General features: G+C 36.5%; 3 protein-coding genes and 1 long non-coding RNA gene across 13 annotated transcripts; 1 reads left to right on the top strand and 3 right to left on the bottom strand.

The window, feature by feature from the left end:
- Positions 1–10,884: 10,884 nt before the first annotated feature.
- LOC18435951 (zinc finger C3H1 domain protein) lies at positions 10,885–58,553 on the top strand. Of its 5 annotated transcripts, none has more exons than XR_016061401.1 (10): positions 10,885–11,353; positions 11,963–12,032; positions 13,986–15,061; positions 21,949–22,140; positions 22,220–23,225; positions 42,426–43,378; positions 48,760–48,858; positions 48,996–49,121; positions 55,927–56,039; positions 56,360–58,553. XR_016061401.1 is itself a non-coding variant. In XM_088874629.1 (10 exons), the coding sequence occupies exons 1-9, from the start codon at positions 11,237–11,239 to the stop codon at positions 52,261–52,263; spliced, it is 3,720 nt and encodes a 1,239-aa protein (XP_088730755.1). In that variant the 5' UTR covers positions 10,885–11,236; the 3' UTR covers positions 52,264–52,273; positions 56,360–58,480. The 5 variants fall into 5 exon arrangements, 3 of the variants coding, with proteins under 3 accessions (XP_088730755.1, XP_006846041.1, XP_088730754.1); XR_016061402.1 differs by lacking the exon at positions 55,927–56,039 and adding an exon at positions 24,745–24,867 and having other exon boundaries at positions 56,360–58,480; XM_088874629.1 differs by lacking the exon at positions 55,927–56,039 and adding an exon at positions 52,183–52,273 and having other exon boundaries at positions 56,360–58,480.
- A 5,765-nt stretch (positions 58,554–64,318) lies between these two features.
- LOC18435995 (cation/H(+) antiporter 20) lies at positions 64,319–70,665 on the bottom strand. 3 transcript variants are annotated; one of them, XM_011625855.3, is made up of 3 exons: positions 70,432–70,665; positions 69,304–70,335; positions 64,319–65,689 (listed from the first exon to the last, which is right to left on the bottom strand). In XM_011625855.3, the coding sequence occupies exons 1-3, from the start codon at positions 70,636–70,638 to the stop codon at positions 64,541–64,543; spliced, it is 2,388 nt and encodes a 795-aa protein (XP_011624157.1). In that variant the 5' UTR covers positions 70,639–70,665; the 3' UTR covers positions 64,319–64,540. The 3 variants fall into 3 exon arrangements, with proteins under 3 accessions (XP_011624157.1, XP_088730756.1, XP_088730757.1); XM_088874630.1 differs by lacking the exon at positions 64,319–65,689 and adding an exon at positions 66,741–67,059; XM_088874631.1 differs by lacking the exon at positions 64,319–65,689 and adding an exon at positions 67,034–67,132.
- Positions 70,666–108,235: 37,570 nt separating this feature from the next.
- LOC148780797 (uncharacterized) lies at positions 108,236–109,612 on the bottom strand. Its single transcript, XR_016061403.1, has 2 exons — positions 109,519–109,612; positions 108,236–108,967 (listed from the first exon to the last, which is right to left on the bottom strand). It is a non-coding gene; the product is annotated as an uncharacterized LOC148780797 (long non-coding RNA).
- A 12-nt stretch (positions 109,613–109,624) lies between these two features.
- LOC18436330 (ADP-ribosylation factor GTPase-activating protein AGD7) lies at positions 109,625–120,637 on the bottom strand. 4 transcript variants are annotated; one of them, XM_006845975.4, is made up of 4 exons: positions 120,505–120,637; positions 119,493–120,284; positions 117,852–117,941; positions 109,625–110,391 (listed from the first exon to the last, which is right to left on the bottom strand). In XM_006845975.4, exons 2-4 carry the CDS (start codon positions 120,276–120,278, stop codon positions 109,900–109,902), a joined length of 1,368 nt encoding a protein of 455 aa, XP_006846038.1. In that variant the 5' UTR covers positions 120,279–120,284; positions 120,505–120,637; the 3' UTR covers positions 109,625–109,899. The 4 variants fall into 4 exon arrangements, with proteins under 4 accessions (XP_006846038.1, XP_088730758.1, XP_011624052.1 ...); XM_088874632.1 differs by having other exon boundaries at positions 117,852–117,957; XM_011625750.3 differs by having other exon boundaries at positions 119,493–120,328.
- Positions 120,638–131,252: the final 10,615 nt, after the last annotated feature.

A 131,252-nucleotide genomic window follows, 5' to 3' on the forward strand; every position in this document is an offset into this window, starting at 1 on the left:
TAAAGAAGAATATAGAATACGCGAATCAGATGCTGACATTTCTCAACCAGTGAGGATATATTGAAATGTTAAATTAAAAGAGCATACACCCATGACATTCTGAGAGATGAATCCCTCTCAATTTCTACATATGCCTTGGAGTGCACATGACATCAATTGCTTTGATACAATCCTAAGAAATTTAACAAGGTACAGGGAAGTAGTTTCAAGTTCATATGATTGCATATTAATTATGTAGAACTACTACCTTAAAATATGAGAGGAAGTTATCTCTTTTACGAAGTTTTTTAGGTGGTATGGTCCTCTAAAAAAGTTTAATGAAATCCCCATGAAGTTCTATGACTGTGTCCAACACTCAGTTGAAGTGTTGGTTGATAGTCTCACCCGAATGGCCAAATTCGTGATCGATCTTGTAATTCTTTAAGTTATCGCTCAGAGTATATAGGATCATCACTAGTTGTTCATTTAGTGATTCTCGCATCGTGTCATTTATCTTTTCCCTTTCCCCAAGGAGATCTCGTAGGGTGAAGAACGTTGTCCTACTCATACAAAGTTGGTCCCGACAATCCATATATTATTTATTTATACCCAATGACCTATGTATGGGACCCTTTTGTCTACGACTACAAGCAGCTAACTATACTTACTGCACATAAAGTTGTTGTGTAAACAACACACCTCTATCATCTTCCTCTTCTTCTCGTGTTCATCAATTTCTTTCATTTTGTATGTACTCCCTAGTTTCTATAAAAACAAAGATATTCATCATTTAAACTTCAAACTAGAATAACAAACACGCTATCAGTACATAACTTCAAGCACTAAACAAAAGTGACAAAACCATAAAAAATAATCAATAAATAAATTTAAATATTGATACGAAACAAATTGCAAAGCAATGTACATGGGGGTTTAACGACATAAGAGGTTTTGATGGAAATTATATAAGTTAAATATTGTTCAAGTTTGGAGGAGAACATCATTTAATAAGTATGTATACTTCCTATATTCAACTATGGTCCATAGCTTATAGGGAACGTGTTAGTTTAAGCAATTATGATTTAGTTAATCTGTCAAGGAAGTTGACATTAACGTACTAACTTGACAGAGCTCGATTAATCAAACAATAATATAATGACAATTTATAATTTTTAAACAAGAAGTAATCCATTTCAACAACCCATTACTCGCAGTTCATTCAAAACCATTCTATTTCACAAGTAAATACAAGAGAACATAAGAAGAAAAAAAACTCTAACAGAAGATTAGCATCATGTCTTCACGTTACTTCTATCCAACAAATTTCCTTATGAAGTGATTTTTAACAAAAAACCAACCTATACATATTTACGCGTTTTTGGTTGCCTCTACTATGCAACCATTACTGGTCCTAAAACAGATAAATTTGCACCACGAGCTCATAAATGTATATTTGTTGGTTATCATCTCGGTCAAAAAGGATATCGTCTCTATGATTTGGATTCTCACAATTTTCTTACTAGTCGTGATGTTATTTTCTCTGAAATATCATTCCCATTTCGCTCTCAACCGTCTTTTTTGGACCCCTTTCCCATTGGCTTACCTATGCTTGTCCTCAAAAACACCGAACCTTCTTCGTCATCTACTCCAATTGCACCGGATTCCCTAAACACCCCTACTAATTCTTCCACCGATTCTCCATCTTCCGCCTCACCTTCCAATTCCATTGAACTTCGTCAATCCAAACGTGAGCGTCATCCACCTTCTTACTTAAAGGATTGTCATTGCTCTTATGCCGAGTTGCATCGCCTACCTTCATTGACTTCTTTGGCAGCCCGTTCTTCAGGTACTCTTCATCCTTTGCACATTGTAATTAGCTATGACTTTTATCCTCATCCCATCGTGCTTTTGTCTAAGCTTTATCTTCTTCCGAAGAACCCACCCCTGATTCACAGGCTATGCAACTTCCCGAATGGCGTGAGGTAATGACTATCGAACTTAGGGCACTCAAGCATAATCATATTTTGTCTTTTACATTGCTTCCACCTGGAAAGAAACCCATTGGATGCAAATGGGTATATAAAATCAAATGCCGATCAGATGGAACCATTGAACGATGCAAGGCTCATCTCATAGCCAAAGGTTTCACCCAACGAGAAGGACTCGATTATACTGAGACCTTTGCTCCAGTTGCAAAAATGGTCACTGTCTGTTGTCTTCTTGCCATTGCATCTATCAAGAAGTGGCCATTGCATCAACTTGATTTAGTATTCTTACACGGCGACCTCGATGAAGAAGCTTATATGACCATGCCTCCCGGTCTTTCGTCGCAGGGTGAGAATCAAGTCTGCTGTCTTCACAAATCTTTGTATGGCCTCAAGCAAGTCTCATACCAGTGGTTTGCCAAATTTTCGACGACTCTTCTTGCTACAGGTTTTACCCAATCATGGGCTGATTATTTCTTATTTACTCATTATCAACAACATAAGTTCACTGTTATCCTTATTTACGTCAATGACATAATTGTCACATGCACTAATCCTGTTGCCATTGCCATTCTCAAAGAATTTGTTCGACAAAAGTTTCACATCAAAGATCTGGGACCTATCAAATGTTTATTGGGCCTAGAAGTGGTGAGATCTCACCGAGGTAATCTTTTATATCAACGCAAATATACGTTGGGGATTTTAGAAGAAATGGGCTATCTTGGCGCATGCCCTGCATCCTTCCCCATGGAGCAAAATATGAAGCTCAACAATTTTGATGGGGAACTCTTACATGATCCTACTACATACTGTCGTCTTGTTGGGAGGCTAATCTACTTCACCATTACTCGGTTTGACATTACTTATTCTGTCACCATTTTGAGCCAGCACATGAGTCAACCCAAGCGACCTCACCTAAATACAGCTTTTTGCCTTCTCAGCTATCTCAAACAAAGCCCGAGCCAAGGAATTTTCTTACCTGCCAATTCAACTACGAGTTTTCTGTGACTCTGACTGGGTGGTTGTCCCCTCATCAGAAGGTCCACCACTAGTTATTGTGCCCTGCTAGTGCAACTCTCCCATTTCTTGAAAGACCAAGAAGCAACAAACTGTTTCACGTTCTTCTACTGAGGCCGAGTATAGAGCTATGGCTTCCACTACTTATGAAATTGTATGGTTGAAATATCTTCTCAAAGACCTTGGTTTTCCTCACACTCAACCAGCCATTTTGTTCTGTGACAATCAATCTGCTCTCCACATTGCCACCAATCCGGTCTTCCATGAGTGCACCAAACACATTAAAATTGATTGTCACTTTATTCGGGAGAAGGTTCAACAAGGCACCTTATGTACTTATGATATTCCAGCTGCTCACCAATTAGCAGATATTTTCACAAAGCCTCTTGGCAAAGATCCTTTTACTCTCCTTAGCCGCAAGTTGGGTGTTCTTGATAGTCACACGCGATCTTGAGGGGGAGTGTTAGCTGTCTTCACGCTCCTAGGGAGGACTTTTTCCTTCCTTATGGTTATAACAACCCTTTTTATTTGGAAAATCGTTTTTTGTTAAGCAATTTATTGTCAGCAATCCCTTCTTTTCAGGGATTTCCTTCTTTATATGTACACCCTCTTGGGTAATTGTAAAAGTGACAATTCAAAATTCAGCAATTCACCATTTTACATAAACATAAATGCTCACAAACCATAATCAAAACCATAGTTAAGTCTTAGAAAAGGGTAGAATTCCACTATGTAAAGCTATAAATTATCTTGAGAACCACCACCAAAATTTGCAACATTAAAAATGGATAACAAACAAGAAAATTTTCAAAAAATGCAACAAACATAAGCACACGGAGACAATCCCAAAATTGAAAAATCATCCAATAGGCTCTCCATAAAGCCCCACAAAAAACAAACAACTACATTTTTATTACTTTACTATAGGAGATGACAAAAGCATTTGTACACCCAATAGTATCAAGGGAGCACACTCTTACAATACTAACCAAGACTTAGAGTCCAATTGGTGCATCACAATAAGTATGCCAGGGCATAAAACCATACCATAATAAACCTCACAAATATGAATCCACGTAGTGAGAACATAAAACATGAGAGAAAAAATTTATATGAACAAAAAGCCCTTACGAAATAATCAAGCTTAATTTTTTTTTTTTTTTACCCCTATCAAATTGGGGGCAAACGCCTACAAAAAGATTGCTTGGATTTACGAAAAGTTTGCTTGGATTTATCCATGGTTCATCGCACAAAACCATAGCATTGAACAATACAAGTAAAACCCTTTAGAAAAACTACTCTCAAGAGAATATAAGGCATAACATTTATTCTATACCCAAGTCCATTAAAGATTCTTCAAAAAAAAATTACAGGAGTTAGTATAGATGAATTTTTAAATAAGGAACACATAAACAAAAAATATAACCAATGAAATTCACTTCAAATTTGTGGAAATGAAGATGTATGTAGTGAAAGTTCAAATAAAAGACTACTTTGTAGCGAACGATAGGAAAATCAAAGGGAAAATAACAAGAGAGGGATTAATATAATTTTTTTTATGATTTCCTCTGCTCATTTAGAGGATAGAGAGATGGCCAGAGATGGGCAAAGAGAGAGAGAGAGAGAGAGAGAGAGAGAGAGAGAAATGGTTAATGCTAGAGAGAGAAAGGGAATACCTTGCAGTGAACGATGGAGCCTTGATTTAGCAGAGGGATGATGGAGCTTCAACAGCGACGATGGAGCGGTGCTCCGGGGGCTTCGCTTGGTCATAGTGCTAGGAGCTTTGACAAGACAAGCAATGGAGCATTGCTAGGGTTATGGGTTGATGAGTCATTGTGCTTATTCCACGATTTATGGTGGAATAAAGACATCCACATTTTTTAAATGGTTTGAGGTATGTCATAAAATTCGAGATATTTTTTTGAACTACAAAAGTAAATGGTTTCTTATATACTTTTCCATTTATTTTTATCACTTCAATTTTTGTACTTCAGAGAGTTAAATCGGAGAGGCCAATGAGTTAAGGGTTTAGGCATATTTAGAACGTATCTCATGCAATTCGAGACCTTCGAGGAGAATCGTTGATTATTTGGCATTACGAAAGATGGAATAGCCAATGATGGCTACTTCCATAGGCTTGATGGAGACAGTTAGTTGATATCCGCATTCTCCTCTCAAATTAATTTTTCAATAAGAGTGGCCAACAATCTTCAACGACATGTCCCAATATCTTGTCAACATGTGATACCTATACTACGGTCAATTGCATTGCACATGTGCTACACGTGCTCTACTTGAGCAATTTTAATAGCATGAGGTATTAGTAAATTTCATTTGAAATGCCTATATGCTTTGTAAATAAAGAAAATGTTGTTATTTATTCTATATATCAAGTGGCATATAAATATAGGCAATTACAGTCGATGGCAGACCCACAAACTTTACCACTTTTTAGGAAAAGTGCCCAAGCTTAATTGGTTGGCCCTTGACGATTTGCAATGCTATGTCCTAGGCTCAATTCCTACCAAGGGTAGGAGTCCTCTTCCCACTAACTCACCAAAAAAAAAACAGTCGATCGCAGATAATTGCCGAACTAGACTTTCTTTTCATAAATGGTCCATTGCACATGTCTTCCGCAAGGCAAATATGTTTGATGGTGATGCTCTCTCGCCAAGAGAGCATCCATTGCCCTTGGCGCTACTATTTGGCGTTGTTGACCACCAGACTTTATTTCTTCTTTGTTATTTCAAGATTTGGCGCAACTGTCCGTTATAGGGCTGTAAGATAAGTGTATTATTTTTCTTATTTAATTAATGAAAATAACGAGTAGGGAGCTTTCTCCCCATTGACTTACCCAAAAAAAATCTAAGAATACATATAAATGAGAGATGTTACCTTACCAACAATTAGAGTGCAATGAAGTTGTTGATAAGTCAATATATGATTTATACTTATCATATAAAATATTCAATAAATAGAGTATTTTGAAAATAACTTCTAGCACTTTGAAAAGTGTTGATGAATGATTTGCTAACGGTAATGAAGAGGAGATTCCATGTTAGCGATTAATCTAAATTTATAAATAAATATTGCCCAATTTACGGAGGAAGCTAGTTATGTGTACAAACATGTATATGTCCAAAAAGTTATGATCATCAAAAAGTTTTCCAAATACATATATAAATATGTCCATAGGTGAAGTTTAGTTGTTTTATGATGTAACAATATTTTCACGATATATGACTTTAATGACTCTATTGGTTTCTGCAGTAATGTCTTCAGTGGATATAAGACTTTATTGACTAACATTTATTTATGAAGCTCTGTCTTCAATTATTAGTTCTATTGTAACACATTTTGGCGATGTTATTGTGACTGCTTCCCATGTTGGCAAGCAATTTTGAGAGCAACATGTGATATTTTGTTGTCTAAATTTGTTAAGAAAAGTCTTGATTATGTGAACTCGTTTTCCCTATAGTTCAATAATGTGTTGGAATGTTTGGGAAGAGAATCATAAAGGAGAAGGGGAAAAATAAAATATGTTGTACCTTCTCCAAGATTTGTTCATCTTTATCAATATGAAAGTCTATTAATTGCTCTATATGTGTTTTGAAAAATGTTGCTTTTAAATAAGAATGATCCCCATTTTCCTAAAGCACATTTGTGACAAAACTGTACTTGAAAACATGCCAGTATGAGGTTAAAAATATTTTTTATATTAAAAAAATTGGAAATGGTTGTACCTTTTTGCCAGTTTATTACTGGTGGTTTGACAAGATATGCAAACATATACTCCTTTTGTTTCTTGGGACATAGATTTGAAATATTTCTTGTAGCTATCACACCTATTATTTCATTCCGGAAAATTTCAAATTAATTCTTTTGATTTATCCAAATATTGGGCAAAACTACTATGAAAAATAATAAAAAGGGTTTACATTATCAAATATCTCACTTGTGGCATGAATTACACTTTATATATAGTTGAATAGTAATCCAAGGGTTAAATAATGGTTTTCTAGTTGTAATGACCACATGTGAAATAGTGTATATAATTTGAAAAGAGTGAAATCGTGATAAGATTAGCATTGGGCCCCTTTACACAACAATTTACTAAGTAGTAACTAATTTAATAATACAATAAAAATTATGTATAAGGGACTTCCAAATGTTATAAAATAAAATAAAGAAATGTGTTATATTTAGATAGAGAAAAGGTAAAAGGGATGCATCTTTTTCACAAAATCTAGCGTTATTTCTTAGACATCAATGTAAGATGTGTGGATCTCTATGAATAAAAATGAGCAATGATAATGTGGACCTTAAGTGGAAAGGAAACTCTTGAATGCCATGTAAATATTAAATTAGTCAGTAAATTACGAAATGAAAGTAATGAACTATTGTTGTCAAAGCAAAATAAATTACAAAGATGATAATTATTGGAATTTAGAGTTTGATGAAGAAATAATGATATCTATGGTATGAGTTGAAATTATTTGGATTTTTATTATAATAAATACATAAGATTGGATGGTATTTAGTTGATGGTCTGGTTAGTGTAGACACCTATATCCCGACTGAGGGACCTGCAGGAAACCAAAGAACACCGGTATAGCCACTACGAGCTCTAGGACCACTCAGAGTCTTAAAACTAGTACCCTAATATGCAGACTGCCTTTCGAAAGTCCACTACAAAGGCTTGGCCCCGAACCCAAGAATTCGAAAAGACCCCTAATAGCCTGAGAATGGTCTTAAGACAAGAGAAGATTCAGAACAAAACCACTCAAGATCCATGATGGAACAGCCTAAGGCCAACGACCCCACTAGTAGTGCCAATGACAGGGATGGCCTCGTCATAGTCTTAGCATGGTTCTGTGACTCCAACTTCAACAACATAGCCAGTAGCGTTAACAAGGTTGTGGCTCAAATCACCACACTGACACCCTTGGAATGTAACTACAAAAAATCACAATGTTATTCAACGTTGGAGGCAACAACGCTGGTGATGGTGCTAGTAACATCGACCCTTTATTCGTCAATCGCCTGATATCAAAATGCTTAAACCTTGGCGAAAAGTGTACAACATTACATAGGCGATGGGAGCGCTATCGTTGAATATCGATATCAATAACGTCAGCTCTTGATTGGCTCAAGGCCACTAATTATGTGACATTGGATTTCTCAAACTTAAGTGAAAAGTGACCATCACATGCAAATAGGGTCACCATCGTTGGGCATAGGCATCAGCAACAACTATTCCTCATTGGTCGAAATCACCACCCACTGCCAGACCTCGACATGGATTTATTGTGGTGGGAAGTGACCATCATTGCATGGGTGAGGGTGGTAGAAGCATTGACTCTACAGGTAGCTACTTCATGACCAAATTTAAATGTGAAACACCAGTAGTGACGCCAACATTGGTGGTGGTGCTATGAGGCATCTGACATGCCACCGCCCAAGATCACACTAACTGTAAATTGAGGGATTGTGTCTAACACAATTGTAATCATACCGATCACCACTGGCATCTACATTTTAAAATATTTTAAAGGTGGCAAAATGTAGCGACAATGGTAGTGGCGTTGGTGAGACCCCCAACAACATTATCATACAACCTAGATTTGATGTCAGATTCTGGACGGTGATTAAGAGGGTCATTTGTTTATAAATAGGGGTCGACCCCCTCATTTTTGGGATGGAACTTTTGAAATACGTCGAGACTTTACCGCATTACAACTAACCCAGCCTAACCCTGTACCAACCCTATCTCCGTTAGACCCCATAGGTTTAAACCCTAACCTAGCATTCCCATGACCTAAATTTTGCACTTTCGAACCTTTTCAAGCACACTAGCCTTTGATTGCCTCATCCGGCGGACCCCAAAATCTCATATAAATTTGGCGCACTAGCATTGATCCTGAACCGACAACGGCTATGGGTGTTGGACCTGGGGGTCTTGCTTCAGGATGCCCCTCTCTTTCTCTCTCCTTTCTTTTATTTTCATATATTTCAAAAATCATTTTTAAATTCCTCCCCCTTTTCTTGAAATTCAGAATTTTTTAAATTCCTGCCCGTGATCCATGCAAGGGTGGTTCTCATGGTCAGTCTCTCGCTCGAACCCCAATTGGACGGGACCCATTCTCTACCATACCCTCTCGATGTGTTTAATCCCAAAAAACGAGGCGGAGGTCGCAACCTATTTGCCATAATTTTCGAGTATAAACATTTAATAAAGTAAAAGTAATTGTTGTTACCTCCTTTACATTATTGAATTTTGACATTTGCAAGAATGTTAGAGTTTTGGCTCAGAGAAGAATGTTATTTCCTTAGTTGTTTTCACATGGTAACATGTGTAAATTGTGGTCCTGCTACACACTCTATATTAATTTATTAGTTAATTTACCACTTACGATGAGGCTCTATAATTTATGAGAAAGCTTTACAAGGGACCCCACGTAATAAAGTATACGTGACCCTTGTTCAGTCGTTTAATAAGAGTAGAGTTAGTTCTAATAATATATATTTTCAACTATCCAATTAAGATCTAACGACAGTTAGTATACTCTAAACAACTATTCATTTTAGATGACAACATACTAGTAGCTTTTTCCTATATGTGAGTGTGCTTGTGTATGTACTCTCTTAAGAGTATATCTTATGGTAAGACTCCAAGTATTGAGAAAATAATATCCTCAACCCAAGAACTAAATTACCCTAAAAAAAAGATAACAATTTCATATGCACATTTTATCAACTTAAAAAAAATAAAGTACAAAAGTTGAATGGTTACCATTTAATTTTCAAGGTGTCACATCTACGTGATCATGAATTCAATTTACTATTAGTGGTTTATAATCAATCCTTAAATGGAACCCAAAACTCATGATCGAGAAAATACTCTTTCCTTGGTCATTTGTGCATGGCTTCACATTTATATTGTGGTCCAATTACCACTCTATATTCATTTTTTAGCTAGTTTACCACTACCACTAGGCTTTATAATTTAGAAACCTTTGCACGTGACCCACCCTACATAAAAGTTATATGTGACCCCTACTCTCAACCGTTTGATCTGAGTATAGTTGGCTCCTGAGCATTAGATCTTAATCCGTTAGCTTAGAGTATTTCATTTGTAATTTTTATTCTATGAATCATTTTACAGCGAAATTTGGGGCATGCGTACATTTAATGAGGAAACATACGATAAAAATAAAAAATATTCCCATGATATAAAATTACTAGAATACCCCTAAAACTTGTAGGGTCATTTTGGTCATTTAATCTTATATAAATTATTTTTTATTCTTGCCAAGTGTGGCCCACTAAGAAGAGAGAACACCCAAAATTTCTTAAAAAATGCTTTGTAGAAAAAATACTAAAAATGAAATAATATTTTAATGTTGCGACATGAGCGATCCCAGTCGTCCATTCAGATCTGATGGTTGAGAAGTGGGGCCACATTTAGTTTATATGAATAGGGATGATCTACAATTCACAACTCAATTAGTTATAATGAGTTGTGAGGGGTGAATTTACTAAATACATATATTTTTTTCAAATATCTTTTTTAAGGATCTTTTTTATCAAGTAATATGTATAAATATCAATAAAAGACAAGAGACATTTTTATCATCTTCTTAATACGTAAAATTGAACATTTTATTAAAAGACAAATATTTTATAAATAAAATTTCAAAACACTAAATTCCAAAATACTTTTTCTAAAAATTTCAAATTTATCTTTACTTATGATTAAGTTAAACAATAATAATTATTTAATAAATATCTCCGTCACAACCCATTTTAACCTTAAACTTTGTCAGGAGGTTAACTCTAGACAAACTCCTTTGAATAAGGGGTGACGTTATAAAACGTAGCCATTAACTGTTGCCACTAACCCCATGGAAACCGACCAACCGAACGAACCACGCTTTTCTCCAACGAATACAAAAAGTCAAACCTACGTGTTAAAACATGGACGGTGATCCCGATTCTATTTAGGGTGACTTCATCTCATCGTGCGATATATTATCACCTGTAAAATCTGGAGCGCCAATTTCCCCTCCATTTTTCAACTGACAATACATTTGTTCGATAACAGCTTTAGTAAACAGATGATGAAACCCTCCTCAAAACTAAGTTATCTTATTTTTCAGAGAAGCGCATTCTTTTATGTGATTCTATGAACGCTAATTCTTCTCAAGGACCGATGTTTCGAGCTTTAATGGTGTGATTTTGGAAGAGAGAGGTCAATGGAAATAGAGGAGTTGAGGGCTAAGGCCTTAGCATCCATGGGCTATTCACAGAACCCTAATTCTAAGCCCAAAGATGAGGGCAAGGAAGAAGGGGAGCTCTCTTCTGAGGAAACAGTTAAATCTCTAAACTTCCAATGATAATTCATGTTTTAACCTTAGATGCAAATACTTAGGTTATTCGCTGATGACTTATGTTTTGCCATGCATAAATTTATCGGTTCTTTTCTGATGTTTTCTGATTTAGCTGGATCACCAGATTTCTGTGTTCTCTGGGGATAATTTCTGTTTACGCTTGAAGTAAGCTTCTATGTTGTTGTTGATAAAAAGAAGTGCTGTTTAGCTAGTTTTAAAGTCACCTGTTCTTGGCTAATAAAGTTCTTCCTAGGTAAATGTAAATTCACTTGTTCTTGGCAAAGTAGATATGTTTTAGCTTAAGGGAAATTGCTCTGTTTTTTTTCTATTGTTGTTGTATTCTATATTCTTGTTGATTTCTTTGCATGGGTTCTTAGCTAAAGTGCTCTGTTATTTGTCAACTGTTGTTGTATTCTATTTTCTTGTTGATTTCTTTGCGTGGATTTATCACTTTATCAACTCTCTCTTTATTTTTTTTTGTTTTTTATATATCTTTTGCTTGTCCGAGTCCCATGCTTTCTGTGATAACTATTTCTTTTTGTTCAGTTTTATTTCATTTTTCTTAGGTTTATGCTCTTTTCATTTTTCTAGGAAATACCTGCTTCTGCTCCCCCCTCTACTTCTATTCAGCAGAACAGGAACCAACTAACCGCAGTTTCTGGTATGGTTCATTTTCCACATTTTGTTGTATTCTGTTCAGTTTATCTTTTTGTACTCTCTCTCTCTCTCTCACTATCACCTATTTCCTCTCTAGTTCTATCTTTCTCGGTTTAAACAGCTCTTATGGATTGTGTTTTAATCATTGGCTCTAGAAGAAAAAGGAAGAAGGTATTCGTATTTGATTTTTGACATGCAGAAATATTTAATTTTGTGAAATGTTTGTGCTTGTTATGATAAAACAAAAGCATATTTGACTTTGTCATTTCGTGATTATCAAGAATGTATCTCTCATTCTAATCGACTTACTTTGAAGAAATTCATTCTTGTGCTGCTGACTCCACTCTGTTTGTACTGCGAGAGGTCTCATCTGACACTTGCTATGAGATTCTATGTTTGCTCTGCCTTTTGCTATTTTTCTGTTGTACTCTTTATACACTGTTAAAATAGCTGCAAATTGAGACTTCTTGACTACTTTTGTCCTTAATATTGAAGCTCTTGCCGAGCTTGAAGCATTGATCCTCATGCAATGCTTCCATTCATCTGTACAATATGTTCCTTGTGTACTTGTATTGTAGTGGCTTGCTGGCTCTTATTTCATGCACAGAAAACTGATAACTAGGAAGCTAAAACAGAATTGTTACCTGTCAAAAATTTGTCCCAGGAAACTAGCCAAGAAGTAGAAGAAAAGTCCAAATTACTTTTTCTCTGGTTTCATGTAATTCGGCACAGTTCCGCTTCTGCCATAATGTGCTTCCTCAACATTGAAAACCCTTAGAAGTTAGATTTCTGGTGCCTGCCAAACATAAACATGCGTAAGACTTCTGGTCCTGACAAAGTTGCATGGTTATATGACTCAAGACAAAGTTTTATGCTTACATATGATTTTGGAGTGTCCAACATGGATTACAACCCCCATTTTTGGAATTAATCCCTGCATCGCATATTTATAGTGTTGACATTGGTATAGTTTTGGCCATGTTAGCAATAAGTGAAATGGCAGTAGTTTTTGAATCCAAGAAGTCATTACTACTTTGGTTTTGGTCCAAAAAGCATGAAGAAAAAAAATTGTTTTCTTCAAAATATGATATAATATGCTAATATAATATAGTATGCTAATATTTTGTTTTCTTCAAATTTTTTTTTTTGAAGTTAGTCTGACAATCATGTCTTCCAAAACTTTTGTGAAAAATTGGATTTTTTGATTTGGTCAGTTTCAATGGAATTTTTGTTATGTATGGGCATCAATTTAAGTTGACTTGACCACATTTTTGCTGATCTATAGAGTTTTAAAGGAATGATATGATTTTTGGGAAGTTTCTTTCCTTGGCTAGGTGTAAGTTTAATCCTCACAGCATCTAACTCTTATATAGTTAGTAAGAAGGATTTTTGTCTTGCAATCCGGAGTTTATCACTTCTTTATAGAAATAATGTCTTTCCTTTTTGTATCCTATGCCCCAATGGAAAAGCTGTTGGAATTTTTATGTTTCTGTTTTTATATGTTGTTGATCCTAAAATTTGTAACTATCAAAGAGTTTTATGTTGTATTGAAATAAGTGAAATGCTATTTAATTAACCGAGAAACATTGATGTATTCTTTTCCCCACACTGTTTATATGTGCTTGTGGTATATTATCTAGCTTGCAATATTCTTCTGTGAATCATCAACTTTCCTTTTCTATCCAATGCTCTAATGGAGTTCTACACTGCATTTACAAATCTGTGTGTGCATATATATGTGCGCATCTCTGCATTATATATATTTCCACGTGCATTACATGTGTTTGTGGCATGTGTATAGTCATGCTTCATATGAGGTATCACCCAAGTTGGCCCGACTGATGTACTTTCATTGTAATACAAAGTCAAGATTTCAAATTGAGCTGTCCATGACTCGGCCTATCCATGCCACTGTCTTGGCATTCCTTTGCTAACAGTTCTTACATTGTGACAACAGGGACTGTCCCTGCAAAAGGTCTCCCAAGTTCTGTAAACGTACAAACTCGGACTGGCCGTGCTGCAATATCAAGTGGACGACGCTTTGTTGCTCCAGCAAATAAACTGAGTGCAACTCAGATATCAGGCAGGCCTTTGTCGTTTAATGATGACAACAATCTTGTGATAAGATTTACAGATAGTGAGAGTGAAAGTGACCCTGATGAGGAAACTCTGGATAAAACTCATGAGGCAAACAATGGACCCCACTCAAATGATACGCCTCAAAACTCAGCTGCTTCCAAACAGGTTAGGTTGGCAACCGCACAGCAAAATGTTCACAGTAAGGCATCTATAATAAGGAAAAAGTTCTCTTTTATCCGCAAACCTGGGTTGTGTAAGACTTCAGTACCTGCAACTAGTTGTGAAGGTCATGTTGTTGAGCGAGAACTCCAAATTCCAAGAGAAAATGTGCCTCGTAAGGTTTCTACAAAGCAGAAATCTGGATCTTTTCAAGGTGTGGAAGTGCCGGATAACAATTTTGAGACTCTGCGGCAGCAGATTGCAATGAGGGAAAATCAAGTGATGCTTCAGCATAATTCCTTGTCCAAAGTGCGGGAAGTTCATGAGAGGTTAGATAAGAGACCACAAGTGGTCTTGAAAAAAGATGGATCTGAGGATCCTCAGGTTTTCATGAACAAGAATCGTCCAAGAGACCTAGATTCAATGCAATGGAAGGGATCTACTAAAGAAAATGTTCTACTCATCAACAATGCCTTGAAAGAAACAAATGTTCAGGAAGGAAGGCATAGTGGTCGAGTTCCAGTTCAATTGGGAAGTGTCTTAGTTCCTGTGAAAGATGCTCCTACGTCTTGCGTGTTGTCATGTACTAAAACCATAAACTGTTTGCCAATAAAGAGGAAAAATTGTGACTTCTCCAGGACATGTGTGTCTGAGGATTTCAGCCAGGCTGAAAAGAGAGCCCGGGCCATGCTTCCATCTGCACCTGTAAATGGAGATTTGAGGCAAAAATTAATGGTTTCACGTGCAGAGGATGTACCTTTATGCCAGCATGTGAATTATGCTATAAATAATTTCGTAAGATTCCTTTTTAATCTAGAGGCTTCAATAGAATTCATTTTTTCTGCTCTCCTCTCATCTCCTAGTAAGATTTTTCTGCTGAAGTTCTTATGTGTAATCTTGATCCTAATTGATGTAGCTTAGTGAAATATGGTTACCAGAAAATTTTGCATTTGTATGTTGAGTGATTCAAAATATATAATGAATGCGAAATTTTTGCAACTGGGATTTTTTGGAGAGCCTAGAACATTTGATGCTTTTCATATTCATTTGGCATGGTTACATGATCGGCATTGTCCGAATGAGATCTTAGACTTTCACTTCTTTTAAGCTTATATAAAAAGAGTTTGCTGATCTCAGTTTGTCACACTATTACGATAGTCTAGTTCTATATATATCATGTCTAGTTCTACATATATCATGGTTTGCAAACTCTGACCTGGATACGACTCTGTTGTCACTGCTTGGGTCATCTTGTGACCCTGGAGGTCGAGTGTCAACCAGGTGGGTCAGACACATGATTTTTGAAGAATTTTAAATTTATAAAGAGAAAGTCATAGGAATATACAATGTGGTAACAATAATAGTAATAAGGTAGACAGAAAGTATTTCTCATATTATGTTATAAAATAATAAATGGTAAGGAAATAAAGGTACTCGAAAAATATGGATCAGAAATACACAAATAGTCTAAAACTCATCTATCGAAGTTGGGGCATGGAGCAATGCATTCCCATTGTTCCCCATTTTCTTGAGAATTCTTTTCGCTAATGTTATTAGGTAACAGTCCCCGCTTTCCTTTGGTGGGTCCCTTTATGGAACTACAAAATTCATGAAATGATAAATTTTAGATTTTTAAAGAAGGTTGAAACTCTCATTCTAGACCAAATTTGAAAGAGAATATGAGCATGAAAATCCTTTCTTAGTTAGGTCCTAATTAGATTCCATTGAAGCAAGTAGAAGCATAGGTACATCACAGGAGTAGTAGTATCCATTTCAGATTTTCATGCTTGACATTTTTCAGATTGTCACGCTTGATACTTGGGAAGCTATCTAACTTGGATTCTCCTGTTTGAAAGGCGCACTAGTCATCATCATTGTCAAAGCCTTTACCCAACTAATTGGGGGGTCGGCTACGCAAATCCTCGTTTGCCGTCATTCTACTCCATAAAGGTTATAATCTCAGTGAGGCTATAAGTCCTTATATCTTTTCTCACTACTTCCAACCATCTTCCTTTAGGCCTAACCCTTGCCTATTTGAGCCTTCCACTTGAACTAACTCGCACGGTACTGTATTGGGCATGCGCCACACATGGCGAGCCCACCGAAGTTTACTTTCTCTCATCTTATGTTTGAGAGGCGCACTAGTGTCGGTTATATATAGACACTCAATATGTATATAAATTTTTAAGGATATTTCTACTTATTTCTGGTTTATTTTTTATGTCTTGGCTTACTTTTAATCTTGTTTGTTGTCTAGAATAGACATTTGAACATTGGAAATCCATATGCATTCATACTATTATGGCAACTGACCCACCCATAATTATTTGGTTTTTCTTTGAGCTATAGTGCCATATTTTAGCTTGATTCTTCTCTATAAATGATATGAAATAGTAGTAAATTTTGTTGGACTTTGCTACCTCTTTTAATAGAGAGCATGTGGGAATTTCCACTTTGACCTGGCTTAGTGGATCTTGTGGATTTTGTTATGTGCATGATATATGATAGTGTAAACTTTACTAATAATACTTCTAAATTTCTATGGAAGTTTATTACTTTCTATATGACTTATACAACACTCCTAGGGGCTCCTAAACGAGGGTGCTTCTACTAAGGCTTGATATTTTGCTCCTGCTTGCTCCTCTCTCACTCCTTGTAACTAGTATAAAAATCCAACTAAAAATAAGAAAATTGATCTACTTAATTTAAGGGGCGGGATAATGCGTGTATTGCAGTATATTTCCCCTTAATATTGTGTAGGATCGAATACAAAGCGACTCCCTTTTGGGCTTCCTCTCTATTCATGGAATCTTACAAAATAAGAAAGTTTTAGGGGAAAGTTTTAGGGGGAAAGCATATAATTTCCAGAAAGCCAGGCCATAGCCTAATTTGACCTGGTTTGTGATCTAGTTAGGTCAACTCAAGCAAGTCACTTGTTGTTGTTGACCCCTTTGGTTGGCAAACTATGGCATGTAAGCAGTGTTTCAAAAAGTGCTAGGCGGGTCCTAAGCGACCTGGGGGGTCCAGGCCGCCCGGCGCTTAGAACTTGGGTGGCCCAGTTGAATCCAAAAAGGATTCTACAGTTATATATTATATAAAATATAAGAATTAGGTATTTAGGGCACATCAGAATTCAAAGTATACCACATTAGCACACACTCCATAAGCATAACCATAAGTCGGTCCATATTCCATATCCAATTAAAACTTAAAATTTACCAACTAACCAAATTACCAAACCAAAGTTACCAAATAGTACCAAACTAGTAGAACTACAAATCCACTATCCACAAATCACATTACAGTATTACACCACCATGAGGAAGAAAACAAAAATGAAAGTAATACTTGAAGACTCAAAAGAATCTTCAATAAACAATAGTTCAATCAAAGTTCAAAATTTAATACTTATTCAACATTCATCATTCATCATCAGAAAAATTAGGGTCAGCTCATCATATTCATCGGAGTTGTCACCCTCCTCGACATATTGGTCGTCCTCCTCCATCTCTTCTGAATCTGCCTCTTCTTACTCCTCTTCCTCCTCCACCCTCGTTCTCTGTGCAGAAGATCTAGTGGCTCTAGGAGGGTCAGTTGATGTCCCTGAAGTATCCATGACCATGTTCCATATCAATCCTTCATACCCCTCGACCTCATCATCATCAATCAACCACTCCATAGTATTGTTTATATTTTTTGATCTGATGGGGTCTCTCTTATCTCTCTTAGCAAACTTGTCCTTCAAGAATCAATTATACTTGACATAGACTACGTCATTGGACCTCTTTGATTCAAGCCTGTTCATTTTCTTTGTATGAATCTAACAAAATCAAATGAAACTAATTAAATCTATGGTTCATGTATTATTAATACAATTATATAAATTACCCTTACGACCTTACCCTTTCAAAAGTACTCCAATTGCACTCACAACCGGATGAGGAAGTGGTTAGGTTTAAGCTCCGAATGACCACCTTTTGTAAATTTGGAGAACTACACCCATGTTGGCTCCACCAATATAGAATAAAATCATAAATAAATAATAGAATATTAAAAATGAAACTTGATTACTTTAACTTGATGAACTTAAGAATATTATTACTACTTAAATTTTGGTCATTTGTCTCATCGCCATTGGACTCCCAAAAGACTTTAATGGGCACTTGTAATTTATCAGCTCATCAGCGCATATAATATCCTGGATATCAGGATCACGGACTAGCACATCTACACACTTATTAATTCCAATCATAATTGTATCATTTGTGTGTTTATCCTTGTCAACGTAAAAAAAAACTAGGTTTAAATAATAACCAGTTGCATGTAATGGCCGATGTAGCTTCTTATCCCACTTCTCATCAATAATCTCCCAAACAGGCTTGTAGTAGTTCTCATCATCATCAAAATTTTGGGCTATCTCTCTTTTGCATTTCTCCATAGCCTTATATATATAGCCCATAGAAGGCTTGTCACTATCAACCATGTGAAGGACTTTGACAAGAGGAAAAAAAACCTTAAGAGCGCCCTTCAGGCCTCGCCAAAAAGCTTTAGAAAGGATAATATCTTTCACATTCTTCCTAACCCGATCCTTGAACCACTTGCATGCTCTCCAGTCATCCGAGGTAAACATCTGCCTCAACTGCACTCTTCTCGAATGTATGCTATCTAGGCATAAGTACCAGGTCGCAAGTCTCGTGACTCCAGGCCTCACAATCTCTTTCTTCTTTATAAATCTACTCATTGAGATGATGGCCATAAATGAAATTTGTAACTAACTTTGCCTTCTTCACTGTGCCTGATAGCTCGGTTAAACCGCCAGGAGCCTCAAGCATGAGGTCTATACAATGTGCTGCACATGGTGTTCAACAGATTCTAGGATAAGCTATGCGCAACAAATTAGCTGCAACATTAGGAGCAGCATTGTCTATGACAACATGTACAATATGATGCTCCCCAACCTCCTTGATTCTCTTATCTAAAACTTGGAATATGTAATGGGGGCTTCATGGATATGATCAGAGGCATCAATAGACCTCAAAAAAACAGTCCCTAAAGGACAATTTACAAGCAAATTCATCTGACTTCTTCTCTTCTTATCACTCCAAGCATTAGTCATAATAGAAAGCCCATACTGAGCGCATGCATCCTTCTTAACTTCTATAGCTTACTTCGTGACACTTACCGCCTTTTTCAAAACTCATATGGGGTTGGAGGTTTCATCCCAAGCCCAAATTGGCCAATTGCCTCTACCGTGGCATTGAAGCTGCTTAAGTGAGCGGTGTTGAAAGGAATGCTCACCTCATAAAACCATGTTGTAAGATAATAAACATCTCTATCTCTCTCTTCCTTCATTTTATTTTCAACTCCGGTTTGCTTCTTTGTTTTCTCTCCCGCAACCTCAGGGTCTGGCCAAGGCAAAAAACTATCCATAGGGCCCCTAACCCGAAACTTCTTACTCTCAGAACCAGAAGCAATTACAACTCCCTTTCCCTTTCCCCAAATAATGGATTGTTCTACTTCTACCTCTCGACATCCGTCCCCAATCCCATCCTCATCACTATCATCATCATCATAATTGACCCGAACCCCAGACTTAATCTCTGCTATGGAGGTAAATCTCTCATCTTTTTTCATTTTTAGCATATTAAAAACATTGGTTATTTCCTCTCTAACAGCATCATGAGTCTTTTTACATGGGGTAACATCCTCCCTGATACCGGCAAGATGTTTTTTGAACTAGTTTATGCCCTATTTTGAATCTTTCTCACAAAAATTGCATCTTATGCAATTTTTATCATTAGGATTTGAGTTGTAGCCATATTTCCAACCGGAATCATCACTCCTATTAGATTCCGAAGAAGACATCTCAAAATAATTCAATTTATACAAGCAATAAAAAAAATCACTTTGAGTTTGATTGCTCAATCTCCAAACTCCCACCTCAAAGATGCTTCTAAGGACTCAAATTCTTATAAAAAACCCCCAATAGATTTATAAAACATCAAAAATTAAATCTAATATCAGTGGGTGATGTTTTGATCAATTTCTCATAACTTTAAGAAACCCTTTGATCCTAAAGAAATCACTAAGAAACTAGTTTTTTGGGGGATTTTTCTCTCGAGTGGGCTCCAATAAGTTTTAGGTTTCAAATGAACCTAAAACCTCGATTTTTGCCCCTTTAGTATAAAAAAATGGACAAAAAACGCCCCCATCGAAAGCAATTTCCGCCTCTGGGCAAGGCGCTAGACCTGGGCGGGCGCCTAGGGACCACCGCTTTCTTTGGGCGCCTTGGCCTTGGCGATGTGCCCAGGCCCCCAGATCCGCCTCTGCGGCAGCCCAGGCGCTGGGCGATCCGCTTTTTGGAACACTGCATGTAAGATGCGTACCTTATTTCCATACTTGTGCCAATCATATTCAGATAGGCCCAGGCACTGGGCGGTCCGCTTTTTGGAACACTGCATGTAAGATGCATACCTTATTTCCATACTTGTGCCAATTACATTAAGATAGTTTATCGCACAATTCATTGGAAAGTCACTGGGTGGGCTCTATCTAGTATTCAAGTTTCAGGATCAACTTACTGATTTTCTCCCATGAACTTTCTGATGATTATTTCTATGGCTTAAGAAAGAGCTACTTGGTTCTCTTCTCTGCATCTTCACAATCTCTATCTTATGGGGGAACTTTAAGAGACGACCTTTTTTCTCTTTTTTATTATGTGTGCACTATTTTTAATTCCTTCTATACTCATGAGGTATTTAATTTTTTATTCTTTTTATATTGAAGTGTATTTTTATAAATCTCATGTGTACAGAACTTTTATGTGTATCGAGTATTTGTGGATTTCTTCTCATTTTGAGAGTTGAATTTACATCATTTTGATGTGCATTATCTGAGCCTTTATCTATGGCTGTACCTGTATGTGTAGATTCGAAGATCAATATATGTACACAACCATTACACACACACACACATGGGTAAATAGACGGATAGGGGAATAGATAAACCTTCATTTTGTGATCATCTTTTGGGAATTTTCATAAGATTTCGCCATTGCCACCTGAAACTCACAATTTCTTTTTCTTTTCCCAATTTTTTCTTAAAATTTACCAATTTCTTCCAAAATTACGTCTTGCTATTTTTCGTAATTCTTTAATATGTTTTACTTCCTTTGTATCTCCCTTGAATACTGTTGCCAATAAAGCCTAATATGAGAAACCAAATCCAAACTGAGAGAGGGTGGATAGGGAAGATGTGGGGTTGTTGCCCAAATTACTTTTTGGGCATAGAGAGAGAAAGAGGTATGGACCTTCCAAGGGAGTGGAGGGAGGAAGCTCAGCAAGCAGAGTGAGCTGGTGTAAAATGAAATGGTGTGTAGTCACCTAAATGTTGTTAGATTGGCTGTGTCTATGTAGTTTAGTAAGTTCATTTTTTTGGCAATGTTTCTGTTTAAAATACCCATCGTACATACTGGTACTAACTTCTGACATTTGCATGCTTTCCAGTAGCAGAATGGTATCCATATCTTAATTTATTTCTCCTAATAGTTTTCGCTCTAGTGGTCTCAGTCTGCTTTGAGAATCAAAGCTCTTTTTGGGTAAATTATAACTTCTGCCTTGTATAATGATTACGTTATCCTAATAAATGATGCTTGTCCAATTGGCCATCCTTGTTTGTAACAGGGGTACCCTGTTTCTAGTATGGCTCAAAGAAAAGGATCACATCTTCATGGTCAACCATCAAGTGTTGATCGTGGTGCAGTCTTCTCAGATGAAGCACTTGCCAACATTCCTGATGAACTTTCTGGAGGTGTAGCCCATATGCAAGAGAGCAAGGTGAAGATTAGTGAGCAAGGTCCTGCCATTCTAGAGAAGGTAATTGTTCTTGTTTCCTTTTGTTGTTTGTTCTTGGTCTCTCAGTGGATTGCCTTGCTAATTAATATTCCTCATGCAGCATGAAAAGGAATCTCTTCCTCTCTGTTCAAGTCTTTTAAGCGATAGGGAGCAACTCAATCTTTCTGGGAACAAGAACTTGACTGTGCAATCTTTAATGAGGGATGAAGAGCTGCTAGACAAAGAGTTAGAAGATGCACAGGAGCACAGACGCATGTGCGAGCTTCAAGAAAGAAAAGCTTTAAAAGCATATCGTGAAGCTCAAAGGAATTTAGTTGATGCTAACAGTAGATGTTCTTCTCTGTATAAGAGGAGGGAAACAATATCTTTACAACTTCAGGCGTATTATGTGACCGAAACGTGCAGTTTGTTAGAGCCCTCAAAAGGGTGTGGCGCAAGGATAAATGAGCAACTTTTGTCAAGCAATCTTTCAAATACCAAGTTGGACAACCTGGCTCCTGGAAGCTCTCTGATGAAGGTTAATTCTAAGGTTCCACATCAGGGAGCCTCTGAAGAAAACCCTCAATGTTTAGATAATCCTACTCCACATTCTTACCAATGTGGTCAAGATTGTGAAAATGATACTTGTGCTGAGGTAGATTTAAGTAAATCTAAGTTGTTGCATAAGAACAACAGTACTGCTGTTGGCGTCACAAGGCATTTCAATATCTCTAAAACATCCACCGACCATGGGCAAAAAACTTCTCCTTTTGAGCATGAAGCAATGACATCTGGTTTGCTCTGCCAGAGTAAAGAAGAAAGCCCACATCATGTGACTGGAGAACAAGAAACTCAGTCTCGCATGGAAAGTTTCCTTTCCTGTTCACATTCAATGCAAGATTCCATAACTATCGAGGCATCATTGAGATCAAAATTACTTGAACGTCGAGGGATTAAAACATCAGTTAAGGATATTGGGTTTGTTGATGGCGGGGAGCATACTTCATGTAGTTTCACACAAGGAAACCATGTCGAAAATGAGAAATCCCATGGAAGTTTTGGGGCATTACCTGTTGTACAAAACCAGTTATTAACTAGTATAGAGAATCCTACACAAAGCAGTGAAGGTATGCCATTTGGGATTATATTTTGTTGGCTTGGTCTTTGCATGTTATCAAAATTTGTTGAGCTTGCTTAGTCATTTGATTTTTGGTTAACTTAATTGGATACTGTGTAGTCCATGGCATATCTTAATGAGCATTGCTTGCCTTTCATACCTGCTATTAAATTGCATATGTTGTGAGTAAAAACTGAATTTCAAAGTTGTTGTACATTACGATTTTCATTCTAAATATGCATTGTTTGATTCAAACAGTTGGAGTATAATAGAATTCAAGACTGGAGAAACAATTTGAAATTGGTATGTCGAGTCTTATGGCAGTGCCAAAATTGGCAAGTTTTTAATTTGTTCTTAATTTTTCTCGATAGGAGGAAAGGATCTGACATAATATTAAATCGACATGAAATTCAAATTTATTGTATCGTAAATTATGAAAAATGTGCTTGTTGTGCATTATGGGCATGCCTAACTGATTTCCTAGGGTTTGATATATATACTTGAATATCATGAATCATAACATCCACGGAAATGATGCTAAAAACACTGAAACGCACAGTTGTGGAGTGACAAATATGCTGTCTTATACCCCATTATAAAGTCTTCAACATCATTTAGTTTCCCATGTTCTTGACTGCAGTTCCGTTCAAGACAGTGACTGGACATTTCAGATCTTTCACCACATGCAGTATATTTTAGAAAAATGATTAGTATGGGTAACTCAAAAACTTGCGATAAATAGATCACAGACCTTTGGTATGTATGTTGTTAGTGGGAGAAGAGTAAGCTAGGAAGGAAGGGGGACTGCAAGTTCAGAAAAGAAAAACGAAAAAAAGCAGTGAACTTTTTTCAATCAATTTCTTCAAAGCAAAAAGCAGGAAAGATTTCTTGACCTTTTCTCAAAAAAGAAGAAGAAAGATTTCTTGATCTTGAAAAATCGAACAACTTGTGTAAAAGTTAATGAAGTTGGGGATGGCCTAACTTGACGTCTGTTTTCAAGTTGGGTAGCCAACTTTGCAACTTGAGATGGGCAGCTGATGTCTATAATTGGAGCAGATGCTTGAATATACATTGATAGAATGAGTAGGCGTTGAAAAAATTGAGTACTTAGGTCCCTGGACATCATTTTGTAAAGGCTGTTCCTTTCTAAAGTCTTTATAATGTGGATTTTAAAATATTCAACTTGTAAAATAGATGTAACTCTACAGGATGTCTCTATATTTTTCTTGTTTTCGGGACCTTCTCCATGATGCCAAGCATTTTTCGTTGGCTTATAACAAAGATTTCATTGGCTTATAACAAAGAGTCATATTTGCTTATTGCAATCTCACTTGATACTAAAACCAAATCCTACATGAATTTCAAGGCATTACCAATTTATGCGGGAAGATACTAAGATCCCTTAATGCTCCGGATTTTTATGGATAGGATAAGGATAACTCATAATTGCAACGTGGTGGGATGAGTTAGAGATCTTAGCAGATATTGAAATGCTTTGTGATATGATTTCAGTTTTGAGTATTATCCAGGGAATTCTCTGAAGCAATCACGATAGAGTTCTTCTGGGCCAAAATTAGCGTGAATCTGGATTTATGTTACCTATGAACTAGCTCGCAAATTGACAGGACTGCGAAGCTCTGTTAAGTTGTCTGGTAGGTTAAGTTTTCTGATGCTCAAATTGTTCTTTTTTCTATTAGTGGTGTCGATTTAGCAACTTCTATATAGGGGTATGACTTTCTACAACTGTGCAGTGAGGCATTTGCATCATAATGTTGAGAAGTTTACAATTCAACTTGTTGATTATGATTGTCTTGTCGATTCTTCATGTTGGTATGTTGCATGGAGGTGTTCAATGACTGGAAAAAATTACAATTCTCAGTTTGGCAAGTCAATTTTGGGACTTGCCCCGAAATGAGTTCACACAGTGATGTGTTTCTTTTGTAGCCTTAATTTTTGGTGTGGTGGTCGTGGACTTAGTCCAAGTGTGCCTGTATTGCGATGTTTGGTCTATATTTGTCTGAAGTGCCCTTTTGAAAAGGGTAGTGGTAGCTTGTGTCCCTTGCCTTATGCTATCTCCATGCGGCCCCCCTCAACCATCTTTTTCGGTGGACTGAGGGGCCAAAAAATTGTCAAAGTCTCTGCAAATTTGTTTCTGCCCCCAAAAAATGGATTTGGAGTTTCTAAAATTGGTGCATATTCTTTTGGTGTGACATGTGTTGAAATGAAGTGCCAGATCAAATTTTTGAGATGGCATTTAAGATGGTGCCTTTATATGGCTCCAAATTCATTTTTTCCTAGGAAAGTGCCAGGGGGCCAAAAGGATGGATTTGCAGAGTTTTGGTCCTCAATCATCCAAAATGTGGGGAAATAAAGGGGTGCTGCACTTTTTTGATTGAAAGTGTGGGGCTCGCTAGTTACTTCTTCTTTTGAAAATTTCCCTCTATGAAAGGCTTCCATTTTTACCTGACAATTTATTCATGCACCTCAAATAGTTTGCTCACCTATTTTTCCGAAGCTCAAATATTTATGAAGAGTATTTCACTTGATGATGTAATGTTGGCATCTCATATTTAAATATGATCTTTCCATCTTGGCTATGTAAATGCGTTTGATGCGAGTCATGCTTTCAGTTGATTATGTGTATCACTCAAAATCAACATGCTACAAGTTTACAACTTGGTGTTGGAGTTTTTGTATATAGCTTTGCATGATTTGGACCCATTAGTTGTATGAGTAGCCAAAGGAAATCTGAAATGGAATATCCTAGCGGTGGCATTTTAGTTTGTGGAATGCTACAATAAATCCTTAGAACTACTTTCAGCATGATGTCAATCTTTTTTTCTTTGTGGAATGCTAATTGTCAATCTTTTTTTCTTTGTGGAATGTCCTTGGTAGGAATGGAACTCCTAGACATCATGTTGTGGAACCCTGCCACCTTGACCACCCAGGCCTAGATACCATTCCTTTACTAGTCAATCTTGTGCTTTGAGTTTTATTTTAGTGTGACATCCTCCTGACGGCAATTTAGTTTGTGGACTGTTCCAAGAAGTTCATGAACTACTGCCATCTACATGTCAACTTTGTTGTGCTTTGAATTTATTTTAGTGTACTTTTTGATATCCCATGTCAGGTGATTGATGGGGTAAATTTACTATGTTGCCCCCTCCTTGTTGAAACATGCTGCAATCTTTCTATTCGTGTATGTAATAAGGACATTTAGGTATACTTTTCAACTCTTTTCAGTAACTCAAAGGGGTTTTCTTAAATGGGTATCAGAGCTAGTCACAACCAAACCAGATCCTAGCTCCACTCTGTCTTGCATGAGGATTTTTAACCAGATCTATGTGAAGTTTTAGACATGGGATTACCATTTTTTTGCTCACCCTTTTGTGCTCTTAAAGTCTCATATATGTGAAGGTGCTTGTCCAAATGAGTCTTTGGTTGCCCAATAAACTCAGGTATTTTGATCTACAGTACAAGTCTTCTGTACCAGTTTATCTGAATTCAGCTTCTTCTGTGAAGATTCAAAATGGGTTCTGGCTGGCAGACCACATCTGTATAGTTGGAGGTTTGCAGAAATGAGCTATTGTTAGGAGTTGAAAACGTAACCATCTGAGCTGTACAGACTATTATTACTGAAATTCCATTACAAAAGTGTTGGGGTTATGTGGTGATTTAAAGGCCTTATGAGAGCATGTAAAAAACTTTTTGATATAGTGATATGATAACTCCAGTGGGAGTTGGGTCCATTGAAACCAAAGGAGGCATTTTGATGCCATGACTCATCTAGGCTTGACGAGCTAAGCGCTGGGCATGTGGCACAACCGTGAGGCTATGACGTATTCATGTATAGAAGAGATGACCCCTTGTACCATTGTTATAGTGTGAGTAAGTCTTGTAGGACCCAGCTTGCTCTCAAGGGGGGATCCGTAATCCATGGGCTAGAATCGTGTTCTCTTCATTTATTTGCTGACTTTGAGACCAATCATGAACTACTATGATGGGCTGTGGGTTATGGGTTTCATTGGGTCAGTTTGAGAAGATGATTGTAGTTCACAGTTGGTAGTATAGATGGAGTGCCTCACTGAATTCACATGATCCTTAACCCAATCGATCCAATTCCATTTAAATTGTATTAAATATATTTTATTTGAATTATGGAACATTGAAATAAATTTTTTTTGGAATGTTTTGTATATTTTATTTTCTCAAAAGGAATGTTTAGATAGCTAAAAATTGATTTTTTTTAGGATTTTATAAATACAAAGCTATTTTAAAATATTAAATGGATTTTAAAAATTATTTTGTTTGTTGTAAAATTGTTTTAAGGGTGTGGAGGCCCACCCCCACCCCCTTGTTCTCTCTCTCTCTCTGTCTATCTTGTTTGATTGAAGAGGACTTCTAGAAGAAGTCAAAGATTTGGAAAATGTATTCAGAATAATTTGGGCAAAAGAGAGAGAGGCTTGATTGATTGAAAATTTAGTAAGTTCTTCCATAAATTGGGATTTTATGACACATACCTTATTTTCATAGAATCTAATATTTGATGGAAATGGGTTTAAGGAGACTGATGGATAATTGTTCCACTACCTTTCCTTTAATCATGGTGGCTGATTTAGGGAATGGGTGGCTAAGATCTCTTCACTCCACATATATCCTTAGATTGACGGTCAAGATTAAGTCTTAGTAAGATGGAAAACCTTAGACCCCAAAAACCCTTGATTGCAACTATAAATACCCCTTGAGGGGGTGGCCTCTGTACACACTTTTTTTTAGATCTCTCTCTCTCTCTCTACTCCCTAGGGTTGCATGCCCTTCTCTCTCCTCCCTTTGTCTCTCTCTCTGTCTTCTCATCTTCTCTCTAGACAAAGTTTTAAGGGGTGGCACGCCCCAAGTTAGAAATAAGGGTGGCATGCCCAAGAGTAGAGGGCTAGTAGAGGGTGCTCTATCCCCTGGAAAGAACCTTGGTTTTGCCCTTATAGTTAGAATTAGGGTTTGCCTAGGCTTTCCATTTGCAAGTGAGGATCCTGGATTGTATTAGGGTTATATGAAAGATGTAGTTTGGACACCTGTAAGTGTTCTAACCAGTATAATTTTTTTTTCCGTTCCCTTCTTTGCATGCTTTGGATTTCAATTATTGGAGTCCATTTTTCTGTTATAATCCTTATGCGAAGTTACTCCACCAAGTTCAAATTCTGTTGGATCTCTGGTGTCTAAGATAAACTTTTTGGTTTCTTCTATTTTTTCGGGGTGTATTGGAAATTCTATAGATAAGATATCTTTGCTTATTCGAGGTTTGTGTCGTTCTTGCAGAAGATAGTAAAATCTTTTTTCTTTGTGTTTTCTAAGTTTAGGGCCTTGGGTTGTGCAAATTGTACAGCCCAAAGGCTTACCGAATTTGATCTGAGTTATTGAAATTGATTTCAAGTTTGTCTACCCATTAAAACTACCTTATGTATGATATTAGAGCTATGGATACTCAATAAAATAAAAGTATTTGGATTTTTTAGTTTACCTAAATTAGAAATATGACACATCTAATTTGAGATTTTTTAATAACAAGGTGCATTAAATAATTAAGTTATATAGTCAAAATGTTTATATAGTCTATATGGAATGGATAATATATAGTCCATAGTCTTGACCAGGCAGGGGTCATTGTCCCCTAGCCTTGCCCTAGCGTGGCCTTCCACTGGGCCTGGATTTCAGGCCTAGTGCTGCTTTGCAGGCCAAAATCAGGGGCCTGTGACCAGCTTATATTTCACTTGGCTGGCCAGCCATTCCCATCCCTAAGGAGAAGAGAATCACATAAGAAATTTCACCTCATATTTTAAAGTCATAATTTAAAGTTTTACTACCGTTTTCCCATAATGACCTCCAAATTTCCCATATTCTCATTTTTCCCTTGAAAACCCAAATTTCATTTTGATGCCATTTATCACAATTGAATTTTGAAGAATGACATTGTGCATGGCCTTTTGGTCTTGCTTCTTGTTTTTCTGCTGTTTTTTCCTTGTTTTAGTTGCACCTTTTTTCTATGGTTATGAGTCTTCCTTTATGTAGTATATTACTTTCTTGGCCTTTTTTTCTTTCCGCAGCCTCTTTTATGTGTGGAAGTTATGAAACGTGAATCCTATATTGAAGGTCTATATTATAATCATATTGGGGTTTTGGTTCCCTGCGGATAAAATGACACCTTTGAATGCAAGTTGATTGATGAGATTAAAATCTCATCATTGGATGGATATCTCAGCTAAGGCACATTTGTTGCTAAAGATTATAATCATATGCACATATGAGGAATCTTTCAAGTCTTCTTGTGCTGCTTACATTTTCTTGTCCAAAGCTGTTTTGAGTTTGATGGCAGCTTTTGTATAGTATTTCAAAACTAGGTGACTCAGGCTCGGACCCACCTGAATCGGACCCGGCAGCTTGCCAGGTCAGGACAGTCCCAAACTGGAAGGATCCAGCTTTTTGAGCAGAACTATGTACTTGTGGGGTCCTGGGCTGTTCTAGGTCATTTCTCATACACTCATTTCGCGTCATAGTCATTACTCAATCACTCTCTTCTGCAGCTCCACAATGTTGTCCATAAGTTTGATCCTGCAATAGTTCGCATAACTCTGTATGTCTTTTTTGTTCTTTTAAATGGGTATTACCACAATACTTTTTTTTTCCATTCATATGATATTTTCTATGCTTCCAAAATCTTGTTGAATAGCTTGTTCGGCCAGATTATGCCAATCTCTCCCATGCACTTCTCTTTTGGTGTACCATCTGGTTCGAAAGCCTTTCCCATCTTCATTTTTTTCAAAGCTTCTTACCCTTCAGATATACTAATTTTACAAATGTATCTAGGACCTCCGACGTCATTTATGTCAATGGTTCCTCCTAACTCTATGCTCCTAGAGTGGTTGTTATTTAACTATTTTTAAAAATAAATTTTCTATCTTTTATTGACCTTGTCATCCTTCACTATGACCCTCTCATCCTCACTTTTGATGCATTTAACATGATCTATATCCCTACTCTTCCTCTCTCTTATTTTCTCTAGTTTGAAGACATCTTTTCACCTTCTCTTGTCCTAGTTTATTGTATAGGTTATCATATGCTTTAAGCTTGTATTTTTTTAGTATTTTTATTTTCTTCTAAGTTTTGATCATTTCTATTCCATTATCAAGCTTCTTAACGTGATTGTTTTTCACTAATTGCCTTTTTGAACCTCATCACTTTACCACCAAGTTTCCTATTTGAATGTCGTTTCCCTCAATATCTTCCTAGATTTTTTTTTCATCGTCATCAAAGCTTTTTTCCAAGTAATTGGGGTTAGGCTACACGAATCCTGGTTCGTCGTTCTGCTCTATTAAGGGCCATACCTTCAGTGAGGCCATAAGTCCCCATATCTTTTCTCATTACTTCCAACTATGTCTTTTTGGATTCATGAGAAGTTTTGACAAAGCTTTATATTGGTTGCCTACCTAACACAACCCACCCCCTTTATTCGAGCTTGGGACGGGTTAAGGGAAAGTTTAAGGTCCTCACCCTTCTTTGACCATCTCATAGAATTTCTTTTGCTACTTTATTAACTCAATCAACCATCTTGGACCTCATATCATTAACTTCATCCTCTAAATTTCATTTTATATGATTTACTTATATACATATTGTTAAATATTCATCTTGCCTTTTAAAGTAGGTATTTGCGATTGCTAAGCTGTAAGACATAGCAAGATCAAGAATAACATCGCTGGTCTCATTTCTTCCCCAAATCCATATCCTCAACATGCCCTTTCATATCCTCTACTATCTTTTTCTACAATACCATTTAAGTCCCATCCTGATAATGTCCTATCTCCATTTGGTATTCTTTGGACTAGTCCATCCATGTCATCCCAGAATTCCCTTTTAATTCTATCCTCTAGTCTTATCGGTGGTGCACGAGCACTAATTGGATTAATTATCTCTTCGCCTAGCACAATTTAATTAATAGGAGCCTATCACCGACTCTTAACATCTTCTAATTTATCCTTTAAATCTTTGTCTACTATTATACCTAAGCCATTTCTGTTATTATCCTTTCGTATATATACCAAAATTTATATCCATCAATATTTTTGTCTTTTGTTTATTTCCACTTACTTTCCTGTAAGCAAGTTATGTTAACTCGCGTTCGTCTCGTTGTATCCACTAACTCCATGCTCTTACATATTAGAGTTCCTACATTCTATGTAGCTAAATGAATGCTACTTTCTTGGACTAGCTTCTTTACTTGCGCTCGTCCAAAATGGCACGGGAACCCATGCTTACTTATTATTGCAACCGGGTGTCCTTGTGGCGTATCGCTTCCAGGGAACACCTTGGCTAATCCTTCCTCATTTCTCACAACCCTGGTTTCGGTACAACGTGTCGCTCATATAACACTGGATCCGGATTCATAATAGAGATGTGGCAGAAGTTTTATGTTGGTTGGTTGCCATCCTAACACAACCTCCTTTCTCATTCGAGCTTGGGACTGGCTATGACAGAGTTGTGTGTGTGTGTGTGCGTGTGTGTGTGTGTGTGTGCGTGTGTGTGTGTGTGTGCGTGTGTATATATATATATATATATATATATATATATATATATATATATATATATATATATATATATATATATATGGGTGTGGTTTCTATAAGGTTGCAACCTTAAACAATCCAATTAAGGTGCACCTCCAAATTTTATCATAACATGTAATTTTGGTGTAAAACATTCTTAGGATTATCTGAAAATCTATTTAATTATCTAATTATAAAATTTTAAACTCCAAAAATGGTTAAAATCAAGTCTATCTATAAGCATATGGAAATCTTGAAAATGGACGGTCTAGATATGTATTGCAAGATGCACTGTTTCTGGGACTCAAAATTTCTCCCTTTTTTTTTTTTTGGGTCATATTCATACATCTTGATGTCGAGATGATCAATTAGAGAGTTTTTCAACATTAAAACAACCTTTTCTGATGGATTTTTGAGGTGCATCTTTAATTTTACATTTAAGGTTGCAACCTTAAATAAATTTTTTCATATGTATATATATAAATATATATGGAAAAACCTAAAAAACGCCTATAGGCGAAATGCTACAGTGTTTTGCAACCGGCACGGACTGGCTAGTCCGTGGTGGTTTATGCAACAGACCCGTCTGTTGCGGTTCCGCGTGAAGGTTTGACTGCCACGGACCTAGTATGTCCGTGACGGTACTGCCACGGACATGCTTGGTCCGTGGCAATCAAAAAACATATGCTGTCTGACTTTTTCGGATGGTGATGAGCCTATGGGCGAAACACTATTCATATATATATATATATATATATATATATGCACTTAATTCCCCACCCAAACGCATTCAATTTGTTTGCGAGATGATTTTTAAAGAGAAAACTGGAAAGGAATATTTTTTTGGGCATTAATTAGGGATCCCAATCCCATTTGAAATGTATCCCATTTGTGTGTGAGTAATGACTTTGAGTAAAAACTATAATCGCGCATTTTTTGGGCATGAAAATGCCATCTGGTATATTTATTTATTGTTATTAGTTATTACTATTGTTTTACATGTATTTGCGCGTATGTTGCATTTTGGGATGCCAATCCTCACCTAAACACATTCCATTTGTTCGCAAATAATCTCTTTTCCTTAAGAAACTTTAGAATACATTTAGGCACCCACCTTCATGTGTCTAATGCTTCTTGTGTAGAAACGTGGAGAAAGACTTTTTTTCATAATTGGCTTGTTGCGCAGTTGCCAGTTTCTACTGGTTACAGCTTTCTAGAATTTTGCATAGGAAATAGGATCCTATGTGGGAGAATGTGGTGAGGGGATATTTCCCAACCGGAACAATAGGGTGAGATGTGTCTTTTGTGTGAAGGGGTTGAGTGATACTATCTTTTGCTTGAAACATCACCTAGTGAAGGTGACGGGTCATGTTGCACCATGTGCTAAGTTGCTAGCTAAGATAGCATTTGTCTCAGCAGCAAAGGAGAAGACCACTGGGAGAAAAGAAGATGGTTGAGGGGACTGGAAGCCAATACCACGCACCTACTCAAGCGGGTAAAGATGATCTTGAGGTCCAACTTGAGTAATCCTGGAGGCAAAGTTTAGTGGATATGTACTGCTAGCAAAGTTTAGTGGACATGAAAGAGAAAGGGTGAAAGTAATGTGTGTCCGAGGACTAGGTGGTGGAATTTTAAAAATGAGAAAATAAACTTATTTACAAATAAATTAGTTGAAGAAGGAAAATGAAACTCTGAACATGAGGTCAATGTAATATGGAGTGAGATGGCAGAGTATATCAAGAAAGTGGCAAAAGAAGTTTTAGGAGAATCTAGAGGAAAAAGAAATTCAGATAAGGACAATTGGCAATGGAGTGACGAGGTTCAGAAGGCCATTACCGAAAAACGATCATGTTATAAAACTTGGCAATGCGGTAGAAATGATTGAAACTTAGAAGAATATAAACATGCTAAGAAAAACGCTAAACAAATAGTAAGTAAAGCGAAACTTAAGGCATATGATAATCTATCCAATAAACTAGGATCAAGAGAATATGAAAAAAAGTGTCTTCAAATTAGCAAAAATAAGAGAGAAAAAGTGTAGGGATCATAACCATATTAAATGCATTAAGAATGAAGATCAAAGGGTCTTGGTGAAGGATGACGAGGTCAACGAAAGGTGGAGAGTTTATTTTAAAAAGTTAATCTCTTTTAGGTTCTCTTAGCCTTGGCCAACACATGATCCTATGAGATATATTGTCTAAGCATATCCCTGACTGGCAGTGACCCTCACTCCTCTAAAAGCGATGTCTCTCTTTGATTTGTGTGATCTCATTGCCTCATATACTCAGTATATATGATTCTGGGCCCCAATGTGCCAAGCACCTAGAATCATCTTCTCTCACTTACTCCCATTGAGCTAGAGAATCTTGGTTTTAAGTCCTTGAAAGGCATAACTCCAGCAACATGCATAGTACAAAGCTCTTTAAATAGCTGTGAGGAATATGCTCCACCCCTATCGGTTCCAAGCACTTTAATTTTCTTGTTTGTTTGGGTGTCTACCTCAGCTTTGTAGTCTTTGAAACGATCTAGGGCTTTTGACTTTTTCAATAGTCCTCTCTTTAGTGTCTCCATTGTTTTAAAAAGCGGACCACCCAGCGCCTGGGCGGCTGTTGAGGCGGTTCAGAAGGCCTGGGCGCATCGCTCAGGCTTAGGCTGCCAAACTAAGCAGATATCCCTGGGCTCCTGCCTAGGCGCCCGCCCGAGGCCTTGTCTTGCCCAGGGGCGGAAATGCGGCTCCTTAGGGGTATTTTTGGATCACTTTTTTAATACTAAAGTATAAAATTATGGGTTTTAGGTTCATTTGAAACCTAAAAGCCATTAGAGGCTATTTTAGAGAGAGAAAACCCCAAAACACAATTTTTTTTACTGGGCCGCCCAGGTTCTGGGCCCTCGCCTGAACGGCCGCCTAGGCGCTGGGCGGCCTGAACCCCCCGGGACCGCCTAGGTGCTGCCTAGCGCTTTTTGAAACACTAAGTATCTCCATTATCTTATAATTAATTTACCTTAGTGTCTCCATTATCTTGTAATTTATGTGCCCCAATCTCATATGCCATATGAGTGCATCATCATCTTCATTGTAACATGAGATAAAAGAAATGCAGTTCTTTATTGCAACTGAAAAGAAATTGTTCACAAGAAGACCATTCATGACCAATTCGTCCCCAAATTTCACTTCCAGCTTATTACCACTAAAAATGGTGGAGTATCTTGCCTTAGCCAATCTAGGGATTGAAACCAAACTCTGCTTGATATTTGGAGCATTAAGATTTTTTTTTAGGACCATTTGTAGCAAAAGAACTCCAGTACTCGGAATCTCAGTCTTCTGATTTCCACCCAAGGAGATATACTGGTTCCCTGGGTCGACAAGTTTGGAATTTCTGAAGCCATCCTTAGTGTTAGACACATGGGCAGTGGACCCTGAGTCAAACACCATGACCCTTCATTAGGGTCAGCTAGCAAGGTCTCAACAACTACACAAGCATGCTCTCTATCGCCCTTGGCTTCACATTCTTGGGTGCTTTGTAGTAGTTTGCTGTGTGCCAAACCTTTTGCAATTATGACACTAGGTATTATTTAAATGCCTCTTTTTCTTACGCCTGTTATCCCCCTCTTGAGTCTAATTATTCTCAACTTTGTTGTTGCCCTTGTCCTTCTTTTTCTTGAATGAACTAGAGTTGAGCTTTTGTTGAGTCATATGTAGCTGGGGTATCACGATCTATTCTTTTATCTTTTCCTGCTTTGAGTTTGGTGATGATCTTGTCCAGCTTTGGCGTGCACTCTTGTGCACTGAGGGTTGAGATTGAGATGAAGGCTTCCCATGAGCTTGGCATAGTGTTCAACAGGCGGCGTACTAGCATCTTTTCATCTAGTTTTATATCAGCAGCCTCAAGTTCGCCGATTGAGGTTCTGAAATTTTGAATGTTCTCAGTCAACTTTCTTCCTTTCATCAATAGGTCTGAGTTATGTTTCTTTGCCATGACTCTTCTAGTGAAGGAAGGAGTGGCATAATCAGCCTCAAGCTTCTGAAGGATTTCTTTTGTAGTCTTCAATGGTTCATACTTGAGATTGTGTATGTCATCCATGGCCATGAGGAGAGATGCTTAGTCATGGTATTTCTGCACTCCCATTGAGCGTAAGTATCCCTTACATATAGCCTTTTATAAACATTCCCTCTTGGCACAGGTGGAGGGTTCGTAGTAAGTATTTGGTTGAGTCCTTCGAAGAGGACAACCGATTTTCCACTTCCACCTTGCATAATATTTCCTGTTGAATTTTTCAGATTCAATAAGTTCAGCCATAAAACTTTTGGCTGCCATCATTCATGGCTCAAGACTAAAGGAAAATTTTCTAGAATATAGCACTAAACAACCTAGGATCTTTCCTTTACTGCCACATAAATATGACACAATTCAAGGGCTGAATACAAGCTTTAACAGTGAATTCTAATACAAGCAGTGTTCTTGGAAATTGCAATAAATTGAACAATAATGGATGAATATAACTTAGAACAACTAGAGGCCCTACTTGACTTTGCCTAGGGTCACCCTCTCTGGATGTGGCACACCCCACACCTGATTATTGAACTGATGATGGACTCTGATCCTATTGGTCCTACTGAATTCTCTGCATCGGGAAGCTCAGTTAGGCAATAGCTTTCTCAGAACTAGGGTTTGAGAGCATAAAACAAATTATGGTTTTTCTAGACCCTTTTCTGACTCTTAGGGCATGCCACCATAGTGGCACCTTCCTTAGTCAGAATGAGCTGGTGTGCCTGTCTTTGAACCTTTTGGATGGTATGCCTCGCATCCCCCCCTCCCAACCACCCCCCCCAAAAAAAAAGGCTCTCTTGGATGGTGCGTGGCACCCCTTTTTGGGAAAAGAGACGAGAGAGAAAGAGACAGAGACAGAGAGAGCGAGAGAGGCATTGAGAAGTGAGAAGGTGAGAGAGGTCATGATCATATGCTCAAAATGAGGGGGGTTACCCCCTTTTTATAGCCTTTAGGTGGGTCTAGGTATGCCTATTTAATTTAAAAATCATCTTGGCCATATGAGTTTTAGGTAACTTATGAGGTGAGAGAGAAACAAATCTGAGCCATCCATCCACTGAATCAGCCTTCATGATTAGGGAGGAATCTAAGAACCTTATCCCCTTATTCTTTGATCCATATTTACTTGTTGCCAACTTAGGATAAGACTGATCATAAACCATATTCTATCGTTACTAGAACTTCCTTCTCTCAAAGAGATTGTAGGAATTCTAAGTCAGAGACTTTGTCAAAAACAAAAGATTTGAATGAATATTTTCAAACTTAAAAAATATTCTCTATTCCCACAGAATATGGGCACTAGGTCATCATCATCATCATTTTAGCCTTTTCCCTATTAATTGGGGTCGGCTACATGTATGGACACTAGGTCTTTGTCAAAAATTTCATCAGGTTTATTTTTTTAATAAAACATCTTTATTAAAAGACATAACCTAAACCTTAACAAAAATGCAAACACATGCGCTTGGCTAGGACGTGTTGACCATGTGATCTCACGTCTCACACCCATGTTGGGCCCCTAATGTGTGGGGTGGGGCCTTGGCCCCCCCCCCCCCGCCCTCCACTTGATTCCATAATGCCCTATACATTTTTGAAAATTACAAAAAAAACCTTTTTAGGATTTTTAGTTACTTAAAATGATTTAAAAAAATCTTAAAAAATTTCAAAAAATCATAGAATCATTTCTTGAAGCTGAAATAAATAATTCTAGAAGTGGATTACCAATGGGTCAAGAAAGGTAATTGTACCCGACCCAGTAATCGCGATCCTTGATTATCTTCTTAAACCAGCCCACGAGACCCGTGACCCACAGTCGCATAGGGGCTCATAATTGGCTAGTCAAATATGGCAAATAAATAGTGAAATCATGCTCCCAGAATGTGGATTACAGATTCCCACCTTAAGAGCAAGGCACACACATATCACTATAGTGCAAGGGGGAGACTCTATGCACATATGCATGTGCATGTATCCCTTTGTGGGGTTGCTGTATGCATTTGTACATGCCATTCAGAACTTTGTTGAGGATTTAGCTTCTAGCTTTCACAAGCCTACATCACATAGGAGCTGCAACTCTCTTGTTCTACAAATTATCCCTAGGCATCTCTTAGGACTCAACAAGGGATGACCTTCGTGAAACCATCTTCAGTTGTCCTATATGCCCAAGGGTGAAGGGTTTTGGTTGCGTCTAGGGCCATACACTGCCTAACTCTTAGTCAACCAACACACACACTCCCAATGAAGTGTATGATCCCCCATGATTCTTTATTACATGCTCTCACAGACTCTGAAAGCCACAAATCCCAACAAATGTGTTTTGACTGTCATCTTGAAAAGCTGCTCTACAAGTGCAGAAACACTTCAGAAAATTGAAGTTTGACGAGCCCTTATTCTATTGCTAAAGTTTAAGACAATAAGGATTTTATCATCTATAGCTTTTATTGAAGGTGCCATTTCTGGTGCATGTTAAGGACGCATCTCTGTCATAGCATTTGTGAAATCCACATGCTGCTCCATCTTGGAAATTTTTTGAGTGATCTTCAGTTTGTAGACCCAACTTATGGTTGCAAATAAGTTGTCTAGGATTGGTTTAGGGGGCACTATGGTTCGAGGGAGTTTCAAACAGTTTGTAATTGATTCCTCTTTAGGCTTTTGGTGTTCAAGTGAATAGATAACTGTACCTCATAATTACGATATTTATTGTTGTTGCATGTAATGTGGCTGTGACCTTATCAAATATTAAGGATATTTTCTAGTCACAAATAAGGATGGGGATAATTGTCATTCTCTCATGGAGTGTGATCACTAAATCATTAAAAGGAATATTTGGTACAGTAGCACAAGTACTTGAGCTTTGCCATTAAGTGCAATGAGTGATTATGATGATTAGATGATACCTTTCTCAACTCCTTTGTCTAGAATTTAGAACATTTTCCGGCGATGATGACCCTCTATTTAGTCCTACACCCAAATGATTGGTTGGGGGCACCTTTATTTAACCTTTTCATGACCAGACAATGCACATGCAATTTAATACATTATTACATTCATTCGACTCATGGTGTCATTCTTTCACTAGCATCATATCTCTGGCTAGTTGCACCATAGCCATCGGGATGTTCCAACCAAGGGGTTGATTCCACTCTAAAATCCCGCTTCTGCACTCCGGAGAAGGGAATCTTTCTCCTCTGAGGTTTTTAATAATTTGGAATCTTCATCCTTCCTATTAAGGTTTGAGTTTTGAATTATATAGGATCTAGATTCCCTAAGATTATAGTATACGATAACAATGTGATCATCATCCTTCGAGTTTTATCCTAACTATTTGGGGTCGGTTACACAAATCCAATTCCCACATTCTGTTGTATCAAAGGTCATACTCTTAGTCAGGCCCCATAAGTCCCCATATTTCTTCACACAACTTCCATCCATCTCCTTTTGGGTCTTTCCCTTGTTCATTTAGAGCTTTCCACATGAATCAAATCGCTCCTCCTAAGCGGTGCTGTATTAGGTCTATGCTGCACATGTCCAGCCCACCTAAGTCTACTTTTCCACATCTTATTGCCTATTGGAGCGCCCCTAAGTTCTCTTATATGTATTCATTCCGAATTCTATCCTTTCTTATTTTGCCACTCATCCATCTCAACATCTTCATCGTAGCTACACTCATCCTATGGATGTGTTGTTTTTTGACTTGCCAACATTCAGTCCCATAAAGCATTGCTCATTTGCAGCCATCCTAAAAAACTTACCCTTGAGTTTTATTGGCATGCGACGATCACATAGAACTCTGGTTGCATTTCTCCACTTCGCTCAGCCAGCTCTAATTCTATGTGCGATATTTTCTTCAATCTTTCCATTTTTCTTGATTATTGATGCAAGGTATTGAAAATGATCGCTTTTAGGCATTTCTTAATAATCAATCTTAACTACTTTCTCGTTTCTACACCTATTATTACTAACTTACATCCTTTACATTCTGTTTTAGACTAGCTAATTTTAAACCCTTTAGATTCTAGAGCATCCCTCTAAAGTTTTAATTTGTGTTGACACGTCCTCTAGTCTTATCAACCAAAACTATGTCATCCACGAACATCAAATACCATGGTACCTCATGTTGTAGATGCCTAGTGAATTTGTCCATAACGAAAACAATGAGATATGAGCTTAACGTTGACCCTTGATTTGAGCCTATTGTCATTAAAAACTCGCTTATTTCTCCATTAGTTGTTCTCACACTAGTTAGCACTCCCTCGTACGTATCTCTCACCACGTCAATATATCCTCTAAAGATGCCGTTCTTTTCCAATGACACCAAATTAACTTTAAGTACCCTATTGTATGCTTTCTCTAAATCTACAAAGACCATGTGAAGGTCTCTTTTCTTCTCTCAAAACTTCTCAAACAGTTGCCTAAATAAGAAAATAGCCTCAAATGTTGACCTCCCTGGCATAAAACTGAATTGATTTTCTGATACACGCGTTTCATGTCTTAGTTATTGCTCAATCACTCTTTCCCACATCTTTATAGTGTGACTCATAATTGTGATCCTTTGATAGTGTGTACAGTTCTATAGGTCTCCTTTCTAATAAATAGGTGCCACCATATTTTTTCTCCATTCGTCTGGCATTTATTTTGTTCTAAACAACTTGTTGAACAACTTGGTCAGCCAGAATATGCCAATCTCATCCATACACTTCCAAACCTCTATTGGGATACTATCTAGTCCTAAAACGTTTCCTATAATCGTCTTTCTTCATACTTCTTTCACTTCAGATATCCTAATTCTATGAATATATCTATGACCTTTGACCTCATTTATGTGAAAGATTTCTCCTAACCCTGTGTTCCCAAAGTGTACGTCATTTAACAATTTGTGAAAATAAATTTGCCACTTTTCGTTGACCTCATCATTCTTCACCAACACCTTCTGATCCTCACTCTTAATGCATTTACTAGTATAGCAGTGTGATATGGTATAGTATATAGTTCTATACTTTATGGTATATCGTAGTGTGACATTAGTATAATAGTATATAAAATATAGCAGAATATATTATATAACATAGTATTATAGGATAGCATAACTGTATAATATTGTATAGTAGTGTAGTATACTATACTACTTACGTACTATATTATGGTACTTGTTAAATGTTTTCAAGGGCCTCGGTTTTTAACCAAATGGAGCATGGCTTGTATAATCTATCATCCGAATTAAGTTTTGATCAAGCTTGTATACATATTGGAATTGGGATGCCTAGATTTCATTGTGTACAGGCTATCATATGGAGCTTCTTGCTTCTCATGTTCCTATAGTTCCGATCACAGGCCACGATCTGACTCGATCCAAATCCCGGAAACTATGGGTCTTATGGACAGACTGAAATGTTTGTATGGATACGAGGAAATATTCTATTTTATGCTGTATTTCTTTTGTTCCTTCACATTGAAAGGAATAAGACATCATGTCTATGCCTTTGCCGATGTGAGCATGATGCCATGTCAAAAGCCCTCATGTGATCAGTATACAGCTTTCAGCTCTGTTTGCAGTTCAATTTACAGGCTTTGACTACTCTCTCTTGAAACGTTTGCAATGCCATATATATAGCTACCAAAGTTGTACTTCATGAGAGGTCCATCCATATTTATGTGACTGTTACTGTAATAGATATATAGTAACTGATGGCAATATCACTACTCTATGATCAACTTAATAGATGAAGTTGCATATTTGATTTTCAGGTCAATAACTTGAGATAGACACAACTTTCGGGCGAACAAACTGGAGCTCTTATTTGTAGATAGTCATTTTTTGTGCTATTTTTTGTGCTAGATATTTAGTCATGTATATGCCATATGTATAGTAGATACTCATATTTAGTCTTATTTGTAGATACTCATTATATCGTACCTTGTATAGTACATAGGCTATGATACATAACAAATAATGTTACTATATGCCATAATTTTTTATCATGTCAAAATATGGTCATTTAGATATGATTATGGTGTATGTTCATAACCTGAAGATATATGTTAGATTTATCCAGATTAATATGCGCAACTATTATAGGAGTATTTGGTGCTAGTACCAGTGTTGGCATGATATGATTCCGGTACATTTAGCATTTAGGTGTCAATACCAGTGTTGGCATGATATGATACCGGTACATTAAGCATTTACAACTATCCAGGTATCTCAGGAGCCCAAGTGGTGAAATTGTCATTTTGCACCTCTGACTGCTCCATGTGGGTTACCGCTGCTCTGACATTAATTCAGAACACGGTGGGATTAACATGGAGGTGACAGTAGTTTGGAGTTTTCTTCTTTAAAATCCACTTATTCATTACGTCTACTTATGGGCTGGTGATGGTTGAGGCACAGCAGGAGGCAGTAATGTGATTGTATTGGTGCAATCTTGAAACTTTCCATTTCTGAAACAGTTTACAAAGAGAGTCTCTGACAGCTCATTAATGCTTTCTTACTGATAAATGTTACATGAAGTGTTTTCCTTATGAACTGTGGTGTACGCTACTGTTTCTGATGGAGAACTTGGTAAATTTCAGGTACCAAGATGCAATGTGAAAGACCTGGATACAATGTCTACCAGGTTGTTACCAATGTTTCTGATCAATTGCATCGTGGGAGAGATTATTCATGTGGGGGTGATGATCCAGATTACACCTGTTCCTCTGCTGAAAAATCTGGCCAACAGTTCCTTGCCCCTCTTGCATCTCCTGGTTTGAAGATTTTATTTAGTTATGCAAATGTCACACGACCTGAAGATTATAGAGGACCAATTACTTGCAGTGAAGCTACAGGAAATTGTGCAATTCACATTTTGCATGACACGACCACTGCTAATCCGTATGAAAATCCTCTGGGTGGTTTCAGTGCACATGGCATACAGAATGGTGAGAACGGAACATGTCTGATAAAACTTGCCCCTGATTTTCCTGACTATGCAATTGACCCCTTCTGGCCATTTTGCAAATTTGAGCTCCGAGGAAAATGTAACGATGATGAATGTCCATGGCAGCATGCCCGAGACTACTTAAAGAGAGATTCAATGCAACGTAATGATTCAACTAGTTCTGAAATAATTTCTTCAACAATCGACAACAATAGATCCACAGAGCCCAAACTTTGTAACAAGGAACCCTTTAGAGGAGAAACTATTCATATGGGTTCTCAAAACCATTCTTTATTGCATCTTGGGGATTTTAGAAATTCAAAAGGACTGTCTTGGACCCTGCGCTGTGATGCCTTGTCAATTCCAGTATATCAAGTTGGTTCCAATCTTATAAAAGCAGACATGCACCAGTGTGGATCCATGCTAGCTCATTCTACTTGGAGATACTGGCAATTGGGTTTCTGCAGCTCATTATCTGTCCCCTTTGCACTAAGGAGAAATCCATTATGGGGTATATCATCCTTGGATGAAGGAAGTGCTAATGATGAAGACTATGCCATTCGAGGCAGGCTCTCAATGTATATTCGTACGCAAGATGTTGTCATGGTGCGTTAAATGGTTTCTGTTGCTCTCTCCTTTATTTTTTATTTTTCATTCTCTTCTTTTTTCCCTACATGTTATCTTAGCTACACTTGAATTTATTGTTAACTGTGAATTCCTTCTCCTCCTCCCCCCCCCCCGCTTCTCTTTCTGATAGGAGCACCTGTCTTGGGCTAAATTTATTTCTCTTGTTTGTGGATCGCACTGTACCTTACGAGGCTTTGCCTCACTGACTTTCCTATGTACTTTTTGTCGTGGAAGAATTCTAAATTGAATGCAATTCTCTAATCTTTTGTCATATCTCCTGATTTGTTTTAGTTGATAGTTAATGCAGATAACAATATTATACCTGATAGTTGGCATAAGTGTTTAGAGAATAGAGAATGCGACAATAACTCCTTCTCCTCTTGGGTCTCGGGCAGGGCCGGTTACAGGCTGCAAACAAAAATCCAACTTCTGGCATCCCTCAAAACCTGGAGCAGATCTATTCCAGGTAATTTCTTCCAAATCAAGCAAACAGAGTTGGCCGCTATACAAGATTTAGACCTAACCGAGGAATCCCGTCCCTTGTCAACCTTTAGAGCCTTAGGACTCGGATTAAGTTGGACTACTTCTCCACCCAAAAAAAGGAAGAACTTTTCTGGTTCCAAATGTCTAGGGTCAATTGGCTTCAATCAGGGGACCACAACACTGGGTTCTTTCACAAAATTGCTAATTGCTGCAGAAGGGACAATTCCATCTCCACTATTAAGGTCAGCAATAGGATTCTGGACCAAGTTCCCGAAATAGAATCAGCCATCCACTCTTTCTTTCAAAACCTTTACTCTGCCCGATCGGCTCCCAGACCTAGAATGGCCAAATTATAGTTCCTAATTGTTCCTGTACATTGGGTTTAGTGGGTGGAACGCCCCTTCTAAAAAATAGAGATCACGACAACCATCAAGGATTTGGGTAAAGACAAAGCCCCTGACCCAGATGGATTCCCAGTAGCCCCATTAAGATCTTCTGGGACACCTTCAAGGCCGACTTCCTCAGTTTCTTTGAAGAATTTTTCCACTGAGGAATTCTTCACAAAGCTATCAACGCCACCTTTATCTCTCTCGTGCCCAAGATCGAAGGGGCAGAGGAGTTGAAGGATTTTCGACCAATTAGTTTGGTCAACTCCACCTACAAGATTCTCTCGAAAGTTTTGGCTTATAGGCTGAAACAGATCTTTCCCTTCGTCATTTCCCCATCCCAGATAATCTTTATCAAAGATAGGCAGATCTTGGATGGGGCCCTGGTGGTGCACGAGTGCTTGCACTCTAAACACCTCAAAAAACCGGGTTTGATTTTCAAGATAGATTGGGAAAAGGCATACGACCATGTCGACTGTCGATCCTGGACGAAATTATGTGTAGAATGGGGTTTGGGGCCCGTTGGAGAAAGTGGATGAGGGGATGCTACCGCAACCCCTCCTTCTCTGTACTAATTAATGGCTCACCGAAGGGATTCTTCCCCTCCTCTAGGGGTCTCCGCCAAGGGGATCCCCTCTCCCCTTCCTCTTTGCCATCTCAGCAGAGGTGTTTAGCCAATCTATCTCTCGCCTTTACCAGGCGGGCCTTATTGGATTCAATAGTAGTGCTCATGGCCCCATTGTCTCCCATCTCCAGTATGCACCACACGTTAGTCTTCTTAGATGCTCGCGGAGGAAATTGAAAACCTGAGGCCATTTCTCAAATGTTTCGAGTATGTCATGGGCTTCAAAGTGAACGTGGAAAAATCCAAAATGATTGGGGTAGAGCTCTCTTTAAAGGTGAACTAGGTGACTGAGCAAGTTAATACTGATTAATTTTTTTTTCTACTCTTTTATACATATTGCCACCCGGATCACTTACAGGTATCCAAAATACAATTTTGACTTAATGAAATAGCCAAGACCTCTCACTTGCATGCCATTAAAAGAAAATTACATTCATCATGTAGAATTGAAATTATATAAGGAAGCAAAAAAAGCAACCGAAGTGCGGAATCATGAAACAACTCGTACCTTGCCTTAGGTTACCCCAAAGGACTTCGATACAGCCCAAACCGGGTCTCCTCCATCGATGACGCACGAGATCTTCATTCAAGAGCACACCTCACAATTAGGGAGGCCTAGGCAAAACCCTTAGAGAGCATCACATGGGATTTACTTGACCAGGGTTCAGCACATGAGCATGAGGCAAGGACCTAGGGCTAGGGCTTGTGTGCCTTGGGCGTGCCACCCCTTAGGGAGTGTTTGATAACAGGAAGTTAGTTCCCAGAAGATGGAACTTACTTGTTACTATTCATATTTAAAAAATGGTTAAGATAAAAAGAGAACTTCCTTTTACTATTCATGTTCCCACTTTTACTCTTAGAAAAAGTTCCATGGTAAACCACGGACCTTGAAAATGGAAGTTGTTATTTCTTCTTCACCCTAGAAAACATTCACCCCTCTTCGCACCTCTGCCCTAAGAAAAGAAATTTTCTTCACCCCTCTTCGCAACAGCCAGCCGCTCGCCTGCAACAGCCAACCTCTCTTCGTACTTCCTCGCCTGCGACAACCAGTCTTTCTTCTTCCTTCAGCCAGTCGATCGCTCACCTGCAAATTTTTTATGGTGGAAGGTTTGCCAGTACATTGACGAGCTTCGGTTTCTTGTGAGATTACATTTCATTTGTAGAGAGAGAGAGAGTGATCACATCATACATTGAAACTTGGGGCTTTCTATTCCATATTTTGGGCGAAATCATCTGAAAGCTTCAAGCTTTAGAGGTAGTGATTCACATGTACTTGCTTTATTTGATTTATCTGTAGCCCTAAATTAGATTCATCATTTTATGGCATTCTTCTTTTAATTGACTTGTCGGCCTTCATAAAATATCTAACCTCTGTTTTTTACTTGTCGTGCTTTACTACCATTTTGTTTTGTCTACTCTGGCGAATATTTTTTACTGAGAAATTTCTCAACTGTAATTGTGCATGAATTGTTAGATTTTTTCTTTTTTTCCTTGTTGATAACTCCTACGCTTCGACACTAGTTTGACAATTGATGGTGTTGATTCAATGTAGTGGGAGTTGATAGGGTATAGTAGTAGAGATAGGAGATTTTATGTAATAAAATCAAATTTTTATGGCTTATGGACATTATTGGAGATACTGCTACTTATATGAAATATAAAGAACTTGAAGCTTGGTCATCACCGTGAAGGGAAATTGTGACTTTTGTTTGTTTATTGATTCATCATTGATTATGTATTTATTGCAAAAGATGATTTATTAATTGATTTTGATCATGTATTTATTGCAAAAGATGATTTATTATGTATTCATCATTGATTATGTATTTATTGCAAAAGATGATTTATTATGTATTCATCATTGATTATGTATTTATTGCAAAAGATGATTCATCATTGATTATGTATTTATATGAATTGGGGCAAATTATTTGGTTATAATTTAGAGCCATAATAATGAGGATAAGGGGTTTTAATTTTTTTTAGCGGTAATGTGGCAAGGTTATCCATCATTATAATTCTTATTTTGCGCGAAAATTGACAAAAAAATGTTGTATTTTTGCATTCATTAACTAAATCTGTCATACGTTTTCAAGGGGCTTTCTTTCATACTTGACGGCCTATGTGTGCTAGTCGTTAAAGTTGACCATTTGAATGTATAAGATGAGATCTCTACATTGATGCATTTTTCATCAGTTTCTTCATTTTTATATGTTTTATTGTAATCCTGTCCATTGGATTCTTAACGGTATATTGGATATGTCTCAAAAAAAATAAAATATTGGATGTCTTTGAGTCTTTAGATTTTATATTTGATCGTGGATGCTGACTTGCTAGATAGCTGATATCTATTCATTTCAATTTAGTTTTTGTCTGTTATGAACACCATCTATTTATATCAATTTAGTTTTTGTTTGTTATGAGCACCATCTATTTATATCAACTTAACAATCCAGGAGGTTATCAAACATAGAAACCCTAAACTTCTTTAACATTCCTGTAGATTATCAAACACAGAAACCCATAACTTCTTACTATAACTTCTTTCTTCCCCAGCAAACAGTTCATGATGTAACTGCCAGTTATCAAACAAACCCTTAGGGTTAACTCTTTTCTAAACCCTAATTTGGATGAGAGATGAAGAGAGAGAAGGCTTGAGTGGGGCGTGCCCCCCTTTGGTTGCTTAGAAAGAGAGAGAGAGAGAGATAAGGAGATTTTAAATAGAACCCCCACAGCTAGTATGTATACACAAGAGGCTAGGGTTTCTAGGGTTAGGGTTTTGCCATCATCATGAGGTTTATTCTTGACCTTTGATCATGGAGACCTATAGGGTGAAGAGATCTCAACCATTCATTCCCTAAAGTAGCCAAATATTTTTTTATAGAGAAAGTAATCAATCAATCAAAATTAATTTCTTACACATTCCTATTTTAAAATCAATCACAATCAATTTTTTATACCATCCTATTTAAAATCAATCACAATTAATTTCTTACACCTTCTTATTTTGAAATCAATCAAAATCTCTACACAAAAAGGTTTTCTAAAATATCAAGCCAACATATGGCATAATTGCCATCTTTTAATTTAGGAAAGTATGGAGGAGGTGGATGGCCATGTGGGCCTCACACCCCCACAATATGGTGGGCCCAATGAACCCAATGGGCCCCCAATACCTTAAACATAATTTTCAGATAAAATAATTTTTATAAAGCCTCCAAATATTTTATTTTTCTTTCTGATTAAAATAAATCCAGGAAATTGATTTTACTCTATTTAAAAAGTCATATTTCAATAAAATAAAATACCTAGAGAGCTCTAAAAATTCATTTTAATTATCTTTAAAATAATTAAAACATATCTAAGAAAGTTTGATGGGAATTGGATCCGACAGTTCTCCTTAGCTGCAATTTTTCGTTAGTCTTGTTGTTGGATGAATATTTAATATATCAGTTTTACTTTTTCCATGGATGCCTTATTTGGAATTTTGATGAGGCACGTGTGTTCCTCGAGGTAATTTGGTTTTATTATGCTTTGCTGGAGTGTTCATGTGTTTTTTTCTGTTATAGCTTGGTTGTCCATTTTGAGTTATTTCCTCATGAATCTCGTTAGGCTTTGTAATCAATTTTTTCTTCTTCTAATAAAGAATATCGATTCCTTGTTAAGATTGGCCATTATATATTTAAGTTTTTCATTTATGTTTTGAGATGGTGTGTTGGATTAGCTTGCATCTGGGATTGAATTTTTACATAATATATCATATTTATGACAGCTGGAAATACATGTCCCATTGGCAAATGTGACGTGCAATTTTATATATGTGCAATGTCTGATTTACAATCTGTGATTCTGATTTACCCTCACAGAAACAAGTCATGCAAGGGTTGGGTGATATTGAACTGTCTTTGGAGCTAGCACTTGGTATTTTCCATGGGCAGGGCAATAAATTGCAACGAAGGAAAAAGGTTATCTGCAACTCCATTATATCTATGACAACAGTGGTTTTGTAATGATTCATTCTTCCCCAAGTTTGTTGTAGGTCTGATGCTATTAAAGTTTAATACCTGTTTTTAACCTTGTTAAATTTGATATTGTTTTGCAGGCTCTTTTTGTGATATCTCGGGCTCTTGAGGAAAATCCTACGTGTGTGCCTCTATGGATTGTTTATCTGCACTTGTACTACAAGAAGGAAAAGTCTATTGGGAAGGATGATATGTTTCTTCAAGCGGTATGCTGCCATTACGTCCTCTTATTTTCTTGGATGCATAATGAATCTTGAGGCAAACTTTAAAGTAAATAATGTTTGTTATGTTGTAAGGTATTAAATAATGTTTCTGATGTTTCTTTGCTTTGTTCATTCATTCATATTAGGATCAATTTTGTTTCACCTTTCTTTACTATATCACAGACAACACTTAAAAATCTATGGCAAAGTATTAAATAATGTTTCTGATGTTATTTTGTTTTGTTCATTCATTGATATTAGGATCAATTTTGTTTCATCTTTCTTTACTAAATCACAGACAGCACTTAAAAAAATCTATGGTAAGGTATTAAATACCCATAGGAGATGAACTATTCAACATTTTACCCATTTGCAGTCATTCCAACTCATAATCATGTGTATTTTGATAGGTATTTTGAAATTAAATCCAAAGACATGGGTTGAATGTTATCGTTGATCTCTTGTGGCTATTTGGATAAATTTCCCAGAAATCTGTTTTTGTATCTACAGTAGCCAATTGCCAAATGTTCAATGTTGTTGTGGTATTAAAGCATCTTGTGGTGTCTTTTCGAAGAAGCTTGATGCGAAGGAAGGTGGGAAATTAAATTATCCTTTGGCAAGAAAAAAATCAGCAACAAATAGCAAAAAAATTATGGCTGTAAATTAAGCCAAGTGGAAGAAGCAGCTCTTTTTCTCTATCATAAAAATATTCTTCACACAAAAGAATACAATGTCCTATTTCTTCTTACCTCATTTAAGTAAAATCCAAAATAATAATAAAAGAAATAAATATTACCTAAAGTTGTGCCTCTTCTCTTCCACATGGTCTCTCTCTCTCTCTCTCTCTCATTTATCTTTACTTCTTACCCTGTTTTAACCATCAAATGCTCGTCTCTCTCTTCTTAACCACCTATTGTTTCTCCCTCTTTCTCCATCTCCTGAACTCTGGGCCTCTAATCTAATCCCCTTGGAAGTTAGGGAAAAAAAAACTATGAAATGAAGAAAGAAAAGACCCATGTTGAACCTATCCCTCTTTCCTGAAACTTACAATCCGAACTAATTAAATCACATAGATCTCATGCTACTCGTGATAAGTCAAAAGTTGACCACTTTGCCCCATGACACTAAATTAAAACCCAATTAATTCCCTCCACTAAAAATTCCCAAAAATTAACCCTAATAAAACTAATAAGTCCAAACCCCTACACTAGAATTTCTCCAAGATCACTTTCAGCCTAAGTCTTGAACACCTCAGACGTGTTTTACATCATCCTCCCCAAGTTGGAAAAAACTCGGCCTTGCGTTTTCGTTGTATCATCATCGTCCTCCCATAGGTGATGGTGAAGCCCTAATAATCCACACAATTTTCTTTGTAGGGCATGAGGCTGAACATAGGGGGTGCGTCTATTATGGTTTATACACTTAGCATATTTGGTGGGGAATGTTGAGTTTTGTGGCCTCTAAAGGCCTAGAGAGCTTGTAAAAATGATACTTTATAGTGGAATATGCACTTCAGTGGGAGTGTTTGTTGATTGACAATGGGTTGGGTAGTTTATGCCCTGGTTATGTCCAAAACCCTTACCCCTGTGAATGTGGCATTATCGAGAAGGGCTTACAATGGGCCATCCCTTGTTGAGGTTCGAGAGATGCCTATGTGTGGTTTTAGGCCCGTAAGAGTAAGGGACAAAATCTCAACAAACTTTCGCACAGTACAGATTTCAACTTACCCTCTATTTTTGTGCCTTTAATAGGCCTATTCTTTCCCGCAATTGCAATGGCTTCTTTATTTCTTCATGTTAAAAAAAAACAAGATTGTCTAGGGGCCAAATCTCATTAATTTATCTGTACACATGACAATCACATTACAGGGAATCGGCCCTATAGAGGGACACATGTACATGTGCATAGAGAGACTTGCTCTTAAAGGGGGAGACTGAAATCCACATTCCAGGATCATGGTTCTACTTATTGACTTTGATGAGCCAATCATTAACCCCTGCATTGAGACTATGGGTCATGGGTGTTTGTTGGGTTGGATGAGAAAACAACAATGAATCCTAGTTATTGGGTCAAGTGAAGTGCTCTTATTGTTGCAAATTTTGACCCATTGGTACCAATTCATTTCTAAATATTTTATTTTTGGTATTAGAAATGTTTTTTTGATTTTCAATTTTTTTTCAGAATTTTAAAAATTTATTTTTGTTATAAAATCCTTCAAAAGGGCATTTTCAAAATTTTCTAAAATTTGGAACGGCAAACATGGGGCTCAGGATCTAGCTCCACATGTGTGCCATCCATGGATGGGATGTGGGCCATTGTGGGGACCACTTAATCTCTCTTGGGTGGCATGCCCCCTTTCTTTTGTTTATGTGACATCGCTTTTTTTATTAAAGATTGGTTTAATTAAGAGTTTGATATTACCAAAACTGTAATTATTTTGACTTTGTACAGATTTTGGAAAGATATTTGGAACGTTTTGGATTGGTTACAAATAGGAGTTGGACTTGGCTCAAATTATAAAGGGATAAGGTTTCTGATTTCTACCCAAAATCATAATGGCTGCTTTGTAGGATTGATTACTTAGATTTAATCTCGCTCACCCCATGAATTTCCTAATATAAGGCATACTTGAAGGAATCCCATTCCAAGTGGGAGAAAGATTTTCTTCTATATAAAGCTATTTGAATCTCTCTCTCAAATTATGACACCTCTCTCTCTCGCCACAACATATCTCTCGCTCTCTCTCTCATGCCCAAGATAAGTCTCTCCCATATTTCTTTTTGGCACACAAGTATTATTCTTGGCATGCTATCCTCACTTCTTTTCTTGTGATGACACCTAAAGAGAAAGGAAAATAGGTGGTGGCACGTGAAACCTTAGGGTTAGGGTTTGCTATTTTTGAAGAAAGAAGAGGTATGTGAAGCCTAGAGTAAAATTAATTTCAGGTTGAACGCTAATTTGTTCCTATTGGGTTTCTACAAACCCTAGTTGAGTTTTTGACATCTCTAAAGCCCAAGATTAAAAGGTATTTGGCTGAAAAGCTTCTCCATCTTGGAAATTTCAGCAAGACGTAAAGAATTCCAAGTACGCCATTGGGCAGGGGAATCGGGTGTGGGGTGTAACAAGTCTTGTGGGTTGCCTCTAGGCATCATCTTGTAAGTCTTCCCCGTTGATTTAATAATTTTTTTCAGTCATTTTATATTTTTTTTGTGAATTTCTAGGAACATATTTTGTACTTAAAATTATAGTGGAAGATTGGTTATTGCTCCGGGATGGTGTTATTTGTTTTGGAATAAAAGAAAAGGATAATTTTTTAATTTACTTTTTTGAGTTCCACATAGCGACAACTTTCAGGGAACACATTGTTGCCCAAGAGATCAAAATCGAATGCCCGTGCTAAAATAGGGACACTTTCATAACAATCCAACTTCTAGGTTCAAAGGGAAAGAATCACACCCATTCCTTCGATAACCATGCATGCAAAGGTCAGAGTATCTTCCTAATGCATGGTAAGAACTTTGCATGGTAAGAACTATCTCATCTGATTCAAAACTTGCTTTAGGTGTCAAGTTCAGCGTGAGAGCATGAGTTTCCTTAGCATGCTCTAGCTTGCAGAGTGGGTTCACACATTCAGACCCAAAGCATTGAATTCGCAAACAAAATTTCAACACCAAGTTCATTTCAAAGAGTCCCAATTGAGATCACCTCAGTCTTGCCAATTTTCAAAAGAGCACCCAACACAGAATGCAGTAAAGAATCCCCTACAGATTCATATGAACAAAGCGCCACTTAACACCTACCCTATGAACTCGAACACTGAAGACTAGCATTTGTGAATCCAAGCACAAGTATAAACTAATGATAGTAGGAGGAACAAAACAGTTTGGTTTTAAACCATGGAAAAGTATGAGAGGAAAGGGCTTCAGGTTGCTTTGGTTCATACCTTTTCTGAAATATCCAGTTAACTCTGTAGAAAGGAGATTGCGAACTTGACAACAACATGATCAGAATTTAGTGGCCACAGAAAGATCACCATCGACTTATATCTTCAGTAGGCACGTAACTGCCTCCATAATCTCCTTGGCTCCATGATATCACTCCAATGCATCAACTCCATCAAATGCCATGGGAAACCCAAGGACCTCTATCTCTCCATCGCAATGTGACCTGTTGTTAAATTGTGCCCATTCAACAAGACCAAAGACTAGAGTGCTCTTGAGTTGTATTCCTCTTGGATGCTGTATCAAACACATTTTGTTGATGCTGAAGATTGCCACATCTATGACATATGGGCACTATATCATTGGTCACTGGCACAAAATCATCTTTAGGGATGTTAGGTTGAGCCATTTGGTCTACCCAGGACTGTTTTTATCTTGCATAACTTTGTGGAATTGGGATGGGTATTGGGTTTCTTTGGTTTAGGTTTTGGGGGAAGAAGAGAGGGAATAGAGCTGGTTGGTTCATCAAAACAGAGTACCAAAGTACCCTTTTCCCATGCACTAGTGAACATAACATCCACTATTTGGTGAGTGTTCCCTATGTTAACCCACTAGCTGAGATCCCAAAGGGAATTATCATCAACTCCTTGGTGTGCATATCCCATGGCATACTAGGATAAGACATTTAGAGGGACGATTACTACCACCATCACCAACATCGTTTCCCTCTTCAAAACTTAGTCTCTCTTGTTCAAACTCCAACCATTCGTTAGAAGTTGAACTTTTCACAAAATCCAACTCTTTGCCCAGGGCCTCTTCAAAGATCGGAGGAGAATCCGAATCTTTGACTTGGTGATTTTTTGAACCATTTGACGGGAATATAATTTCTCTATGGTTGGTCTTGGACAGAGTTCCATAAAATTTAGGGAAGTCAATTTTAATATCTGAATCAGACTCTCTTCGCTTAGATCTTCGTATACCACATGCTGATCTCGTAATTCCTCATTGCTTGTGCCCCTATGCCGGTGATCTTGGTCTTGGGGTGGTCAGCTGTCCAACCCTTTATCAAATTCATGCTCTCATCAATGCCGTCAAGCAACAACCCAACTTGGTGATGGGACACATCATCAGCCCTTTCCCACAAGTCATGCTAATCTCCATGAAAACCCTCATGGTTCAGATCTAACCTAGTAGATCTATTATCATTATGGGCACACTTGTCGATCTTGCTCGCGCAGCAGCTGTGCAACCATCTCCATCAAGTTGTTGATTTTCTTGCACACGCGGATCAGATTGGCATTCCTACGGTCACGACCTCCACGACCAGTTATCATTACCGAACGATGCAAAAGGAAGGTGGGAAATTAAATCCACTCTGTTTTTGATCCTCTAACAAGAAAAAAATCGGCAACAAAAAAGGAGAAAAAATATAGCTGTAAATGACGCCAAGCGGAAGAAGAAGCTCTTTTCTTCTTTCATAAAAATATCCTTCACACAAAAAAAATACCAAGTCCTGTTTTTAATTGGGACATCCCACTCTTTAAATACAATCCAAAATAATAATGAAGAAATAAAAAATTAATTAAAGTTATCCCCTTTTCTCTTCCACATGCTTTTTTTCTCATTTATCTTTACTTCTTGCCCACGTCAACCACCACACCCCATCTCTCTCTTCTTATCCCACCTAGTGTTTCTCCCTTTTTCTCTCCATCTCGCAAACTCTAGGCCTTCCATCTTAATCCCCTTGTAGGTTAAGAAAAAAAGACAAAAAAGACATGAAATGAAGGAAAGAAAAGACCCCCATCCAACCTATCCCTCTTTGCTAAAACCTTGGAACAATCCCAAGTAACTAAATCACATAGATCTCATGCTAATCGTGATAAATAAGAAGTTGACCACATTGTCCCATGACATTAAATTACAACCCAATCTAATCCCTACACTAAAAATCCCAAGAGTCCAGAAAATAAATAAATAAGTCCAAACCCACACTAGAATTTCTCCAAATAACTTTCGGCCTAATTCTTGAACACCTTGGACGCGATACATCAGAGCCTTTTGACTCTTTTAGTTGATGTTTTTCTTAACTTCAATTGCTTGTGGTTTTGTAGGCTCTTGATGGAAGCTTAAGATGAACCTATGAACACCTTGGACGCGATTTACATCAGAGCCTTTTGACTCTTTTAGTTGATGTTTTTCTTAACTTCAATTGCTTGTATTTTTGTAGGCTCTTGATGGAAGTTTAAGATGAACCTATAAGGTGTGAAATCTCTAATATTTATTTAGTGAGTTCCATGTACCTCAAGGGAAGAGATCCTAAGCCTTAGAATCAATTGTTTCTCTGGCTGGCATCTCACTTTGGTTAAAATAAGAGGTGTTCTGTGGAACATCATGTTGAATAAAATGCAATCTATTATATCAAGACTTCATATTCTAAAATGCACAACACCACACAGAAAACTTCAAAAACATGTTTGCATAGAAACATTCATTTGGGTGTAAGGCTCACTTTGTCAAATGTCCCATGTGGTTTTTTTGTGATGGGACCATCTCCTTACAACACTGAGTAGCGAACTCCCCTGCTTAGAGGGCACAAATAGAGCCCCTGTGGTCGCTGTAGAGAGGCTTCCTGGAACCGATGCCCCTTTATTGTCCTGTTTATCTTTTCCTTTTTCTTTCTTTCTTTCTTTATTTTTTATAGTATTCTTTCCCTTGCTTCTTATGTCTTTCCATTTGTTTTATTTTTTATTTTTTCTGTGTCTTTGTTTTCATTCATGTATTGCTTGATGTATATGTTTTCCTCACTTATCAGTGCAATATTGTTTAAAAAATGGTGGCGCTTTTTCGCTTCTTTTCTCTCTGGACAGGAGCGCTAATGGGCAAGTGTTATACAAATTGCTTGCATCCACTCCTTTTGCAGCGGTGTTTGTAGAATTGGACTCAGGCCTAAAGCCGGTCAGTGGCCAGTCCGAATAATTGGGTCAGGCTCTCTACAAGACTTGTCCAAGTCTTTAAAAAAATAAAATGGAGACCTCTAGAACTTGTGTGTCTCAACCGATTCCCAAGGTTTTTCACTTGGACCTGGCACCCTACTGGATCTGAATAACTCGGCTGTATCTGGACTCAGCTACTTTTGTAACTTTGTTTTGCCTGCTTTGGATGTGCCTTGCCATGCCTTTTATTCTAATTGCGTGTCGTAATATTTTGTGACTGTGACACCTTATTTTTAATACTTTTAAAGTGAAAGAGATGATTAATAGTCCCTGAATTTGATTTTTTGAACTTTGTCTATTTTCACAGGTCCGGCATTGCAAAAGTTCTTATGAGCTTTGGTTACTGTTCATTAACAGCAGGCCACAAATTCTTGAACAGATCCATGCTTACAATACTGCGCTGTCAGCATTGTGCCATGCATCAAATTCTAATGAGGAGGACAGTGCCATAAGTGCCTGCATTTTGGACTTATTTCTAAGGATGCTACATTTATCCTACATGTCAGGGGACATCAAAAGGGCCATATCCATAGTATTTGAACCTCTATGTACTGAAACACACACAGAGGACACTATTGAGTTATCTCTATCATACATTTCATCATGCCTGACAATATATGATAGATGCATCTTGTGGGTTTCTTCAGCTTACTTGGCAGTCTATGGTAAACTTCCCGGAACCATTGTAGAGAGGTTTGAGTTCAAGCAGGAACTGCCATTTGGGTTAGAATGGCCTTCTATTGAATTGGCAAAAGAAGAGAAACATCGTGTTTTGGAGTTGATGGATGCAGCTGTAGATGATCTCCACTCAATCAAAACATCGCAGTCTCCACAAGAATCTCTTGTTTCCACCCATGCATTGTGTGTTAGCCATGTGAGGTGCATGGCTGCTCTTGAAGGCTTGGACATGGCCCTCCCTTTGGTAGAGAAATACAAGAAAATGTACCCAGCCTGCATTGAACTTGTCCTAATATCAGCCCACCTTCATAGAGACTGTCTAAGTAATTATGATTTTGAAGCATTTGAAGAATCACTGAATAACTGGCCAAAGGAGAGCCATGGTGTTCAGCGCATCTGGCACCAGTATGCCAGTTATGTCCTAGAAACCAAAGGGGTGGGTTTTGCAGAAAAATTGATGAATCGCTGGTTTCAATCCCATGATAGCTTGAATGCTTGTGAGCAAGGAATTTGTCCTGATAGTCGTTCCTTTCACCCTACATCAAACAAGTGCATTTTTGGGTTGCTTAATCTGGCTACATACAAGCTCTTGAAAAAGGATTGGGCCGAAGCTCAAGCAACAGTGGACAAAGCTTTGAAGTTATCTTGTGGAGAGGACTTCAAACACTGTTTGAAAGAGCATGCCTCATTGAACAATCATGGGAAGCCTAATGATGAGATCCTTGGCCTTCTATCAAGGTATTTGAGGGATGCACGAGTTCTCCCAGTTCCCGAGCCCCTATCAAGGGGCTTCCTGGTAAATACTAGAAGGCCCAGGCTTCGACAGGTAATTAAAAATATACTGGGTCCGGTTCCCCCTGACTTTTCATTACTTAATTCCATTCTTGAAGTATGGTATGGGCCATCACTCTTACCTGAATCACTTGGAATGAAGGGTTTAGTTGATTTCGTGGAAGTTCTAATGGATATTGTGCCTTCTAACTATAAGCTTGCTCTCATGGTGTGTAAGTTTGTATCTCGGAGCTACAACCCAGTTGATGTTGCCTCGACTTCTGCTATGTTTTGGGCTTGCTCTACTCTGGTCAACTCCTTAGTCCCAGCTTGTCCTTTGGCCACAGAGAGATCATGGGTAGAAACTGCAGAGCTTTTGGGTGTTTTGGAAATGGAGAGCCTTTCTGAGAGGTTTCATAGGTTGGCCATCTCTGTTTATCCTTTTTCTCTCACCTTGTGGAAATCTTACTTAACCCTGTGCAAGACTGCTGCTATTGGAAATGCTGATGCCATCATAGAAGCAGCAAAAGAAAGAGGCATAACATTAACCAATGATATTATACTTGGGATCTAATTGCATTTCTGATTGGATAGTTACAGAATGAGTCTGTAGTTTTGTAAATATAAAATGATGATGTGGTTCTATCCGATGAAGCATATTCCACCACTTTTGGAAGCATAGAATGATTACACTGGTCCATGGTTCCCTTTTCTCTCCCTCTTAGTGTTTGAATGGGAAGATAGTTTTTGTGGGGCCTCGGCCTGATCATGTAGGGTTTTATGTAAAGACTCAACTGAAAGGCTATCAATTCACTGACTGATTGGTTAGTGGGCCTGTTCTTTCTTGCTATGTAATTACATATCTTCAAGAGCTGATTTGTGCAGTGTTTTTTGTATACTCCTTGCCATTCTATGTAGAGTTTTGGAAGAGCTCCCTGAATAAAGTCAGAGGGATTGTTAACCCTCTCTTGAAATCAAACATTGGAGTGCTTGTTAAGGCACATCAAATACGGAATATATATGCAATATGTGAGATCTTTTAAGTAAGGAAATTGATAGTTATATTTGTTTCTTTATTCTTATCTGTGCTGTTCAATGCTTCAATATGAACATTTTGTCATCTAGGATTTTGGAACATCATCCAGTATCCCATCCAAGCAATCAGTTGGTTTATATTCATATGCTGATTGAAGACTGACTGCTTATTAATATGTGCATATATTCATTCGTAACTTGGTATCAAAAGTTATGAAACTAGGAGGCTTGATACAAATATTCACTATTGTTCCTTTGAAGTTGATATGCATATTTTGTGAGCAGCTAAATTTGTGCTCTGTATTTTTTATTGTCGGTGTGTATGCATGCCTATGTGTGCAAGCATGTAGGAATGTTCTTGTGTGCAGTGTGCACTAGCTTTCTGATTATTTGTGATATGTTGGATCGTTAGCAGTCATGATAATCTTCTAAATGTGCAGATTCAATGAGCATGGTAGGAACATATTCGAGCCTCTTTGGGAGAGTGGCTACTCTAACTGTTACAAATGCTTGCGGCCCTGGTCCCTTCGCTTGCCTATGGAGCAGTCTTATCATCAATGATAAGGACATCTATCATCCTACCTGAAGGAAATCCTCTTTTTAGTTGTCGGCAGTATTTATCTAATCGTCTCAAAAACAACACTAATCATCTCAACAAGCCTAGTTTTAACAAATTAGCTGGTTACCATAACACTTTGTCCACTTAACCCCACTCCCATTTAATATTAGAACCCCAAGCCTAGGTGTTAGTGTTCACGCGCCTAACATTCTTCTAGTGAAGTCTCCCAATGAAGTAAGTTGATCTCCTCAAGCAGACTTTCTTCCATCTGCCTCAACTAGCTATTTTAGCTTTGCACCTTTATATTTGTTCATCCTATCTGTAAGTTTCCCTTGTTCTCTCGTCATTCCAATATTACATCACCGTCTCCCTCACTATGTTAGATTAATATTTAGAAATTTAGACTAGTGTGAACAGCAAGAACGAAAGGCTTCCCACAAGTCGGGAGCTCTACATTCTTTTTTTTTTTCGTTTCTGAATATCAACCTTTAACATCCTCATGAAAATATGTACGTGTGTACGATTTTCACGGACTGAATCAGTCCCCATGTTATGTCACTATTTGCTTCAAGGATGAACAAGAAGTTCCTTGAGGCACGAAATTTGAACTAACCAAATTGCTTTGGAGATCCCTTCTTGTGCCAACATATTGGTGTTGGTATTTGACTCTATCTATACATATGTGAAATTCATATCTGTGATGATGATGAAGAAGATAAGACCCCGAAATTGGAAGTGGGTCATAGAATTACAAGGGAAAGAGTTATAAATATTGGCAGAAATGTAAGGTATAGAAGGCCTCTCCCTAAGGGGCTAATGGATGCTTTTTGTATTCTTAATCTTGAAAAAGTTGTGGTAGAGGATAGGAGGAAAGAAACAAAACAAATCCTGCTTGAAAATAGATAAAAGAAAGAAGAGGAACACAAGGTTTATAAATATATTACAAAGTGGTTTTATCAAGCCAATTGTCCTTTCAATACCATGTGCCTTGAAAGCATCAAAGTTATGGTCGAGACAATTCAGCAATTTAGCCTAGGAGTCAAACCTCTTTCATTCCATGAACTCAAGGATTCTCTTTTGAAGAATGCCGTGAAGGATGGGAAAAAACAGTAACCTTTTTTTTGAGCACTCATAAAGAAGAGAGGGAAAAGCATGGGGTGATAATCATGTGAGCGGAGTTTCGATGGAAAATCTCGGACATTTATAAATATGTTGCTCAATTGTTCTTTAGGCACTCTTTTTATGAAATCTATTTATTAATCAGACAAATCATAGGATGTGACTTGTGTGGGCTGATGGATGAATTTGTGAATTTTGTGCGGGAAGAGATGATGCGCTTTGTGGCCTTCAAAAGCCTTGAAGAGCATAAAAACTCATGTTACAGTGGTGAGGTGTGGTCCACATGGGACCAATGGCATATTTGTGGTGCCAGTTGACTCACCCAAGTTCGGTGGTTTAGGCCCGAGAGTAGAGTCTAAACCTCTTTCACCTAAGCATGAGGCACACCAATAGAGGGTTTGTAGGGTGATCCTTGATTCAGGTAGGAAAGATTCCTATGGTGCTTTTGGCTAGGAAGTGGCCAGGTTCTTATGTGCGGTACTTATAATGGCAAGGACCAGTTCCTCAAAATTACCACTGCATGGCATTTTATACAACGACATCTATGGGAAGCCACCATTGAGGGTAATGCATGAATATGTGTTGAAGGGAGGACCCCCTGTGCTATTGTGATAATGTGCATATCCCCATGCAGGACATGGCTTGTCCATAGGGGAGAACTTATAACCCACACTATACTCATGTTCCTGCTATTTATTGGCCAACTTTGATGGACCAATCATGAGTTTTGACTGTGATAATTTGTTAATTTGATTGGTACGAGAAAATAATACGAAGACCATGTGAACTAGCATAGGTGGAGTGCCATAGTAAATTCACATATTCTTGACTTGATAGATTCAATTACCTTATGATTATGTTTATTTGTCTCTTAGATGATTTTTTGATTATAAAAGAACTTTTCAACATGTATTATTTATTTTTGGGTGTGGTTTGTATAAGGCTGATGCTCTAAACAATCTAAGTAAGGCACGTTCAAATAGTATCAAAAGGTATTGTTCTAGTCTTAACAATCTTTGTAATGGTCTGAAAATTTATTTTTGTATCCAATTATAAAATTTAGTGCTTAAAAAATAATGACCATTTTTTCTCATGTCCATACATCTTGAGGTTGATAGTCAATTTGAAGATTTTTTAGCATCAAAACAACCTCATCTAGGGAATTTTTAAGGGCCTCACCCTTATATAATTTTTTGTTCTTTACTTTTTATTTTGCCTCACATATTTTTAAATCAAAGTGAATGTTTTTTCGGCATTAAAAAATACATAGGCATCTTCAAATACCAAAAATGGAATTTAAAAATTCTTTGGGGCTTGAAAAAATATCTGGTGTCCACGTGGGACCTAGTGGCCAAGGGCTGACGTTGGGGCTTGCCCATATTGTGTGGGGCATGGGTCCCATTGAGGCTCCAAAGGCAACGCGCCCCTCTTTCCTTATTTCCTATATTTCAAAATTAAATATTATGTGATATTCTAGGAGTTCTTAGAACCTTCTAACTTTCCTATTTTTGAATTACAAGAGAATGGGTTAAGAAAACTAAAGTATAATGATTATAAACCCTTCTCTTTAATCATAATGATTAATTTAGAGAATGAAGGGTTAAGATTAAAAGGCTCTCTTCACCTAATAAATCACCTTAGATCAACAGTCGGCATCCCAAATAAGATGGCAAACCTTGATATCACTACTTCACTATAAATAAGAGGTCATACCCCCTTTTAGAAGATTAAATTAGTATCTTCGCTCTCCAAATCCATAGAAGGGTGGCATGCATTCCCCTAGGGCAAAAGAAAAAAAGGGTGGCATGTCCCACCCAAAGAAGTCTAGGGTGGGTAGCCTGGCCTAGATCCATATTGCTTGTTCCTTTGTTATGCTCTCTTTTCCGAACTATTTACGAGTTTGCCATAACAGCTTCCCATCTTTAAGGGAATTCAACTTTGCTAATCCATGGACGGCCCAGATTAATTATGCCATTTGGGACTATTTTCTCCATCAAAATAGACTCATTTTTTGTGCCTTAAAAAGGGCTTTATTTATTTATTTAGAGAACCCTAATCTTACACTTCTAAACTATGGCTTTAGGCACAAAATCCCTAACATTTTCCTGCGACTTTCAGACCATATTTGGCAATGAGAAGGCCAAATAAACTTGAAGACCAAAAAGAGCAGAGGCTGGAGCCAGTCAACATTAGGGTTAGATTGCCTCCACCCCTTTCTGTCTTATTTATAGTTGTAACTTATGTACAAGTTATACCGATGCCCTTAAGTATGTTAAGGAAAGGAATCCCCTGTTAACCCACAAACAAGACATGCCAAAAGAAATAACCTGAATATATTATTTAAATTGAAGCCTTCTTTGATATCACCCCATTTCCATGGGACTAAAAAAATTGGTGTGTTGTGTCTGGCTCAGAAGTTAGGACCCTATCTTGTAACAGACTTGGCCTAGTTGGACCTTAGATCAGCGATGTTGGACTGTTGACTCAGGCTTAGGACCTAGTGAGCCTTGTTCCGGAACAAATTACAGGGAAAAAAACCTGCAGGCTTTTAATTTATGAGAAAAATATCGTTAAATGGTAATAAAACCCTCCAAACCGTATCCGTAATTACTTTGATCTAGTTTTAAATCATTGCTAAATACATTCAAAGGGCCTGTTTGGGTGCTTGTGTACGTGTCCCATTGGACAAGATGGTACAACACTTATCCAAGACAGAAACAATGGTGAGCTTTTTCTTAGGCATTATCTTGTTCATGGATACCTGTTGTTTTTTGGATTAAGCCCCTAAAAACCCTTGACCTTTTTAGGACTGGTTATATGGCTCCAAACTGTGCTTCAAGAGTCACGTGTCCCCTCCTGCCCTATCCAGTGGTTATCCAGGCTAGCAAACAGGCCCTAAATCTCCCTTCTGCAAATTTCAATCAGTTTCCGTTGGAAGAGGAGTTTGCTGGGCATTGTCGCTAATCCTCTTTTATCACCCACTCCCCCCTTTGAAAGAAGCCCCACTCCGCACCACTGTGGGGCCCCTCTCTGAATTGAGAGCGCTAGGTGAGAGGGAGTCCATTATTTAAGTGGGCTGTGCCCTCAATTGGGACCTCCATTCGAGGTATCACTTTACGAAAATAATGAGCAATGGCCCTAGGTATCACTAGTCCTGTATATGAAGCTAGTCTTATATCCCAATTTGGGGTGATGATCAAATGTGACTGAAACATGAATTTTTGCATGATAAGACAGGTGCATGACATTGTCAATGTGAATTGAGTGCTAGGTGAGTGGGAGTCCATTATTTAAGTGGGGGCGGTGCCCTCAATTGGGGCCTCCATTTAAGGTATCACTTAACCAAAATAATGAGCAATGGCCCTAGGTATCACTAGTCCTGTATACGAAGCTAGTTGGCCCTGATCTCCACTGTACATGTTTGCTATAGGGTTTGGTGTCCTACATGTTTTTATTGATCCAGGTTTCATGTGATCGTTGTCCAAAAGGCGCATAGTTTCAACAAGTGTTATTAGAACCAGAACAAGCCAGCCCATCCTCTCGTTTTGAGCCCAAACTGGATCTTAGACCAGTTTGTCCAGTAAACATAACATTTGGCCCTCGCCTCCACTCCCACCATTAACATATTTTAAAAAAGAAGCAGATTGTAGAAATTACATGAAGATTTCTATTTTTTTTTTAAAATTTATGTAAGAGTTTTGACAGGCGTTTGTCGGTCCAATTGGTTTAATGACCAGTCCAACCACTAATAAAATCATGCCAAGCAATTTTCGGGTTTGTTGCCAGATCCTATTCTACCCCACTATTCCAAATTCCGATTTTCAACTTCCAAATGCTGTACAATTGGGAATGGCTCTTGGTACTTTTTTTTTTTTTTTTCTTTCAACAAAACAAAACTTGATATGCCACATTATTTTAATAAAATGTCAATTAGAGCCCCCACCTGTGGGGAAGGATACAAATGCAAATGCAAATGCAACAACTTGCTATCCCCAACTGTTGTTACACACGACAACAGAGAATATACAGTAAAATTGTGTAGATATAAGGTCATATCCATATGTAGTCATCAAATGTGATGCTAAGTATGAGTCATTGACAATGTTTAATGTTCAATAAAAGTTTCTTGGACCTTGTGATTAACATTTCGTATTCACGTATGACAGCTAAAAAGTAATTGTAATCTTCTTGTACTAAAAGTAAAAATAATTTTACATATATAATCCCTTAACAGTATAGATAACATGAGAGAGCGAGATATTATGCACTAAGAAGAGAGAGAGAGAGAGCCATTTTACACTAACAGATGATGCATGAGACTGGGTGCTAAGGAGAGAGCCTAGCATCATTCTCCACCACCTTCTTTGGCTGCTCTGCCCCCATATGCTGAAGCCTACCTATCTGCTGTTGCACGACCAGCACCGACGATGACATGATCTCCACACTATTTGCTACCAGTGCTTCACCTAGTTGCCCCAACTCCCCATTCTCTGTTGCCTGCTCCTCCCATTCCGGCAGCATTCCTCCTGGAAATCTCCCTCTCCCCACCACCACCATGTCATAGCCACTGCTCCTCCCGAAACTCACCACTGCCTCCATTACATCATTGGCCCTCTCCATCACTCTTTCATCATAGGTTATCGAATCTCCCCTCTCTGCAATCTCCTCCATAAGCTCCTTTTCCATTGTGTTTGCTACATTTGGGTTCGAGATCTCACCACCACTTTTTGGCAGTATGAAGCTCACCACGGCGACCTTCACACGAGGGTGCTCAGCCATGCGAATGGCAAGCTCCAGTGCCTTGCGACAATCAGGACCACCAAGGAAGATAACACAGACACGGAGAACTAGGCTATTGGGGAACACCTGGTTGTCAGTGGCACCTCCGAGACCTCGGTTCACAAGCATTGCAATAGGACAGGGGGCCTCTTGGAGGACACGCTGGTTGACGGCACGGATGTCTGTGTCAGAGTGCTCAAGGGTGTAATCAAGGAGGATGAGGGACGCATGCTTTTTAGCTGCGACATTGCATATGTCTTGGTGCATAGAAATGAGTGAGGATATTGCAGTCATGGGACGCACACTAACCTTGGCGAGGTAAGGATGAGGGGGAAATGAGGGAGTGGAAAAATCAGAGCATTTGACAGAGGGGAGGCCATTGCGACGTGCGCGACGAATGAAGAGCATTGAAGATGGGCGTTCAGAGAGGGGGGTGAGGTGCATGAGATAGAGTTTGAGGGGTGTTTTGGGAGGGCCACGAATGGACTCAAAGAGAGTGAGGATACCCAAAGTTGAGCCGCGGTGGTGAAGGCAAGCGAGGAAATGGAGGTTGCGGGGGGTGGGGACAGAGAGGTGGAGGTGGTGACGATGGGGGTGGGAGGAGGGGTTGTAGAGGGCCATGACGATAGGCGTGGTGATGAAGGTGGAGAAGAGGGCCATCAGCACTAAGATGGCGAAAGTCTCTTCGTTCAGCACCTGTTACATTAAAATGAAAAATGAGACACCACAGAGAGATTGGAGTTATTGTAACATAGAGACTCCCGCATAAAACTCGTGCTTTTTTTTTTTGTGTCGTATGTTGATATGTGTCGCTCAAACATATACAGATATGTCACTTTTCCAAAACTTGGTGTCGTCTTTCAACTGATCCTCTTTCCATCGGGGCTACCTAGTTGGAGTTTTGGGCTTTTAGCTTGCATTGTTGACACATTAAGATGTGTTGTCAAACATTAGACGTTGCATCATCTTTTTTTCCATTAGCATTACCGGGTCTCTCATGGGGTTTAAGCCTCTCGACACTGCAAGAAATTAGCAACACGCTGCTTTTGATACCTTTTTGCTAAATTTATTTTTTTAATAGGTCTTAAATGAAGAATTGTTTTAAATTATAAAAATAAGAATATAAACAGAAAATTATTCTACAAAATAACGTTCTCTTATGTTTTTAGCGCATCTTTCATTTTCTCTCACGCCTCTTGAATTTTAATATCGAGTAAAAAGCCTATACTTTGATGGTTTATATGAGGCTCATAATTTTTGAGTCTTTTTATTTATCTTTTACCCTATGTTTAAGAGCCCACATGCAAGACAAGACAAAAAAAAAAAAAAATTGAAAATAAGATGGTACAAAAGTTGGATTTTTGAATTACAAGATATTTTTTATTTTATTTTATTTTTGTAAATATTTTGCATGGTTCGAGAGTTGGTCTTGGGAACCGCCTTTGTATTTTTGTGTTTTAGGCAATGGTTTAAAAAACGGATCGGTGACTTGGATCGGGCTTCCAAAAGACTGATCCGGATAGGCGAATCGGCGATCCGGATTGGGAATCGAGTGAATCGGTCAGAATAAAGCTTAAAAAAAATCAGAAAAAATTATTAAAATTCATTATAAATATTTTTTTTAGGAATTCAATAAGAAATGAGGGTACTCCATTAAGAATTTTTATGTTTTTGAATGAATATGCGAATATTGATATGTTCTTTCCCTGCATGAACCGCCATTCAGCATTTAATTTACATCACACAAAAGGATAAACATATAATTATCATGGAATAAGTATATCAACATACATAGACTACAATAAAGCATAAAATTAGTAACATATGATCTAAAAATAAAATGATAGACCATGTTATTGTTCTTCTTGGTCACACTGATGCCATTGATTGAATTCGTTTAACAATTCATTGATTCGATCTAAAAACGAATCATCGATATTAGCAAGCGTCTGACTATTCTCAAATCCCTGAATGTTAGTGTTTTGTTGTGTTCACAATCTAAAATCCCCGAAGATTGTCCGTCCTTCATGCTCACCTGCACTGTCGTGCTCATCCCTACACTGTTGCTGTTGGGACTCGATATGTGAATAATATGGCTGGGATAGGGTGGCCTCAGAATCATCATCTCTCTCATTTTCTCTTTGAATAATATGGATTAAAAAAAAAAAAAAACAAATTTTCAAAAAATCGATCATGGATTAAAAAAAAAAAATCACAAATTTTCAAAAAATTCTATCATGGATTACAAAAAATATTAGATCATGGATTAAAAAAAAAAATCACAAATTTTCAAAAAATTCTATCATGGATTACAAAAAAAAATTCGATCATGGATTAAAAAAAGAAAATCACAAATTTTCAAAAAATTCAATCATGGATTACAAAAAATTCGATCATGGATTACATAAAATTCGATCATAGATTACAAAAAAAAACAAACAAAAGAAAAACAAAAAATTCAATCGTGGATTACAAAAAAAGAAAAAAACAATTTGATCATGGATTACAAAAAATTCAATCATGGATTACAAAAAACTCTATCATGGGTTACAAAAAAAGCAAAAAAAAAAAATTCGATCATGGATTACAAAAAAAAAAACAAACATTTCGATCATGGATTACAAAAAAAAAACAAACATTTCGATCATGTATTACAAAACATTCGATCATGGATTACAAAAAATTCTATCATGGGTTACAAACAAAAAAAAAAAAAACAAAAAATTCGATCATGGATTACAAGAAAAAAAAACAAACATTTCGATCATGGATTACAAAAAATTCGATCATGGATTACAAAAAAATTCTATCATGGGTTACAAAAAAAAAAAAAAACAAAAAATTCGATCATGGATTACAAAAAAAAAAAAACAATTCGATCATGGATTACAAAAAAATCGATCAAGTATTACAAAAAAATCTATCATGGATTACAAAAAAAAAAAAAAAAAAAAAAAAAAAAAAAAAAAAAAAAAAAAAAAAATTCCTTATGGGACTCGCCGATTACGTACAGTGAATCGGCGAGTCACTGTACAGAATCGTCCGGTTCTCTCTAGAACCGGACGATTCCCGTTTTTTCCGTCGATTCGATCCGTCCATGGTGATTCTCGAGTCGAACCGGGCGAGTCGGCGTTTTTTTAAACACTGGTTTTAGGTCATTCTAAAGGTGGACTTGAATCCGCTATAAATTATCCTTGAAATATAGAACATTTTTAATTTATGAATATTATTTTGAATCCATACGTATAACCCCTAATTTTGATTACTCATTTCAATTTATTCTTGACGACTCCCACCTCCTCCGAATGGCACCTAAACCTCCTCCGAATCAAAGAATGGCATCTAAGCTGAGAGAAGTAATAAGAATCCAAAGGGTATACTTTTCACCAACGTTGATGCTTCGAGAAGTAATAAGAATCCAAAGGTATACTTTTGACCTACGTTGATGCTTCCAATTTTGACTCAACAATAGAATAAAATCCATCCTAGTCTAGTTAGTAAAAAAACAATGTAAAATAATTATGAACCACCAAATAAATAATTGGAGAAGTATATGAAAATGCTGTTTATTTTTTTGTACGAAGAGATCACAAACGCTCTTTGTCTAGGACAATTTAAATTGGATGGTTGTAAAAATGCTATTGATTAGGCTTAAAATTCAAAAATAATTCTTAAACCTTTTACACATCCCAAAGCATTTAATTTGAGATCTAATGATTAGACGTGATTGTGACCCATATAACAAAAGATAAATTTTTATAGTATACAATCAGAGATAGTTTGCATCTACTGAGCTACACATATTTCACATAAGATGATTATTGATAATTGTGATATCTTTATACCAAAAATAAATAATCATATTTTTTAAATAATTAAAATAAAACTTACTTTCAAATAGTATCGAAAAATATGGTTTCAATACTGAAAATCTAATATTTGTGATAGCCTTAAAATATAATTTCATCTTTAGTTATAAATTTTAAAGCTTCACAAATAGTATAGATCAAGCAAATCTATGAAAGCCTGAAAATTTTGAAAATTCACAGTAAAAAAATGTATTACAAAGTGCATTATTTTCAAAACTTAAAATCCAATTTGTTTTCTCATGTCCATGCATGTCTATATGAGGATATTTGAGGATCAAAACAACAAGTTCGAGTGAAAATTTTGAGGTGGCTCTAATTTGATTGTGTAGATCCTCGGCTCGGTATAAACATTTTGCTTTAATCAACGTATGTATGGTATGAATCTTTCTCTCACAAGGTGTCCTGGGGGGGGGGGTTCGAGAGAGAGAGTGAGTGCCTGACCTTTCTCTCCCTGCCAATGTTCAAGACAATGAGCTCCACCAGACCCTTGGTGTTCATAAGAAACCCCAACGTGAGTGCTTCCTGCGCCGGTACCCTGTGTATGACCGCCGCTACAAACGTCCCGGCCACCTTCCCGGCACACCCTGTAACAATCACCAGCCCTAACATCCCCCATGACCGCGCCCCGCTTATGCTCCCGACATTCGTCTTAAGGCCGCTTGACGCGAAGTAGAGCGGCAACAAGAGCCCCGCCACGAAGTCTTCCACCCTCTCCACCAGCATCCTTGCCAAAGCCCCCTCCCTAGGGATACAAATCCCAAACACAAATGCCCCGAATATGGCATGGATCCCGAGGAGGTCGGTTGCGAGCCCCGCGGTCATCACACCCACTAGCACGGCACAGACATGGAGCTCACTGACTGGGGCACCTTCGGGGGTTTGGCTCGAGGCACGGGACATGAGTGGGCGCACGATCAGAAGCATCGCAGCTACAAATGCTGCCCCACCAAGGAGCACCCACAGTGAGGACAGTAGGTTAGAGGAGTGGTGGGAGAGGTCTGTGTTATTACGGCTAGAGAGGGCGGTGGCGAGGGCAAGGAGGACCCAGGCAGCAAGGTCATTGAGGGCGGCAGCGGCCATTGCGGTCTCACCCAGGTTGGTGGTGAGGAGCTTCAGCTCTGCCAGGATTCGAGCAAGGACAGGAAATGCAGTGACAGATAGAGACACACCCATGAATACCAAGAACGCAGTATAACCAGCAGAAGTGTGTGGATTAAGAACTGTGCGGAACGGAAGGGCGATGAGGGCGCCACAGGCGAAGGGGAGAGAAATACCGGCAGCAGCAATAGTAAAGACTCGGCAGCCACCTTTGTGGACGGAGGACAGATCAAGCTCGAGACCCACAAGGAAGAGGAAGAATATGAGGCCGATGCCTGCGACAGTCTCCAAGGTGGGGGTGCTCCAGATGGGGAAGACACGGTTGAGGTACACCTTGTTTCGACCGAGTGCCGAGGGGCCGAGGAGGATGCCGCCCTGAGACAGAGAGAGGGGTTGTTACCTTCCATTCGGCATGTACATCGAGAGAGAGAGAGAGAGAGAGAGAGAGAGAGAGAGAGAGAGAGAGAGTACGGCGATTTCGGCTACAACGCTGGGCTGGCGGAGCGGCTTGATGAGGAAGGCGAGGGAGCGGGAGACGAGAAGGACGAGGGTGGTCTGGACGATGAGGAGAGGAAGAGCAAAGTCTAATGGATTGTCCCCCTGCCATACCCCATTTGATGACGTCCTCAACCCATGACTACAGCTACTGCTACTGCTACTACTGTTCCCAACCGCCATTGCCTCTCTCTTTCTCTCTCTCCTCCCAAATAAGCTTGCTGGAGGTTTCTCCTTATATATATGCCTCTCTGGTTTGGGCTCTGTCCGGATCCCCCTCTTGTGGTCCTCGATTTCCTAAGAATAAAGCCATGCTATTCCTAATTCCATGCTATTCCTAATTCGAGCACGAGGACGCACTCACACGCACTCTCTCTCTCTCACCTCCCCTTTTGTTGGAATCTGCTCCCCTCTTGGGGTGTGCTGGTCTCTCACTCTCTTATCGGTACAGCGCTTCCGCATTCTCTTCATTATTATTATTATTTTTATGTGCGATTGGGAAACTTTTTCAAAAGTAAAAGAATTTTCTGTTGTTATTAGATGCGGGAATTTTTCTTTGTGATTACTCGCATCATTATTATCATTATTTTTTATTTTTTTATTTATTTATATTTTGTTAATTGATGAGTTAATTTTGATGTGAAAAAACTCCAACATTTAACTATACCGAGAGTTCTTTTATATAGACATACTTTGGAAATTTTTTTTTTGTGCGTACCAAACATGCCCCTTGAAAGACCTGTGTACTTGCAAGAGAGCATTGTGAGAGTGAGGGTTGAGTTAGTTGAAGACCATTGGCTCCTTGGAAATGTGTCTCTAGGTGACCCATTTCTATAGAAACAATCTGTTGCTGCTATTTGGATGTGCAGATAGATTGGGATTTGTATTTATGCATGGAGACAAATTGCCCTTTTTTGTGAAAATATAGAATCAACATTTTCTGGCTGATTGAAAAGTGAACTACGGCCCCAAACTTGTGGCAAACGTATCCCAATAACATAGTGTGTCAAGGATATGAAGTCAAGCCCCTAAGCTCCAAATTGATGGTCTTCCCTACCCCCCAAAATGGAGCTGGTGATTACTGCTTTTATTTGCTTATAGGTTTCATAATTAGGGCGTCAAACCTTGTGAAATTTTTATGGGTCGTTTGGATACCTGAAAATCTATTACATAGAAATATGACATTTATGTGTTTGGATACACTTTAACGATATGAAATGAAAATAGATTACATACGATTTCCCCCAAAAATGTGAAACATGAGGGATACCTGAGAAATTTATTATGGGGTGTGATGAGTAATCCTTTTACGAGCCGCCGAAAAAAAAAAACAGAACCCTTCTCCCTAGCGCTTGTCAAAGCCCTCTCTTTCCTCTTTGTCTCTCTCTTCTTAATCCCCTACTCACCCAATTGCATCTCTCGTACTTTCTACCATAAGCTGTGCCCTCTTTCTCTAGTATCTTGGCAATTTCATTCCAGCTGGTCATCTAAAGAGATAGAGAAGCATGAGCATCACTAGTTGTTTTCACAGGGCATCTTATTGGTGTAGATCAGAGGCAACAAAATCTAAAACCAGTATGCTATTAGCTCTCAAAAATTTTGGTTTTTCTTTTGAGGATTTTCTCCATTAAAGCACAGGAATAGAGCTTTGCTTGTTATTTTCCATATAGATTTTTACCGCCATTAAAACCACATAATGGGAGCTAAAGATCGATGTTCTTCCTACTCTGGGGTTCCAATTGAAGTGGACAAAACAAAGCATTTGGATCCTGATTAAAGTACCTTCCACATGGTTGTTGGAAGTTACCATTTCACCATAAAATTTTGGTTTTTTAGCCCCAAAACCCCGATTTGCGATTCTATATTATTCTCCCTCAAAAGTTTTGTAGGGATCTTGTTTAGCTAATGCTGCTGTAAATTGTTTTAGAATGTATTTATATTGCTCTTTTTTACTAGATACTTGTGAGGCATTTTTATTTTAATTTTTTTTATTGATTACTCTATAGTCAAAAGGTTTTGCTCAGCCCCCTTATTTCTGCTAATTCATCATGTTCAAGCAAGAACTTTTTGAACATTTGATTCTTGATGCTACGTCATTTTCTTGCTGAGCTGACAAAGTAAGTTCTTTCAGATCTTGGTGCTAGTAAACACCAGGTGCCAAATCTTTTGGTTGATTCAAACGGTTTTATGATGGTTTTGAGGTTTATTTACAATTAAGTATTTTCCATTGGAATACTTCGTTCTATTGCGTTTTTTTTAGGTAAGTCAGTAGGGGAGAAGGCCCCCTACCAGTTTTTCATTAATGAAAAAAACAAGAAGAGACATTTCATTATTTTACAACCCTATAATAAGGCAGTTGCACCAAATCATCAAGTAAAACAATGAAATAAAATCTAGAGGTTGAAAGCGACAAATAGTAGCTCCAGAACTAAAAGATGTCTTCTTAGTAAAGGCATCGACTACTATATTGGCCTCACGAAAAATATGAGAAATTGACCATGTACTAGTTGCAAGTCTACTCCGATAATTAGCTGCAACTGTATGCAATCTCCATGAGGCACGACAACGATCATGAATGGCATTCACAAGCAAGGATGAATCACTTTCTATTTGGAGAGAAAAGCAATCCCTCTTGATGGCTAGATGATTACCTTATTCAAAGGTAAGAAGCTCTACATAATTGTTAGAGGCATATCCAAATGGCTTAGAAAAGGCGTTAACAAAAAAACCATTACTTTCTTTGATAACATCACCATCACCTGCAAACCTGGGTTTTTAGAGAAGTGCCATCGATATTTAACTTGAAATGCTGGGGCTCAAGGAATGAAAGCGCCACCGGAATAATGGATCTAGGTCTCTGTTGACGCCAAGTGATATGAAATTATCAATGATTGCTCTATCTACCCAATTTTTTACATCTGCCAACTCCTTAATATGTGACGAAATTCGCTTAACAATTTGTTCTCTTCTTGTAGACCTAGACTGAAATCCCTTGTTTCGCTCCTTCCATTAGAACCAAGTTGTTGTAAAGAAAATAGAAGTCCAAATGTTAAGAAGACCATCCGATTTAAATTTGAAGGGTGACCAGCTTTTGAACATAACTGGAGCAGAAATACTAGGAATGAATCGCTTACCACACTGCCATGTGACTGATCTCTATACACCCTGCGAGAATACACATAGAAACAATAGATGATAAAGACTATCATCATTGTTTCTATAGAAAGGGCATACGAAATCTAGATTCATGCCACGCCGTTTCAAAAGAAAGGCGGTGGGTAAGCGATTGTGAGCCATCCAAGAAAACTATTTGGCTCTAGGATAACATTTGGAAGACCAAAGAGCTTGAAAAATAGGTTGTGATGATCCTTTATCTCAAATAAAATCTCAAGCATATTTAATTGAAAACAAATCACTAGCAAAATGCATCCATACTAAGAAATCCTTTTTGGGCTGTAAGGGTATAATGTAGTTCTCCACCTCACTCCATAAACTGACAGGAGAAACTGATGGGGGTTAAGGAAGAACCCAAGATTGAGGTGAACCTTCTATGTTACCAGAGACTTTCTGTCCAATGAAATCCCCTAAATCCTCATGTACAATACTCCTATAGGAATCCCATATAAATAGCCCTGATAGCCAGGATTTGTCCAAAAATTCACAAGCTGGCCATCCCCAATAATGCATTGAACGGTATCATTTAGATGGGATAAACCCAATAAAAAAAACGTTATTGGAACTTGTTGATAATAGACTTAGTAACTGTATTGTTGATCCGCATGTATGAGTTCTTTTTATGCTTTTTTTTGAGGATGTGTACCATTTATATATTATACATATACACGCCCTTTTTGGTGTTATATTATTGTCATTTGAGCATAATTTTTTACTTACTGAATCGTTTTGTTGTGCTACTACTTCTGATGCACCAGAAAACCAACAACTATGTCATGAATTCATCTAACTTCTTGATTATTTGTTGATGGAAATTGTCACCAAAATTCATAAATTGTTGAAGACAATCATTGTGATTGAATTAAAATAACTAATAAAACGATAATCACATATGGACAATTTTATGAACTAATTATGTAGTAGAAAATTGATGTTATGAGTTGGGATCCGTGACTAAAAAATGATCGGTTGATGCCCATGAATCATAGACTCCTAGAAAGAACAAATATAAGAGTCGATGCATAATGGTACAGAGATGCATAACTGGTTTTTTTTTTTTTTGGTTCCTATGCGTTTTGAAATTGGATTTTAATGTAGAACTCTTCTACTGATGCATCATATGTTTCCACTTTCATATGTTATCTTGACTTCAATTTCTTAGTTATGCAGGGAAGTCTCCTTGATGAATGTTGGTCTCAATTGGCATTTTCTTTAGGTCTTATATAGTGATCAAGGTTTTACCATGGTGAAAAACAATCAAAATCTCGAGCATGAAGAAAAGCTAAAAAATAGTCATATCACTTACTGCAGCTGGTGGTACTCTCGCTGTTTTAGGTATTGTTCTAGCGACCTATGTGCATAAATTATTTGCACAAAAGCATAATTCAAAAACTCCACTGAGGTGGATTGTCGAAACAAGATTAGAATGAGTAAAGGAGTTTACTCTATTTTAAGAAATATTGTTTTAGAATGAGGAAATATCACCGATATAATGGAGGTCTCATTTGATGAACAACTGATGATATTCATGCACATTCTAAACTACAACCTGAAGAACCGAAAGATTGATAATGAGTTTGGTCACTCGGAAGAAACTGTCAGTTGACACTTTAACCGAGTGTTAAGTGCAAAAATAAGATTTCACAAAGAATTCTTCAAACCACCAGAGTCAAACACATCACTAGTATTGGGCGGATCCGGCTGGACCCGTACTTGTCGGGTCCCGGGTCTATCCCGCGGGGTCCTGGGTCTGGTTAGGTCCATTGCCACCCTCACTATGAGCTTCTTTTTTGTAGCCTATAATGGTGAACAACATAGAACTAATTATTGAGGGGTAGGCGATTAGAGAGAGAGAGAAAGAGAGAGAGAGAGAGAGAGAGAGAGAGAGAGAGAGAGAGAGAGAGAGAGAGAGAGAGATTCAAGATCTAGAGAGAGCTATGTCTCCAAGAAATTGAGAGAAGGAGAATTGCAAATAGGGAGGATGGCGATGGGGTTTGGTGTTTGGGGAACTAGGGTAAGATGGAAAGTATTGAAATGATTTAGGGTTGGGGCTCTGGCCTTTGAAGAACTAGGGTAAGATAAAAAGTATTGAAATGATTTAGGGTTGGGGCTCTGGCCTTTGGGTAAACTAAAAATTCGGGTTCGGGTGTCTGTCTAATCGGGTATAGCAAGACTCGTACCCAGACCTGAACCTATCTGTATATACTTTATTCGACCCGGACCCTACCCTGGGGTCCAAAACTGGGTTCGGGTGCCTGTCTAGTCGGGTATAGCAAGACCAGTACCCAGACCTGAACCTATCTGTATATACTTTATTCGACCCGGACCCTACCCTGGGGTCCAAAACTTGGACCCATAACTGGACCCGTGTCGGGTATACTCGGTGGGTATGGGTCGGGTCTGAGTCCATTGCCACCCCTATTTTCCACCGATTCTCGTGTTTTTCAATCATCACTCTCTTGTGATGATCCTCTTGTAATTTCCAATGGTTTTCAAGTATATCTTTGATACTACATTTGTTCACATAAAACTATATGCAGAGCTATGAATTGATTTTAATCTCAATCAAATATTCATTTGGTAGGAAAATATTATCTTGCAGATGCCGAGTACCCTAATATGTCAAGATTTCTTGCCCTTTATCATAGGATTCATTGCCATTTGAATGATTATGGTCATGGTAGAGAAAGACCACAAAATTACAAGGAGCTGTTTAATAAACAACATTCCTCCCTCATAAATGTCATTGAACGCATTTTTGGAGTTTTAAATGCATATTTCCCTATCTTGAAAGTGGCTACTACGTATTTATTAAAAACATAAGTCAAGATAGTTGTTGCATGTTGTATTTTACATAATTTCATCATAAGTGAAAATGGTGACCTTCCTGATTATGAATATGTAATAACTGATCGAAACCAGCTACCGTTAGTGGAAGTTGCAGATTTGTAAGTATTTGGGGGGAGTCAAAGGGAAAGAGATGAGTGGTCTGAGTTCTTGGATGTCCTTGTGATGCGAATATGGATAGATTATAAGAGTCTTCGTAATTGAGATGAATTCATAAGAAAATAATTTATTGGGGTGTAAACCTTATTTTTCTTTTTCTTATTAGACATTATGAAACGCATATATGTTTTTTTTCATACCTGTTTATATCTATGCAAATTTCTATTTCACCCATGCCTAACTTAGCTTTGTGATATATTAGATGAATGCAACACATATGAAATTTTTTAAAAAGTTGATGTGAAAGTGATATTTGATAATTCATGTTAAACGCGGCAAAAATGAAATTCCAATGACTCAGTCAAATCTCAAGATCGAGAGGAAACTTAAATGGACTTCAAAAATGGAGATAATTATGTTGGAGCTGCAATGCTTGCTCATTTAAAAGCCCAAATCAGCTTTCAAAAATGAGCAATGGAGTGTAATTGAGTAGAAGTTCAATAGCAAGCTTGGAATGAATTTGATAAGGGATACTTTTAAGAATAAACTTAGAATGTGGTTAAATAAGTACAAGATTGTCAAGCAAATGAAGAATCAAAGTAACTTTGGATGGAATGAAGAATCATATATGGTCATAATTGATGAGTCTTTGGGATGACTATGTAATGGTATTCGTATATTTCTCATTTATCTAATTTTCTATTATTTGAAAAAATATAAATTAGTTATTTAAGTTAATACAGATGTACTAATCTTGCAGTCTAATAGGCTTGCAAATAACATCAAAGGGAAGTCCTTTGAATACTAAAAAGAACAGAGCTTAATTGTCGGCAATGATTTTGCCAAGGGTGTTGGTGCCAGAACGACAACACGACTAGAGAGGGATATCAGTGATGTTGTTGAGGAAGTTGCAAAGGTGGTTGTAGGCTTAGATGTTGATGACGGTGTTGAGGAAATATGTGGTGATGAAGAAATCCCAAAGACACCGGTCCAATCAAGGACAAATGGAATCGCTACCAATCCTTTTGAGAAATCAACATCGGCTATGCTATCGAGGAAAAAAAAAAAAACCATGGTTGATACTGTGGAGTCAATAGGTGTAGCCGTGAAAGCAATTGGTACTACAATGGTAGAGTTGAGGAAACCGGCAGCAAACCCACATATATAAGAGGTCTACAATGCTTTTAATCAGGTCCACGGCCTTGTTCGATCGGTCTTCATGCGAGCGTATAATGAAATGATTGCAGACGTAAATATTAGTGAGGGATTCTAAAATACCTGAAGAAGACCAAGTGTATTGGGTCGACATGAAATATTTTCAACAAGGCAGTACCATGTAAAGTGGAGTGAAATCGACACTTTCTTTATTTGGGTTCCGCTCTCTTTCTTTGACCGAGATGGTTTTTCAACTTGGAAAATTTTTGTTATCAAATTGCTATAGTTACTTTCTCTCTCACACACACACAAAAACATTCTCGCTCTCTCTTTTGATGGATGATGATGAACTTTTCTATCAGTCTCTATATCTATGATAGCATTAGTAATTCTTGTTGGACTACTGACATTTTTATTTCACATTCTCATTTTCTCTTTAGAATGTGATGATAATGACCAAATTCTTGCACTCTATCTATCTTTAGAATGGTGCTTATTAATACCTTTATTTCTCTCTTCTTCTCTTTCTAGAATGGTGATGATGATAGTATTAGAAAATTTTATTGGAATGGTGTGATAATAACTTTTATTCAACATTTCAGTGAAATTTTGGGATAAAAAAGAAAGTAATGATAGTTTTAGACAAGTGTTGATAACGTTTTGGCAATGAAGCTCCTATATTTCTTTTAGACATAGCTAAACAATAACAATGTATTTCTCATGTTGCATCTAGATACGACCCAAGCACTAACAAGCTATTTATAGGTAATGTATTATACCAGTAATGTGTCACACCAAAAATATATTAACCAAACAATATATTTTTAGGTACCAAAACGACCCCTCTAAGAATGGGGCTTATGCATAAGTCTCATTGATGCGGCCAATTTGAGGTTAGTATCTTGAATTTCAAGAATGTGCAGCCAGTCGATCTTAGCAGAGTAAACTTCAATGATTTGGCAACTTTCGATCACATAAATACAGTGCTATATATATATATATATATATATATATATATATATAGAGAGAGAGAGAGAGAGAGAGAGAGAGAGAGAGAGAGAGAGAGAAAGAGAGGGGGAGACGGAGGGAGAGTATTAGCTTAGTGCCATGCATGTTTTTTTAAAAAAGATTAAGGTAAGGTGCACCTTCAAATATAATTTTGATGTAAAATGTTATTAGGATTATCTCAAAATTTATTTTTATATCTAATTATAAAATTTTTAATTTAAAAAATGGTTAAAATCAAGTAGATCTATAAACATATGAAAATATTGAAAATGGATGATGTAGATAATATATTGTAAAATGCATTATTTCTAAGACTTAAAATCCTTTTATTTTTCATGGTCATACATCTCGATGGCGAGATGATCAATCAAAGGGTTTTTCAGCATTAAAGCTATCTTGTTTGATGGATTTCGTAGCTGTAGAGGTAAGGTTGCAACCTGATATAAATGTTTTCCTATATATATATATATATATATATATATGGGATAATCTAAACTTCACGACCCTTCAAATTATAAAGGTTAAAGCTAGCGAGAGTTGTGAAGGGTGGATTTATTAGTTTTGTAGTCTATTTTTTAAATAAAGTTATTTTTGTGGGGTAATTTTGTAAATATTACTACAAGACAAAAGGTAATTTTGTCATCTCCATAAGGGGTAAAGTTGAAATTTTAACTAAAGGACAATGACACTCTACAAGTAAAGTTTTAGGACACTAACTTCCAAACTGCTAATGTACTTTTGTGAAAATTTCTAATTTACCCTTGCTTGATGGTAAAGTTACATATTTAAATAATTTTTTTAATAAAAAAATAGTGATTGTTTTGATAAATACACCCATCACCACCTTTTCTAACATGAACCTTCGTATTTTGAGGGGTTTTTAACTCTATACAAACCATATATATATATATATATATATATATGGAAGATACTATAACACGCCTATAGGCGAAAATGAACAGTGATTTCGCCTACCCTCATTATCGCCCAAAGTTCATCGTATGGTCACGATTGTCCGCTAGTATTTTATTTTTTATTTTTTATTTTACAAATCATTCTAACCTAAAATTTGGAGCATGTGTTCATAAAAAATAGGCAAATCTATGAAAAATATTAAAAAAATATTTTACAAGAAAAAATTAACCAAAATATCCCTACAAATTTTGGGGGTATTTTGATCAATTTATTTTTTGAGAATTATTACTTTTTATATTTTTATTAGGTGCACTCAGTAAGATGTATACACATTCCAAATTTTGGGTCATTCTGATTTCTAAAAAAAACATGAAAAATAAAACACTACCAGATAATCGTGATCGTGCGATAAACTTTGGATGGTGATGAGGGTAGGCGAAATCACTGTTCATTTTCTCCTATAGGTATTGGGAATATATATATATATATATATATATATATATATATATATATATATATATATATATTGAAAACCTAAAAAACGCCTATAGACAAAGTGCTATAGTGTTTCGCTACCGCCATAGACTTGCTATGTCCGTGGCGAATCATTGAATAGAGTTCCACGTGAATTTTTTACCGTTACAGACCTCACATGTCCGTGATGGTACCTCCACGGACATGTTAGGTCCGTGGCCGTGGCAATCAAAAAACACATGTCGTCCAATTTTTTCGGACGGTGATGAGCTTATGGGAGAAGACACTATTCATTTTCGCGCTATAGTGTGTGTGTGTGTGTATGTGTATATGTGTGTGTGTGTGTATATATATATATATATATATATATATATATATATATATATATATATATATATATATAAAAGCTGAGATTAGCCCACTAGCTCATATGAACATATGAGCCCAACGACGTATATATATATATATATATATATATATATATATATATATATATATATATATATATATATATATATATATATATATATATATATATATATATATATATATATATATATATATATATATATATATATATATATATATATATATATATATATAAGCTGAGATTAGCCCACTAGCTCATATGAACATATGAGCCCAACGACGCAGATTCAGATTGAATCTGGGCCGATCTGATGATCACAGATGTCCAGTAGTGTTTGAAGTTTATTTTAGTTTCTACAAATCCAAATCATTTAAAATTTTAGGTGTGTGTTTATCAAAAATAGGTAAATCTTCCAAAAATATTAAAAACATATTTTACATGAAATAAATTGATTACAATACCCCCAAAACGTTTTTGGGGGTATTTTGGTCATTTTTTCTAGAATAATTTTTTTATATATTTTTATAAGGTGCACCTTGATGAGAAGAGCACACAACTAAAATTTCAAATGATTTGGATCTGTAGAAAAATAAATAAAATTTAAACACTACTAGACATTCATGATCATCAGATAGGCCTAAATTCAATATGAGTCGTTGGGCTTATATGTTCATATGAGTTAGTAGGCTAATCCCAGTTTTTTTCATATATATATATATATATATATATATATATATGGGTTTGTCTAAAGTTATATATATATTAACAACCCCTCAAAATACGAAGGCTCAAGTTAAAAAGGGGTTGTGATGGGTGTATTTATCAAAACAATACTTATTTTTTATTAAAAACTTATTTAAATACATAACTTTACCATTAAATAAGGGCAAATTTGAAATTTTCACAAAATACAATGACATTTTGGAAGTTAGTATCCCGAAACTTTATTTGTAAAGTGCCATTGTCCTTTAGTTAAAATTTAAACTTTATCCCTTTGTCTTGTAGTAATATTTACAAAATTGCCCCACAAAAGTAGCTTTTTTTAAAAAATAGATTACAAAATTAATAAATCTACCCGTCACAACTCTCTCTCTATCTTGAACATTTGTAATTTGAAGTGTTATAAAGTTTAGATTATATATATATATATATATATATATATATATATATATATATATATATATATATATATATATATATATATATATATATATATATATATATATATATATATATATATATATATATATATATAGAGGGAGGGAGAGTGTTAGCTTAGTGCCATGCATGTTTTTTTTAAGAAAGATAGCTTCGGCCTTAGCCAAAATTTGATCCCATGCCATCAAACGAATTCCTTGAGTTTTAGGGAGAGAGAGAGGGGGAAGGAAATAACATGCTCAATGAATTTCTTTTTGCACACCTAGTCCCACATGAGAATTATGATAATACTCAATACATGTGTCCAAGAGTTGAGGAAAAGCAACTTTTTTCCATAATAATTGTAAAATGTTTAATCTACAAGAATTTGAAATATGTATTATAAGTTTCAAAATAAAAGAACACATAATTTAATGCATTTCCAATAGCTTGACGTTAATAGTCTTTGGAATGTAAAAAAATATATATTAAGGATATTGAAAGGAAAAATAAAATAGAAAGGATTTTATTACAGTTAAGAAAAAATATTGAAGTTTGGAATGAATGTAAGTAGTTAATTAGTATATCTTAAAATAATATGAAGGATAAAAATACAAAAACTAAAATTGAATTTCCATCGATTCACATCTTCCAGGCAATCCAAGCAGTGGACAGACATATTTCATGTTTCTTACCCGGTGCTAGCCAAACAGCATACACCCCTATCCTAAGAACAAGCCAATTCAAAGAGAAGCCTATCTCTAGGAATGCTTCTCTAGGTACCCAAACGAGCCCTAAAAGAATATAATGAAGTAGTGGAGTCCTCAAAGCATCCATTAATTCACATACCTTGACCGTGAAAAGGGTAAGAGAAAGAGAGAGATTTCTCAGCCAAGTTCGAATGGATTCGTCTGAGTACTCGTCACACTGTTTTAGAGAGAGGGTTGAGAAGAGACGTGTGGGATGTAGATTGGGGAAGACATGTATGAAGATGTTGGTTAATCTCTACAAATATATTTCAATTGAAATAAAAGTGCTATTTAGATTCTTGTATGAAAGGAGATCAAATATTCAACCATAGTTGGATCCCTGAGAGAGTGTAATATCGGAAGAGATCGATTGGAAAGAGGATAATTGAAGACATTGGTCTCCTCATATGGATATATTCCAATTTTGACATGGAAGCTTTTTTTTAGATTAAAGTAGTACTTTTATAGTTATTAATTAAAAGCCCTTTTTACCCTACATGGCTTGCCCTAAACTCCATTTTTTTTTGGTTTACCTACTTCCCCATTTAGTTTAATAATATCCCTAGCTTCGACTTTATATATATAAAATTTCCATATATATATATATATATATATATATATATATATATATATATATATATATATATATATATATATATATATATATATATATATATATATATATATATATATATATATATATAGTGGATGGGGTAAACTCAAGGGAGACTTTTCTCTCTTTTCCTAAATATTTGTGACCTACATACTTTCTCTTACCAAGAAAGTTTTTGAATCTCAATGGCTTTCCCTTAGTTTTTTTGCTTAGACATTTTTCAAGAAGAGCAAAATTTGTTAACGCATGTCCTAGTATATTCAATGGAAAATTACAAAATACATCCTAAAATGAACTATCTATGCAACTTACCCCACCCCAATTTTTTTTTACATTGTTTTCTCCCAAACAACCTTTCTTAGCAAAAACCCTCCAAGGTAAAAAGTTCTTAATTTTTGGACGGAAATGCCCTTCCCGTACAAACCAAATCAATTCGCGATCCCAAGTAGCGTAGTGCCGGAGCAAAGTATACTACTGCCGAAGTGGAATGTCAAGAAGTACTGCCGGAGCGAGGTGTTACATTGCCGGAGTGCTATGGCTTCAAAGATTTCATTGCTGGAGCGCATATTTTCAGTGCCGAAGCGTGTTCTCAGATTGCCGGAGCGCTGTGGGCCAGACAAAGTATTATCGGAGAGCACACTGGTACTGCCAGAGAGCCCATTCAGAATGCCGGAGCGCACTCCTCCATTGCCGGAGTGCTGTGGCTCCAGAGGCTTCATTGCCGGAGAGTGTAGTAGAACTGTTGGAGCACAGTTCTCAGTATGCCGGAGCCATGCCAGTCAAACAAAGCACTGACGGAGCGCACATTGTGACTGCTGGAGCGCGCATTCGGACTGTCATATCTCATTGGCCAAATCTACTTCTCAACCATGCATGATTTAGATGCATGGGGGTGACATCTTTTGGGCAATCTCCCAAATACTCATTGACAAAAGAAATATAGTTTTCAGGCCTGATGCTGGTTACAGGCTCACCCGTCATGGCTATCATTAATATCTGCCATACATCATATAATGTTGGACCCATTTCACCGACGCTTAAATGCACAGTATTCGTGTCCTGGCACCATTTCCCTATAAATGCCCTTACTAGGTTGCAATCGATGCATAAGACCCCAATATCCATCAATGGGCTCAACCCAGTCTTATGAATTAGAGGTACCTGTCGTTGATCGAGCTTCCATTTTGTTAAAGCTTGAGTTGATTCATCAATACGAAGTATATTTCTCTCTTAAAATGGAAACTAACAAGAAATTATAATAGTCAGTCACATGAAAAATACCTAATTAATGTAAATCATTAACTAAAACAAATAGACCATCATACCTCATGCCTTTGACTTGATGAAGTGGATGGCTCCCTTGTGCCTCTTAGTTGTTCCGGGTCTTGCATTGCTAATTATATTTTCATAATTGGCATAAAAAGTTAACCACAAGTAGCATATCCAATAAGAAAAGAGATAGAATAGTGACATATCCAATCCAATAAAAAAAGAGAGAACAATAACATATCCAATAAAAAAGAGAGAGAAAAGTGGCATATCCAATATATGTACTGACAGAACAAAGAAGATAACTAGAAAAAGAGATAGAAAAATGGTATATTCAATAAATGTATTGACAAAATTTCTCACTAGTGGATGCTTTACAATATATGTACTGAACAAAGAAGATAACTAAAATAAAAAATAAAACATGGCATATCCATATATGTACTAACTAAAAAAAAATGCCTTCAAGTGGGTGTTGTGACCAATTCCGCACCTACTACAGTGAATAAGCCGCACTGATACTTCCTGTAACTGGATGCGCTTTTTTTTAGGTCGGCCAGGGGGCCGTCTTGAGTGAGGTAGACGTAATCTTATTCCATCTAGAGGAAGTTGTCCACGCATATGCCTAGATAGATTGATCAAGGTAACTGGCATGATAGGTTCGGAATATGTTTTACAAAACTTTGCAACCGTGATATAGTCTTCACAATAGTCGATGAGATCCCTAATCATCCATTGCAGGGTTTTACAAGCATGTTTGTAAGGAAACCTTGTAATTTGCCAACCTCGGCATTTACATTCTCATGCAATTATATTTACCTTATAATTCATGTGATCACCTCTTGCGTCAAACACTGCTCCAGTTGACAAAGTGGCCCTAACGGAAAGGGATTGCTTTTTGATCTTTATCAGATCATTTTACGTATGTGGGGTAAGTGTTGTGGTCCAGGTTTCAGCTTCGAAGCTGCGGGTGGCCATTAGTTTCATGATTTGTCTTCTAATCAAGTCAACGCACTGGAGAATTGGCATGTCACGTGCTTCTAGAATCCACTTGTTATGCGACTCAGCCACATTGGTTATTACTTGATTATATCGTTTATCCCTGAAGAGTGATGTGGCCCAACGGTCTGGCGATCCTTCCGTGAACCACTTGAATGTGACCTTAGAAATTGACCTAATTTCACTCATATTGTCAAAATACTCTTGTGGCATGTATGCTCTACATGCTTCGACAAAGTATTTTACAACTGACTTTTTAATATCATTAGGTACGTCTTTTACTTTTTTCTTGAAATTCTCCGCTAAATGATGCTCATAAAAGGCATGATGGGCATTCTCAAAAACTTGACAAACATTATCAAATAGGTCAGGGTGTCTATCAGATAAAAAAGTGATTTCACGATCTGTCCCAATAGCAATCTTTAGAGATTCCATATACTACAACCAGTTGTCGGTACTTTTGGCATCCACAATAGCGAATGCAAGAGGAAACATTTGTTCTTCCCAATCGAGTGAGTTGGCAGCAAGTAAAGTTTCAAGGTATCGTGCCTTCAGTGATGTCCCATTGAGAAATATCAGTGGACGACATCCACTTTTGAAGCCATGTATTGAGCCATAAAATCTTAAGAACATTCGACGAAATCTGCCATTTTGCCATATTTGTCATGACGCATAACTACCAGGATTCGTCTCCATCACTTGGTTTACATATGCAGGTTACTGTTTGTATGCCTCCTTTTGCGAACCATGTATGTCTTTGACGGTCATTCTTTCCCTCGCCAAGCCTTGCAATAGGGTATTTCTAGCCCATAATCTTGAGAAAAATCGTTCATGATTTATTTAGTCTTGTACTGCACAATGTCACTTAATTTATCCTCGATTAATGATGCAATAAACTTTTGTGATGATCTTATCTGTACATCATTGCTTGTCCCAATATTACATGAGTGTTCTTTTTTCTATGTTTTGATGCTAAAGATATTCATCCTGCCAAACTTCGAAACATATATCTCTCATTTGCATCCATCACTCTTGCATTTCGCCCTTATGCGATACCCCTCATTTTTAACAAGATGGTAAGTGAAATGGTATGCTATAGTAAACTTGCTAAGGGCTTCTCAAAATTCATCTAGAGATTCAAATTGTTGGCCTATACCGGTAAGTGCATCATCCCATGAGCTAAGCAACCTTGGTGCATTGTTTTGTTCGAAACTAGAGACCAAAACATTAGAAGATTGAGGGGGTCTGACCTATTCGATTGCCCTAGGGTTACGTGGAGTACGTCCAACCCTTTGTTCACTCCCATCAAATACATATACCAAGAGATTATTTTCGCCTTTATGTGCATTCAACATCCTCTCAATATCATCGTCAATGAATAGATTCACAATAAACCTTCTATTTCCCGAGACAAAATACCTCAATGATATCAAGTGTATGTTTAGCGAGAAACGCTCTGCCACGTATTTTCGCAGGTTATCTAACCTAGTTCTACTTTCAATCATAAATGTACGTGCATCACCACCAATATAATCCAAAGTCTCATCAATATTTGATTGGAGTTCTCTACCATAAATACAATAAATCAATCTTCTATCTATAATTTGCTTTTGTCACTCACAAGATTCGTAATAATTTACACCCCACAAATAAACAAACCCAATGATTATCTGAATACAACACAAATGACTTTGTGGATATAAATATGTAATGCTATTAAATGATTCCAATGCATTTAAAACCTGTTTATGATGAAATCAAACAGATCTTCTGATGAAGATCTCTCGATTTTAACACCATAAACTAAATGAAAATGTAAGGAATAAAATGGTAAAGAAAGTGGGACAAATCGAATGCATATCTGAGGCCAGATCTGTCGAGAAACGAGCAGATCTGCTCTCAGATCTATGGTAGGGCCAGCATGATCCAGAGAATCCAAAACATGATTTTAAAGCTAATAAGCAGATCAAAATGAAATTAAAACAGTAAAGAAGAATAAAAAAAGAAGAAAGGAAAATAATACCAAACCGGGCCGGATGGCCCCGGATTCCCGAGCCTTCTGGGGCTCGCCCGTATCAGAACCAGTCTGTCTCTCTGATCCGGATATTACGCAACAAGTCTCTTCAGTATAGAGTGGTTGTGCCCTATAGATGGTTCTAGGTATCCTAGATTTTAGGGTTGAAGTTCCAGGAGGCTAGCTCTGGGGTTTCTCATCTCTCTGAAGCTCTTGGGTTTCCTTCTCTATCTCTCTACGTTTTTTTTCTCTCTCTCCTCAATCGTCTTCTCTGTCTCTGCTAAGGTTTTTTCTCTATCTTCACTCAATTGTATTCTACATCTTTGCAATGGTTTTTTTTTCCCCAAAATTCCATTAAAAGAGGGTTTATAGGGGTCAAAATCTATTGGCAAGGATATCCTCCTGTAACAAACAAATCCCCCCCGTCAAAAATGCATTTTTGGAGGTACGTATCTGGGCGGCATCGTGTCGCTAGGGCGACACGCCCCATGTCGCACACACCAATTTTGGTCCAAATTGATATATTTCACTTCTAGTGTGTTCCTCAACCTCTTGTGAAGCTCTCAAAAAATATTTGGGTCAAAATGGATTTTTTTTTACTATTTTGAATGATTGTTTTGGTAAAACAGGGCGTTTATAGAAGTCTAGGTCAAAACAGGGTTTCTACAGGGTTCCGAGCAGGCAGTCTGGTTCCGGCTCACAAGATATGTTGTGTGAACTATGGATTTGGGTTTACTAGGATAATGTGGTCATAAGGGTTCAAAAACCGTAGAATTTGCCATTTTGAAAATGGGATGTCTACAGTTGCCCCTCTTTGGCACTCCAGGCGAGTGGCAAAGAAGTAGACACTCTGGCGTTCCCTGTCCTTCGAGTGGCAGGTGAACGTCAAAGATAAAGCAGACATTTTAAATTTCTTCATGATGTCACGTGGTTAGAGGGTATATCAACTATCCCTCCAAGTCATTATGCTTACCAAACTCACCCACCTAGGGCATTTTTCCTCTTAGGGTTTCTGGTGTTGTCGGTTAGTTATACAAGCTTGAAACTCGAGTTAGATTTTCTGACCATGCCACTTAACTTCAGGGGCTTTCACAATTTGAAATTTTTATCCTTGACATTTTCTTTGATCTCCTTAACGTTTTCTAAGATTACCTATAGGACAAGGCATTTTATAAGAAGAGACTTGTCTGGCGGAATCTGAAGAGAGAGACGAGGCTGCAACACGGTGAATGCAACAACGTTGTATTCAACATACGAGTGTCCAAGCTCCTTCGTTTTAGAAAATATTTTAGAAATTTTGAAAGTAGGGGGATATTTGAAAATAGAACCCGGAGTAGGGACATGTTACGATTTTAACAAAGAAATTAAAGTTTTTGAAGTCAGATACATATAGTGAAAATTTTGAAAAGAGAAAGATATTTTGAAAAACAAAGTTAGTTTGCAGTTTTAACTCCTGCAACCATAGAGTCCTCTAAAAAGTTTAGCGTCATGTAGCGATGAACCATACACTCGACCCTTTTACGTAACTCAATTTCTTTATCCCTTGAAAGTAGAAAGTTGAAGGGGCTGGGGTCGTGGTGGTAGCACCCCTGCACCCTAGTCTCTACGTTTTGGTTTTCAATTCCTACCACTAACACCACTTTAGTAATACTTTCAAAAAACTAACGCAGTCTTTACTTGAAAAAACAGGTAGAGGCTTGTCTTCCCTACTGAACTACATAAAAAAAGTTGGCTTGTCCAGAACTCATTATCGCATCAGGAAAGATAGTCAATGATTACTAAGAATGACAAGAAGCAGAAAATGATGGATACGTATTGCTTGCCTTGAAGCAAGGATAGGATGCATGTCTCTTAGAAGGAGCATCCATGACCATGTGTCTCTTTTCCCAACCAAAAACAAAGGAATGAAAACGTTTCCCAAAAGTTATTTAGTAGTGTGACGAATTCATTAAAAGCATAAGGACTCAAGCAGAGGACGATCCTGGGGTCTATTCCAAAAACTCTCATTCCCAATATATATATATATATATATATATATATATATATATATATATATATATATATATATATATATATATATATATATATTAATTAGAAGATTTTATTTTGAACTTTGTGCCCAACCTATAACACATCCCCAACAAACCGATTTTATATATCAATAAGGGAAAATGACATCTACCCCCTTCTTGGAAGTTTTCATCCCTATTAGTCCATTGGGATTACCAAAATCCCATATGCCCCCTCAAGTTTAAAACTTTGAGACCATTAGCCTCCTAATTATGTTTCTCTTTGTTTTTTTTACAAATTTGACCACAAAATACCACCCATACAATAGTCATCTATATATTTTTTGTATGACTTGATATACAAATTTTATTGATAATAATAATAATAATAATAATAATAATAATAATAATAATAATAATAATAATAATAACAACAACAACAACAACAATTATAATTAATAATAATTATAATGATAACAACAACAACAACAATATATTAATTGTTAAATAATTCATCTCTTAGAGGTATTTTGAGAAAAAAAAATTTAATTCATAAATAAATAAATAATAATAATCCATTAACAATAGTAATAAAGATCTTGATTAATCATTTTCTAAGTTCAAAAGATATTGATACAAATGTAAAATAGGTCATAATATTAAAAATAAAATCATTTTCTTTTCATGTCCAAATTTATGGAGTGGCATCTACAAAAGGTAAGATTGGTTTAAGGCAACGGAAGAGAAAGGAAACGAAGTTGACTAATGGAAGGGTTTGGTATTTTGTAAAATAAAAATATCAAATTTGTAAAAAGAACAAAGAAAAGTATAATTAAGGGGCTAATAGTCCCAAAATTTTAAACTTAACGGGGTATAACGGATTTTGGTGCTAATAAAGATGGAAATTTCGGGGAGGGGGCAAAGGTCATTATCCCTATTACTAATGAGTGTGAACACTTTTTACCAAAAATAAACGGTCTTATTGTATACATTTCCTTCTAACAATTAGTAACATAGCATTTTTTTCCATTATTTTTCATTGTAGTTTGAACTATCGAATTTTCGATAACTCGGTTCAGGTTTACTCCTATTACTAAACTAAACATATGTAAAATTTCCAACATAGGGTATTGTCAAATGCGATAGGCGTTCGCACAGGCATGGTGTGTTTGTTGGCCCCAGACGTCCATGGTTGAAATTTTGATGGTGCAGTTAAGTTTTTATTTTAAAAATTTGGATGAAAAAATTAGGTAAAAAGTACGGATCGGTAAAAATACTTCATATAAAGATATCGTTAATATATCAGATTAGGCAAAATCAATAAAAACTTGGATGGAAAAATCAGGTAAAAAGTACGGATCGGCAAAAATACTTCATATGAAGATATCGTTAATATATCAGATTAGGCAAAGTCGGATGAAAAAATCGAGTAAAAAATACGGATCGGCAAAAATACTTCATATAAAGATATTGTTAATATATCGGATTGGGCTCAAAAAATCGAAGTAAAAAAATCGGATAAATTTATAATATTAGAATTTTTGAAATTCTAAAAAATAAAAATTATGTCAAACCATCAATAATTAATTCATCTATAAAAACTTTACTAGACTAATATAATTAAGTCAATTAATTTAGATGCCTTGTGACTCTGATGCAATCATCTAATATTAACTATTTAATTAACTAGTATATATCAAAACAATTGTACCATATAAATCTACCCATTACATACCAAAAACAAATATACTATATAAATTTATTCATTAAATATGTTAACTATAGTATGGTGATTATGGTCACACCATAACTATAGTTAAAGTTTTATGAATTTCTTTAATTGAAAAGAGGCCCGTAGAAATTTGGGTTTCACAATTGTGTTTACGGTTTAGAGAGAGGAGAAAGAAAGAAGGGAATGAGAAGGAGGTTACGGTTTAGAGAGAGAAGAACGAAAAAAAGAAGAGACAAAAATAAGGCTGGGCTATTAGCCGTTTATAGAGAGAGAAGAAGGAAGAGGTCATGACTTCACAAACCCTAACAGAAGAGGCCTTAACTAATTTTTAGAAAAAAAAAAAAGGAAGATGGGATGCTGATTTGGGATAGTTTGAAGAGGACTTTTCTCTCTAATTTGGGATGTCGTTTAAGAGAAAGCCCTTACTATACTGATTTGTCAAGAGGCCTTAACTGATGTTTAAAAAAAAAAAAAGGAAGAGGGTTTTTCATTTTCTTGGGGAAACAGCAAGTAAAGCTTAAGGATTAGGTTTGTGGACTACTCCTATATGTACAATTGCTTGCTCATGCAAGTTTACACAATGACACTGAAATCTGAATCTATTTGTTTAAATTTTTTTTAAAAAAAGAGAAAAAATTCATACCTTCAGTCTGTAACTGTGGCTTTGGAAAACACTGTGGGGATAAAATTTTCTATTTTAGTTTTTTTTAAAATAATATTTTTTTTTTCAAAAGCATGAAAGTAGCTATGGCTGCAATACACAATAAGGAATATATATATATATATATATAAATATATATATATATATATATATATATATATATATATATCTTTCAAAAAACAATTATAGGTAAAAACATATACGAGTTTTTAGTCGGATTTAAATCGTGTTATGAAATGCGCATTTTAAACGTTTTTAAGAGGATTGCATGACTTTTTCCCAATCTTTTCAAAAAGTTGTCATTTAAAACTGTTTCCATAAAATACCGACTTTTTGAAAAAATCGCCGATTAAACGGCGATTTGCTAACTATGGTTGGGGCATGATGCACATTTAGCATTACCTCTTTCTTGAGGGGTACTTTTGTCATGCAAAAATAGCCATTTATGGTGATGCACATTTAGCCATTTTGTCATGCAACACCCAAAATGTTTCGTAGAGAGGCAAAGGACTTATATGTAAATTAAAAAAAAATTGTGGTATAAACTCAAGCAAGTATCAAGAAAATGGAGTAAAGAATAATGATTTCATACGACGGCTATATCATAATATAATGCAACCTCATTAAAAAATCATGTTAGAGATATTTTTTTGACACAATTTTTTAGATGTATACTCATTTCATTATAAAGATAATCACAAAAAAGAAAACTTAGAAAAAAACACCCTAAAACGTGTTTTTTTAGCCCAATTAATATAAGCCGTCCATTTTAGTGAGAAGGCTAGATATGGGCCTCAAAAGGAATTTTTTATTCCCAAAATTTTTATATGGTATTATTATCATTAGATTGACAATGCTAAAAAATAAAAAAGTGATTTTGAATTTGTCAAGGCCTAGATCTTGAAATTCACCGAATGGACAGTCGAGATTCATTATTGGAGGGTACTAATTTTGACCATATCTAATGTGCAAATTAAATATTTTTCCCATAAGATTGATTATGACAATGAAGAGAATGAGTGTGCAAAATTTAGAGTCATACAAATGCCAAAAACATGTTTTTCTAGAAGTGTGGTTGCATGATACTATGATACAACTGATGCATGAAATCATTACTGATGGAGTAAAATATTTGATATGTTTATAATGAGCCTTGAGTATTTTAGTGAGAAGTATGACGTTGCATCTATTTAAAGTTTTTTTATGATGGTACATACTTATCATTGTATCTATTTAAAGTTCTTTGTAAATATGCCCTCACTTGTTTAGAGTCTCCAATCTTAATAGCAATTTGGTCATTTTTAAACATATTTCTTGAAGGAATACCTGAGTAAAATGAAATTTGAAAAGTAGACATGTTAGAGTTTAGTGGGATGATCTAACCGTCTTAATATAATTTTATAAGGTGAGTTAGACATGTTAGAGTTTAGTGGGATGATCTGACCGTCTTAATATAATTTTATAAAGTGAGTTGGGTATTTCAATGGTACTTTCCCAAAGAAAGAAACTACAATTTCAAGCTATACCACCCAATTTTGCTTGGTAGTAGAAATCGGGTGGGACCCAAGCATGGTTGCGCAAACTAAATAGATAAATAACATGAAAGTGGGAAAATCTCAATGTTCATTTTTGCAATATTCCCAATTCGATTTCATGCTAATAAGTGGAGTATGTGTTTTGGAATATATGGAGACTAGAAGACAATGCCTTGGCACCTACCCACGATAGCGAAGGTTATGAAGCAAATGCGCTCAAGTGATTAAAATTTGTGGGGACTCCACCTCCCCTCTTTCCACCAATTAACATGCATCTTGGGCTTAGTGGTCAGGGCACCATGGTTGCCACGCTTATGGTTTGAGGTTTTCTTTTGTTTTTTTTCTCAACACTCGGAGAAAGGTTTGAAGTTTATTAGTAAGTAAATTAAGTTAAGGATGGCAAAGGGCCGGGTGAGGGCGGCCAGGCCAGGCCAGTCTTAGCCATAGCTTAGCCTTTGTGTCAGCCCAAGCCCGGCTCAGGCAAAAAATAAAAAATAATAAAAGAAAATAAGAAAAAAAAAGGTCAGGCCAGGCAAAACGCGGAGTGAATTGGCCCTAACCCAGCTCTCAGGCTATGGCCCGAGTCTTGCTTTTTTAGACCCAAGCTGACTGAGCTGGGCGGGCCTCAAGCCAGTTGCCATCCTTTTCAAATTTGAATGTGGCATCTATTGTATGCCTTGGAAATCATTTCTTGCGCACAACGTAGTCACTATACCCACTTTAGGTGATATAGGTGGCCTGAGAGGTTACCTTTAGATAGAAAATTAGTTTATTTTAGGTATTTGATTTAGTGTAGAGGGGCCACCTCAGACGCATGTGCTGCAAAATGGGAAATCTCTCTTTTTTGTTGAGGATTGAGGTCTTGTATTCTAAAGAAATATATATCTCAAGGTAGAGTCAAAAGGACGACTCCGGAGGGCTGTTAAAAGCCTGAAGGGCCGAAGGCTCGGAGGAGTGTTCGGCTAGGTAGATTCGGTTGACTCGGCCCTTACATGGGTTCGGAGGCGGCAGCCCTTGAAAAAAATTTCGGATATCCATACATGAGATTTGATATATCTGGGATTCGTATATACCTGTACTTGGGGTATTTCGATAATTTGTACCATTTATCTGGGACTTGATATATATTGTTGCGATGGGGTTTTTTAGGGGTAAGAGAAAAACACAGATTGCTTTGTAATCAGATAGAATACTCGATATATATTGTTACGATGAGGTTTTTTTAGGGTTAAGGGAAAAACACAGATTACTTTGTAATCAGAGATAACATAGAGACGTGAGGAAGAGAGCTATTGTAACCCTATTCTTCATTGCCAGTAAAAAAGCTCTCATCTCCCGTGGACGTAGGCACATTGCCGAACCACGTATATCTTTGTGTTGTGGTTGGTTGTCTCTTTTTTGTGTGTTTGTTTCTTCTTTCTTGTTTTCATAGATTGCTTTTCGTTTCTACATCTCTTTCTCTCATTAGAGCAAAATATTCAGAGAATATAGGGCACTGCTGGTGCACTAAGAAGAACTATGTGAAAGAGTTCTTTTTTGCGGAGGCACCATTTGGCAATTCAGGCCTTCAAACTTTCTTCACCTTCCTTCACTTAATGTGGTGCAATTACCCTATTGTAGGGGTAATTTGTCCCTTTTTTAAATGAAAACTAGATAGGGGCCTGCTCCCCAACAGATCTATCCAAAAAAAAAAGTACTTTTTTGCCAAATTGCCATCTTTCTCATGTCTATTTCTTGGAAAATCAGTAGTTACCATAGCAGTTGGAAAAATGTTTTTTAGCCCATTTTTTGGTGAGTTAGAGGGGAGAGAGCCCCTCCCTTGGTAGGAATTGAGCCTAGGATATAGCGTTACAACTCGTTAAATGCTAACCAATTAAGCCCAGGTTCTTTTCCTAAAAATAGTAAGGCAATGGTGATATTTGGGCTGCTATGAGAATGGAGCCTTTCCCAATACTATATGTACTTTAATGAGAAAACAAAACAGTTTCAATCTCAAAATACTTTTTGATGCTGGTTATAAAACTCCTCCAAACCTAGAGCATGCGCCTCTTGAATATCTTGATGAGGGGATAGAAATTACAATAGCAAGAAATTAAATTCTAGCAAAATCAATTTAAGACAATAGAAGAAAAGATTAGCTTATTACATAGTAGAGCCAGACCAGAGCCTGACCCGGCATCTGCAAGGATGCAGATTGGAATAGCCCAAGAAGCAATTAAGATGGGTTTGTTCTTACCACTTTCAAAAGCAAACAAATTTGTACTTATACATGTTTGAATTTGGTGTTTTCTTGACCCTTAAACCTAGTTAGTGAGGTAATTAGCACAATTGAAGTAGGTCAGGTGATGCAATAAACTTTAAATACCTTTCGACCAATCTTCTTTTTCTCTTTTGTTTGAGTTTAGTGGCTTAATTAGATTTACCTTATACCTTATCTGTGGGCTAGGAAGTGCGGTAGAGGGATTACAAGTCAATGTTGCCCAGTATAGCAGTGAAGGAGCTTTAAAGATTCATGTGTCTTGATTTCATTAGAGAAAATGTCAAACTTCAGCCACTATCTTCCTTTTCTGTAAACCAATTGCGCAAAATAGTAAGTCGAGTATGTCAAGGTCATCGAAAATCCTTTATAAGGAACAATAAACACCATTAAGGTTATATTAAATATTATCTGTTCTAAAAGATGAGTAAACAGGGTCATATCTATATTTTTAGCCTTTCTAGTACTCTTATGTACTTCATTGAGAAAGCAATTTCATATCTCTAAGAGCTTTTTGATGCTGGTTATAAAACTCCTCCGACCCTAGAGCATAGCCCCTTTAGTATCTTGATAATGGAACATAAATTTACAATAACAAGAAATTAAATTCCAGTAAAATTAATTTATGGTAAAGAAAGATAAGAAAAGATCGCTTATCAGCATATTGGACTGGCACAAGAAGCAATTAAGATGGGTTTGTTTTATCACTTTGAAAAGCAAACAAATTTATAATTATTTAACCATGTTTGAATGTAGTGTTGTCTTGACCCTTGAACCTAGAATTACCACACCAGAAGTAGGTAAGGCCATGCTATAGGCTTTAAATACCTTTTGACCAATGTTTTTTTTTCTTTTTTGATTCAGTTTAGTGGCTTAATTAGATTTACCTTTATTTAATATTATCTGTTCTAAAAGAAATATAAACACGATCTTATCTATATTTTTAGCCTTTCCAATACTCTATGTACTTAATTGAGAAAGTAGTTTCAAATCTCTAAGTACTTTTCGATGCTGGTTATAAAACACCTCCGACCCTAGAACATAGCGACTCTAAAGTATCTTGATTATGGAACAGAAATTTACAACAACAAAATATTAAATTCCAGCAAAATCAATTTAGGATAAAAAAAGACGTAGAAAATATCAGCTTATTACATGGTAGAGCCAGACCAAATAGAACCTGACTAGACACTGAATCTACAAGGGTGTAGATTGGACTTGCCCAAGAAGCAATTAAGATGGGTTTCTTTCTATCACTTTGAAAATTAAACAAATTTATAATTATTTATGCATGATTGAATTAGTGTTGTCTTGACCCTTAAACCTAGTTAGTGTGGTAATTAGCAAACTAGAAGTAGGTAAAGTCATGCAATAAGCTTTAAATACTTTTCGACCAATTTTCCTTTTTTTTTTTTTGTTTGAGTTTAGTGGGTCAATTAGATTTACCTTATCTTTGGGCTAGAAAGTGTGGTAGAGGGACTACAAGTCAATGTTGCCTTTTGTTAGAGCAGATGTCAAATTTTAGCCACTAGCTTCCTTTTTTGTAAACCAATTTCGCGAAATGGTAAGTCGAGTATGTAAAGGTCACAGAAAATCATTTCTAAAGATCAATAAACACCATTAAGTATATTTAGTATTATATGTTTTAAAAGAAAAGTAAACGCGATTATATCTATGTTTTTTAGCCTTTCCCAGTACTCCATGTACTTTAATGAGAAACCAGTTTCATATCTCTGAGTACTTTATGATGTTGGTTAAAAAATTCTTCCGACCCTTGAGCATAGTGACTCTTGAGTATCTTGATGAGATAGAAATTTAAAATAACAAGAAATTAAATTCCAGCAAAATCAATTCATGATAAAGAAAGATAAGAAAATATTAGCTTATTACATAGTACAACCAGATCAGATAGAACCTTACCATATACTGAATCTACAAGGGTGGAGAAACGATTGGCCCATGAATCAATTAAGATAGATTTGCTTTAATCACTTTCAAAAGCAAACAAATTTTATACTTGTTTATGCACGTTTGATTGTAATGTTGTCTTGACCCTTAAGCCTAGTTAGTATAGTCATTAGCACTTTAGAAGTAGGTAAGGTCATGCAATAAGCTTTAAAATAAGGGAAAAGTTTATATAAAGCCAAGGCTCTAAACAATCAAATTCGAACCTACCTCAAAAATTTCACTAGAAGAAGTTATTTTGATGCTCAAATATCCTCAAATGATCATCTCGATATCAAGATGCATGGACATAAGAAAAAATAGATTTCAAGATATGAAAATAGTGTATTTTGTAACGCATTTTTGGACCGTCAATTTTCAAGATTTTCAAGTTTTCATAGATCTTTCGATCTACACTATTTTTGAAGTTTTAAATTATAAATTAAGATGAAAATATATTTTAAGGCTATCAAAAAGATTTCTAGTATTGAAACCACATTTCTTGACACTATTTGAAGGTATGCTCTATTTTGATTGTTTAGAGCCTAGGCTCTATTTACCCTTTAAATAACTTTTGACCAATTTTCGTTTTTTTCTTTTTGTTTGAGTTTAGCGGGTTAACTAGATTTACTTTATCTTCGGGCTAGCAAGTGGGGTAGAGGGACTACAAATCAGTGTTGCCTATTATAATGGTGAATGAGCTTTCAAGACGCATGTGCCTTGATATCATTAGAGCAAATGTCAAATTTTAGCCATTTGCTTTCATGTTTGTAAGCCGATTTCACGAAATAGTAAGTCATGTAAAGGTCAAAGAAAACCATTTCTAAAGAACAATAAACAATATTAAGGTTATATTTAATATTATCTGTTCTAAAAGAAAAGTAAACACGACCATTAGCATTATTTAATATACATTAATATTGATACCATGTCAAATCTTCTGCACGATTATGTTAAGGGGGTTTTATAAAGTGAACATATATGCCAAAAGGGGCGACTAGTGGAGGGCTACATCTTAGGCACATAATTGCCTAAGCATTAAGCAAAAGGGTTACAACTTAACCCAAGTTATCAATGCTTAATTGCTTATGGTATTTGGTGGGGGGTTAAGATACATTTGCAGGCAAGGGTTTGAGTGCAGCTAAAAAGGATGGGTAAAAGTGGATCGTCCTTAAATTTAATAGAAAAAAGAAAAAAAGAAAAGCTGATCCTTTCTTTTATCAATTCTTGGATTCCCCAAGTAATCCGGAGTTACATGACCATCGACAGAGGATGTCAATGTCATGCCTCGACTACAATGATATGTTAAAAAATTTATGGAAACTTGTTTCAAGGAAGGATCACATTTCTACATATGCAGTCCATAAAGTGTAAAGCATCCATCTTAAATATAGATGCAAGTAGGTGTTCCCTTTAAAAACAATAGAAACTAAAAATCCAAATGTTTTCTTATTAGAATTGTTATTTCTGATTTTTAAAATTTATTTATTTATTCATATTGATGATCTCCATGTTAAAGATTACATATACTTAAAAATTAAGTCTTAAAATCCATCTCAAAAATAGATTTATTAAGAGGCCCGCATTTCTACATATACGAGCTTGCCGCATAGAAACCGGGTCCAAAATTTATTAAGAAATAGTAGTTTATGTGTTGGGAGATGCAGATTAATATTTGCATCCCTTGAGGCATAAAACTCTCAAAGAAAAAGATAAAATCAATAGCTTAATTTTTTTCCTTTTCAAAAATATAATTTTTAGTTTTTTTAAACTCTTTTCTTCTTTTTTAAACATTAATGATCTCCATGTTAGGATCGTATGTTTCTTAAAAATCAGGTTCAAATTTCTTTAAAAAGTGAACTATTGAGGGGGCCCGTATATCTACGTGAGTCCTGGGACATATAGAAGCCGTGTACAATTTATAAATATTAAATAGGATATATAAAATGGAACTAAAATCCATAGAGGGTGCGGCTTGTACAATTTAAACAAGGGAACTTGCAAATACCCCCAACTAGACCTTTCTCGACAACCTGCCCTTAATTAAGTTCTTTTTACAATTTTTACCCCCAAAATATACTTTTCTTGCAAATACCTCCCCAAGTCAAACAAAAAAAAAACCAAAATACCCTCCACAAAATTAAAACACCTCTTTCCCGGCAATGGGCTTCTAAAAAAATTGGGGTCGGGCACTTTATTTAGTTGGTCTGACAAAATGTTCCAAGAAAACTTAGGGGTCTGGCAATTCTTAAAGGCAGTTCAACACAAATGTTCCTGTAAAATAAGGGGGTCTGGGGTATTTTACATGCTGTTCGACACACTTTGATTCTCGCATATTTCGCGTCCGGCATAACCATGTGCCAGTTAGCACTTTATTCTCTCGGTCAGGCACTTTTTTCTCTTGGTCTGACACTTTTTTCTCTCGGTCTGGCATAACCACGTCCTGTTCCCGAATTTTATTCTGACACTTTTTCCTCTCGATCTGGCATAACTATGTCCAGGTCTGGCACTTTAGATATTGGCCTAAGGCTGTCTTCACGCAAGTCTGACACTTGTTTCTCTCGGTCCGACACTATGTTCGTGAGTCCATGTCATGTCTAGCCCAACATAATTTCTTTTGTACGGGACAAGTTATTTTTGTCAAAAAAAATATGACTTTTTTGACTTAGGGATATTTATAAAGAAAGTTAATTTTGGGGTAAAAATTGTGAAAAAGAACTTGGTTGGGAAGAAGTTATCTTGAAAGTCAGCTTTTAGGGGGGTTTTGTAATTTTACCTTTAAACAATCTAAATTAGGTGAAGATATTGTTTCAATGCTGAAAATCTTTATGGTCGTGAAAAAAAGCTACTTTCATCATCAATTATGGATTTTAAAGATTAAAAAATGATTTAGATTGAGCGTATCTATGAATGCTTGAAAATCTAAAAAATTAATGATCTAGATAATACATCACAAAATGCCGTTTGAGGTGAGCCTTATTTCTATAGTATAAGCTTGGCACCTTATATAAATTTACTCTATACATAAAACTCAATCGTGGCACTATTTTTTGCTGACTTAAGCGTGAATTATAAGAGTGATATTTGAAGCCCACAAGGGGTATGAAGTCCCCAAATTTCAGCCCTAAGATCATATTCGATCACTTGTATGATCCATTTACAAGTTTAGCAAAAGGTCACCATAAGTATTATGCATTTATTTATTTATTGAATTTTCTGTTCAAAAAGAGCTTTGGCGAGCCTTGGGCCTTATTATTTTGAGGACCTGTCCCGAAAACAAACTTTGGAGGTCTGCTTCGACAACATGTACATGCTTTTCACTGTTTGTTTTTAGGCAGCTTGACCTTTTTTGTATATATGTTTTTCATAGCCGATTTTTCACTGTAAATCCATAAATATTTCGGTTTCGTCAAGAAAATTTAAATCTACATTGACCTAGGCTTCATTTTTGGCTAAATTCTAGATTTTGTTTGCTGATTGATAGCTAGAACATGTATTTCTTTATGGATTTTTAACTTTATATTTAAAAAAAGTAGAAATTATTTAAAAATGAGAAAAATGTCATTTCTTTATTTAGGCTTTGCTATGTTGGTAATTTTCAAAATCAGTTTTTTCCATTTTATTCATGTTGTGATTTTTCATGACCTTTCTTTATCAATTGATTTAATATTTTCTATTCCTTTTTTTTTACTCGTCTTTGGGGTTTTGCTATATTTGTGACTACAATATAGCTTTGGCTATTTTTGGCCATGTTTCTAATTTTTAATGCAACATTGAGAGTTTATAATATATTTTTGGATATATTCGGCATTGTTTCTAATTTATGATGCAAAATTAAAAAATATTACTCTATTTTTTGATGCGTTTTTAATTCTAATACAAAATAAAAAATTTATAGTATATTTCTAGCTTTGTTTGGCTTTGTTCTAATTTTTAGTATATTTCTATTTTTGGCCATGTTTCTAATTTTTAATGCAACATTGAGAGTTTATAATATATTTTTGGATATATTCGGCATTGTTTCTAATTTATGATGCAAAATTAAAAAATATTACTCTATTTTTTGATGCGTTTTTAATTCTAATACAAAATAAAAAATTTATAGTATATTTCTAGCTTTGTTTGGCTTTGTTCTAATTTTTAGTATATTTCTATTTTTGGCCATGTTTCTAATTTTTAATGCAACATTGAGAGTTTATAATATATTTTTGGATATATTCGGCATTGTTTCTAATTTATGATGCAAAATTAAAAAATATTACTCTATTTTTTGATGCGTTTTTAATTCTAATACAAAATAAAAAATTTATAGTATATTTCTAGCTTTGTTTGGCTTTGTTCCTAATTTATAATGCAAATATGAAAATATTACTATGTTTGGTTACGTTTCTAATTTATAATACTAATTTAAAATATTAATTTATGTTTTGTTATGTTTCTAATCTTTAATGCAAATTTAAAAATTTATAATACATTTTTGTCTATGTTTGGTTATCTTTCTTATTTCAAATGCAAACACACACACATATATATATATATATATATATATATATATATTCATCTGCCTGATGAGATCTACATCATGCCGGATGACCATCATGTTGACCACAACACCCACCCACACACACGCAAAAACTCCCCAGGTCCAATTAAGTCTAGAGCCACCCATTAGCTGTACATGTAGTTTGAGTCGCATGCGACACGAACCACATTACAGCAAATGGATGCCTCAGATTGAGCTGCCACTTGGTGGAGGGCAATTACAACCTGAACTCTATAAATTGACCTTTTTCATGTCATTGAATACTTAAGAACTTGTGTTGTAACCCTACTCTGCCTCTTTCTCCGCTTAACCCCAAGAAATCTTAGGTCTATCTCTAAGCTCTAGGACCATGGAATATCTCTATACTTCAATAAAACCCTAGTCTCTAGTTTAGTCTATGGTACACCCTTAAATGGAAGCTAGTCCATCGCATCCAATCGAAAGTCCGAACTCTATGAAAAAGGAGAAGGTCACGACCAGGCCTCAACTTTGGGGTGTTGGGCTCATTAGCCTGTCTTGATCAAGTAGATCATTCACTCTCATTTCATTCAAATTTCTTTGCACTACATGCATAATAGTAGTCCCTTTTAAATCCAAATATTTTGATGTGGTTTTGATGAACCTGTAGCCAACACGATTTGTTGACCACAACCATAAAGGACACAGTCGTAAAGCTGCTAGTCCGTGGTCCGTAATTTGAAAGAACCCCTTTCTCTACCTCTTTTTTAAATTTTGGTTTATTTTGTATACAAATCTGTGTAAAGGAAGCTTTAATCTCTCTCCTTTACTTGTTTGCATGTAAACAAGTTATCGCCATTTGGATATTGGGATATCGATATGTTCTCAAATTGATGTGGGTTCAAGTAATTAGGTTCATGTTCTCCTCTTTGATTGTAACTAACATTTCCTCACGCATGGAAATGTGCTCGAAGAAGAAATCTAGATAGCACACATGTTTAAGAGTTTAAGAAATCTAGATAGCACACATCTTAAACTCTTAAACATGTGTGCTATCTAGATTTCTTCTTCAAGCACATTTCAATGTGTGAGGAGAACTAATTCATATCAAGGTCATGGAATGGGCGAAATATTGCATAGAGAGATTTGAACAAGATGAAATAAAGTGGATTAAACCTTTGATGGAAATAGAATAAATTTTTTCCTATAGAATTTTCCTTACTTCAGGCATCGATAAGAAACGTAAGCAACATTTATGAACCACTAAACCCTTAAATTTTTACATATGAATAAACAAGGACCATTGCTAGGAAGTCCAGCAATCATCAGGTTCCAGTCAGTTTTCAAGTCCCTGTGCACCTGTAAATTCTTTGATTGTCACTTCAGACCTTTTGCATGAACTCTTTATCCTTTTTTAGTGAAGTGGTGGGAACTACATGACAATGGCGCTTGCCACCTTTAGAGTATTGGAAGCAAGGTGTCCAGCCACACATATTCCATTATGGCATGTGAGCAGATCTGAATTATATTATGCTCGATCCACACATACCGAGGGAACATAGGTTGGTTGTTGCCAAACTTCACAAATTGGACCTATATCGACAATTTGAACTCTTGAAAGTGGTAATTAGGGAGGGAAATTGTGGATTATGATGTTTCTAGAGGATCCAGCTAAAACGTTGGCAGTGGAAGTGGCAGAACTATAGAGGTACCAAAAGAAAAGAGGGAGTGCATCAATGATGAAGGAGATAATGGTAGGAATCAAGAGGCACAAGTTGGAGGAAGTACACAAGTTGAGGGAGAAGCAAAAGGTTGCAGAGCAAGGAGGTGATCATGGATGATAAGAACACTAAAATGGATGAAGTTGCAGATGGGCATTGTGATTGAGCAGGAGGAATATGATGGGTTGAGCATTAGGTGTAGACTAGCCTTGGGAACTTTATCATAGGAGGGGCTACCTAGGTTACCAAAGTGACTTACTAATTCCTCAACTGTTATGGACATGGATGGAATGGTGAGACCAGGATGACCTTGAGCCAATGTGTTGTTCGCATTGGCATTAGATTTTGAATAATTTTACTTGCTTATTTGTAATTTTGAAACTTGAATGTTCCTATGGGACTCATTATTGCTTTTGTAATTTCATATAGAATTTTAGCAAATAGAACTCTTCAAGTAATTTTCTATTGTTTTCATCAACATACATAATGATTTATGACAATTTTCGTATCTTAATATTAGTTATTTCTTGCTTTTTTGTATTGACCTTTTAGTGTGTTAATGGTATTTAAGGCCAAATTGACTGAACCAATAATTCAGGCCTATGGACCATCCTAGAGCCAGTTCTGGCTTTTAAATCCTAGTGACTAAACTTCTAAAGAAGTCTCTTGCAGCATGTAAATAGTTCTAGTGAAAGTTTCACACTTGCAGAAATGTGCCAACCATTCTGTCACCAGTTGAAGTGTTAGTAATATCTTTGACTCTTCCTTTGAGATGTTTGAAAACCTTGAAGTTTTGCAGGCAAATAATATCATGAGCATTGTCTGATGCTACCAACTTCAAGCATATCATTTATGAAACTGGCAATGTCCAAAAGTTTAGGTTCAGACTGGGCCAGGGTTGAATTCTAGTTGACCCAATTATGCGGACGGGTGCGGCCAACAAAAAGGTCACCTTTCCTTGGCCCAACACAACTCGAATAAGGTATATAGGATCCGAAGTTTAGGTTCACACTGGGCCAGGGTTGAATTCTAGTTGACCCAATTATGCAGTCGGGTGCGGCCGACAAAAACGGTCACCTTTCCTTGGCCCAACCCAACTCGAATAAGATATATAGGATCCGAGACCAGAAAGTAATTCATCTTTTGAGCTGCTTTGGTCAACTTGACCCTGACCCGAACCCTGCCCTTTCTTATTGTTTTAGACCAAACCTACCTGGGCAGAACCCTGATAGGCCCTAATCTAAACTGTTGAGATCATCTATTCGCATGAGAAGACCAAATTGTCCCTTATAATAAAATATGTCCATATTCAAAAGGAAAACAGTTTATATAAGGTCACAACCTTAAATTGTAGGATTATAGCTGCACCTCAAAAATCTATTAAAAAGTGTTGTTTTGATGTTGAAAAACCCTCTAATTGATTTCAGGTCCCAAAAATAGTGTATCTTGCAACATATTATCTAGTCTGTTCATTTTCAAGATTTTCATGTGTTTATAGATGTACTTGATTTGACCCATTTTTGGAGTTTAAAAATTCAAAATTAGAGATGAAAATGGATTATAAATCCATCCTAACAATTTTTACACCAAAATTATATCTTATGATAAAATTTGGGGGTGCATCTTATTTGGATTGTTTAAATTTGCAACCTTATGTAAACCACACCTTATACAAAATAAGTTCAGAAGTGTACTATATTATTAAGCCATATTTAAGGGGCGGATTTATGTCACAAGAATAAAATGGGATCCTATCTCTAGAGGCAATATAGGGCAGTTTCCCAAAAATTAGAGGGAGCTTACAACTAATTATTTAGGGATATATTTACAAAGTGTGATAGATGGAGAGGGAAATATTTCATGAGATGTCCTTTTCCATAAGTATCTCCCTCCTCCAATAATTTATGGGCAATTTTTACAAAAAATCCATAAATCCTTTGCAACACAGTCCTTATATCCTTAATTCCTTCTCGGATGCGGACTTCCTGCTATTCCGACTAGGCAACCACAGCCATGGAAGGAGCACCATGCAAATGACCGTTGGTTTCCATGGACATTAGACTAATGGGCAATTAAGGTCACTTCAGCATATCAAATAGTATGCTACAAGTATCACGATACACGTGAACCGAGAGCTCACCATTTAGGAAAGGAGGAAAGGTTTGATCAGCGTATTGATTAGTTTGGGAAAGTGAATGGTTTGTTCTCAGTGAAATCAGTCTGTCCCTAGTTGTTACTCTTTCATGATCGCATTAGATGGTCCAATGATGAGTTGTACGTAATTTGGAAGTATCCTATCCCTCCCAAAATTCAGGCATTCTTATGAATAGCTTTACAAGTCTAACTATTGACAATCTGCTCAACTGCGGTAAAATTCTACCACTTGATGTGCAAATGAGCTCAGGAGACTCCAAATCATCTATTCCTCCAATTTTTCTTTCATATTTGAGAGTAGGCTTTTAGGAAATTGACATTTTGCTTATGCTTCCAGAGCATCCGATAAACATCATTAATCACTTGAATTTTGTTGGACTTCCTTTCAAAGGACAGATTATTGAGCAATTATTTGAGAGCTATGGCGTGAAAGAATAGAAAAGACCTTTGAGGGCGTTCAGCTGGACTTAAAGGCTATCAAGTATAAAGTCCTCCAATCTCTTTAAAATTGGTACTCTATAACCAAAGAAGGCAAGGGAGTTTCTGGGGTGAATATATTGCTTAATCTGAATAATCTTGTCTTTAATTGTGTATCTAAAAGCCCCTACAAAAACTTTTCAAACTTAATTTTGATGGGAGCTCATTTAAAAACCCAAGATTAACAAATATTGGAGGTGTCCTAAAGAATTATAAAGGTTCCATCGTCTTTTTTTATGCAGGTCCTTACAGAACGGTGATGGCAAATTACACTGAGCTCTCCTGACAACTGTATGGTTGGGAGCTATTCCTAAAAGAAAGGTTTTGCGGGTTCACTTATTGTTGTAAGTGATTCCCTAAACTCCGGTGCAATACAGAGCATAGGGTGCCTCGTCCCTTCATCCTATTTGGTTAAAAATCTTCGATCTTTATGCCTCTACTTCTTTTACAGTTTCCTTTACCCACGTTTGCCATGAGGGCAATGGTAGACTCAAGCAAAATGTTGGGTGTGCGTAACTTCCTTTATTGGTGTTGATGAGATGATCTCTGTTTTGTACTTTGCCGCCTTTGAAATAACTATATTAAAGCCTTTGAACTTTTTTAAGTTCATGTTCCTCTCGCTTTTGAAATAATCATCCAAGTTTTATTTTAATTATTTGAAGCTGGCTACATGAATCATGTTCCTCTATTTTTCTCTATCAAAGGTCATACCCTCTGTAAGATCAAAATGTCACTACATATTTTCTCAATACTTCAGTGTTCTAAAAATCGACAGGTTGACTGGGGACCAGTGGGGTACTGAGCCAATACTCGCATGGAGTCCAACGAGTTTCCAAGGACACTTTTTTTAAACTACAGAAATTAAAAATTTTAATTTTCTATTTTTATTATTTTTCCAACTAATAGTCCATACAAATTTGGACAAAAATTATCCTCTTAGCTTCGAAAATTCATTCTTTCCGTCCAAATTTTCATTTGGGCAAGGCAAAGTTTCTCATAAAATCTTGTCATTTTTAAGCCCTAAGAGCTAACCCGCCCTAAGAGCTAACCCGCTTTATGCAATCTCTCACTCATTTCTCAACCAAATCGTCTGCCATTTGATTCAAAATGTTTCATAACAAGTAAAACAAAAGAAATCAAGAGTCCAACTTCTAGTGGTTTCTTTTAATAAATATTCTTCGATTTTACTCTCATTTTTTTCATCAATTTTATTTAAATTTGTTCCAAAATGTATTACATTGATCTGTAAATGGCCTAAGTATTTTTTTTAATTCCAACCATAAATCTGTAACATCATTTATTTATTACAGCATTTTTATTTTAATTTGATTTTTATATATACCTCCTGCTATCTGAAAGCATTTTCAATCTTTTTTCCTTATTTTTCTCTATATTATCTATGTTTTGTTTCTTTGAAAAAATTATCAAAACACACCTGACCTTCCAAAAGAATTTATCATTTACCTATTTCCAACTATCCAACTCGACGGTCATGTGCATTCTAATCACTAATTTGGTATACATGGGAAAGACGTTAAACGTGCATTCTAATCACTAATTTGGTATACATGGGAAAGACGTTAAACGGTTATGTACATTCTAATCACTAATTTGGTATACATGGGAAAGACGTTAAATATTTGGTCTCTTATATATATTTTAGGGAATAGTATAAATAAAACTCAAGACCACGCTTTATATGCAATTTACCACTAACTTAGCTTTTTTTCACTTTTTCCTCTAAAACAAACTTTCTATGTAAATACTCCCAAAAGAAAAAATTCATTTTTAGATGAAAATGCCCTTCCCTTATACAAAAAATATATGCAAATACTCCCAAATGGAAAATTTCAATTTTTTTAGATGCAAATGCCCTTTTTATATACAAAAAAAACATTTTCGCCACGACTTTTGGACCCAAACCAGAAGTATTGGACTTTTGGACCCAAGCCAGACTGCCTAAGTATTGCCAGACCCAAGCCAAACCGCCCTAATTATTGCTAGACTGTCGGACCTTTACATAGTAAAAGAACCCTCGAATCAAGTAACATCTACTGCCCTCGAATCAAGTAACTGAATCAAGTAACATCTACTGTCTTGTCGGACTGCACCTAGAATCAATAACATCTACTGCCTAAGGGACCGCGCCTTGTCGGACTGCGCCTAGAATCAGTAACATCTACAGCCGAACCGTCCTTTGCAACTGCCTAAGGGACCGCGCCTAGAATCAGTAACATCTAATATACAACCGCACTGCCAGAACTTTGTACAACCGCACCGCCAGAACTTTATACAACCGCACTGCCAGAACTTTATACAACCGCAATGCCAGAACCCGTAATGGGATAGAGGAGAACCGCAGTGCCAGAACCCTTGATGGGAACTTTATACAACCGCAGTGCCAGAACCCTCAACCCTTGATGGGAACTCTATACAACGGCAGTGCCTGGGATAGAGGAGAACCGCAGTGCCAAAACCTTTGATGGGCTAGAGGAAAGAGACCCATGGAGAAGGCAGCGCCAGAACCATACTGCCGGAACCCTTGATGGGATAGAGGAGAGACGCATAGAGACGGCAGTGCCAGAACCCTCGATGGGATAGAGGCCCACACTTTATACAACTGCTGTACCAAAACTTTATACAACCACAGTGCCAGAACCCTTGATGGGAAAGAGGAGAGAGACGCATGGAGACCGCCCTGCCATGGGATAGAGGAAAGCTCAGAACGTTTGATGGGATAGAGGAAAGCTCCCCATGCCCGCACTGTGGGAGCCCGTATTTTGGTGGGATAGAGGAGAGAGAGACATGGGTAAAAATAAAAATAAATTAATATAAATTAGTTTTTTTTTTTTTTTTCTTTTTAAAATTGAGAGTATTTACATAAAAAGTGTATTTTGAGAAAAAAATAAAAAATGAGAGAAAAAGTTGGGTTGAAAGTAAATTGCTTAAAAATGTAGTCTTCAAATTTTTTTTGTAATTTTTTCCATACTTTAATAAATTTTCATTAATTTTTTTTTAAATGAATGATTCGGCCAATCCAACTCGGCAACTAAGCCGTTTCCATTCGGAAGGTTGTTACCCAACCGACCCACCTGTTCAATTTTTAAAACACCGTACGAGACACTCGGTTCAGGGCGAAAGGTGTCTCTTTCCAACGTCCCTCTTACAAATCAAGCTGATCAACCCAAAAAAAATAGGTCTGGGTTTTTCTCTTTTCGCCTTGGTTTATTGCAAGACAACCTGCTTTACCTCTAAGCAGCAAAATTTGGTCCCAAGTCCAAGAGAAAAGTGTGAGACTTGAACCATGGACGAATCTGTTGTGTGCGTGAGAGAGATGAGAGCTGGAACACAAATAGAAAGAATCAACCAACTTTGACTTGCATTTTCTTGATGAACTGCATTCAAGCACCAGAAAAGAAAAGAAAAATACAAAAAAACGAAAAGAAAACAAACACAACAGGTAAACCTAGTTTCTGCAGTCAATAGGACCCACAAAACCCTAGTATCTGTTTACACTGGCACTAAACCCATGTAAACAGGCATCATACAATCATCAATAATTATAAATGAAAAAGACTTATCTAGACTTTAGACCCATCTCAAAGGCCCAGCTAAACCCACAAACATAAGCTAGAGGAAGCCACCTCCCGTCCAAGAAGACTCAGATTTCCCATGCTTGTCAGAACTGCCTTTGGTTGAAGCTTCAAAGAAATCATTGTGGTCTTCGTCTTTCACATCGTCCCAACCTGCCCAACCATCCCCACCTCCTTGTGCCCCTTTATCATCCTTTACTTTATCCTCTTTTCTACCCCAATCATCCCATGAGTATGAAGATTCACTTCTATCATAACCATTCTTCTGATTATGATCCGAACCTTTACTATTTTCCTCGCTGAAAGCATGATAATAGCCACCATTTCCCTCACCAGAGTACCCATTGTGGTTTTGGTGATTATCTGAGAACTTGGTAATTCCTTCTTTTGTGTATTCCTCCACCTTTTGGGATGCAATGGCCATGACCCCTCTCATTAACCCCCATGTCTTCTGCCCAATCTCGGTAGTCTTGGACGCAACCACTGACACAGTCTCGTTAACCTTGTGATCATAGCCCCCTTCTCTCACCTGCGGCAAAGGTTTTTGGATGCCACGAGCAAAGGAGTGAGACACAGTTCAACAGGATGATAGTATCATTATTAAGATAATTCTTCATGTAATAACAGGATATCAATAATAGTTTGGAAACAAGCCATTACAGATATGATCCAAAGACTCCTTAAGAAGGATCAACAAATAAAATAGTAATATTTGCAGGATAAGCAAATGGCGAGGACTTGATACGGAAAAGAAAAACAGAAACCAAATCCAACAGTGAGAAGCTGAGTGACATGTCAGATTTTTGCACCAAGTGAATTATACACCAAAAATTTTCATCAAAAAAATAAATCAAAAATCAATTTGATTTCCCCTATTCCAAAGCATGTTGAGACCATGTTTTTTAAGGTTTTGATACAAATTGAAATTAGTTGTGATACAAATGCTAGTTCTCTCCAAGCTCCTTCATAGTGTGATAGTAATGCACACTTCCCAGAACTCGTGGTGGAGCCCATAAAAGCATCCCTCTAAAGAAAGTTGCAGACAAAACCGATATAGACTCTTCCACTTCAAAGTACTCCAGCCATTCCTTTGAATGTAGCCTCCAAGGAACCAGGGTATTGAATCCTCATAGCAATGTTCGTGGAGAATGTAATACTGTTGAGGACAAGGTTATGGCTGATTATGAATCTGCCCCTCTAAATGTGATGGAAGCAACTGAGGAGTGCTTATATGGCATACTTTATAAGAAGCACAAGGGACACCTTCCCTAACAAGCACCCCTCAAACAATGCCCTCTATTTTCAGAAATCTGACCAGCACTTCCATACATGAATTATGATAGCTTTCACAATGTTATTAAAAAAATAATAATGAAATCTTTTCACAAATATAAATGAACCAAGAGAACAAATTTTTTAAAATGGTTATCCAAAAATTACATGAGTAGCACCAACTCAAGAACCTCACATGCAACAAAGATAAACACAAACAGAACATGCTGCAAGAACCTCTTAAAATCTATGGAAAGATTACATGTAAGAACCAGTAAGGGAGATTTAATGAGCAAATCAACCGATGGAAGTGCATCATAGGTTCACTAACTCAATGTAGCTTCAGCTCAAAACAAGAAGGAGATTTAATGAGCTAAATAACCAATAGGAGTGCGCCATAAGTTCATTAACTCAATGTAGCTTCAGCTCAAAACAGAAAGGAACTTCATCACACACAAGGACCCTCAAGAAAATAAAGATCCTTGTTTTTTCTTTCTTTGTTTTGATGACAAGCAGCTACAAGAGTGTTGAGGAAGAACTTCAACAGTACTAAAACGAACACTACAACAGTATCTGAGAGACATATTCCAATGGCTTTATAGAAATTGCCATTTTACAAAACCATAATCATATATAGAAAGACATAAGAAGGATATGTATAGCAAGAAACAACAAGAACCAATTATATCACAGAAAAAAGAAATTATTTGTAAACAAGAAGTTGGGAGTCAGAGTGCAAACATGAAAAAGTCGCATTCTTCAAAAAACTAGAAGAAACGGTACAGAACTTCAGCCAAATGAGAACCACAGCATGCTCTTCTTTAAAAATATCAAAGGTAACAGGTTGAGTGCAAATGGATTAAAAAAATAAAGTAGTCTTCTTTATTTGTTTGAACTGCAACCAGGACAATAATGATGAAAACAGTAATTACTTATAGCAAGAAAATCAGTAGACGATGAAAGCTACAGAAAGATCTTGCTTTCACACAGTCTGTCCATCAAATGTCCATTACAGGTCTACATATAGTGTACCACTGCCAAAAACAGAAATAGATTCTTGCAAGCAGTGTTTAGAAACTCGGGCAAGTCCGACTCGGACTAGCCCAAGTAACTCCAAGCCGACACCTTCACAGTTCCAGATGATCTGACTTGGATGATCCATGTCTCAATCAATTCTGATTGAGTCCTGACAGAGTCTCTCCAGGTCCCTTAAAAACCAATGATTTGTGTCTGAGTCTCGACCAGTCAGACTCAGGACTCAACTAGCTGACTAGAACCGGCCCGACTCAACTAGCTGACTAGAACCGGCCCCCTACCCAGTTTCATGCCCAGTTTTATTTTTTTAAGCACTGCTTCTAAGTAGGGCAAGGAATGAGGATCTTTAGGTGTTTAGTAGATACCAACGAATAGCCCATGTGCTGCACGATGCTCTTGCCAAGAAGAAATATTTTATTAAAATATTTAATAATGATAGGATTCGTAGGAATGAATATTTCATTTTATTTTTATTTTTAAATCAAACAATGTTTTTTGATGGATAATTTTAGATCATTCAAAATTACTTATCTAGTTGGTTACTTTCTAACCTAATTTTTACCTGATTTCTCATATTTAATTTATTTCCTAAATTCCAACTATTTGCTAATTTTTCTAATGCACACAGTTATTGCTATTTTTGATGGATAATTTAGATCATTTAAAATTACTTATCTAGTTGGTTACTTTCTTATCGAATTTTTACCTGATTTCTCATATTTAATTTATTTCCTAAATTCCAACTATTTGCTAATTTTTCTAATGAACACAGTTATTGCTACTTTATTGAGATAAATACCTAATTGGTTCGATAAGAATTCTTATTCTCACTAAATAGAGTTTAGAGAGAGAGATTTTATTAATATTAAACAGAACAAGTTCACAGTCCAAGCTATGCATGAGAGAAGGGGGGTGTTACGTATTTTAGGAATAACATTTTCTTCCTTGGAGTCCCATTTTTTTGAGTCTATAGATTGAAATTCCATAAAAAGAAATATAAATTTAATAAAGAAGTGAACCCCCCTTTTTGTGCAACTGGATTCAGGTTGCGTCTAGCAACCCAAATATGGACACACTCGCAGGAATGCTATTTTAACTCGATAGAGAATGGCAAGAGTAATTTTAAGAAGATGAGGCATACATGACCTCAGAGGGAGGAGAGATTTTGCAAAAATGGGAGGAAAGCAATTCACGAAGAAAAAAATTTGAAAATGACATTCTTATTTTTTTCCCCTTCTAAATATGGATTAGAGAGAACCTAGTGAAATATGCAGAAATACATAAGTCACCCCACTGACCACCAGTTATAATTCCAGAGTGTTAGTCATTGCTTCCAAGTAGTCAATTCAAGTTTCCCATGATGAATGGTTGTGTTTTATACATAGTTGTTAGGATCGGGAGCTGGAATGGTACAGGGATCGAAATCGGGAGAGAGGGATCGTGAAATGCTAGAAGATCCCTATGGTTGGAAACGCTATTCGTACAATGCACATGTTAGGGATTGAAATCCCCAAATGTTAGGGATCGAGATTCCAACCTTTTGGGGATCTATATCCCAACCTTTTAGGATCTTGATCCCAACTTTTTAGGGATTTTGTTACCAACCTTAAAGTGTATGATAATCTAAGATTATGTATACTCATTAAAGTTGGTGTCTCATTATTGATAGCAAGCAAGCAATAGTTGTGTTGCTAATTGGCTATAAACAAATGAAATCATCAGTTTGGTTGTTGTCTTGGCCTTCAAGGTTGAGATCGAATTCCTAACACCAGGAATCGAGATCCCAAATTTTAAAAATCGAAATCCCTGAGAGATCCATTCCTGAAGTGACAGAATCAAGATCCTAGAAGGGGTTGCCTACCAAAGTAGGAGATCCCGGTAACTATGGTTTTATACAAACACCTTCAACTCTTCCCAAGGGTAGACATCACTGATCAAAATGACAGGGCTTTCAACAAATTCATAGTTGACAACATAGTTATGATCATGGGGATCGAATAAGTTCCAGGATCATGACTATTACCGATTGCATGACAAGTAGGAAGATACCCATAGCAGAGATCACAGTCAATACTCCTTGAAAATCTAGGGATCTCGATCCCAATATGTGGGGAGCTTGATCCAAATTGAATCGGAATACATAAATCATGTTCCACCATTCCACTCTATCAAAGGCCATGACCTCAGTCAGACCATAAGTCATCGTATCTCTTCTCACTATTTCCATCTATGTCTTTTTGGGCCTCTTGCCCTTTTAGAGCCTTCCACTTGAACCAAATCATCCCTCCTTACCTTATCAATATTGTTCTAGCTCAATTTCCTATATATAACTATATAATATACACTATATATTGTATGGAATAGACTATGGCATTACACCACACTTCTAGACTATATCTTACCGCTAAACCAGATACTATACCACAATGCTATGCTATACTATGCAGTTATATACAGTTATACTATATTACAATGCTAGGGAATATGGATTCCTTGTAACTCAAAATCTCAATTACTGGTACAAAGGCGAAGGACCAAGAATCCAAAGTTTAAAATTGCAGAGTAGAGAGATTCCCATCCCTGGAGCACAAAAGTGAGATTATGGAGTGGAATCGATCCCTAAGCTGGAAGATCCCGGTAACTGTGGTTGACATTGGCAAATTGCTGATGTGCTTCAATGATTTACACACTCAATGCTCGATCACGAGTAGCCATACCATCATCTCTTTCGTTTCTTCTCACGATTTAAACTAGACTTGAGGTAAGACAAGAGAAGGGTCAGTCCAATCCAATTTATACAAAAATCCTTTCTTGCCTATATACACATTATTCTCATGACATTGGTTTTACATCTACCAACAAGGGTGCCAACCAGCATAGAACAAGAGATACAGAAATGGAAATGGAAATAGAGAAAGAGGGACAAATGCAAGCAACGGACCATAGAGAAGGGGGCCCTAATGGGTTGTTTTTCTTTGTTTTGTGTTTTGCGGGGGGGATGATAGGCGCAACAAAGAGAACAAGAACAAATCCCACCAGTCGGACTGAGCAAACATGATTTGGGGTCGGCTATATGAATCATGTTTCTACATTCTTCTCTATCAAGGGGCATACCCTCAGTAAGACTAAAAGTTCCTATATCTTTTCTCACTACTTCTATCCATGTCCTTTTGGGCCTTCCCCTTGCCTTTTTAGGCTAGATCCAGTCTAATCTTCAAAATATTTGGTCTTTATTTCTTTTCTTCCTTGTGCTATCCATAGAAAATAAATAAATCAAAGAAAAAATTCAAGCCAACAACCAAGTGACTATGTGATTTAAGGAGAGTAAGATTTGCAGTGATACTTTAAAATAAAGGTGGTCTAATACAGCAATACAACCTCATTAAGAACAGGGTTTTAAGATGACTAGTTATAGGTGGCTAGCAATATCGAGCGTCGAATGAAAGCCAAAAGTTATGATTGCCTGTGAAGCGAGCCAAAGAAAAGTTATAAGGCTACGAGAAAAAGGGACAAGGAATTTCTAAGAGACATGTAGATGGGTGTAGAAACAGCGAATGACTAGGTGAACATCAACTGTGGAGTAGGCTATGCCAAGAATATTCCCTTTTCTTGAAAGAAAAGTTAATGATTCTAGTCAGTATTTTAAAACTCAGCGACTTGGGAGCAGACATCACTTAGATCAGGAAGGATCCCAGTTTTGGTTCAAAATCTTAGGACTCAATCGTGTCTCCCCAAGTAATCGTCCCTACTGTGCTATTTTAGCAAAGGCTCGACAAAGTCTTGGTGAGAAACATCCGCATAGGACTGCTAAGTCAGGCTTGGTACCCAAACAAGTCAAGCCTAAGTCTGTGTTTTTAATCACTGATTCCAGTAAATGTAGTGAATGCCATGAGTAATAGTTAGCCTATTGATCCAAGAATTCAAGGAGTTTGAACCATCTTACCTTGGGGGACTGTAGGGAGGAAGATAGTGGGGGACCTAGTACAAGAAGGCTCTGACTATGACTGTGCTTTGAGAATAGCCCTTGAAGTGTTATTCTACTAAACAATTTCTAGGATAGCTAAATGTTTCCTTCCAGATTGGAATCTGAAGACACGGGCTGAAGGAATAAACCGAGAAAAGTAATAAACTAAATGGGACTGCTGAGAAGCCAAGTAATCCAAAAAAATTTATCATATGTACACGTTAATTGAAATTGAGTATTAGTATGCATAAATATGGTCATAAACAATTAAAGGAGAAGGTCATCCAGCAAATTGTTGTGAGACGGCATCATTAAATGAAAGGACCAAGTCCCTGCTCCCAAGGTTGAAAATGGGATATAATTCCCCCATCAATTAGCTAGATTGTGGCATATGGAATCGTAGGTTCATTTTTTTCGATAGTTTGTAGTTTTGGTGTTTTACAACTGGCTGTAACATTGATTTAGGGTTACTCTAGGTAACATACCAACATATCTTTCATTTTCATTTAAAAAAGCATTATCCATCCAAGTAATAATACTAGGGTCAATTTTTCAAATCCAACCCAAAGTCAATATCATCTAACATTTCCAATTAGTATGTAACTGTGTGTTTCAAAGCATAAGATCACTTTTCTTTTCTTATCAGTAAGCTTAACATCACCTATCAGTTTCTAAATCATGTTAATAATTCATAAATAATAAGAAAATAGGCAGCAACACTGGGATCAGAACATGTGAGTATGCATAGATTTTGTGCACTTGGATGATGATTCCTAGTCGTTCTTAAACAAAGCACTTTCTTGTACTGCCTTCTCGAGGACTGTTTGTAATATCACCATCAGTCATAACTCAATTAATCTGTATTGCATTCCCAGTAAATTCCAAACGCAGCAACAAAATCAACTCAATGATGGCAGAATGAACAACAATATGAACAAAACGTTCATTAAGTTTATAACAAACAGGAACCGAGAAAATTCATAAAATAAAGATAACAGGAGAATGACAATCTAAAACAAAATTATCAAGTAGTTACAGAATTACTGGGTTAACCTTAGCTCTAGAAATGCTTAGACATCATTTTTCATTTCAATGTATTTATGGCAATGCCATCTTAAGCAAGTAGTTCCTTTCTCACATAATTTCCCATATACATTCTCAATTTGGCAAACACACAATAACATTGTGCAATACTTCCAATACAATGTTCAATAAGCGACAGGCTCAACAGAGTGGAGAATTTACCAAGGATTTTTTTAATTCTTTTCCTTTTGAATTGGTTTTTCCTCTTCTTTTATGTTCCACAAGCACAAGGGAAAATGAAAAACTAGTTGAAAACTTGAACAACTAGTTGAAAACTTGAAAAACTAGTTGCAAACTCAAAACATTAAATTTAAGGGATCATATCTAAATATTTCGAGACAAGAAACTTTTGCTTCCCTTCTTGCAGTAAGACTAGGTTTGATGTTTGTATTTCATCTGTTAGTACTCTAGAAATGTAACAAAGATGGACACCAACAGCAAAGCCAGTTTGGAAATTTCAATTTTAACTTAAATATAAATAGGTCTCAAACAATGATATTCAAAATACAAGCATAGGCCCTTCGTTGTACCAGCATTTAAATCTATGATGCAATTATGATCACAGCAAAGAGAAAAGAAACAAAAACAGTCATATTATAAAACACACATAATGAAAGGAAACAAATGAGGATTACCTTAGAAGTGAGCTCCTTCGTTCCTGCTTGAACTACATTAGCTGCAGACTGTGCAGCAGAAGCTGCAACAACTGAGAGACGACCAAATCCCTAGAGAACCAACAAACTGTTTCCATGAATATACAATGTACAGTGAAAATATATCTAAAGACAATAAATGGATTCTTAATAAATTATTTCCTAAAGTCAAGTAGAACTAGAGTAAAAATAAAGCTGAAGGAAACAAAAGAAACCTTCGCGTAGTCAAAGAAACAAAAAGACTAGCAGAAAGTTAAAGTACTTGATGAAAAGGTATAACTTCACTACCTAACTACTACATAACTACTACAGATGGTAACATAAACTAAAGAAATAAACAAATGCAGGACAGCCCTACCAATAAAATGAGGTGTTCAAGGAACAACAAAGATATTCATTCTTCCAAAAAGTTCCGTATAATCCAAAAGGAGAGCTACGTTAAGCAGCCGTTTCTGGATTTCTCAGATACCCTTAATTCACTCATCAGACAAACGTCTAATTATGGATGAGAAAAAAACGTTGAAAAGGATTCAAAGTTTCAAACAGTAAATACAAGTCATTTGTTTATGAAAGTCTAGTGAAAGTTCACCTTGTATACCATAGGTGATAATTGATGCCCCATATGTCGTCGTTTCTTCATAAATTAAAATGAATAGATGACATAAAAATGTAAATAGAAAGAAAAGTGATATCCGTACTCAGTTCAAAAGAGTACCATTTCTTATATCAAAAAAAATATTGCCAACTCCAGACTCCATTCCAATTACAAACAAAATGCATAATAATCTGAAGTGAATAAAAATTACATAAAAAAAATAGCATCCATAAGTTGAATTAAATCAACCAAACAACAAGAAAAACCAACCACAAACCCTTCCATGTCCCAATCAACAAATATCTACATTCAATTCCAACCTTGCATACAAAACTTCAAAACAAAGCAATCAAGAAAAGCCCAAAATTAGAATAGCACAAAAAATATTGATTCTTCCAAAAAGTTCTGTAATCCAAAAGGAGAGCTACGTTAAGCAGTCGTTTCTGGATTTCTCAGATACCCTTAATTCACTCATGAGACAAACGTCAAATTCTAGATGAGAAAAAACCTTGAAAAGGATTCAAAGTTTCAAACAGTAAAGACAAGTCATTTGTTTATGAAATTCTAGTGAAAGTTCACCTTGTATACCAGAGAAGATAATTGATGCCCCATACCACGTTGTTTCTTCATAAATTAAAACAAATACATGACATAAAAATGTAAATAGAAAGAAAAGTGATATCCATAAGAGTAATATTTACGCTCTAATTCGTTGGCTTCTTAGTATATTAAAAAAATATTGCCAACTCTCGACTTCATTCCAATTACAAACAAAATGCATAACAATCCTAAGTGAATAAAATCAGATAAAAAAATAGCATCAATAAATTGAATTAAATCAAACAAACAACAAGAAAAACCAAGCACAAACCCTTCCAAGTCCCAATCAACAAATGTTGTTCAATTGCAACCATGCTTACAAAACTTCAAAACAAAGCAATCAAGAAAAGCTCAAAATTAGAACAGTGCAAAAAAGAAAAAAGAATTAAGAAGTAAAAAACAAACACACACACCCCAAATATCCTCACCTGAGACATAACCGAAACTGTGTCCCTCAAAACATCACCTTGCGGATTATAGCTATTCCTCTGAGGCTGCCTACCACCATCAGATCCAAAACCAACATACTTCCCCCCTTGCGAGGGTGGTATACCGTCTGGCCTTGACTCATTCTCCGTCATTTTTCTCGCAAAAAAACTCTCTTTACTCGCAGCTGAAGCCTCAAGCTGTGATCTTGTATAAATATCATCAGATGACCTCGATCTCGTAGGCCCACTCCCTCCACCGCCATACCTAAAATCACTTTCAGATTGATTCCTCCTCATGTCTGATCGATTATCGACACCATTATCCCAACTACCCCAATCACCATCAGAATTCATGCCCGATTTCTTCGAGTTACCAGCTAAAGGTGGCTTTTTTGCCATTGATTCTTTGACAACAGGTGGATCCTTCCATGCCTTACCTTCTGCTAAAGCTTGGACCCTATCCCTGTAAATGCTCGCTGCATTGCTGTTGTACTTGGGGATTATATCTGTTTCTTTAGGGATACCATATTGAGCGAGAAAGTTGTTGAATTTGTCATTACCTCCGATCTCCATTTTCTTGAGCTGGATCTCCGACCAGGCATCCATAGTTACAGATCGGACAAAACTTATGTGAACGCCAAGTCCTCTGTGTTTCCCTGAGCATTCGAGACACATGAAGATTCCATAGGAGACAGAGGCCCATTGGGGGTTCTTCTGAGAGCAATCGACACAGATCTTGTTCCCTGGTTGAGATTGCAGGCCCCTGAGCATTCTAGAGGCCGCCATTCTAGACTGAGAAAGCCAAATAGAAGATTTCAGAAAAGAGAGGTGAGGACCTGAATTCAAAGATATAGAAAGAGGAGAGATGAAAACCCTGTTTCCAAATATAGAAAAAGGAAGAGAGAAAATAATGGAGAATGAAAGGGTAGAGAGAGGAGAGAGGAGTAAGAGAGCGATGGAAACCCTAATTGTAGAGATATAAAAGAAAGGCGCGGGGAATTGAGAGAATTACCTTGGATCAATGGAGATGGAGTGGATTTCTAGGATTTTTTGGTTATGGTTGAGGGCGATCCAGCTCCCGTTGAGGAGAGAGAGAAGGGGGGAAGCGCAGGAGCCTTCCAACGCCCTTCTCTCGGAACTTGATTGAATGGAAATGTAAGAGAGAGAAAGAGATAAATGAAAGCGTAAGTACGTATGCCGTGAGTATACAGTATGGTCTATGGATGACGCGGAATTAAAGATGGGGTGCATCGGATGTATCTGGGCCGTTCATTTTAGTGACATATATTAGTTTGATGTCTCTTATTGAAATGTTTGTCCGTGTACAATTAAAAATTCAGCACCGACGCCGCCATTTTACTTTTTGTTGCAGGACATCGCGGTGCATCTATTACAGGAAAATTCTCTAGTCGATATTTTTATTTTGGATGTAGTATTTATTTAAAAGGCCTAGGCTTTATAGAAACAAAATAGACCCTCACCTTAAATCCTAGTCTGGAGAGTACTTTCGGCAACTCAAATCTCTAGGATGCTCTAAAATCAATTTCCAACATCGAAAATAAAATTGGAAACTTAAAAAAAGGGCACAGATCTTACGGATCCATGAACACTTATTTTTAGGGCGAAAATGGATGGTCTAGATATTTTGTTACAATATACACTATGTTTAGAGTTGAAATCCTATTTTTTTCACAACCAAACTTTTCAATCCGAGATGATCGATATAAAGGCTTTCCAATGCTTGAATTGCAATTTTTGATGAGTTTAAAGTTTTAAATGGGTGTGTTTTGTATAAGGCTAAGGCCCTAAACATTCAAAGTAAGAAGCACCTTCAAATAGTACTGAAATATGTTGTTTCAGTATCAGAAGTCTTTATGACAGCTTAAAACTTTATTTTCATTTGTAAGTATGAAATTTAAAGATTTAAAAATTGTGCAAATCGAGCCGATCTATAAACACTTGAAAATCTTGAAAATTGATGGTCTAGATAATACATTATAAGATGCACTATTTTCAAGACTTAAAGTCTAATTTTCTTATATTCGTACATCTTAAGGTTGAGATAATTAAATTGATAGTTTTTTAGCATCAAAACAACCTCTTCTAGTGAATTTTTAAGGTACACCTTAATTTACCTTAATTTGATAGTCTAAGGCCTCATCCTTGTATAACTTTTTTCTTTTATTTTTTAAAATGTTAAAACTAGTATTTTCATTGTATAAAGGAGCAAAGCTCCACAAGTACAATAAGAAATAAAGAAAGGAAGAAATAAAAGAATACAAGTAATATTCCCTACTTTCAGAGGATGACCAAGAGACTTTCAATCATAGCCTATAAGCTCACCTTGAGGTTCCTACATCACCTATCGTCTAAAGCCCTTGCTAAACCACACAAAGCACTTCCCCCGGAACCTCTACCACCTAATCCAAACTTCTCAATTAGACACTTGATAATTACATTCCCTTTTGTCATGACCTCACATTCCAGGGTTGGACCAACGCACAACATAATAACATTGAAACAATACACAACCTACAGTATAATGGTGCCCAAGAGAATAACAACAAGAGCATATGTGCTTTGAGATGACCCTTGTATTTGAGTAGGAACATGTCCCACAAAGGTGCAGCAGTAATTCATTGAACCCCCAGCGGCAGGAAACGCTAGCTCAGCGACTTTGATGTGACCAATTATGTGTCTCTGCCATAGGCTGTGGAGCATAGGTCCATTGGATTGACTTGAGATACCGGTGGAGCATCATTCGGGTTAGCCCAATGGAAGACTCCGACTAGTGTTATAAGTTTAGAGATCTCATTTACCTTTGGCCCAAATTAATCTAAAATTGACGAGAAAATATTTTATATTGATGAGAAATTGTGTAATAATGTTGAAAAATCATTTAGAGAATTTTTGAGATTTTTGAAGAATTTTTTAGATTTTTTAAATAATAGAAAATGTGATTTTCAAATTTGTTTGACGTAAATAACAAACAAAGACATCCTATGGGGACGCCACATGGATCCCAAGTGGCCATTGGGATGCCACGTGGCTCTCCCACCTCCCCACTCGTGGATGACATCATGCTAATGTCATATCCATATGGGGACCTATTTGTCATTACTTCTTTTGTTGGTATTATGTTATAACATGTTATCTTGTTATTTAAAGGGTTATATATTGTTATGACTTAAGTTTGATTTAAGTCACATATTTTTTTTATCTCATATGCGTCATTTTTGACATGTGTGAAGTCATGGAATTTTGTGAATTAATTTAATTCATATTATTATCCATATATGATTTTGTAGCATGTAAGTATATCTTATGTGGCACCCACCTTACGGGCTTGACCTATATGAAACTTTAGTGTTCCTATTGGTGGTGTCATAAGATATTTTAGTCACATGTGTAGATGTTTCATATTACCTTTATGTCCATGTCTTTGTATTTTATTGACTATCACAAATTATTCAAAAACCATGGGCATAAGTATAAATATGAATTTCAACTTAATGGGAAATAAAACATGGAGCTAAGGGCTTCAAGGTAAATTGATTATAAACCTAGGTTTTGAGAAGTGAAGAGTGTCAAAAGCTTATTCATTGATTTTAGTGATAAGATATGGATGAGTGACTTGGATAAAAGCCTCTCATGTGTCATTAATCTATGACATCAAGGATCAAGATCAAATTCATAGTTATGAGTTAAGTATAAAAGTAACTTATGGGATCAATTATTACCCTAACTTGAGTATTCACTTCAAAGAGTGAAAGAGAAAGCCCTTGACAAAAAAGGTAGTCACCCATGAGACTATCTTCTTCCTTGAATTTTCATTTGAAACCTTTCCATGGAGTAGTCCATCATTTATGTGATCAAACCCATACCATTGCTCCATTATGGTATTGTTTTTTCTTCTCATATTTTTAATTCCTACCTCATTTCCGTTATCAAAGCTTGCTGTAATTCTTAATTTACAGTAGCTTTCTTCACTTTTGGTTATGAAAACTTGATATTTGAATAATCCCAAAACAATAGTCTAGTTCATATACATAGTATGTATATACTAGCTTGCTTACTCCATGATCTTGAGTAGTTTCAACTTAATTTCTTGATATTATTTTTCTAGAATTTTTTACTGAGAATATGCAATTGATGAGATGTGTATTTCATCATATTTGAGCATAAAAAATAGTTCATTGAGTTCCATTTTTAATGTTGAAAAGTTCGTGTGGTCACTTATGGATCACATGGTGTAGTTTCACCATAACTTCCTTATTTTGTGTAGTGTCTCTCTCAAACTTTAAAGGGCTATTTTGATACATGTCTCTCTCATGATTTGATCCCTATTAAGTGAAATAAATGTAATCATTTGCTTCCTATTGGATTGATTTCCTTGAGTTATTATTATCACCCGTGCTTTAGACAATGGGACAAAATTAAGTCCTCAAAAGGTCCTTCGTGGCCCGAGCACAAGGGGTTCGAACCATGGTTTCCCCATATATGTTTACATGTTAATTTGTTGCATTTACAGTTATTAAATGGATTCATGATTGGTTAAATTCAGTATGTTTTGTGAATATTGAGATTGTTTTTTTAATCTTGCGGTATGAGCTTTATTGCTATGCATTATTGTTTATGCGAATAGAAATCTTTTTGAATTATTATGATCAAGTGTATGATGTGTATGAGATATTATGATATATGATGAGGATGAAGAATGAAGATAAAATTATTATATAATTTTGATATAATGAGGAATTACGAGTGCAAGTCATGCAATATGTTGTAGAGATGTACAATATGAATATTTGAATATTGTATTCAGTTTAATTAAATTTTTGAGTAAGGGATTTGTAAGGGACCTATTAGGGTTGAATTTTATTATTCAAATGTGTATAAACCATGTTTGTAGGCTGAAAAATATGTATTATGGTTTTGTATTGAGATATTCATGCATTTAAACCCTTGAGTTTTTATACAATGAAATTTTTTAAAAATATTACATTTCTAGCCCATTGGTCTTATACCACCAACAATAAGGTGTTAAAAATTTTTGACGAAGCCTGCCATGTATTTCCTTGGATAACATTGTTGAATAGGATTCTGTAATGAATTACCGTATATCTTAACTAAATTAGAAAGGAAATAGCATAGAAGTTGTAATAAAGGTCAAAAAAGGGTGAGGACCTTAAAATTTCCCTTAACCCATCCTATGTCTGGGTAAAGGAGCTGGATTGTGTTGGGTAGGTAGCAAACGTAAAACATTGCCAAAACGTATCATGAATCCCGAATAGACCACGATTCATGTAGTTGACCCCAATTAGTAAGTAAAATGATTTGACAATGATGAATAAGGGTGGAAAAAGTTATATTTATTCATGTTCTTATTCATTTACCGCAAACAATATTATTGGGAATAGCCACTAAGCCCTTTGTAAGTTGCCACGTATTATTTTGTTTTGTATTGTTTTCTTTCATAGCAATAAAAAATGGTGGGAAAAAACTTCATAAGCTATAAATATTAACAAAAATGGGTTATAAGATGCCAATATTTTCAATTTATCGTTCAATTACATATTAATAATTAATAATTAAATAATTGAACTAAATCTAACCTATTCCTGCATTACAGTAAGAAGCTTTGAACCAAGTCTGATGATAGCTAAAATGACTACTTTTATGATTTTGTAAAAAGATTCAACTTATTATGGTGTTTGAGCAAAAGATAGAAAGGATTTGAGAGGTTTAGTAAGAAAAAAAAATCCTAATGAACTCTATGTACAGGAATAAAAGATGGTCATAATAATATGTTTTTAAGGGTTATCCCTTAGGGATCATGCATAGAGATCTCAAGAGAGATGGGTGCCCAAATCATGGGAAGAAATATCCATGAGATTTGATATCCAAAAGACTGGTATCCAAGGTTTTTCTTCTGGTAAGGTGCAAAATGAGAGATTGATTAATGTTGTTATTCGGTTATACAAGTTGGTTAAGGAAAAAATCAGCAAGGGCTTTGTTGATGTTTAAATAAAAGAAAAAGCTTATATAAGGTTGCAACCTTAAAATGTAGAATCACATGTGCACCTCAAAAATCTATTGGAAAAGATTGTTTTAATATTGAAAAACTTTATAATCAATCATCTTGACATCTCGATGTATGAGTAAAACAAAAAACAAAAAAGATTTTGAGTCTTAGAAATAGTGCATCTTGCAACATATTATCTAGACCGTCAATTTTCAAGATTTTCATATATTTATAGATATACTTGATTTTAACTATTTTTTAAGTTTAAAACTTTGTAGTTAGATATAAAATAGATTTTCAAATAATTCTAAGAATTTTTGACACAAAAATTACATACTATGATAAAATTTGGAGGTGCGCCTTAATTGGATTGTTTAAGGTTGCAACCTTAGAGAAACCACACCCTTAAATAAATTGGTCAATCTCTTGTAACTCAAAATTGAAATGTTCGTTACAATAGATTTCTATATGCCATGGGACAATAGCATTGGGTTAACCACACAAGTCTTTATAATATTGTGATGTGGTTTTTTCTTTATTTTATTTCTTGCACTTGATTTCTAATGACTTATGGTTGTATTTATTTTACATTTATTCAATTGTGTACACAACTTTGGTTGAGATCTTGATATATGGGGTTCCAGTTCTTGAAGTGAGGGTTCTCAAGGATCCCACAATTGTACCAAAAGACAAGGTATGTACAGGGTTCTCGAGGGCCATGCAACTCTTATTTGAGCACAAGATGTGTGTAGGGCTTGTACTTTTGGAAGAGAAAACTACTTGAGGATGTTAGATTTTTACGTAGTTTGAGGCGAAGAAATATGGAGGCAGAGTGTTCGCAATGGGTTTCATTAGGCAAGATGAAAGAAATTAAGAAATCAATTCAATGGAGACGAGCAAGGCAATTATGGTGTTTTTAATATCTAATGGGGATTGTTAGGTTTGTTGATAGTAAAAAATATCATTATGATATATTTCTTAAACGTTTAGGATAATAGGGTATACATACAAAAGAGGTTTGAAAGGGCATGAAAGAAACAAATGATCTTTAGATACGGGTATTAAGGACGGACTCAACTTTTCAACCTTCTCAAAAACCAAAAGTTTGCTTTTTAAAAATCCTATGAGGGCCACCTTCATTGTCTTCACCAGATTTCCTTGAAATCCCACCTAAGTCAGACGGAGAGCCAAGTTTAGATGATCCAATCAAACTGTCCTCTAAGATAAATTCAATATATGATAATACCAAAGTAGAAGAGCCAAGTTCATCCTCTCAGAAGCCAAAGTGAACCTCCTATAAGTACTTTAAGGACTAGCCTCACGATTCACTTTGGAAGACCCACCTTAGTGGGATGAAGAAACAAACTCGAAGGGTCTAGTTAATTTGCCCACCCAGATCAGCCCAATAGATGACCCACCGGGAAAAAGGGAACCTTTAGAAATTAATAGAGGTAGGGGCATGTCTCTAGTAATAAGGGGACCCCGAGGACAAGAAAAACCACTTGATGGAACACAAGTCCCTACCCTTGAGGATGACCCAATATGGAAGCTCCATCTAATGAACTGATAAGGGCGGTCTCATTTTAAAAATAATATGATAGGAGAATAGGTGAGGTCGAGGTCTCAACCAACCAGTATTACTTTGATATGGCCAGACACTCGATCCATATGTGGTTGTATGTGTCTGATGACATCAGCAGCCCTGAGGGCAATGACAATACCTTTTATAAAAAGTTTCTTTTATTATAATCACATATTTTAGAGTAGCTACATATGACATGAAGAGATTATAGGTTCAATCTCCACTGTCAAAATCAAAATCTTTTTTTCCCCCCTTTTTAAGGCACCAAAAGGCTTTTATATAGCTCCAAGGAGGATTGATCCCATGACGTCTTGACTTGGTGAGGTTTCTTTCGCCCAGGTGCCACGTCCTTTATAGAATGAATAAGCTTATCATCTATAAAAGAATGAGAAAACTAAAAAGGATGGCATGCCTTGGGCTTTGAACCTTAGATAAGTTGCTCTCTTTGTCAAATTAAAATGATCACGCTACAACATAGAGACTCATCATAAATATGTGGAAAAGATCATGTCAGTCGATGGGGTGTAAGTGAAGTACTGTAGAACTTCATCTATAGGTATTTTGTAGTGTCTTTCACACACACACACACACACACACACACACACATATATATATATATATATATATATATATATATATATATATATATATATATATATATATATATATATATATATGGAAAAGATCATAACTGTGAACCTATCAGCTATACATAACCACTTGAGCCAACTTTCCTCTTGAAGATCATATTTTTGAATCATAGCCAACCAATCAGCCTCAAATTACTCAACTGTGTAAGCTGCAATACACTTCTTGAATACTTCTAAGAATAATGGGTGCGCACGCTAAACATGGCTTAGATGTGGTTTAAACTTTCCTATGATGTGTCACTTGCAATAATGATGATTAGTATTTGGGAAAATTGTCTTGATTGCAGCCGTTATCGCTAAAGCCTGATCAATGATAATTGTACTTGGTTGATGGCCTCCCATTGCCTCTAGCCAATTCTCAAATAACGAAATAAAGGTTTCTATAGTCTCATTAAAAATGAGAGCACATCCAAAGAAAATTGTGTTAGCGTGATGATTAACTCCAAGGATTGGGCCAAAGGGCATAGTGGATTCATTTGTTTGGTATGTGGTGTCAAAGATTACCATGTCATTAAAAAATTAGTATGACAATCTACACTTTGAATCAACTTATAAAACATCAAACAACCTCCTCATCTCATCAAGTTGAACTCTATAAAAGAAATTAGGGTCCAATTCATTCTTCGTATGCAACCAATTCATAACAACATTACCCTCTTTTCCTTTTAGTTGTTGTTTTTTTTTTTTTCTAGTTATGTGATTCTCAAGGTCTTTCTCAATGAAAGTGACATTTTCTACCCCACCAGCCTCTTCAATAAGGTAATCCATCATAACCCTAGACTTAACCATAGAAGACTCCAATATGTCAATCACCTTTTTCACTATGTTTGGTATCTTTCGATGAGAGCGAATGAATCTAGTCTTGTTGGGCGTTGTCAGAATGTGATTATGTTCTTTTACAACTTTCGGAATAACCCATCTATTCTTCTCATTCTTCTTAATGCGGATCTTTGCCTGACATCCACATTTTGTGTGGGGGCGAGCATTTTCACTCCCATCATACATCTCACTACGAAAACCTTGCATACAACATTATAAAATCCGACTACTTCTTCCACCATGTTTCCATATGGTCTTTCTCTTTCTTATGCCAAACCCTACCAATTTTGCGTACTTATTATAATAATCATAAGCTTCATCTTCGTCAGTAAATGGCATTCTTATTGCCCGTTCGATACTTTCACCTCTTGCTAGGGCTGTCACAGCATCTATAAGTAACATATATCCTTTTCCATTTATTGCAACTATGTCCTCATCACATGGAAAATCATGGCACGCTTCATCCACTATAGTCTGAGCACCACACTCATTCCCATTTTTTGATTTAGAAATGTTGAGGGAAGAGGAAGGAGATGCTAATGTTGAGGCATCCATGACACAAGCATAGTATACCCGTCCAACCTCCCCTGTTAGCGTTGGCGTAGTAATGGGCTGTGTCGGGATATGATCCTCCGATTGGGAGCTACTATCTTCAATGTCCCCAAGTACATTATCATTCGCATTGTTCTCCTGGCGCTCCTCTAATGGGATTGGACAATACTTTCATTGGTAGTCGAATGCCTCAAGAGCTTTGTGCTACGGTAGATGTCCTCCCACCACATTATAACACCGAATGTTAATTAATAAAAATAACTCAATAATGAATACTAAAGAACTTTAGAGAAAACAAAGACTACTGCTTATCTATCCCATTAATTATAACAGCGAAAACAAAAACTACTGCTTATCCATCTCATACCAGATATTTTTGTCCCTTTCTTTCTTCTCCAAGGATCTACAAACCAGAAATGCAAGCTCGTATGAAATGGCGCTTGTTTTCACTATTCTCAAGCAGAAGACTGTCCAAGAGATACATTCATTAGCCGATTCCAATCACTTATCAATTTTGTTTTTTGTACTACAAGACCCCGGATGACAAGAAGAGCCTCCAATACTTGAGACAAAAGCTCATCGCGCATGAACCTATTTGCACCATTAAACCCCAAGATTTCATTTCAAACTTCAACTCTAGAACCCAGAGCTGAAGCGAAATTAGATTCCAGTCTATTAAGAATTTAAATTAAACAAAAAATCAAAGGGCAACTACAGAATCTCTTTACATTCTTGACTGAACTTTACCCAAATTCCAGATTCAAATGCAGGAAAATTCACCATTGTCATAAAAAGGATGAGAAAACCAAGTTCATATCTTGGTTCAATTATGGCCATTATGGCCAAAACTGGTGATCAAGTTGCTGACAATCAAATGCTTGCCATCAGTTGCATTCACATTTCAACAACTTGAAAAATAATTAGAAATCTATCAGCTGAAAACACCTAAGAACCCCTCCCCGCATTTTGATGAATAATGCCCAAATCACTTCTATCAGTCTCACTAGCCAATTGGATATGAACCCATTTCCCCAAAAGAGAACAAATAAAATACGTGGAGGTGACTGAAGAAATTTAATGAATATGACCAAAAATTCCATTTCTCAAATTCAAATTCCCAACAAAAAAAATCACAGAACAGGGAAATGAATACTCAACCCATATTTATTTAAAAAATAAAAGAAAAATTTGCATCGTGAAATAGAGAATAGAAGCATGACATAAAACCAAATAATAGTATTAAAATTTCAATTGAAAGTCAGACATTATTTTTTCTATTAGGGCATTCAGCTGTATTCATTGCAACTTCTTTAAGTTATAGATCCAACTAATAAAAATTGTGCAGCGACACCCATTTATAACCATCTAATTCAGTTTTCTTACAGAATCATTGATAAAAGAAAGTAATAAAACCCAATTGAACCATTGTTCCTTTGTTTTTGCGATTTAATTCAGAAAAAAATTGGGTAAAAGAACATACAAAAAAATCCAACTGGGTCATAGTGTTGCAACAATCAACAACTAACCAATCAAGCCCAAGCCCAATTAGAGAGAGAGAGAGAGCACTTACACAAGAGAAAGAGAGAGAGCACTTAACACAACTAGTGAAACAAGTACCATTTGGGTTTCCTCCATGAAGAAGGTTTCTTCTCTCTCTAAAGCTGCTAGTGAGAGAGAAAGGCCTTGAGAGAAGGGGGCGAGTGATGAGACGACAACGGGAGAGCGAGGGCAGCAGCACAGAGAGAGTGAGGGCAACAGAGTAGAGAGATGAGAGGGTGACGAGAGAGAGGGGACCTTCACAGAGCAATAGAGAGGCCGAGCGAGAGAGAAGGGAGGCTAGCAGAGCAGAGGAGGGTAGCAGGTGAAATTTTAGTGGATTTAAAGCTTTTGAGGCAATCGCAGCCTTTTGCGTGCTAGGATTTGGAGCAGATTTGAACCGTTCTTTGGATTTGATTTGAACGGACGGTCGATGGTAGTGTGGCGAGATAACTATTGCTTTTCGCCGATAGGAGTTCGAAAGACTTTTCTCTCTCTCTCTCTATATATATATATATATATATATATATGTATATATATATATGGGCAATGATTTCATGCAACAGTTATACAGTAATATGATGCTACAACCATAA

Source organism: Amborella trichopoda, chromosome 8 (assembly GCF_054954075.1).
Source record: "Amborella trichopoda isolate Santa Cruz 75 chromosome 8, AtrichopodaSantaCruz75HAP2 v2.0, whole genome shotgun sequence".
NCBI classification, from domain to species: Eukaryota; Viridiplantae; Streptophyta; class Magnoliopsida; order Amborellales; family Amborellaceae; genus Amborella; species Amborella trichopoda.

What these genes read in the sequence shown, in the direction of transcription:
- LOC18435951 (XM_006845978.4), top strand. Translation starts at nt 11,237, where the DNA reads ATGGAAATAGAGGAGTTGAGGGCTAAGGCCTTAGCATCCATGGGCTAT. An exon ending in AATTGCAACGAAGGAAAAAG is followed by an intron (nt 48,859 to 48,995) that starts GTTATCTGCAAC and finishes ATTGTTTTGCAG; the next exon opens with GCTCTTTTTGTGATATCTCG. An exon ending in ATGATATGTTTCTTCAAGCG is followed by an intron (nt 49,122 to 56,359) that starts GTATGCTGCCAT and finishes CTATTTTCACAG; the next exon opens with GTCCGGCATTGCAAAAGTTC.
- LOC18435995 (XM_011625855.3), bottom strand. Translation starts at nt 70,638, where the DNA reads ATGGCGGTTGGGAACAGTAGTAGCAGTAGCAGTAGCTGTAGTCATGGG. An exon ending in GCGTTGTAGCCGAAATCGCC is followed by an intron (nt 70,336 to 70,431) that starts GTACTCTCTCTC and finishes TCTCTGTCTCAG; the next exon opens with GGCGGCATCCTCCTCGGCCC. An exon ending in ACATTGGCAGGGAGAGAAAG is followed by an intron (nt 65,690 to 69,303) that starts GTCAGGCACTCA and finishes TTAATGTAACAG; the next exon opens with GTGCTGAACGAAGAGACTTT.
- LOC18436330 (XM_006845975.4), bottom strand. Translation starts at nt 120,278, where the DNA reads ATGGCGGCCTCTAGAATGCTCAGGGGCCTGCAATCTCAACCAGGGAAC. An exon ending in CAGTTTCGGTTATGTCTCAG is followed by an intron (nt 117,942 to 119,492) that starts GTGAGGATATTT and finishes TTGGTTCTCTAG; the next exon opens with GGATTTGGTCGTCTCTCAGT. An exon ending in CGAAGGAGCTCACTTCTAAG is followed by an intron (nt 110,392 to 117,851) that starts GTAATCCTCATT and finishes CCTTTGCCGCAG; the next exon opens with GTGAGAGAAGGGGGCTATGA.